Consider the following 144,179-nt stretch of genomic DNA (forward strand, 5'->3'; position numbering starts at 1 on the left):
CCGAATACGCGCTGCCCACCGACTCGAAACAAAAGATTCCTCGCCTGACGTCATCGGCCTCATCGCCGCCCGCTTTGCTGGAAACAGGCGGGGCGCCAGAGGAGAGCCAATCCGCGCTCGCGCCTTCCTCTTGGAGGGGCGGGCGGGGCGCCCTGCGAGCGAGGCGTGGGACGCAGACTTTGCGTTCCACAGGTAAAAGGAGGCTGTGCTGTGCGGCGCGCTCACGTAGTGCTTGCCCTGTCTGGATTGCTTGTGTTCGCGCAGTTGAGTGGTCGCCGTGCGCTGGTTACTATGGCGAAGCTGCCGGCCTTCTTCGTCGTCGCTGTGAACGTCCTTCTGCTCGGCGGCCCCGGTCTGACGAACGGTAAGCGGGACAAAAGTGTGTGGGTAGGGGGGAGCGAAGAGTGGAGAAGGAGGGTGCAGACATGGAGGGGGGAGGAGGTTACCTATACACAGTGTATACATGGTGGAGGAGAGGGGATGGCTGGGCTGTGTGTGCTGGGAGGGTATCACTCCAGCCTGTGTTTAGGGAAGTGCTGTGTACAGGAGACATTACTGACATTACACCCCCTCACATGGCCAGCTCACCTCTCTGGATTCTAATGAAGACATCATATTACTCAGTCCTAACTCACCCCACCTGTGTGCTGCTCACTACCTCAGGCCTTCCCTGCTCTGTCTACAGGAGGTCACAAGACTTATTTGGTGTAGGTTAAAACTCCTGTTTGTTTGTCTCCTCTCCATCCTATTAGATACTCCTTCACTTCCTGTCATGTAGGCACAACAGGAAGTGAGAGGGAATCCCCTCTTACAGCAGTATTAACCACTTCTGGACTAGGTTTTGCTCCCCTTAACATCCAGGCTATTTTTTACGATTCAGCACTGCGTTACTTTAACTGACAATTGCACAGTCGTGCGATAATATACCCAAATAAAATTGTCGTTTCCCCCCACAAATAGAGCTTTCTTTTGGTGATAATTGATCGCCTCTGTGATTTTTATGTATTGTGCTATAAACAGAAAAAAGTGATAATTCTGAAAAAAAAAAAAAATATATTTTTTTACTTTGCTATATTACATTCTCCCCCCCCCCCCCCAAAAGTAAAAATCATTTTTTTTCATGATTTTAAGCCAATTTGTATTCTGCTACATAGCTTTTGTAAAACAAATCCCAATAAGCGTATTTTGATTGGTTTGTGCAAAAGTTATCACGTCTAAAAACTAGGGCAAAGGTTTTATTTTTTTACTAGTAGTGACGGTGATCTACAAAATTTTTTTTTTTTTTAGCACGACTGCGACGGACAGATCGGACACCTAACTGACATTTTTGACACTTTTGGGGGGACCAGCCACATTACTGCAGTAATCAGTGCTAAAAATATGCATTGTTACTGTAATAATAACACTGGTAGGGAAGAAGTTAACTCAGGGGCGATCAAAGGGTTAAGTGTGAGCCTAGGGGGTTTTCTAACTGTATGGAGGGGGGCTTGTGGAATTAACACGGAGACCTGTGATCCTTAAAGAGGTTGTAAACTCAGTTACATTTTTTTTTTTTTTTTTACAAACTGAAAGAGAAACACATAATGAGCTAGTATACATCGCACACTAGCTCATTATGAAATACTTACCTTAGAACGAGTCCCCGCCGTGCCACCCGCTTACCTCTGACGGGCGAGATGTCCTGTCGCCCGTCTTCCGGGATCGCGGCATCCGGCCATCTGATTGGCCGGAGCCGCAGTGACGTCACTCCTGCGCGCCGGAGCCGACGGTCACGGCACAGGGCTCTGAAAGAACGGCACCAGTGGCCGTTCCTTCAGAGCGCCTGCGCCAGTGATGTCACCGGCTGCATGTAAGGTAAATATCTCCTAAACGGTACATGTTTAGGAGATATTTACAGTACCTATAGGTAAGCCTTATCATAGGCTTACCTATAGGTAAAAGTGTCAGAGGAGGGTTTACTTCCTCTTTAATAGAAGGATCACAGGCTCTGTGTTCATTCCAGAGAGAACAATGGTCTACTGTGTTTACAACAGCTGACCATCGTTCTCTCTCCACTGGAAGCAATCACGGCCACCGGTCTCGTGGATCGGCTTCCCCACTGCCTAATGGGGTCAGGTGCGCACCCCAGGAGCACTCCCTCGAACTGCCGTACAGGTATGGCTTGTCGCGCAGACGAGCCTTCGGCAGGCAGTCGGCAAGTGGTTAAACCCCAAACAAAAAAATGGAATATATTACAGCTTACAAATCCTTAATGTGGTGGCTGCATTTGTCTTCTTTTTTTTTTAAGGGCCAGTTTACACCACATGCAGTCCGGTGCGGTTTTTTTTCTGCATCAAAAAATGCATGGATAGGTTATATGGTTTTCAATCGTAACTCCATACTTTTTTTTTTGAGAAAAAACATTTCCCTCTAGGTGGTTTGTGCATTGCAAGGATAAAAATCCTTTGTTGCAGACTCCTAACTTTTTATATTCTGAAGAAATCACTGTTCCTCTGTGCTGAGTGAGTCTGAAGGCCCGTACACACGATGATACGAAAATCGGAAGTAGAATTTCGCCCGACAAACGATCTGCTGATTTTCGGATTGTTAATATGATGCTTTCAACAGCCGATTATGGATTTTCAGAGGACAAAATCTTGATGTGCAGGCCATAAAATTTTTATCGTATGTCAACACAAAGTCAGATTTCCATTTAATTAGTATAGTTTTCTTCCGGGAAAAAATCGTAAGAGCAAGACTAGGCATGCTCAGAAATGAAAGAACACATACAAAACAATTCAACACATTACATCACTTCTGAAGTTAAATTCTGTCATACGGGAATTTTCATATGAAGACTAGCATGCAACAAAAAACGGACGACAGATCGTTGGATAATCTGATCGTGTGTACGAGGCTTAAAGCTGGACACACACACTATAATTTTCTTCAGGTTGATTTTTCACATTATCAAAACCATGTAATATGAGGTCAAAACTAAAGACTTTCAAATTGTATGCAATCAAGCAGGCCCTTGCACTACGTAGATTAAGGTAAATGTAAAAGAAATCCAACAAAAGTTGTATAGTGTGTATCCAGCTTAATGCAGTATTCCTCAACATTTCAAGGCACACTTTAAAATTATGGACAGTCTAGAGGCACCCCAGTCTAAAATGTGAAAAACTATTTTAATAGCTTTACACAAGGCAGCAACATTCACATGTAGGACACCCAACGTTGGAGGTGATTTAGTCATCCAAAGCAAATACACTTTTTTGCACGCTGGTACTGACTAGTATTCCAATGTTTCTCCATTAGTCAGCTAATGTCACCCCAGTGCTGTGGGAGAGGGGCACAGAAGGGTCAAACAAGGATGCTGTGAAGGCAACAGACATTCTCCTTATTAACTGATGATGTCATTGGTTGTTAGGATACCAGTGTCTAGAAAAATGTAATGGTGCATATTGAAAACATGTGGTTTTGTGTCTCTAAAAGGCAGGCACAATCCACCTGCTGGCTTGTATACAACTTTTAGTAAACTTTTAGGCATTTTGTCAAGGCACACTTGAAGAAATGGCACCCTGGTTGAAAAAGGCTGGTCTAATGGGAGTGGTTTCATAATTCTCAATCAGCTGTGCAGCTGCAGGGCTCTAGTGAGGAAAGCTGCTGGGCCTGCATCCCTTTAGACGTGTTCCTATTGGGAGTATCTCACCAAAACATCACCTTTTTGTTGCAGCAATGCATAAAACCTGACTTTTATCTAAGTGCAGACTTTTTGGGCCAATCACACAAGCAGGAAATGTTTATTGGATGTGGTCAGTACTCATTCTGTGTACAGAACACCTCCAGGTAGCCATATTGTATTTTCTGAAAATTACAGCGGCTGCAGATGGAAAAGGAAAGGTCATTTTTAATATTCTGTTACAATTGTGACACAAGTCATATTTGTATACGCTATATTATTCTTTATTTGCCATTTTTTTTCTTCCCCATGAAAGCGGAGTTACCCTCAAAATAGCATACAAACCAATGCAGTCAGTTCCAGTGTGTTTCAGAAAAAAAGTGAAACATGCTGCATTTTTTTCTACACTGGACTTTTCTGGAATGCAGTAAAACGCTTCAAAAACACCCAGGAAGGCACCAAAAATGTACTGGAATGCATATGTCCTTATTTAAAGGGGACGTCCAGCCAAAGCTAGTTTGGCTGTACTCTGGATCACAGGCGTGCAGTTCATTTTGCAATCCTATGACCCGTTTTCAGCAGACAGTGGGCTGAAGTCTGCTGTCTGCTGATGTCACAGAGCCGGTCCAGGCTCAGGCAAGATGGCGACCATGGAGTCAGGGTTGTCCATATGTCTGAACTGGCATCTGGCTCAGCGAGCTGCTGAGAACCTGAGTTGGCCACTCCATCCACAGGCCAGCGTTTTGGTGAGCGAGAAGGGGGCAGAGCTGCTGACTGACATTTAGAATCTCTCTCCTCGGGGAGCTGTGAGAACCCAGCGATATGCAGTATTAGACCACTAAAATCTGATTGCACAATCTCCTTTAGATCTTCCAACAACTATCTAGTACATGGACATGACTGATTTCATACAAATTCAATTAACTGTTCAGGTTTGTCCTCGTGTATGATCGTGGATGTATTTACTGACCTTTTTAATTGATCTATATGCAGCTGTTTACGCACCTTTGTGGACAGCCTCAATGAAAACAATGGGCTGCATTATTGATCAGTTAAAGAGAAATGACCTATGCCTGAAAATTGGGCGGTCTCAGGCAGCAGTGTGCAAGAGGCCTTAAGGCAGAACTTCACTTTCTCAATCAACATTGATTATTTTTAATCCTCATGCTGCCAGAATTTATAAATAGATAGGTGTGTTATATTTATTTTTATACTTTTTTTTTTTTTCTGTACTACCTGGTTGCATGCCTAGGCAAATGTCATACATCCCAGGAGTCTTCAGGAAGGGGGAGGGGTTTTCTCAGCTAACCACACCATGCTTGAGCTAAGGGCATATGGAGACCGATTGGAGGAAGGTAAAAAACCTTGTGCCTTTACAACCACGTTAAAGCGGTAGTATCCTGCTTTTTTACACTTTTACCTACAGGTAAGCCTATAATAAGGCTTACCTGTAGGTACAAATAATATCTCCTAAACCGGCACGGTGCATGCTCACGCGAGCGGCGCATATGCTCTGAAGGTCCGGGGGGACCTTCAGTTTTGCTTGCCGGGAGCTTGCTGGAAAATCACTCCCGCGCGCATGCGCGGGAGTGACGTCATCGCGGCTCCGGCCAATCACAGCGCCGGAGCCGCCGAACCCGGAAGAGACAGCGAGTGATCATGGCAGCGCCCGCAACGTTGTCCGGGGGTCCGTGTCGGGGCTTTGTTCTAAGGTAAGTAATACATAATGAGCTAGTATGCAATGTATACTAGCTCATTATGCCTTTGTCTTGCAGGTTTTTTTTTTGCGTTTTTGGGTTTACAACCGCTTTAAGGTGGGCACACACACTATAAGAAAATTAGGGGGAACGATCGTCTGCCTTTCCTCCCATGTTTCACAGAAAGTCGGAACCGAGGATGAATATAGTGTACTACCACCTCCTTCTTAGGTCTAAGTAGTACTGTACACATAGCTTTAGCATTTTGAAAAATGTCTGTGTATCAGTACAGCTTGGACCTACGAACGTGGTAGTTTCCCTGAAATTGTTACGTTAGCGCAAATAAAGCACAAGACTCAACTGTTACTGTGGCAATCGTTAACGCATATTGACCCTAAAGATACATTTTGTGTGAAGTTCTGCTTGGACAGGGCCAAATCTGTAGAACAGGTCCCAATCCTTCAGAATGAAAACACACCCTATAGGAGTCTATTTATAAAAAAAGATCACCTAGTTATTCAGTGACTCTAAAAGCACATTTGTTATGTGCAAAAAAAAAAAAAAAAAAGCCTAAAAATAATTTTTTGCCAAAAGCGTATGTCTTTTATCATTTGCAGTAGTAAAATACTTCATCATGGGCACAACAAAAAGCTGCGAAGCATAGGAGATACATACATCTTTGTAACAGGAGATACAATGTAACAGTTCTGAAGAATATTAGAGGGAATTAGTAAATGTAACCAATAGCTGCATTGAATTTCTGATTACCTCTAGCGTTCTCTTAGGGCTCTTTCACACGGGCGTTCCTTTTTTTTTGCCCGATCAGGTCCTTTTTTTTTTTTTTGTAACGGACACGGATGACACTTGTGTTATCCGGTCCGTATGTCCGTTTTTCATCCCATCCGTTTACTGATGAAAAACTGACATAATGCATGTCTATGTAAATACGGATGTCTGCGGATGACACCACTGACATCCGTTTTTGCTTCAGTTCCGTTTTTTGAAAGGAAGAAAAAATAGGGTTCTCCTCCGTTCAAAAAAACTGAACTGAACTGACAAAAAACAGATGTCAGAGGATGATCATCCGATGACATCCGTATTTACATAGAGATACATTATGTCCGTTTTTCATCCGCAAACGGATGGGATGAAAAACGGACATACGGAACGCCCGTGTGAAAGAGCCCTTAAATTGTTACATTTTATCATATGTCGCAGACCTATATATTTCCTACACTCTTCAGCTCCATCTAATAATTGGGTCTTTTACTACTGCAAAAAAAAAAAAAAAACATTCGTTCAAGTGAAACTACACTACATCTGAACAACACAATCCTAAAAGGCTACTGAAATATTTTTTATATTGAAAGCAAACTCCCCCATCAATCCATGTCTCTGCTTCATTTTTCTGAGAAATCATCCCCTAGAATTTTGGTCTTGGACATCTTAAAGGGCAGATAATTCACGTAAAATGTTTACTTTCTGGAATCCATCTTTCCTTAGCTGAGAGAACTCCTCCTGGAGAATCCTGGAAAACTGGAAAGTAACTGAAGAAATGTAAAAAAAAATAAAATGTAAAACCAGTAAATACGATATACCTTCCTCTCTATTAGTAAAAGTAGCATAAGGATTAAAAATTGTCAATGTTAATTAACCACCTCCCACCCGACCACTGTACATATACGGCTGGGTGGGAGTCTCGTCCTTCTCGTCCTCGTTCCCGAACGTCCTGCAGATGGAGCGAGACCGCGCCACAGTGGGCACGCGCAGCGGCGTGATCTCAATGTGCCTGTGTCCCTAGGACACATAGCAACAAGTTTTGGCAGGAGGGCCCTTTGATTGGCCCTCCTGATCACATGATGGCTGTGTCCAATCACAGCCATCATGTAATGTAAATACAGCCGTTGTAACAGCTTTAGCCCCGGTTCACACTAGGGCGACCTGTGAGGCGACCTTGTCGCCTCACAGGTCGCCGCAGGTCGCCTCCCATAGGGAAGCTACGGACCCGTTCTAATAGGAGCGACACAAGTCGCTCCGACCTAGAAAAAGGGTCCGGAGCTTCTTTGGGGCGACCAGGAGGCGACCGCCATAGACTTCAATGTTATGAAGTCTGTGGCGGCCGCTCCGAGGTCGCGGCGCGCTGCTCGCACCGCGATCTCGGAGGTCGCCCCTGAAAGTAGCGTCGCGCCAGTGTGAACTGGCGCTTTATCTCCTTCTCCTCACACGGATCCTGTCAGTGAGGAGAAGAGACGATCTGTGCTGCAGCCAGGGGATCAGTGAGTTTGAAGCATTTTTTTTGCTAATTACTCACTGATCACACAGGGGGGTCTGTGCTGGTAATCAGAACATTGATTACCAGTGCAGACCCTGGGGGGGGGGGGGGGGGTGCCACTAGAGAGACCAGGGATGCCCACCCATGACCACCAGGGATGTCCACCATGGCCACCAGGGATGGCAATCAGGGCTCAGAGAGCCTTCCAGTGATGCTCTCCCTATCAGTGCTGCCCACCATTGCCATCTATCAGTGCTGCCCACTAGTGCCCATTATTTCCATCTATCAGTTCCCATTATTGCCCGTCAGTGCCCAAAAGTGCTGCCTATGAGTGCCACCTATCAGTGCCCATCAGTGCTGCCTATCAGTGCCTGTCAGTGCGACCTCATCAGTACCCATCAGTGCAGGAAAAAACATCCATTTACAAAATTTTATAACATAAGCAAATATTATTATTTTTTTTTTTTTAAACTTTTCGGTCTTTTTTTTTTTTTATTTGTGTACCAAAAAAGAAAAAACCTTGCGGTGATCAAATACCACTAAAATAAAGCTCTATTTGTGGGGAAAAATGACATAAATTTGGTTTAGGTAAAGTGTTACATGACTGCGCAATTGTCATTCAAAATGCAACAGCGCTAAAATTTGAAAATTGGCCTGGGCGGGAAGGGGGTGTAACTGTCCTGTATGGAAGTGGTTAAGGACCCTTTCACATTCATACGTTTTTTCCCCTGCATTTTTACCTTGCAATAAAAACGCAAGAAAAATGTTTCCCTCCCAATCCTATGGGACTCTTCCCACCACTGTTACAGGTGTGGTGCATCTTGAAAAGACCTGCATGTTGCATCTTTGGTGTGGTTTTGAAAACTGCACAAAAAACACAGCTTTCCATTTGAAATAAATGGAAAACGCTGTAAACTTGTGGTAAAAACGCACCACAATTTGCATTTTTGAGTCACATCTCCATTTTTCACAGGTACAGTCAACCTGAAAATTCACAGGAAACGCATCTGAAACACAGCAAAATTGCTGTAAAAATGCTTATGCGCTTTTACTGCGATCTTGATACAGAGCAGTGTGAAAGGGCACTTAGAGGGAAGTTCCACTTTCAGCGGGGGAAATAGCTGAAAACGCATTTATTATGCCCAGTTAGCGCTGAGCAAATTTACATACAGAGTCACTGGGGAAATGGCTATGCATTTCTTTTTTTTATATATATTCCCCTACCATGTAAACAAGAGTGTGTATTGGTGTCTGCAAGGATAATGTCTGTGTATAGTACCATGGAAATTGTCATGTTGTGTTGTATTTAGAACACACAAATTATCTCCTTGAATTTAAATTTTTATTGATTTCATATCTTGCCACTTAGTCTTTATCAGATTTCATATAACTTGGTTACCATTGGTATAAGCAAAACATGTGTAGGCAGAAACCAGTTTCAGTATGGTAGTTATATTTCTAAATCTAGATTTGCATGCATGTATATTAATGTATGTGTTTCTTATTCCTGCTTTGTTGTAATTGATGATTTTCTTGTTCAGCAAGTTTTATTAAATATCAAGGATATTGCAAATGAATATTGTTTCTGCACATAGAAATGTAATATTTCATCTGAACAAAAACCCATCATCATAAATAACATGCAAGTCTGCAATGGATAGTGCTTTCTGCTGGGGTACTTTGGTGTTTTAAGGCTGGCAGCTATCACATCATTCAATGGATTTGAATCGGTTATATCGTGTTTTACTCGTGGTGTCAATTCTGCTCAGACAGGGCAGCAACTTTTTTTATTCTTTAGGAAAATCTCACATCTGGCAGCATGTTATTGGTCCTTATTTTATTCTACTTTATTTTTTATGTGTTTGTCATTAGATATGTACAGCATATTTTGTATACTAGAAACCCAAACTTCATCTGCTGTGGAATGGTTGTTTATAGTCCAGGTTACAAGAGACACTTGAATCCATTCAGTATTTTATTGGCAATTTAGACAGAATCTGTCTGTAATCTGTATCCCTATTTTTAAAAATCAAAATAGTCTTTTGCCTGTGCTGCTATTAAATTGCACACATGGGCCAACCATGAGATCAGGCTGCCCTGAGCAACCTGAGACTTAATTTTGATGATGGATCCCAGCTAAAGGATAGACTAGACAGACACATTTTCCCAGCTGTCATATGAGGCTTTTAAGATATCACAGTTTCAGTTTTTTCTCTTTAGCGTATGTGTGGTCTTTCAGTGTACTTACTAACAGTCCTAATGTCTCGCATCAAGACATACTATCTCTATCGATCGATCAATTATTTATCTATATGATTGTACAGAAAATCTCTATACTTGCTCAGAATGGTTTATAATTCACGTGGGGAAGTAATTGTACTTAACTAACTTTTATCAGCTCCTGAAATATTCATTTAGTGTTAGGGATTATGCATTGTGAAATGTCATTAAATAAACATACTTGTAGATTTGTTAGAATATTTGTTCTGCCAAGATATGTAGGAGTATGGCTTGGAATAAGCTTCTTCCAAAGCTGGCCATGAATGTTTTACTTTTGCTTCTAAGGAAAGCTTGCATTCCTGTACTATCATACCAATTAAGTTAGAAAGCAAATGATTGTTGCATGCTTTTGTATTGCATTCATAGTTGGTCAATTGCCATTGGGCTTCAATGTCGGACTGTCCAGCTAGGGGTAGCAGGCACTTATTTACTGAGTGTGTATCCATTGACTATAATTTAGTCATCTATAAAAGCTATGTCCTATCTGTCATGTTTTTGGATTTTATTGGATACTTGAATTCTGGAATTTCTTAAAGTGATACTAAAGTCTCGTTGTTGTTTTTTTTAAATACCAAACATGTCATACTTGCTGGCTCTGTGTAGTGGTTTTGCACAGAGAGTAGGGATGCACCGAATATTCGGCGGCCGAACATTATTGTGCCGCTACTCACGGCGTGATTGGCTTCCTGAATGTGCCATTGAAAAAACTAGGGAGGAGAGTAAGACTCACTGAATGTGTGGGGCGGGCTGCAGTGCACGAGTGAGTAATGTATGTATGCGGCTGTGCTCCTTTCCAGGCTCCTACTAGTCCACCTCAAGCCTCCTACTACCACCACTATGAGAGACTGTCTGTCACTGTATAATCTGATCGAGTCCACACTGACTGACTGTCACTGAGTAATTGATGTTACCACATTAACCCTGACCTGCCCAGTGCCCTGTATCTGCAATTAAAATTTACAAGGCTGCCTGCATGCTTCCTGATTTCCATTCCTAGCATCCTTCCCAATCCCTTCAGTGTCACTAACATTAACCCTATGGTACAAGGCTGCAGTGTGCACTGAATCCCATTCCCTACAGTAACATTTAGGGAGAGAGACATGAGAGGACATGAGAGGACAAGAGAGAGAGAGACATGAGGACAAGAGAGAGGACAAAAAATTGGCAAAATAAATGGAAAAAATGCGAAACACCGCGTTCGGTATTCGGGCTTCGGCCTTCGGCCAAACATTTCATTATTATTCGGCTTCGGCCAAGAATTTCATTTCGGTGCATCCCTAACAGAGAGTAGCCCTGAAACTCCTTGGGTCCCTCGCCGACACTCTTGGCCCCTCCCTCCTGTCGAGTGCCCCCACAGCAAGCAGCATGCTATGGAGGCAGCCGAGCCACAGTGCTGTGTCCATTCAGACTCGTAGCTGTGGTTTGCCCCAGTCCCCTCTCTACTCATTGGCTGCCTCTCCTCATGGGCTAACTGACTTTGATAGCAGCCAAGCCTAATGCCTCATACACACGCAACGATTATCGGCCGACCAATCATCCGACTTTTGTCCAGAGTGGTGTTTTGTTGGTTGGAATGTGCCTAGACTGCACACGAATTTTCTCACCCAACAAAAATCTACTTCAGAAGTGATGTCATGTGCTGGTTTACTTTCCGTGTGTTTTTTCATCTCTGAGCATGCCCAGTCTTGCTTATCAGATTTTTGTCTGCCGAAATCTGTACTGACTGACGGAAAATCGGCCGTTGTGTTGACGGCCAACAAAAATTTTATAGCCTGCACACCAGATTTCTTTCGGCCGAAAAGTCGGAGTCGGTTGTCGGAAGCATCATACTAACAAGCTGAAAATCGGCCGATCGGACGTTGGCCGAAAATTCCCGGCCAATAATCGATGCATGTGTACGAGGCATAAGGTGCTGCTGCTGTGTCTCAACCAACTATGAGGGTTGTAAGATAAAAAAAAAAGCAAACACTATAAGTCCTGTAAATAATTTATTGTGGCCCCATATTAGCATTAGTCATCCATTGTATAAGAATGTACACACTTTACTTTGATCTTTATGGATGGACAGTTTTAACCAAATTTATCAGGATTTTTTGGTTCTCAATACCATACGGAATTAGAACTCACACATTTGATCTAATGTGAAAACGCTTGTGTCAACGATGACTCCTAGGTCTTGTGGTGCCTTTTTCTCCACATTTCAAAGTGCATGGCTAAAAATGACAGGGTTGTCCAAATCGGTGTATTTCCAACCAAAATATTTAGTTTTTTATGTTTTTTTTTGTTTTTTTTTTTTTTTTTTTTTTTTTTTTTTTTTTAACGTGTATGTAAAGAGTTCAAACACTTGTCAGGCTTTTATTGTCTTCTATGTCTCTGCTGGTGAGATTCTCTTTATTTGTCCCATGAGCATTCTCTTGATTTGGGCAATCAAACCAAAATTGTCACAGGAACAAGAGGTGAAGGAAAACTATCCAGAAGGGACACCTATCATCATCAACCTATCAATGTTTCCCTATGAGAGCTGTCCTAACTGCTACTACACTAGTCTGTCCCAACTTTATAAAGGTTCCTGCACTACTCTGATTTTGATACAACTTTAATGCCAGAGAGTATAAAAAGTCACATCAGTCAGACTCCAAACTTGCACTGAAATTTGCGCGCTTCTTGAGCCTAACTTTGAAACCCAGACGAATTAAAAAAAAAAAGTTAGGTCTTTAACCACTTAAGGAGCAGGCCTATTTCTGATACATGTTTACAAATTAAAATCAGTATTTTTTGTTAGAAAATGACTTGGAACTCCCAAATATATATAACAAAAAATACTGATTTTAATATATATATATATATATATATATATATATATATATATATATATATATATATATATATATATATATATATATATATATATATATATATATATATATATATATATCTATCTCTCACACATATATTACAAACATATTTTTAGCAAAGACTCTGGAGAATAACATGGCGGGTGTTGCAAAATTTTTTGTTACGCGGTATTTGCGCAGCGGTCTTTCATATGCAATTTTTTTGGGGAAAAAATACATTTCACTGCATTTAAAAAAAAAAAAAAAACTACACGGTAAAGTTAGCCTTTTTTTTTTTGTATAATGTGCAAGCTAATGTTAACGCCAAGTAAATAGATACCCAACATATGCTTCAAAATTGCGCATTGGAATGGCGACAAACATTGAACACTTAAAAATCTCCATAGGCGACGCTTTAAATTTTTCTACAGGTTACCAGTTTAGAGTTAGAGGAGGCCTAGGGCTAGAATTATTAAGAGGGGATGTGCAGATGTAAGAAGGGGGATTTGGGTCATGCAGATGTAAGCAGAATCACGTTAACATATGTGGGCGCAACTTGCGTATGTGTTCGCTTCTGCATGGGCGATTTAATATTTTATTTACCTTTTTTATTTTTACACTGTTCCTTTAAAAAATAAATGATAACTTTTATTCCTATTACAAGGATTGTAAACATCCCTTGTAATAGAAATAAGCAGGACAGGTCCTCTTTATTGTGAGATCTGGGTCAAACATACAGTATACCGCGCTGAGCCAGTCACAGTGAGCGATGTATTCTATTATTGAATGCAAAGCCTGCTTGGATTGGCAGAGTCAGAGAGGCGGGCTGATGTTACTCCGCCAATCCGAGCAGGCTTTGCATTCAATAATAGAATACATCGATCCCTGTGATTGGCTCAGCGCGGTATACTGTATGTAGCCGAAGCTACGGTACATACGGTATTCTGGTACAGGATTCCCACACAGCCAGAGTCTTGAGAGATTACATCTACCGGTAATACTTATACTTAGGGTACCTTGGAGATATTATACTCGGCGTATAAGACGACCCCCCCCATTTTTGGAGGATTTTTTTGAGGCTCAAAAGTAGTCTTATACGCCAGAAAATACAGTAATTCTGTATAGGTGCTAAGGATGATGAGAAGCAACAAAGACTGTTCTAGTTGTAAAACTATCCATACATCAACCACACCATTTGCGAACAGCTGGTATAGGTGACTTGAGCGAAACAGCCTACCTAGTCTAATTTACATTTTATACTGTACAGAAGTTTAGTGTTTGTTCTTTTGGTAATGTGCTATTATACATTATGTATTTTGCATTAAAGCACTGGGGAGTTCTTTCCTTGAAACATCATACAATTGGAATATCATTACTATTTTAGATGTAAGAATTTTTTTTAATTGTCCTATTAGCTAAGGGGTTTATGCAAAAGACAATGCTATGTAAAAAAAAAAAAATGGAGAACACAATTCTTTCCCCAGTTGTTCACTTCAAGGACAGTCCTTACTAAGAAGTGTGACTCAAAAGATTTTTACAAGGACAGCTTCAGTTATGCAGCCAAATCCTCCTCTTTACTTTCTTACAGTAGACTGTTGTCTGGCTTGCCAGTGAATAAATAAATTAAGTAAAATGGGGGCTATATGGGTAAATTCCAAATACCAAAAACAGATCAGAAATAAATGGAGATTATGCCAGCTGGGAAATCCTGGCTTTTGAAGGCTATTGGTTTTTGGGCTCTTATACCAATTCAGTAGGAGAATAGTAGAAAACAAGAACAATGGTTGATGGTTGCCTGAAACAAAGACATTTTTTCAGACTTTTACCTCTGTATTATAACCACTTGAGACCCGCTGCCTTTCTCCCTAATCCCCTTGAGGCCCAGATTGGTTCTGTTGTCTCTGTTCTGCACATTATACTGTTTAGCATTTGTACTCTACCCTAACATATATTGTTATTCTCAGAATATCAAATAGTTATTTAATGTGATAGCAGATTTGGATGCAAATGTTATTCTTTCCTGTTTTTTCCAAAGTAGCATTTATGTAATTTGTGCAGCCACATATTTTTACCTCCAAAATGTGCTGAAAATCTGCTTAAAATATCATATTAGTGCAACTTTATAATGTGACAAAATGGAAAACTCAGTGAACATATGTGTTTTCCTTTAAGAGAGCTTTATCCCATTTTTAATGCTAAAAAAAACCCCCTTGGTTTGTGTAAATTAAAGGGATTGTAAAGAGTTTTTTTTTTTTTTTAAATCTTAATGCATTCTATGCATTAAGACAAAACAAACTTGTGTACAGCAGCCCCCCTAATACTTACATAAGCCCATCTTTATCCAGTGATGTTGCAGGAGTGTCAACTGCCCGGGACTCCCCTCCACTCATTGGCTGAGACAGCAGCACGGCTTGATTGGTACCTGCTGCAGTCAGTCAGCCAATCAGGAGAGAGGGGTGGGGGGCAGGTCACTGCTCCATGTGTGAATGGATACAGGGAGCTGTGACTTGGCTTGAGTGCCCCCATAGCAAGCTGTTTGCTGTGGGGTCACTCAACTGGAGGGAGGGGCCAGGAGCGCTGAAGAGGGATTCAGGTCACTCTGTGCAAAACCAAACAACGCCACAGAGCAGGTAAGTATATAACATGTTATTTAAAAAAAAAAAACTTTACAATTACTTTAAAGATAAAATAAGGAAAATGTTATGATTGTGGGTGGGGCAATATATTTTCAGGTCAAATGGGCCTACTTCATCGTGCAAGTAGATAAGTCAATAGGAGAAAATATGTGACGCCATTAGTAGCTTTAAAAATCTACATGAATAAATTCCTGATATGACACAATATGCAAAAAGTAGTTCATCCTAGTCTGACGACAAACCCCACATCTCCAGCATGCATGAAAACACTAAATGAAATCGGAGTGGTCTTATGAATTGTAGGATCTATCACCCCTGGGGCCAACAGGTCCTTCAGCATAGATGTTTTTTTATATATATGAACCTAAGACTCACAGGTAGATGCTGTCCTAATACTTTATCATACTTCAAGCATGATAATGTCCTAATACTTTATCATACTTCAAGCATGATAAAGTATTAGGACAGCATCTACCTGTGAGGCCTAGGTTCATATATATAAAAAAGCACCTATGCTGAAGGGACCTGTTGGCCCCAGGGGTGATAGATCCTACAATTCAGAAGAAAAGCATTCCGATTTCATTTCAGATTTTCATGCATGCGGGAGATGGGGGGTTTGTCGTCAGACTATGATGAATAGGAAAAAAAGGAATACATTTATATCTAATAGCACAGGAAAAGAGTATAAAATGAAAGACTTTATCACCTGCTCCACTATTGGTGTCCTAGATATGCTGGAGTGTGGATGTGGGCTCCAATATATAGGGCACACTTCCAAGTGTTTAAACATTAGGGTAGCCGAGAACCATAAAATTATTAAAAAGGGGGTTGTGACACATAATGTATCTAGACACTTTAGGGAAATTCATAACCGAAAACCAGAGTCTTTACAATCTTTGGGGAAAGAGAAAGTTAATAAACATTGAAGGGAGGGAATTCTATTAGAACTTAGCAGAAGAGAATCCTTTTGGATTTTCGAAGCCAAGGTATTCTCTCCCCCGGAGGTCTGAACGTTGACTTTGACCTCAACTGTTTTATCAGTGACAAATTAAGTATATTTCAGAGAATGGAATGTGATATAGGTTTAATATGTGTTGGCCATTAGGGAGTTATATGGACTATATAAATGTGTGTGTATTTTAACCAATTTTTTAGTGTGATGGTATCTTATTAATGAGGTTCTATTTTTATATGTATATGGCCGCGATGTGAGGTCACTATTAGATAGGCCCCGTGATTTTTGAGTCTTGCTTATATTTGTCATCCTATTATTTGATTCAGATTTTTTAGTGTAATCTGTTAGCTGTTTATTGGTTGCAATTGGTTATTTGCGCATTATTATTATTATTATTATTATTATTATTGGATGTCCTTTTAATTTCTTGTTGGGGTCTTTCTTGTCCAGCACCCCAAGCGGGGTTAATTCTTGTGGAGGTGTTTGGCTGGGCAGGTTTGGACCAATAGGAGCAGGTGCCGTGAGTACAGCTAGCCTTTTTAATCTGAGTAGTGACAGCCCAGCTTCACCTCTACCGAGGAAGTCAACGTCTGGTGGAACGCGTATAGGGGCGGAGCCTGTCCGTCAACGTCGCCACGAGGGATACTGTGTGTGCCTGAACAGCCTGCACTGCTTAAGTGATTGCTTTATAAGTTGCTAATTTTTTTTTATTAAACTTTTTAGAGTTTTTATGGAGAGCACTAGATTGGCTTCTTTATCTTTCTAATGCATTTATGACATCATTCAGACTGAGAATCTATTCTTTGAGTCTGCCTAAGAATATCCAGCCAAAGTGCTCCATCAGATGGGAGATTATCCCCAGAGGGGAACTGCTCATTCTGACCCGCTGGTAAGACCGGGGTCAAAATGTAAGGTGAGAGGCTTTACAGCCCATTCAGAGGGGCGCGACACGACTTTGTGGGGGGGCTTTGGCGCGACTTGCACGGACTTCATATAACTTAAGTCAATGCAAGTCGCCTCCAGGTCGCCCCAAAGTAGTACAGGACCCTTTTTCTAAGTTGGAGCGACTTGTCGCTCCTATTAGAACGGGTCATGTACTACTCAATGGCGAGCGACCGACCGCGACTTGTCAGGCGACCAAGTCGTCTGACAAGTCGCGCTAGTCTGAATGGACTCTCACTGCATGGGTGGTGGAGCAACACTGAGCACTGAATTTGTTTACAAGCACTGAAGGTGGATGTTAATGTGTCAAGTATGATCCAATTCATATGATTTATGGACATTTTTATAGTGCACTTTATTCATGTTTTTTACTTACACCATTTATGGTTTTTCACATTATATTTTTCACTATTTTATTGAATAGCCTAGATGTCTGGTGCAGCACAGTTTTTGTGATTGAGCACATGTAATTTGCACCGTATTGCTGTGCAGATCACATGCAATGTGTGTGCAATTTTGCGAATTTAGCCATATAGTTTGTATGGCTGAACTCTCATCCCATTTGCACGAAAATGCTGCAGGAACCATTTTTTTTTTTTCCCTGCAGCTTAACTGAAGCTGATTGGTTTCTGTGCAGAGTTGCACCAGATTTTGCACTTTTCAGTTTTATTAAATCTACAAAAATCAAGTGTGTAAATCTGAAAAGCAGACTCCTGCCTGTCAAATGGAAGCATTCAGGTGGCTCCACTGCCCTCTCCCCGATAGCTTCCACTTGCGGAAACGGTGCCCCTCTGTGTGATGGAAAAAAGAGTTTAAAAAGTTAAAGCGGAGTTCCACCCAAAAGTGGAACTTCTGCTTTAGGTGTTCCTACCCCCCTGACATGCCACATTTGGCATGTCATTTTTTTGGAGGGGGGAGCGGGTACCTAGTTTTGACAGGTACCCACTTCCGCTCGGAGCGCCGCGGCGCCCTGAGCGGAAGTTCTCCTCTCCCCCTCCCTCCCTGCAATCTTCTGGGACACGTCAGAGGTCCCAGAAGATTGCCGGCCAATCACGGCGCGCAGCGCGACTCGCGCATGCGCAGTGGGTACCCGGCTGTGAAGCCGCAAACTGTAACAGCCGGGTGCCCACAGCAGTGATGCCGGGGGAGAGGATCGAGGCTTCGGGCGGCCGCATCGCTGGACCGTTGGACAGGTGAGTCAAATGGCTGGAACTCCGCTTTAACTAAAAAAAAAAAAAATAAATGGTTAAAAATTTTTAATTACACCCAAGCACATAAAAGCCCTACCCCCAAAACATTTTTGTGCCCCCCTCCCCCATTTATACCCATGTACGAAAGATTGAAAATGCAGATTGGGATACATGTTACATACGTTTATATATGACCACACATGCCGAAATAAGGGTAAATTTTCTAGCACCAGACCACCTCTGTAACGCTAAAATGATGACCTATAGGGGGCGTTTAAAGTATCACCTATGGAAAATATAGGGTACTGAAGCATGTTGCCTTTTCACAGGTGCATGCAAATTTAAGGTTTGAAAGGTTGGGTGTCTATTTACTTGGTTGGTATAACCTGCTTTTATATTTTACCAAAAAATTTGGGTAATTTATTGCATTTGTGTGCCCTAAAGATAACTTTAGTGTTTTTTTTTTTTTTTGTTTTTTTACTGAAATTGCATTTCCTAGACCTTTTTTGTATTTGGGTGTGTCATAGAAAATTGGGGCTACCACTGTTATTCTCTAGGGTGTCTGCTTTCAGAAAATATATAATGTTTTGGGGGTTAATGTGATCTTCAGACCTAAAATGATGATTTAATCATGCGTGCAAAAAAAATGCAGAAACGGCTTTGGCTTTATCAGCTTTTAGTGAAGTTTAAATAGATTGTTTGGACCAAGTAGCTAGAGATGAGTTTGGAGGATTCTCAAGCTCATCTCTATTCATACATACTGAAACTATTGAAACAGCGTGACCGCTTGTTGCAACGCAACCAACATTTCAACAATGACAACCTCCATATTTTTCCTCTACAGGTTTTGTTTTATTTTATAAACCATAAAAGCAATGCTCTGAGAGCTCGCTGGCGGAAGCCTTTTCTTCCTACTCTCTCCAATGACATTCAGTCCTGAGTTCTGCAAAATGTATTATACAGGATTTACAGTGGGTATAGAAAATTAGCCCCCCCCCCCCCCCCCTTAAAGCAATCACATTGTGTTGCTTTGCAGTCTGAAATTAAGACACACCATTTTTGTTCTATCCAGCTGTATTTACCCACTCCAACTTCCAAGTGAAAGCCAAAACATCAACATATCAGAAAAACAAATTAAAAGCAGAATCACTGAGTTGGAAAAAGGATCACCCCCTTGTGTCAAGATTTTGTTAAACCACCTTTTGCTTTAATTACAGCCTTTAGTCTTTTGGGATAGGTCTATACTAACTTTGCACATCTAGACTTTGCAAAATGTGCCCACTGTTCTTTGCAGAACTGTTCAAGTTTAGTTCAATTTGATGGTGACTGTTTGTGGACTGCAGTTTTAAAGTCATGCCACAGATTTCCAATGGGGTTTGTTTTTCTGGAGTCAAGTCTGGGCTCTGACTAAGCCATGCAAGGACAGTCGCCTACCTTTTTCTCTTTCAACCACTGTGTGCTCATTTTTGTTGTGTGCTTTGGGTCATTGTCATGATGAAAAGTAAACCTTCTTCCCAGTGACAACTTTTAGGAAGTCAGCAAATTTTCCTCATTAATTTGACAGTATTTAGCCCCATCCATTTTCCATCTATCCTGACAAGGACACCAGTCCCTGCTGCAGAGAAACTCTCCCATAACAGGATATTACCTCTCTATGATTTACTTTGGGAATGTTTTTTTATGTGGATAATGAGCTGTATCAAAATTTTTGTCAGACATGTCATTTGGTGTTGAGGCCGAATAATTTTAATTTTAGTCTCATCTTACCAAAACACCTTTTTCCACATGGCCTCAGAATCTTCAAGGTTCATTTTGGCAAAACTCAGTCATGACTGCATGTGGCCTTTCTTGAGTGGCTTTTTTTCTTGCAACCCTCCCATACAAGCCACAGCTGTGGAGATTTTGTGATATTGTTGTCCCATGCACACAATGACCACTCTGTCATAAATTCCTGCAACAGCTTCAGAGTTGCTGTATGCCTCTTGGTAGCCTCTTACATAGTTAAGTTAGCGAGGTCGAAAATACATCAGTCCATCCAGTTAAACGTGTGTGTGCGCATGCATGCTGTTAACCGTACATTGTATACCCCTGTATGTTGTGGTCTTTAAGGTGCCCATCTAATCGTTTTTTTTAAAACTATTGATAATCCCCTCTGATACCACTGCTTGTGGAAGAGAATTCCACATCCCCACTGCTGACAGTAAAGAACCCCCTACGTGTTTTAGGGTTAAACCGGTTTTCCTCTAGTTTTAGTGAGTGGCCACGTGTCTTATTGTATTCCCTTTCTCTGAAAAGTTTGATCCTTATGCTCGGATCACCAGTACAATATTTGTACATTGATATCATATCCCCCCCTCAATCGTCTCTTCTCCAGAGAGAATAGGTTCAATGCTTGTAGTCTTTCCTCATAGCTGAGATCCTCCATTCCCCTAATTATTTCTGTCGCCATTCTCTGGACTTTCTCCAGTTACAGCACATCCTTCCTGAGGACCGGTGCCCAGAACTGGACAGCATACTCCAGGCACTGACCAGTTTTCTCTTGGCTCTTTCACTAGATGGCACATTCCAGCCTCTGACCAGTTTCTTCTTGGCTCTTCCATCCAGTTTGTAGCAACATCCTGATTAAGGGATGGTCTGTGTTGTGGCAAATACCTTCCACTTCTTTATAGACTTCACTGTACTTCTAGGCATTGATAAAGCCTTTTTGAATTTTTTAAAAACATTTTTGGATCCATCTCCTGACTTGTGCCTGTCCACAACTTTATCTCAGATCTTTTTGACAGTGCCTTGCAACTCATAGTTTGCTTCAAGAGTAATAAACTTCCATAAGTAACTGTTACCTATAGGTAAGCCTATAATAAGGCTTGCTTAAAGGTAGTGTAAATATTTCCTAAATGTGCACAGTTTAGGAGATATTTACAGTGCATGCAGCCAGTGACATCACTGGCGCATGCCCTCTGAAGGAACGGCCACCCGTGCCATTCCTTCAGAGCCCGTGCCATAATCAGGGGCTCATGTGCGTGAATGACGTCTACCCGGAAGCAAGAGGGGTGACGATGGGCGCCCCTGCAGCGCTGACATCTCTGTGCTGGAACAGCTTAATTTTAAGGTAAGTTTTACATAATGTACTAGTATGCGAAGCATACTAGTACATTATGCCTTTACCTTGCAGGGTAAGAAGAAGAAATAAAGTCCAGCTGTTTACAACTGCTTTCAGTTGCACTACCAGGGACTTAAATGCTCCAGGAAAGCTCTTTTCATGGTGTGCTAATCAAAATGACCACAGCTGATCACAATTGAAAATCAGAGGGTTTTGTGTGCCATTGAGAAGGCGATTAGCTACACCTGATTGCATTTAAAAGTCATTTTTAGAAAGGGGGGTAATCCTTTTTCCAACTCAGTGATTCTGTTTGATTTTTTTTTTCTGACATGTTGGTGTTCTATCTTACACTTGTATGTTATAAGTTGTAAGTGTAAATACATCTGGATAAAACAAAAACCGTATATGTCCTCATTTCATGCTGCAAAGCCACAAAATGTGATTATTTTAAGGGGGGGGGGGGGGGGAGAGGAGAGGAGGTTGATTCTTTTCTTTACCCACTGTATGTAGAAAGAACCTTATGTATATGTCCCCCACAGGTTTTAGTCTTAGTCAAGTCAGAAACTATACTAAATAGAGTTGGAAAAGTGATTTTTTTTTCAGCAATACAGTTTAGTGCAGAAGGGAGCAGCTTTAGTGTTTTTCTGTAACGTGAAAGCATCTTTTCAAGCAAAGTAGTCATTTTCATTCATTGCTGTCGGATTCCTATTTATTTTTATGTTCAGCTGAACTTTAAGGACATTTAGGGCTCACCTGAAGTCATCGGGTTTATTTAAGCTCCCTATCTGGAGTAATGCATGTAGTAGCACCTGCATTTTTCAGCATTCTGTTGCTGAGGGCGATATTCCTTTGCCATAAATACCATGTGCCGCAACTGTATAGAACAAAGCTCTATTCTTTGTCTGGAACCTGACGTTTAAACAAGACAAAACAAGTCTAAGGTTGGGTTTAAACACGGATCAGACACACAGCTCTAATGTGTCGAAGTTGCTTGACTCTACAGATGCTTGTTTGTGTGTTACAATTTGTCGGAAGTGTGCACTATGAAAAAAATCATGGAAATTCCTATTCGAGTGGTGTATGTTGTGGAAAAGATGTATAGGATTATCTGCACATACCATCCTCAGTCTACAGTCTGCTAGTTTATCTCTCCTGGATAATACCTCCATAGACTTTGCTGTGCATACTTGTGGAGGGAGAGGAATGTGCTCCCTTTGGTGTATCCATTTCACTCATTGATCTGGGCTGATGCATTGGTTTTGCTGAGATCTAGATGGAGCATAAAAACAACCATGCAGACTAATTTCCTGTGGCCGAATAGACAGACATATAAATGTGTAGTCCCTGCTGCAGTGTCAGCAGTACGGAGTAGGAATAATATGATCACCACTAACCGAAGGACCTCGAAAGCCTTTTCCTATTTTGCTTAGGATATTGAAATTTGAGATGACTGAGAGGTCATTGTGTTATTTGAGCATTTGTGATGTAACTATGAGCTAACCTGACATAGGAGGGCTGGCAAAGGTAAAAGGGGGGGGGGGGGGGGAAGACTTCGGGCTACTCGTTTTCAGCACAGCGAACCTCCTTTAGTACAACACATGTTAAAACAAATACAGGAGATTTTGTTTGCTATTGTCACTGGCCTTGTATACGGTCAGTCAGCTATGACTATCCTACAGAAAGAGGGTGCATTCACACGTCTGTGTGTTAAAAATAAATCTGATTGGTAATGTTGTGTAAACTGTATTTCGTGTAAGGATCTGAATGTAGTCTGTGTCTGTTACATGGTTGCTGCAACGTCTGAATTTTTAACATATTTTGCTGGAATTGTATACATGGAGAATCTGCTGCTGAGTAGCTATATTACTATACTATGGGCTAAAGTGGTTGCTAAACTATCGTAAACTTCTGCTCCAGCTTTCTCCAAATATTCATGGTTTCTTTTAAAATGGATCAGGTGCAGAATGCCCATGTGTACATAAAGCCTTTAAGTAACAGTGTGTGTACACAGTGCCTTGTGTGTGAGGCTTCAATTAGCAGCTTCCTTGGGAGAACCAGCCTGTAACCAGGCTTCATTCTCAAATGAGGCTGCTAGAAACTCATCACTTTTATATAAGAGGTGTTCTGGCAACAGCTTGGGATTGGCGTTATGAGGATATCATTAAGGCAGGTATGCTTTAGCAGTTTTATAGTACCATTCAAAGTCTATCATGAACTTTATCTCTTCTGTTTGTATAAGCTGATGAAAAATAGAATTTTTATGTGTTTCTCTATTTTCTGAATTACTGTTACTGTATTTTTAAAGTGCCGTCGTGTGTAAAGTGGAATCAGGAAACTGGGACTAAGAAATGAGACATGCAAGTATATGGTGTGACAAGGAATGTGACAGTTCTTCCTTATCCATAGGTACCTTGAGGATAGGACTGTAGATACACCTGAAGGTAGATTTAACTGCTGCTGTTGGTAATTAACTTTTCTCTTCCATTCATTGACACACAGCTCCATATTCTTTACCATAGGGTTATGCTACCCTCTACAGGAGTAGGACTAGACAGACAACACAAGCTTGGCTACGCCCAGTGGGATTTCCTCAGCTGGCTTATTCCCCTTCTTTGCTTAGAGATGCTCTGTTTTTGTTTGCCTAGTTCAGGAGTAGGACCTAGTCTCCCTGCAAGGCCCTAGGTCCTGTCATTTTTTTATATTTTATACTGTTTGTTTTTGAATTTCTTTTGGTTTTTTTTTTTCCTGTGGAGATCCTCTAGCAACTACCGCCAGCGCATGCAGACCGTAACTCCACGCTCTGTTGGCCGTGACATAGCCCCATTGGCCGGGGGCTAGCTCCTGAGTTAAACGTTTTGCAAGGTCGCATACGACCAGTCTCGGCCTGAGTCGCAGCGTTCCTTCTGGCCGACAGATCCCCCAGTTCTGTGGCGAGGAGGTGCATGTCTTGGGAGTGTTACCCGCACGCTTCGCAGGATCAGTAAATAAGGACCCCCTACTTTCCTTCCCTGGATGCGGTGTTGGGCTTGGGTACTGCCTGGGATGGTCAGTCCCTCCGGGGTTCTCTTCCCATCTCCCTGGGTGGCATTGAGCTGGCTTGCCTGCCCGTGCTCATGGGGGGAGGGGGAGAGGGTGGCTGGTGCCGAGGCTGTGGGTGCCCCTGGCCTTGGTACCTGCAGGCGCGCTGTTGCCCTTTATGGGTCTGCTATAGGGTGGGTGGCCTTTTTTGGGTTCCCTTGAGACAGCTGGGGGGCAAGTGGCCCGGTACCTGCGGGTCCAAGTACCACGCGGTCGGGCAGGCTGAAAATTTAGGCCGTGACTCTGCAGCCTTCTAGCTGGACCTTGTATGGGGCAAGCCCCAGTTGCAGAGGCTAAAGCCGCCATTGTACCCCGTGACATCCATCTCCGCTCCCCTGGCAGGTCGGGGTTCCTCCGCAGATCACGCTACCGCACCCATGCGGCCCAAAAACTTTGCCCGCAGCATACTAGGTCGCCCCCTTCTATTAGGGCGGCTCTAGGGGTTAGAACAGGGTCCTAGGCAGGTTTAGCTGCAATGGTACTGTGGGGCATCCGCCTTTCCAAGTGGCGCTATGGGGGCAGCCTGTCTGCGGTTCTTCCTGCGTCAGCGGCAGGGCGGGGGGGTTTGAGTCGCCAAACCCCGGAGAAGGGGTAAGGATGGCATTGGCTTAGTGAACCCACCCTCTCGTCTCATCCGATCCTGCATCTGGTTCAGTTGTTACGAATGGGACCACCCTACGGTATCTGAGTCCACGTTTCCCTGACCCGTCACAGTGAGGATATTTCCTCCATCACTACTGCACTGTACAAAAAGGCGCTGGTAGATAAACTGAGTGCAGGAGCCATTTATGTTTGAGGATGCAGCCAAGGCTGCTGCAGACATATCTGTTCCGTTTGTCACCAACAAAACCGTCCAGTGTGGTTATGCTGTTTTCTTCCAGTCCCGCCAGCCCCCCCCCCCCCTCTTTGGATGCGGTTCCTGTGAGTGTCTAAGCTTTCTGTCTCGGCATTGGTGCTTGGGTGTATTTTGTGGCTGAAGTGTTGGTCTGTGGCTCAAACTTCCAAGAATGCCCTGACTGAATTGCCTTTTCAGGGCGAGCGCCTGTTCGGGACAACCCTGGATAACATCATTAGAAATCTGACGGGGGTATGAGTACCTTCCTGCCAGTCTGGGAAGAGGAAGGTGCTTTGCTGGCAGCGATGGACTTCCTTTTCAGCCCTGGTATTGCCTGATTGACTCCTAGAAGTTGTCATGCTTTCTGGGAAAGTATGTGGTTAAGCATAGAGGAAAATTACAGCAGTACTCCAGGCAAATCTGAAAATCCATCTGCTTCACATTCAAACACATTGGGTGTGTGATCTGCTGTAGGTGTTCATTTAACCCTAGCGACATCACAAAATGCTTTGCATCATGCCTGCACAGGATTGCAAAGTACCCCAGTACCATGTGATCCGGTTGCAGTGCATTTTGAAAAGCAGGGCATGCACTACATTTGGTGCGAATCAGTAGTATTTCAGCCCTTTTAAATAAATGGGCTGAAAAGGGCATCACACACCGACTCACACAGCAACACTGAGATGGTTCTGTACCATTCCAGTGTGATCCGGCACAGCCTAGTTACAGATTTATTAAACATATTTGAGGCATTTTAAAATGCTATTAATGTAACTGCCTGAAGGCTGTCTTCCCTTAAATGGCTGCTTATCAGTATGAGCCCATTAGGTCCTTATTACATAGCACAGTGCTATCAATCAAGAATATTTCAAGCACAGGGGCCTAGTAGGTGTGTTCAGACAGTTTGTAGGACTGATCAGGAATAACGTCATCATCCAGATGCCCTCTTCCATATTCCAGTGCAGAAAGATCTCTGCAAAAACCTCATCATTCAGATGCCCTCTTCCGTATTCTAGTGCAGAAAGGGATCTCTGCAAAAACCTCATCCAAATGCTCTTCTTCTGTAGTCCCGTGCAGGAAGAGATCCCAGGAAAAACATCCTCCTCTAGATACTCTTCTTTCATAGTCCAATGCAGAAAGATCTCATCAAAAACCTCATCAACCAGAAACTCTTCATAATTCAGTGGCCAGTCAGATGGAACCACTTTCCTGGCTTGGTTGTAGTCGTGGTAGGGATGTGACACTTACAAGAGTGGTAAAAAACTGTGCTGCCCAATGCTACTTTCATTTTGAAATCTTTAACTGAAAGCACCCAGAATTTGTATGTGCCCTAGAAATTTGTCCAACACCTTCCAGTGCTTTATCAATATGAGAAATTAATTTACATATTAGTGGCCTCTTCTGCAGTACTGCAGACATGGAAGCTCCATTAAAACATGCATGATACAGAGCTTGCAATCTAAACTCCTTTTAATTATATACTGCTGAAAGCAGGAGCAGAAATGCAGGCAAGTCAATAGTCCCTGTAAAGAAAATGTGCTTGCGATGTTCAATATAAATAAAGCAAACAAAAGGGTTACTTCTATAGCTCTGTTTCTCCTTTTGTGGCCTTTCAGATATAAGTAAGCAGACATGTTTAGAAATAGACTTGGGCATGTCTAAAAGACACAATTTTAATAGGTTTTAAACTGCATGTTGTTTTTTTTTTTTTTTTAACCTGTCTTGTTGGAGTCACCTTTACAGCGTGGAGTGCTATTGTTAACTCTCATAACTTACTATGGAAAGAATGCAGGCGGAGCCTTTTTAAAGTACGGTGTATTGTGCAATTCTTCAGCTAAGCTGAGGGGTGAGGTTGAAAAGAGGAAAATACAGACAACACGTAACAAGAAGAAATGCTCCCAGTCTGCCAAAAGTTTTGAAAACAATACCTTGTGAATCTTGAACAAACCATTATTGAAGGCAGTCATAGCCATCAGCCTGTTCAGCTGAAGCGTCATTCTCTGCAGTTTTCTCAGTTTTCTCACTGATCTGTCTTTCCTAACTGGGCTGACAGTAGCAGGTGCAGTAATGCCATGTCATTGGATCGGATCACTTTGACTCAAACAGGATAACATTTATGCTGTGGAAATGTGCTCAATTTCACATATATTGCTTTACTCTTCCTGTTGTAGGTAGTCTTGCTTTTTAGAGCATTATTGGACATTAACCAGACAAAGGAGCATCAGGAGTGTTCAATTTAAAAGGCTGTCTGGTGAATATTCTCCAAGACACTGCAGCTTTCTTCCATATATAGCTTAAACTCTAAACCCCAAAACAAATGTTTAATACATTGGAGCTGACCAGATCTTAGATAAAGTTCTTGCATTAGTTTTTCTTTCTTTAGATATTACCTGGTAATCCTGTGAATAATCTGGTTTTCTCTGGGTGGCTATGCTCACTGCTCTACTGTATCTGTGAAGGCAGCCATTGCTGCATGGGGCGATGAGATTGGTAGTCTACACACGAAAGCTAACATTGTTTTTGCTTCGCAGCCATTGCTGCATGGGGCGATGAGATTGGTAGTCTACACACGAAAGCTAACATTGTTTTTGCTTCCAGTTAAGCAGGGTACACACTAGTAGAAAATCTGCCGAAAATTCCCTCCCGATGTGAAATCGTCCGATTTTCGCCTAGTGTGTACACAACTTTCAGCAGCCAATGCCGACATTTTCAACGAAAAAAAAACGGAGGGACAAACACCAAAATTTTTTTCGTCCATCCCCAGACGACCGATTTTCGTTTAATGTGTATGCAGTATGTCCGTGAGAAATCGGACATGATAGACCACTCATGATCTGAAGTTGCTGACAACCCGGAAGTCTAGGAACAAATGTGTCAAAAAAAAAAGAAAAATCAGATGAGAAATTTCGTGAACATTTATGCACTGTCGACTAAAAACGGTAATGAAGGCTGAGATGATAGAGAAAAACCGGAGGATATTTCGTCCGATTTTCGTCAAGTGTGTACGGCCCTTTAGGCTCAAAGGAAGTGACAAGAACACTGAATTTTGGCAAAATCAACAGGGAATTTGTGTACTTGCTATAAAGTTCTGAAAAAGTAAAACTAATGAAGTCACCACATCTATGGACTGCTAAGCTGCAATATATTGTTTTTGTTCTTGGGTTTAGTTTTGCTTTTAATGATAGTAATGGTTACAGAAAACCAGTACAGAGAAATGTGAGAACTGCCATTTGATTGTCTCCTAATGTTTGACAAATGTATCTCTGGCTTCTATATTGTCTTTCAATCAGAACAAACAGACTTGGAAGTGCTAGTGTAGAAAGAACACCCGTTCCTCATACTTGTTCAGAATCGATGCTTAAGAAAATGTTGAAGCATTAGAGAAACAGCCAGAAAGCTAGCATTTTCATCAGGAGAGCAGAGCGTTGGGAGCCTTCGTATATTCTCCAGTTGACCAATGGTGTGCTTAGCTGAGAGCCTCATTTTGGGAAAAAACCCAATATATTTTTACTTTCTGCTATAAAACACAGCCACTAAAAAAAGATAAAAAATCTAATTTCTTCATCGGTTTAGGAAAATATGTATTCTGCTACATGTTTTTGGGAAAAAAAAATCCCAATAAGCGAATATTAATTGGTTTGTGCAAAAGTTATAGTGTCTACAAACTGTGGGATAGTTTTATTGACTTTTTATTGTTTTTTTACTAGTAATGGTGGCGATCAGCTATTTTTAGCGGTACTGCGACATTGTGCCAGACAAATCTGACACAAAGTGACACTTGGGGGACGAGTGACACGAAGTGCTGGTTCACACTGAAGCGGCACGACTTCGGGGGCGACCTGTGAAGTTGCGTGCAAAGGGTTAAGTGTACTCCTAGGGAGTGCTCTCCAACTGTGGGGGGAATCCTGTGACTGGAGGAAAACAGATCTGTGTTTCTGCTTAGCAGCAACACAAGATCTCTATTTTCCTCCCTCACAGAAAGGCAGTCTTCCTTGTCTACATAGGCAGGCTGTTCTGCCTATCCAGAGAATGATCGCGGCTGGCCGGCGGCCACCAGACTCGCTGATTGCTCCCACTGTGTCCAATCACAACAGGAGCAGGTCGCCGAAGACGTGCACCCCATACCTCTTGCACGAAAACAGGTACATGATTTTGTGTAGCTGGGCCACCCTGCCACAGTATATATGCTATAGGTCGGTCCGGAAGCAGTTAAAGCCCGACTTCAGCACTACTTCTGTGAGATTTGTAATGATTTGATAAGACTTCAGTGCTACTTTAATGAAGGGGCTGTCCATGTCACATTGAGGAACAATGATGATATGAACAAAAGTTTAACTAGCAAAGGGTTAATTAACTTTCAGGACTCAAGTAGTGCTAATATAGACAGGTACGATTCGCAGCACGATTTACATTAGTCTATGGCAGTGAAATCGTGCTGATTTACATGTAATACATGAACTACTTCTCAAATCGTACTTCTATCTGCTGACGTCACTCTTCCAGTCCAGGCTCCGGAACAATCCAGGCATCTGGACCGGCACCTGGCTCAACCTCTCAGCGATCCCCTGAGAGCCTAAGCCAGCCCCTCCCACCCCCTCCACAGCCAGCACTCCAATGAGCAATGAAGGGGAGAGCAGAGAACCAGTGACAGTTGGCAACTCCTCTGCTCAGAGCAGAGGAGAACTGAGCAATCAGTGGTATTTGATCACTCGCTGCAGAGACAGCGGAGGACAGGTGTAGGATTGGATTGATGCTGCATTCACCTAGGAATCACAAACTTCTTTTTTAAGGCTAACTCTACCTTTAGAAATCTGTTACACCCATATTTAGGATGTAACCTGTTGCTAAGCATTCACTGGTTGTGGGAACATTGCTTTGCACGCTTATGTGGGACAACAAAATAATAAATGCACATTTTTTTCCGTTAAATAGTTGTATTTTTTCTTAAAGGTGAGCTTCACCTTTAACTCTACAAAATATTAAAAAATGTAGGTTGCCAAAATATCTGGACTTTGATCACAAGTATCTAATACTTTTACTGATTGCGTTCAGATAATATTACCGGTTACAGTAATCCAAATGTGTTTTATTGTTTATCGAAGACGAGCGTGTTTGATGGGGAGATGAGGTCTAGAATTGACAGTTGTAGCAACTTAAAAGTGCAGATAAAGGAAATTGCACTTTTTACTTTTTCTGCTGAGTGCATTAGATGGAGCTACAATTCAACTTGGATGATAGCATGGAGGCTACATCCGCTGTAGCTTTTTAGTAGGGATGCACCGATAACCAATTTTTTAATTTTTTTTTTTAGTACTCCCGATACCTACTACAGCTGTTTTTACACTTTAGCTGTCAGCAATAGTACAAAGCATTGAAAAAATATTAACAAATAAAATACATTTTGCTCGTTTTTAAGTGTGACACGTGTAAAAATATTAACGAACAAAGCAAACAGTTTTAAGTTTTATAAAAAAAAAATCAGCAGGAAGATAATTAAATGAAGGAGAATAAGGAGTAGACTAAGGGCTCTTTCACACGGGCGGTCCGATCAGATCCGCCTGTCAGTTTTTTAGGCGGATCTGATCGGATGCCCCATTCAGCCCTATGGAGCAGCGGATGTCAGCGGTGACATGTCCGCTGACACCCGCTGCCATCCACATCCGATCCTGTCCGTGAAATCCGGACGGATGGAAACCCTATTTTCCATCCGTCCTGGGGATCGGATGAGAGCGGACAGGCAGTCCGCTCTCATCCGATTCCCCATAGAGAGCAGCGGGGGCTGTTACACCTCCCTCTCCGCACTGCAAGCGGAGACGGAGCTGTCATCCGCCGGCTCAGCGGGGATCGCGGATCGATCCCCGCTGAGCAGCACGGATCCGCCTACGGAGGCGGACCGTGTGAAAGAGCCCTAAGGCTGATCAGAGTAAATTAAGGGTTAAGAGGTTAAACAGGAACATTTAATGAATGTGTTGCTGTAATGTAAATGGACTTCATCTGCAGATCAAAGTTTATGCCTTCGATCTGTAGATGAAGAAACCAAAAGATAAAAAAGACAGTTTCTTTTTATCTTAGGCTCCGTTCACATGTCAGCGTATGATCGCGGGCAGAACCGCCGCGGTTCCGCCCGCGATCCGGAGATTTATTGCAAATCGCGGGACGCCTAGCGTTGCGCGTTGATTTGCAATAGCCCCCCAAACGCCGAGCGATGTTGCCGCGATTTACGCCCGCCGAATCGCGGCAACATCGCGCAAACAAAATCGCGGGACGCAATACGCTCCAAAAAAGTACAAGAGCCTCTTTGGAGCGTATTGCGTCCCGCGATTTTGTTTGCGCAATGTTGCCGCGATTCGACGGGCGTAAATCGCGGCAACATCGCTCGGCGTTTGGGGGGCTATTGCAAATCAACGGGCAACACTAGGCGTCCCGCGATTTGCAATAAATCTCCGGATCGCGGGCGGAACCGCGGCGGTTCTGCCCGCGATCATACGCTGACATGTGAACGGAGCCTTAGTGCTTCAGCTGCTGAGCACTGTTGTTGATAAACATTGCCTGGCTGTGTTTTTTTTTTTTTTTTTTTTTAACAGCTCCTTTTGCCCGAATTTTAACACTTCAGCTGTAAACAGGGGAACCCACTGACAGCTGAATGAAGGAGTCATCGGTTGTTAAGGGCGCAGCGGCCACACTTCTTAACTAATGCTAATTTAACTAAAACTAATTTTTTTTGTACATTTCAGCAGTCATTGGGGGAATCCTGCTGACAGCTTTAAGAACTGAGCCTGAAAGTATCGGTTTTAGGTATCTGTGCATTTGCACGAGTACCGGTACTCATGCAAAAGCTTAGTATTGGTGCAACCCTTCTTTCTAGATGAGATTTTGGAAATCTGTTCTTTTGAAGCAATGTCTTTATATGTGCCTCTGATCTGTTATGGCTTGTACAAAGACCACAGAGAAGAGGCTAGATTGCAAGACCTAATTTTTTATGGCTCTCTGTTGGTGTAAAAAATAAATAAAAAGGTTTTCATCATTTTTTCCATACTAAGTTCCTGAGGACTTGGCTGCTCCTGATGAGAGAGACATTCTTAGTAGGATGGATATAAAAAGAGCTGTCTGGAAAGAAAAATGTCGGTTGTCATTGACCACCCATTACAAAAATGCTTTTTGGCTGCCCATCTCTGGCTTCTGCTTTCTGTAAGTCACTGACCAGAAGAAAGCTTGCAGCAGCTGTCACGGCTCCTGATCTGTGTACGTGATTTGGGTTAATGAAAATATTAAACTCAAGACAACTAGCCCCAAGAGCATATCTGTGATAGTACCGGATGCACTTCTTTCCTGACAGGTTTCCTTTTAAATATAACCAAGTATTAAAATTGTGTGTCAAGAAATGAAAAATGCCTTAGTGCTCTTTCACACGAACGTTCCGTATGTCCGTAAATCACCCCATCCGTTTGCGGGTGATATACAGACATAATGAATGTTTATGGGATTGCGGATGTCAGTGGATGGTCATCCGCTGACATCCGATTTTCGTACTTTCAGTTCTGTTCCATTTTTGTTCCGTTTAAAAAACAGAACGGATGCAAAATCGGATGTCAGCGGTGTCATCCGCTGACATCCGCAATGCCCATAGACATACATTATGTCCGTATATCATCCGCAAACAGATGGGATGATATGCAGACATATGGACTGGATGACACAAGTCTCACCTGTGTCCGTGAAAAAAAAAAGTGCCGGGGCGGATCGCAATACGGTCCGCTCCGTGTGAAAGAGCCCTTAAATATTTTCTCTAACTGATAAAATCCAAGCATGTGATGAGCGTATGGCTTTAAGCACACAGGAATTTTCAGCTTTAAACTGGAAAAAAAAATACATTTTCAATTCTACGTTTTCTGTGGTGTGCTGTGCACTATTAGATTTCCATGCCTTTATTGTGTCTTGCACTTTTTCTTCCATAGTGTGTTAGGCCTAGGACCCCAGTGTACAGAAATCTGAGCACATGCGAGTTCCTGATCCACATAAACAGCAAGAAGCTGAAAATATGCTTGGCGCAAAATTCTTACACTCAAATATTTTCTACCTCTTGCTCCCTATGTGCATGAGGCCTAATAACAGTCTGAACAGAACACACATGCAGCAATTGAAGTCCAGTTTCTGAAATCCTAAAATCATAATTGCTCTGGGTCAGTTACTCTGAAGTAAATAAAGTTACAGGATCATCTCCAGGGGAGAGCAATTAACTTGTTTGGAAAGAGGCTACCAATAGCAGCCTATTTCTCAAAGGTCAGGGTTTTATTTTAGTGAAACTACAACTAAAGTGTTGTAGTATTGGCTGGAGCTATGCTTTAGGCCCCTTTCACGCTTGTGCGACTTGGGACTGCGGAGTCGCATGACAAGTCATACCCCATGATTTTCAATGAGTACCATTCATATCTGTACAACATCAAGTATTTGGAGGAAGTAAAATGCAGACTGTCATCCTAAAAACACCATCCCTACAGTAAAGCACGGAGGTGGAAACATGATGCTTAGGGGCTCTTTCTCTGGTAAATTTACATGCCAACTTTGCCTTATTGGGGGGGCCAATGGATAGGGCCATGGATTGTAAAAACTTGGATGAGCCAGGACACTGAAGGTGGGCCATAGATGGGTCTTCCAGCATGACAGTGACCCAAAACAATACCTCCAAGGCAACAAAAGAGTTGCTCAAGAAGAAGCACATTAAGGTCATGGAGTGGCCTAGTCAGTCTCCAGACCTTAATCCTATAGAAAAATTAATGGCGGAAGCTGAAACTTTGAGTTGCCAAATGACAGACAAGAAACCTTAAGGATTTAAAGAAGATCTGTAAAGAAGAATGGACCAAAATCCCTCCTGAGATGTGTGCAAACCTGGCCACTAACTACAAGCAACGTCTTACCTCTGTGCTTGCTAAGAAGGGTTTCTCCACCAAATGTTTTGCTTTGGCATCAAATACTTTTTACTCACCGGACTACAACTTAAAATATTTGTAAAGTCAGAAGGTTTTTTTATCTTAATGCATTCGGATAAAAAGCCTTCTGTGTGAAGCAGCTCCCCCAGTACCTCCTAATACTTACCGGAGGTCCATCCTTATCCAGCGATGTCCACGAGTCCCTTGGCTGCCTGTGACTCTGCCTCCTAAATTGGCTGAGACACAGCAGAGGCGCCATTGGCTCTTGTTGCTGTCAATCAGTCAGTTAGCCTATCAGGAGAGAGGGGTGTGGCTGAACTGCAGCTCCGTGTCTGTATGGACATGGAGCTGCAGCTTGGCTCGGGTGCCCCCATAGCCAGCTGCACTCAACAGGAGGAAGGGGCAAGGAACAGCGAAGAGGGACCCCCAGAAGAGGAGGATCTGCGCTGCTCTGTGCAAAATCAACTGCTCTGAGGGAAGTATAACAGGGTTTTTTTTTTTTTTTTTAAATCACAAGACTTTACCATAACTTTAACCTATAGCATATGTTGTGTTTTTTTCCCCCTGGATTTTTGGTTGATATTCTGTTTCTCTCTATCATTTAAAATACACCTATGATAAAAATGATAGGCCCTTCATTTCTTTGCAAGTGGGCAAACATACAAAATCTGCAGGGGATCAAATAATTATTTTCTCAACTGTATGCGGTCCGGTTTTGACAGCAGGATTTCAGCCACCTCCCGTGCAACTTTGTTCAGCGGTTCAGGTGTGAATTGTCAGATTGTATGACAAAAATCACACATGAACCAGGCTAACAATTCTAGCAGACTCTTTTTACGTATATAAACCTTCTCAATTTGAAAAGGCTTCAGGTTCGCATGTCATGCAAACCAGTTGCAGTTCAAAACGCATTAAATTATCTTATATTAACTGGGTTGGTATCGGTTTTAGTATCGGAGCATTTGTACTCCTGCAAATGCTTAGTATCGTTGGAATGCTTTATATTGCACTTTATATTGCACTTTAAAGCTGAATTCCAAGCATGGTATATTTTTCCATAATTACATTTGTCCAGCTTGGACCAACGTAACTATCTGTATGCTATAGCTGGCTGATGTCCCTGGAATCTGCAAATCACTGAAGTAGACAACTCTACTCCAGTGATTTCCATTTACTTTCAGGTCCTGTTCTTGAGTGGCCTCTCAGCATTTAGGCAATGCTTTGTATTTTCTGATTGAATGAGGTGGAGAAAGGGGGCAGTGACCTCTTATTTTGCAACATATTACATGTTACACATGTATTGAGGGAGTTCATTCAGACCCCGTTCACACTGGGGCGACCTGGTCGCCTGACAGGTCACCGTAGGTCGCCTGCCATAGAGAAGCTGTGGACCCGTTCTAATAAGAGCTCCGACTTAGAAAAAGGGTCCGGAGCTTCTTTGGGGCGATCCGGAGCGACCTGCATTGACTTCAATGTTATGAAGTCCGTGCCGGCCGCTCCAAGGTTGCGGTGCGAGCAGCGCACTGCGACTTGTGAGGTCTCCCCGGCAAGTCGGATCACTCTAATGTGAACCGGCTCTCAGAGATCAGCGAATAGATGAACTCGAAGTCTGGTCTTCCACCTCCTAATGTCTTCCTCCAGCTCAGCATTCCTTGGTAAGGGCAGGGAGCTGAAGGAAGAGTCTGCAGGAGCCTGGCATTGTACCAGTGGTGCACCAATCACGGGTGCAATGCTTTTACATTTTTTTTTTCCTGCTAAAAAGAAAATGAAGTAGGATTTTTCAGCACTGAGGTTTACAAAAAAACAAAATCAAAAAAGGGTGTTCTATCCCAATTTTCCTGTTAGGCTAGTGGTGCGATGCAGGAACCACAGCGATTCCTGTGCTGGTTCCTGTATTTCATCTGATACGCAGGCAGTTCAAACTGCTCTGTGAACTGCTGCGGGTGTCAATACAAAGGTAATGAGACCCCCCCCAAATCGTTTCGCAGAACGCAATGCAAACTGTGGAATCAGATCTGAACACCCATGCGCTATGATTCCAGTGCGGTCCAAAAAAGGGTCCTGCACCATTTTGGTGTGAATGTGATGCGATTTCAGCCATACAAACTGTATGACTGAATTTGCATCGCTCAGACATCGCATGTGGTGTGCACAGCAATGTGGTGGATTTACATGCCATGCCTGACATCACATAAGTGTGAACCTAGCCTAAAAGTAGAAATGTACATTGAGGAAGCCTGAAAGCTTTGCATACAGTTAGTGTATGACATTGTCCACAGGAATGTTCTCTGTATGATATACCTGCCCAGCCTGATCACCATGCACAGAAAGGTTTCTTTTTCTGTTTCAAATGATTCCATTTAGCTAGTGTAATAGAAATACATTCCAGGTCAGCTGAAGTTGTGCCTGATGGCAGACTCACCAGTCTCCAGCAGGTTTTTATTAATTCTGTATGGGCGAGCTCTCTCCACCTTATGTAATTGGCTGAGATGCTTTCATTCGTGCTGTGAATGAATGAGTGCATCTTTGTTGATGGAGTAATCTCGCCTTTTAATGATACAAGAATTGCATCAAATGCCAAGTCTGTCTGTTGCTCATTCGGTAGTCACATAGTCAAATAGTAATTTGACGAGTTTAACCACTTAAGACCGGAAGGTTTTACCGACTTAATGACCAGGCCTATTTTTGCGATTCAGCGCTGCGTTACTTTAACTGACGGTTGTGCGACAATGTACCCACATGAAATTGATGCCCTTTTTTTCACGTATAGTGCTTTCTTTTGGTGGTATTTGATCATCTCTGTGGTTTTTATTTTTTGCGCTATAAACAATAAAGGTCCACAATTCTGAAAAAAAAAAACACTATTTTTACTTTCTGCTATAAAACATTCCCAATAAAAAAAAAAAAAAAAAAAAAAAAAAAAAAAAAACGAAATCAAATGTTCATCAATTTAGGCCAGTATGGATTCTGCTGCATATTTTTTGGTAAAAAAAAAAAATCCCAATAAGTGTATATTGATTGGTTTGCGCAAAAGTTATCGCGTATACAAACTAGGGGATGGATTTATGTAATTTTTATTTTTTACTAACTAGTAATGGCGGCGACCAGCCATTTTTAGCGGGACTGCAACATTGCGGCGGATGGATCGGACACTTTTGAGGGGACCAGTCACATTACTGCAGTAATCAGTTGTGAAAATATGCACTGTTACTGTACTAACGACACTGGCAGAGGAGTTGTTAACGCCAGGGTTGATCAAAGGGTTAAATGTGGGCCTAGGGGATGCCTTCTAACTGTGGGGGGTGTACTCACTGGATGAACCGAGACCTGTGTTCCTAAATAGGAGGAACACAGGATCCCTTTGTTCATCACTGATAAAACAGCAGTCGGCCGTGTTTATATCAGCAGACTGCCGTTCTGTCTCCATGGGAATCAATAGCGGGTGCCCGCTGATTGGCTCCCCCTCTAGCCAATCGGCATGCTTGTGCGCACCCCCACTATCCGCTACACGTAGCGACGTGTAAAGCCGACCTGCCGCAGTAAAAGTATGGTGGCTGGTCGGCAAGTGGTTAAAGAGATACTCTATTCTATCTGAGTTGGTTGAATGAGCAGTCAACCCAAACTTCAGGTTTTTTATAGCAGATGGGTTTTTTTTTTTTTTTTTTTACCCAGGAGGTCACTAAACCATAGACTTGCGTTCCTGCCCAAGATGGTTTACTAGGAAGTTTGTGCTGACTACCAAGGAAAAGGCTTTAAAATGTTAGGCACATTGGGTACTTATAGCAATCAATAGCTTTTCAATTTTCTCCACTGTTGGCACAAAAGGTAGCGGTCTTTTTGCTCAATATTGTAACACGTTTTTCTATATTTTTGTATGATTTTGGATTTGGTATTTTTGGTGCTTTTCAGGTTTCTAACATTAGTGCCAGTTACCTAACATTGCATACATTGTTGCATGTAAGGCCAGCATACCTGTACATGTACAAATGTTTTTTCTTTTTTTTTTCTTCTTTTAAATAGTGCATAGTTTACATTGTAACATACATAGTCTGTAAAGAGTTGTGATTCTTATCTACGGTAATCCTCTTTGGATCCTCACAATTATCCGCAACAGTTGTACATTAAAATATCTATAGACATAACATAGTTGTTGCCCGTACATGATGGTTTTGACATTTTTTTGGGGGGGGGTTCTCTCAGACCTTTGCAGACACTAGCTGATGGATCTTGGTTAGAGGGTAAAAAAAAGTTAGCCATCAGTCTAGTGCAATGTTTCTCAACCTTTTTTTCAATCAAGACACACTTTAAAATTCTGCACAATCTCTAGGCACCCCATTCTAAAAAAAAAATGAAACAAAATGTTTTCCATAACAAAGCAACATCGACACATATAGGACATCTGACGTTACAAATGATTTATTCTTTTCTAAATCAAATACACTTTGCACATTGGTACTGACTAGTAGCCCGATGTTTCTCTTTTTCCTAAGTTTCTCTCCCTCACTCAGCCAATAGGATCCCAGTGATGACAGAGGGGCAGGGGTTTAGCAAACACGGGTTCTGTGCAGGTGCCTGACGTCCTCCTTATCAACCGCATTGGTTGTTAGAATGCCGGCAACTGAAAGAGTGGAATGGTGCACAATGAACACCTGTGGCTTTGTGTAATTAAAAGGCTGGCTTTATATACAGCTTTTGGGCAATTTTCTACCCATTTGCAAAGGCACCCATGAATGGATATGAAAGCACCCTGGTTGAGAGGCTGGTCTAGCGAACATATATTCATGTAGAAGTAATGAGTCAGAAGGTATTTGAAGGTGTCAGGTGTTTCCTAATAATAAAACATACCAGACTCTGATTTTGGGTCAGGTGTGGCCCCCTTTCTCCTTAAGGGCTCTTTCACACGGGCGGTCCGATCAGATCCGCCTGTCAGTTTTTTAGGCGGATCTGATCGGATCCTCCATGCAGCTCTATGGGGCAGCGGGTGTCAGCGGAGACACCTCCGCTGACACCCGCTGCCATCCGCATCCGATCCTGTGCTGAAATCTGGACGGATGGAAACCCTATTTTTCCATCCGTTCAGTAATCTGAGCGGATCTGATGAGAGCGGTCAAGCGGTCCGCTCTCATCCGATCCCCCATAGAGGGCAGCGGGTGCTGAGACACCTCCCTCTCCGCTCTGCAAGCGGAGACAGAGCTGTCATCCGCCGGCTCAGCGGGGATCGCGGATCGATCCCCGCTGAGCAACACGGATCCGCCTACGGAGGCGGACCGTGTGAAAGAGCCCTTAGGCTCCATTCACACTTGTACGACTTCAGTCATGCAACTTTGAATGGTTGCAAACTGCAACTTTGGTTGCAACTTGGATGTGACTTGTCCCTCTGCATGTAAAATATTTAGGTATGATATTGAAGTCTATGGCACTCAAGTTGCATGAAAGTCAGACTTTAGTGCATGTACTACCTTAAAGTTGCTGCGACTTTACCCACTTGCCGACCGCCCACCGTGTATATAGTGTGGCAGTGTGGCTCTATCTAATAACCACTAGATGGCACGATTGCACTGTGATTGGCTAGTGGGGATGTCCCATCAACGGGTCCGCCGGCTACCTGCGATCATTCCCCGAAGAGCCAGAATGGCGATCGGCCTGTGTAAACTGCTGGGTACAGCAGCGTTGCACGACCGCACAATTGTCAGTTAAAGTAACAGTGCAGTATCGCAAAAAATGGCCTGATCATTAAAGTGGTTGTAAAACTCTCCCCCGCAACTTTATCGCATTTAAATCGGCATAAAAATCCTAATCACTGCTTGTAGCTGTTTCCTTGCTCAGTGCTTTAATCCGTCCTGTTCTTTAGAATGACATCACCGACGCAAGCGCATTTCTCCTGTGATTCACGTCACGCTCTGTGTGCCATCTGTCCATTGACAGGATGCTGTGTCTGTAATATACACTCCCTGCCCTTAAGGGGGTAAAACCCTCTGGTCCAAAATGGGTTAACTAGCACATATATGGTTTTAATTGGAAAACATTGGGTGCGACTTTCAGGCCAAAGTCACATGAAAAATCACACAAGTGTTAGTGGGGTGTTAGGGCTCATTCACACAAGCAGAAAAAATTCGGATGCACACTGAGCATAGTTTTTGTACACATCTAAATGCAGCACCATAGTAACTAATGAGCCCGTGTACACAGTTGTGCCTATCTGTGAAAACATGCACTGCTTTTAGCTACGCAGAAAAGACACACTGACTTTCAGTCCTAGGCTATGGGGCTGGGTGCTTCTATTGATGCACACAGTGTAGGGAGACACCTCTAGACCCTGCATGCAACGGTGCAGTGTTAATTTTGGCAGCAAATTTCAATTTAGTTTTAGTCTTAGTCTTAGGACTAAAATGGCATTTTAGTTTTAGTCCCATTTTAGTCTTCTGCAAGTGTTTTAGTTTTAGTCGTATTTAGTCGACTAAAACTCCAGTATATTTTAGTCGACTAAAACGCCCTACATTTTAGTCGACTAAAACTAATTTTAGTCATCTATAATCAAATGGGTGTAGTTCAATTGTAATTTGTAATGCATTATTTAAGCATTTCTCTACAATTTCCAAACTCATTATATACTACTGCTGGTCCTGGAGTGAAAAATCTAATATGTTATTATTTATGCTTTGAGCATGCACCAGTGTTAATTTTTGGCAGCAAATTTCGATTTAGTTTTAGTTATAGTCTTTTGACTAAAATGCCATTTTAGTTTTAGTCGTATTTTAGTCATCTGAATTGTTAGTCGACGGAAACGTTTTAGTCGGTTTTAGTCGACGAAATTAACACTGCAACGGTGGCTCCATAAGATAATCCCAGGGTATTCCCTGAAGAAGTCGCGTCACCTGACGTAAAGTGTAGGGATGAGCCAGTGATGTCATTATGTTGCATCAGCAAGTGAGACAAGGACTGGAAAGTACAAAGCTGCCAAGTACCTGTAACATCTTAAGGGGAAAGCACACACATGCTTTTACTCTTTTGTGCATCAGATTTTAGTAACAATTTGATCTTTTAGCTCGTAAAACGCTCATCTCTGAAGTCTCAAAACACCCAACAAGCAAAATCCTATTCATTTCAATGGCCCCTGTTCACATCTAAGCATTTTGTCACCTGAAGCAAAACGCCGGAAGCTCAAAAAAGTACATGATTACAAGCGTTTTTGTTAGATGTCAATGCCTGCTTCCAAACGCCTGCAAACAACCTCTGAAATGATACGTTCAGGTGTGAATGGAGCCTTAGGGCTCTTTCACACGGCCGCTCCGTGTGAGAGCTCCGCTGCGGTCCTTTTTTTTTTTCACGGAGCGGATGACATTTCGGTCATCCGCTCCGTATGCCCGCATATCATCCCATCCGTTTGCGGATGATATGCGGACCTAATGTAAGTCTATGGGGATTGCGGATGTCAGCGGATGACATCGCTGACATCCGATTTTCCTTCCTTTCCGTTTTTTTGAACGGAGGAAAAATAGGGTTCTGTTCCGTTCCAAAAAACGGAACAGAACTGAAAGGAAGGAAATCGGATGTCAGCGGATGGTATTCCGCTGACATCCGCAATGCCATAGACTTACATTATGTCCGCAAATCATCCACAAAAAAATAGGATGATTTGCGGACATACGGAAAGCTTGTGTGAAAGAGCCCTTAATGAAGAAGCTTTTTAGCATAAAGCACTTTTATTTTATTTTTTTGAGCCATTAAAATGGAGCATTACAAAACTGCACATTGACCTCAGAGAATGGAGAATATCTGGTCCCATCCAGAAGGTGCCTGAGGTGTATATTCCTTAACCACTTGCCGACTGCCGCACAAATATTTACGTCGGCAGTCAGTCCCTCACAGGCAGAGCGACGTAGTAGTACGTTGCTCGCCTGTGAGGGTCTAGGGAGCACGGTCAGGCCCCCCCCCCCCGCGCGCGTGTGACCGGCGGACCCGATGTCCGCCGGTCACTCGGCGATCGTCGGTGCAGAGGGAGAAAGGCAGGCGGCTGATGTAAACAAGCCGCCTGTCATCCTCCCCTGTGTAGAAACAGTGATCATACGGTTCTACTATGTAGGACCGTTGATCACTGTTTCTACACTTCAAGCCACAGCCAATCACATTAAGAAACACGCCCCTAGGGACACACACCACCCCTCCCTCTCAAATAAAGTTAACCCCTTCACTACCAGTGTAATTTTACAGTAACAGTGCATATGTATAGCACTGATTACTGTAGAAATGTCACTGGTAACCCCGAAAATGTCAAAAATGTCAGTCAAGGGTCCGATCTGTCCGCCGCAATGTCGCAGTACCGCAAAAAAATCGCAGATCGCCGCCATTACGCGTTAAAAAAAACCAACAAAAATCTTTCCCTTTGTTGGTAAACGCGATAACTTTTGCGCAAACCAATCAAAATATGTTTTTTTAAACAAATTGGCCGAAAAAGTTAAAAAAATCTTGATTTTTACTTTTTTTTGGGAGGAATTTCATATAAAAAAAATGTGAAAAATATTGTTATTTTTGCAAAATCAACGCTCTTTTTTTTGTTTATAGCGCATGATCAAAAAAATCGCACAGGTGATCAAATACCACCAAAAGAAAGCTGTTTGTGGGAAAAAAAGGACGTCAAATTCGTTTAGGTACAGCGTCGCACGACCGCGCAATTGTCCGTTAAATTCATGCAGTGCCGAATCGCAAAATACCCCCTCGTCAGGAAGGGGGTAAAATCTTCTGGAGCTTAAGTGGTTAAAGGGAAAGGCACATATTTACCTATTTGAACTGTAGGTCAGAAGTGGAGGTGAGAGCACAGATGATTCAATTGTGTGGAATTTTTGATATAGCACAAATCTGAGGAACTTTATTTCACTTCAGCTTGCACTTCATTCACATGGTGTATAATATATTAAGAATACCTTTTTAAAAGAACTACGCACATTTTCATCAGAGCATATCATATTACACCATGCAGGTTGTATTTATATATTTTTTCATTTTTACATATAGTTGGAATATGTCTTAATATTGGGCAGTTTTCTCAGTTTATATAGTGAATTGCACTGCACTTTGTTAAAATGACATTTCTGGTTGCTCGGATATAAAATTATTTGTCAGAACCATGCCATTTTCAGTTTTATTGGGAACAGTAAGAGATAAAGTGATCTGTCCCTTCCTTGTGCGATTCTAATGCAATGGCTGTGACACTTGTTTTGCAGCCAAGTGCCTGGACTGAGCTGATGTACTGCAGCTAAGATGTCTTGGAAGATAAAGCGATCTCCTAAGACATCTGACGCATCACAGTAAATCTACCACAAGTAGAAACATGCAAAATTGGCTCAGAGACCATGTGTCTTACTATGCTGATTATAAGGTTCTGCACATTTTTTTCTCCCTAAGCAAATTATAAATAAATTCTAGCAAACATTCCTGCACTTCTGATGAGTTTTTTACATAGTAGTTGAGGTTGAATAAAGACAATAGTCCCTCCAGCTCAACCTGTGTAGGTGTGTGTGGCCGTAATCATTTCTCATACCCCTGAATGTTTTCATCCTTGAGATGTACGTCCAAGAGTCTTTTTTTAAAAGTAGCCAAACTTCCCGCAGTAACTACCATTTGTGGTCGAGAATTCCACAATCTTGTAGCCCTTAGGCCCCTTTCACACAAGCGGACTGTTCAGATCCGCCTGTCCGTTTTTTTGGCGGATCTGAACGGATGCCTCATGTATCTCTATGGGGCATCGGATGTCAGTGGAGACATGTCCACTGACATCCGATCCGTCAAATCTGGACGGAGGGAAAACCCTATTTCTCTAGCGCTCATCGACAGACGTAGTCCTCGGTGATACACCACCTTCGGGTTATGTTACCTCCGCAGGAGCAGGACTAGACAGGAAATTAAAAAGCTCTGGCCACACCCTAGGGGCAGTCCCAGAGGGTATATCCTCTCTCTCTCTCTGCCTCAGCAAATTAGTTATTTTCTGTCTAGTTAGGAGTAAGGACCTAGACACCTTGCTCGGATCTTAGGTCCTGGCAAGAATTTTTTCTTAAAGGATTTTTTTTAGACAGCCTTTTCTCCAGTGTTCCTGTGAGATCTTCAAGCAAGAAAGCTGAACTGGGCGACGGGCTGGATGTTGAGATCCGGTGGTCACCCCAGTTCAGCCTACGAGCGCGTGCAGGCCATAGCTCCGCGCTGGGTCGGCCGCGACAAAGTCTCATTAAAAGGACTGAACCCGCGAGTTAAACGTCTCGCTGAAACGCCAAAGACCATGAGTCACGGCGTTCGTATCGGTCGACAGCCCTCCCGCCCCGGTGGAGAGGGGTACTGTCAGGAGTTGGTGCCCGCCTGGTTCCGGTATGGTGAGTAGTATGTTCCCCCTTTCCCTCTGACGGGTGTTGTGGTGAACGCGGGCCCCTCTCGGTATGGTAAGAAAGAGTCCTTTCTATCCTATAACATGACACAGATCCTCCTACTTTGAGTGTGATTTTTTGTGTACAAAAAGCCAGGAGGCTTGGTTTGGGAGCTAACAATCTATTGTATACATGTTTAAAAGATGTAATCTGTGGCATTCTGGGAATCTTATGGGTAAGTATAAGTCCTACACCTCGTGGAGCTTGGGGGAGGCGCCGGAAGGCGTGCAGAGGGGCGGAGCCGCCTCCTTTCTTCCTGGGCAGCCAGCCAAAAGACTTCCTATTTGTCAAGACAGCGCTGTAAGCTGTTGCAGTTTAACTCTGAGCATCAAGTGGTGAGCCTGGGGGTCTATCTCTCTCTCTCTCGATCGATAGGGATCCCTAAGCAGGTAACACTAAGGGGCTTTTTTGTGGCGCTGGGGGTCAGAAAAGAAAAAAAAAAAAAAAAAAAGTTTTTTTCTTTACTTTTGAATTATATTATCCAGGAAGTAACTGGAGTTATTATGGACCCTGCCACACATATTCCCCCACCTGTTTCCCTCGAGGAGGCCTCGGGACCCGCCGGTGCACAGAGTATAGAGTCATTTACAGCAATTTTGGAGTCTATGGTGGCTCGGGTGGAGGCGGCCTGTCAGGGACGGGGGTCAAGGAAGCGACCCCCGCCTACCCCTATACCATCTGACACCTCTGACTCAGATTCAGAGATGGTCACGGCAGTTGCAGGTTCCTCTGCAAGGGCTGTTATCCCAGGTAAAGCCCCCTCAGACAGTGAGGAGGACGCTTCTTCTCTTGCTATAATTCAGGAAGAAGCATTGGTGGACGCACTAGTTGTGGCAGTGCAAGAAACCTTAAAACTTGAGGCTTTACCGGCAGAGGCAACTGAAACAGAGAGGCCTTTTGGGACTAATAAGCCCATCAAGACGGCGAAGGCTTTTCCTGTACCTAAATGTTTTGGTAATCAGATTAAAGGAGAATGGGAGCATTCTAAACGTACCTTTACTATTTCCAAGCGTATTGCTAGACGCTATCCGTTTGAGGAATCCATCATTAAGAAATGGACGGTACCACCAGTCGTGGATCCGCCTATTTCCAGGCTGAATAAAGCCACGGTTATTCCAGTGGAGGACACTTCGTCCTTTAAGGATCCGGTGGATCGAAAGATAGAAGCAGAGTCCCGCACTATCTTTTCTCTGATAGGGTCAGCATTTAGACCAGTAATCGTTATTGGTCTAGTTTCCCAGACACTTACGGAATGGGCGAAGATGGTACGCCAAGATCTTAGGGGAAAAGATATTCCCCAGGAGACATCTGATTTGATGGAACAGATCATACAAGGGCTACGGTTTATCTGTGACGCAGCCTTGGACACTACTCCCCTATTAGGGCATGCATCTAAGTTAGCAGTGATCCTCAGACGTGTGCTGTGGTTAAAATGCTGGTCAGCTGACCTAGGTTCCAAAAAGACCTTGACCAATCTCCCCTTTCAGGGGAATCGTCTATTTGGAGCCAACCTAGATGAAATCATTAAGGATGCCACTGGGGGCAAGAGCACTTTTTTGCCACAGGCTGCAAAAGCTAAGGGACCTCGCAACAAGCGAGGACCTTTCTTTACCGCCCATAAAGGGCGCCCGGCTGGTACTAGCGGGAAAGGCAAGACTCCTCCAGGAGGGTTCAAGAAGGGGACCAACCCAGCCAAACCCGAAGCAAAGGAGTACACAGCCTGAAGGTGCGCCCCCACCCGGTTTCAGGGTGGGGGGACGTTTTCACCGGTATTCAGGACATTAGATCGAGCATCAACCACTACTACCGGTGCGATTCTTCCCTTCCAACATTTAAGTACCACAGGAAGCGGTAGTTACCGTTCCCTGAAAAGATCTTTTCCTTTACCTTTTCCTAAGATTAGTCCCGATACCTCACAGGAATCGGATCTGGTTGACCAGATAGGCCAAGCAGCCTCTAGTCGGGTGACTTCGGTCCCTGAGGTTCAACCAGAAAAGATCACTTTTCCTGATAACTATCAGGTATCTGATAAATGTGTGGGAACAGAAAACGACCAGACTTTCTCGGGATGGTCGGGGCCAGATAGCTCTAGGGACGCCTGGTTCAGATCCAATCAGCGCCAGTGGTCCTAGAAATTCTAGGCTGGCCTCCTCAAGCCGGCCTGGCCGACTTGGACAGGTTAGTCGCAGACGTTCCGTGGGAACTTCGTCTCAGGGAGTGTCTGTGGTCTCAAGGACCAATTTACCTTCGTGCTTTACAGTCGCTGGTTTTAATGGCCTGGCCATTGAGACCCAAGTACTGAAGGACAGAGGTTTGTCTACTTCAGTCATTCCTACCCTTATTAAAGCAAGGAAAGCGACTTCCAGCAAAGTCTATTATCACACATGGAAGACTTATATTGCGTGGTGCGAATCTTTAGGATTTCCTCCACGTACCTATTCGGTGACTCGAATATTGGCTTTTTTGCAACAAGGGGTTGAGCAGAAGCTAGCCTTGAGCACCATCAAGGGAGGGGGTGCGGCACCTGGCTCCTCCAGTCCGCGCGCCCTTACCGCCCTGGGATCTTAATTTGGTTTTGTCGGTTCTACAGAAACCTCCTTTTGAAAACATCAGAGAGATTCCCTTGCTTACTCTATCCCAGAAGGTGGCCTTCTTGGTGGCTATTACTTCTGCTCCCAGGGTGTCAGAACTGGCTGCATTATCATGCCAGTCACCATACCTAGTGATTCATAGGGATAAGGTAGTACTTCATCCTAAGCCATCTTTTCTTCCCAAGGTGGTTTCAGATTTTCATCTGAATGAAGATATTGTACTACCTTCCTTGTGTCCTCAGCCCAAGCATCATCGGGAACATGCGTTGCATTCCTTAGATGTGGTTCGGGCAATCAGGGTATACCTGAAAGCTACGGAATCATTCCGTAAGACGGATTCACTTTTTGTGATCACGGATGGCCCCAGAAAGGGTTTGCCTGCATCTGCCGCGACCATTGCCAAATGGATTAGACAAACGGCGGTACAGGCTTATTCTATTAAGGGTCAGAGTCCTCCGTTCCCTGTTAGGGCGCACTCCACTCGAGCGCTCAGTACTTCCTGGGCCTTTCGCCATCAGGCGTCAGTGGTCCAGGTATGTAAGGCGGCCACCTGGTCGTCGGTACATACCTTTACAAAATTCTATAAAATTGATGTGACGGCATCGGCGGATGCCTCATTTGGCCGCAAGGTTTTGCAGGCCGCAATTTGAGGAGACCGGTGGTCTACCTCGAGGGTTTTTTTCTGTTTGAAAAAAAAAAAAAAAATTTGTTTTCTCTTTTTTTTGGTTGAGTCTCATCATTAAGGATGAGCATTGTAAACTTCTAGTTGGCACCGGTTGGGCCTTCTAGATTGGGATTTGATTTCCATTTTCCCACCCCTCAGTTGTGATACTGCTCTGGGACGTCCCGAAGGTGGTGTATCACCGAGGACTACGTCTGTCGATGAGCGCTAGAGAAAAATGGATTTTTGTAAAATCTTACCGTAAAATCCTTTTCTCTTAGCTCATCGACAGACGTAGTCCCCGCCCCTCTGTTTTGGAGTTGGGTTGGGTTAAATTCTCTAAGCACTGCTTTTTCACATAACTGATTTGCTGAGGCAGAGAGAGAGAGGATATGCCCTCTGGGACTGCCCCTAGGGTGTGGCCAGAGCTTTTTAATTTCCTGTCTAGTCCTGCTGCTACGGAGGTAACATAACACGAAGGTGGTGTATCACCGAGGACTACGTCTGTCGATGAGCTAAGAGAAAAGGATTTTACGGTAAGATTTTACAAAAATCCATTTTTTCAATCTGTCCAGTGAATCGGATGAAAATGGACAGACGGTCCATTCCCATCCGATTTCCCCCATAGAGAACAGCAGGGACCTAACAGCTCTGTCTCCGCACACAGCAGCCATCCACCTGCTCAGCGGGGGATTGGCGGATCGATCCCCCGCTGAGAAAAACGGAGTCCGCCTGGCGGACTCCCTGTGTGAAAGGGGCCTTACTGTAAAAAAAAAACCCCTGCGTAGCCTAAGATTAAATCTCTTCTCTAATCGCATTGTATGGCCTCGTGTCCTCATGCATTCATTGCGACTGAACAGTTTTTTTTGTTTTTTTTTGTCTGAATATATGCTACTCACAATACAAACTATGTAAAATCTACTTCAGAATAACGTTTATAATGCGTAAATGCCAGTATTGGATATGAATCAAATTGTGCAACTAGATCCTCACATAGTGATTGGTAAATCTGAAGGTTGCAAGTGTTTCACCAGTTACCAGTCGATCCTTTTAGCAATCTTGGCGGATAACTTCCTGTACTTTCTGACTGTGCTATGTTACATTGTTTTATACTATCTTGTACAACTACAGAACCCCATGATCTATGGTATGGAGATAAGATGGAGGTTATTGTAGTCCTGTCAGCTTCTCTGTTTATAGTACAGTGAGTGAGTGTTGTCACCTTTCCATCAGGAAGTGTTAGCGCCCATTCACACTGGCGCGACACGACTTGCTGGGGCGACCTGTACGACTTGCACTTCGCCCCAAAGTAGTACAGGACCCTTTTTCTAAGTCGGAGCAACTTGTGTCGCTCCTATTAGAACGGGTCCTGTAGTATTCAATGGCAGGCGACCAAGTTGCCTGACAAGTCGCGCTAGTGTGAATGGGGTCTTACTGACAGGATCATCAGGTGAAAAGGGAAAAAAGAAAACGTATGCAGCCACAGCATCTAAAGACTGGTAAACTGCAATATATATTACATTTCTATTCTTGTATATAGAGCGGCTTTAAGCTCCATAACTATTTTCACATTTCACCCAAAGTGAAAATACAGAATTTGCACAATACAGAAGTGGGTTAAAAATACGAATGGGGATTTAAAAACAAGCGTTACTATAGATCTAAAGTGGTAGTTTTGTTCTGTAATTTATCACATTTATCATTCTGGTAAAAAGTGTTGTAAGTATACAAGTTGTTGGCTCAGTTCACATATATGTGGTGCGGGAAATGCAGCGAGTTCAATGCATTTCCCGCACCGCATTGAAATCTCACAGCGTTCATGCGAACTGCAGGGGGGGGGGGCTTGTCAATGTTGTATTGACCCCGAAACCGATTGCAAAATGCAGTGTCATTGACAGAATTGTATCACATAGGTATGCACACCCATGTGATCCGATTCCAGTGCTGGGGGGGGGGGGGGTCCTGCACCTTTTTTGTGCAGATTTGGTGTAATTCGAGCCAAACAAAATAGCTTAAATTGCACCACACAGACATCGCATGTGATTTTAATAGCAATGCAGTGTGATTCCTATCCGAATCACATGCAGTGTTCCTCACTGAATATAAAAGGCTCTTCAAATGTGACCAAAGTGAAGCCAGCTCGCACCTCATGTGTATCCTTCATAATAATAATAAAAATAAAAGATTTGCCCATAATTCTACTTTACCTCACTGTTATCTTTAAATGGCCTCATGCTGTCTTTGGCCAGTGTTTTTTCCACAAAGTATTTATTATACTGCTGATACTAAAAAAAATAAAAAAGATTTTTTGTAGTCGTAGTGTGTACACATATCCACGTTTATTAAGGAAAAAAAAACACACTTTAACCACTTTAGGACCGCTCACAGTAATACTACTGCGGCAGAGTGGCTCGTTATCGTCTGACGACGTAGTATTAACGTCGTCAGACACTCCCTCTTCTGGGCGGCGCTTGCGCGCCGCCGGAGGCTCGCTCCCGCTGTTTTCATTCACAGCGGGAGTCGGGCCAGGGGAGGAGCAGCGGCGATCGCCGCTGCTCTTACCCGATCGTCGGGGATCGAGTCTGGAGATCCGCCCGCTGTGTGTAAACAGAGCGGGCGGATCTCCATAGTGACAGGGAGTGACAGATCGGACTGTTCAGCATAGCTGGACATCCGATCTGTCCATGACTCACACAGTCACCTCCCCCCCTACACGTCAGTAAGCACCAGGCATACATTAACCCCTCCCTCTCCAATAAAATTAACCCCTTCCCTGCCAGTGTCATTTTTACAGTAACAGTGCATATATATAGCACTGATTACTGCAGTAATGTCACTGGTACCCCCAAAAGTGTCAAAAATGTCAGTCAAGGGTCCGATCTGTCCGCCGCAATGTCGCAGTCCCGCAAAAAAAATCGCAGATCACCGCCATTACGCGTTAAAAAAAAAAAAACACCAAAAATGACAGAAATCTTTCCCTTTGTTAGTAAACGCAATAACTTTTGCGCAAACCAATCAAAATACGCTTATTGCGATTTTTTTTTTTACCAAACATATGTAGCATAAAACAAATTGGCCAAAAATTTTTAAAAAAATTGGTTTTTACATCTTTTTTGGGGGGAATTTCATATAAAAAAATGTTAAAAATATTATTTTTTCAAAATAAACACTCTTTTTTTGTTTATAGCGCAAAAAGTAAAAATCGCACAGGTGATCAAATACCACCAAAAGAAAGCTTTGTTTGTGGGAAAAAAAGGACGTAAATTTAGTTTGGGTACGGTGTCGCACGATCGCGCAATTGTCAGTTGAAGTCGCACAGCGCCGAATCGCAAAAAGTGGCCTGGACGGAAGACAGCAAAATCCTCCGGTGGTAAAGTGGTTAAGGCTGAGTTCACTTTTTTTTTTTTTGCTGCGCAGACATGTTATTTTTAGTAGAGTTTCTGCCAGGTTTTGTTGCTTGTGATTTCATTTGAGTGGCACCTGCCCCTTCATTTTTATTTTTCGGCCTGGTGTCCTAGAATCTGAGATTAAGGGGGAATTTCTGCTATGGAATTATTTAAATGATTGTGACCAGACTTCACTAGTGTGCCATTCAATCCTCGGGGCACAAAGAGAAGGAAGATCCAATTAGAAATCCAAAAGTGCACTGGCACAAGGGTGTTTATGACGTCCACGTTTTTATTACATACTAAAATAAGTTCAGAAGTATACAAACACTCCAGTGCAGTTACAGTATATGGTAACATTTCAGATGTGTAATATGTATTTGAAAGCTGGAGACATGGCTTGTTTCTCTAATGATCGTTACAGATCTGACTTACAGTAACTGCATTTTTACTACTGCCAAAAGATTCTTTAAAGACAAACCTGAAACATGTTATACCTGTTAGCACTGTCATCTTCAGGTGCTGCAGCATATTCAAGTCCCAGAACAGAACATACAGTATACACATTTATAAATATGTATGGATCATATTTTATTCCTTGGTCTTTGAGACTAAGTGCTGGTTTACACTATAGTGATGTCAGATCACACCACACTGCTATGCAAATCGAATGCAATGTCTGTGCGATGCGAATTCAGCCATACAGATTGCATGGCTGAATATGCATCGCATTCGGGCTAAAGTCGTGCAGGACCCTTTCTTTTTGGTCCACACAAGTATCGAATCTCATGGGTGTTCACACCTATACGATCCGATTTCTATCCGAATTGACAGTTCGCACTGTGGTATGCAAACTAATCTGGGGATGTCATTAACTTTGTAGTGGTGACCGATATTACCGATATTTCGGGAAAGTGCTTGTACCGGAGTGATGCCTGCATCTAGAGGCATCACCCCGGTAGCGGCGTCCATAGCCAACGGTCGGCTGTCTTGTAGTTACAGCCGTTGCGGCTGTCATTACAAGGAGCGGGAGGGGACATCCCTCCCCTCCCGCCTCCTTCCGCGCCCCACCGGGAGACCCGGGCACCCAGCCTGTATGGCCGCCGAAGACCCGATCAAAGCCGTATTCAACTCTGATCGATTCTCCATGCAAAAAAACGGAAGTGATGTCATGAGTGACATCACTTCCGGGTACTGTCTGGCGCCAGATTAAAAAAGACAGCATTCGAAACAGCCAAACTTGGCGTTTTTGAATGCTTTTAAGTGCAGAGGAGGGGTTTGGGGTCTTTTAGACCCCCAGATCCCTCCACAAGAGTACCTGTAAAAAAAAAAAAAAAAAAACTTTTTAAATGTACAAAAATATCGGCCGATACTGATATACATTGACCAAAATATCAGTATCAGCAATGAAAAACCGATATCGGTCGATCACTAGTATTTAATTATATCTATTTACTGTAAAAACAAGGAACTAGTGCATGAACATGATCCACCTGCATTAGCCAGTAAGAAGTCACTGTTGAAATACCATTGCCGTAAAGCCAGGTACACACATACCCACAGTCAGCCGGTTCAGCAGGAACAGAGTTGCTGGAAAACCAATGGCTGCAAGCACTGATCAGTGTATTCTGGTGGTGGGGTCAGAGCCCTCCAGTCAGAATACAGTAGCTCAGCAGGCGAGATCTCCACATCGCACATCGTTTTGTTAATGCTGAGAAATGTTCATTTTTTTTTTTTTGTTAAATGAACATCTATATCCTGCTTAAAGTGTTAATAAACCCAGGAGTCTGCATTCACTATATCTGGTCTCCCACAGTACACAGAACATTGAAATGCAATCATTTTAGTAAATATAAACTGCTAAATACCTTTTTGTCAGCTGTGTATAGCATTCTTGTGACTTTTATTAGTGTCCAGCCAAGAAATGGTTAAAGCTTGTAGGAGTATTCATTCTCCCCTGACTGTTCTGAGGTTGCATGACCCCTGATTTTGGACAGTGCTGATTGGCCCTGTGCTGATCACATGCACCCTCCCAAGAAAAGATTTTGTTTTAGAAAACTGTAGTTCCACTTTAAGCTTTATCTCATTTGACAAAAGTTTTGTACACGTTGATGGGAAAGACAGGTCCTTCTCTTTCCCGTCAAACATTCTAATGACTCAGTATTATGCAATTTTTTTTTTTTCGCAATGAGAAAGTGATTGCAAAATCTGTAATGAAGAAAAAAAAAAAAACATTTTTACTTGATAAAGCTTTTTAAACAAGAAGTGCCAAAGAACTAATGCTGCTTACTGCTAAATCATAAGTTCAAGAACCTGTTGCTCTGATGCTTTAATACTCATTGACTGCAAAAATGAATAAATGTAATGCAGAAGGTTATTATCCAGCACCAGGAATTGCTGCCCCCTTGTTGGTGCTTCTCTACAGTCTCAACCCTGCTACAGCATTCTCCCCAAAGCTAGGGAAGTTACAAACTTTCTGAATCCTATTTGTGTAGAGTTTGGTGTGACAGCAGTTGGGCATAGCAACTGGCTATGCAGCCGAGAATAATTCAATATGAGATATTCTTGGAGTATACAAATGTTCCTTTATGTCAAAGAATGCCAGTCTATTCTGTGGGTAAATAATTGGTGGAACTACTTTTTAAACTGCACTGTAACCAGATCTTTTGTACCATGCGGGCAGTGTGGAAAAATGCAATACGCTCGCAACCTGCATTTGGGGTGTCATTTCCTTTCTAGTGACACCTGCTGCAGATCGCAAATTGAGTGCATTTTGCAGCCTGAATCGCACAGGAATGCACAGTACATTTCAAGTGTTGGCATCGTGTGTGGCCCTAAAAGTTTAAAAGAAAATTGTATACTTTATAATATTGGTCCGGGTGTGTATGTGCTTTTGCATGAGTTTATAATTCTGAAACATTTCTGAGAAATAATCATGATCCTTTTACTGCGGATCATAAGTTTTCCCCTCACAGGATGGCTGTTGTGCAGCTAGTTAAACCTTCTCCACATTCCTTTCACTCTTTAACACAGTGCTAACACCGCTTATCACAGACCTGGTGTTAACACTAACCGCCTCAAAGCAGGAGTAAAAATCGGCGGTGTTAGTGTGTTAGGCCTCTTGCACACGATACTCCTGTTTGAGCATCTTGCAGCTTGAAAAAGCTCGGTACAGCATTTCTTTTTTTTTTCTGAGCTAAAATACAGCCCATTAATTGTAATGTGCCTGTTCACACAGGCGCGTAAAAAAGCGATGTGCATTCTTCAGTAAGAACAAAATGGAAAAATCAGCATTTTTGGTCAGTAATTTAAGCCTCAATGCACGCAAATACATACAGTCTGGAAAAAGTAGATAGTTTGGTGTCAGACCTACGGATCGATATGCTGATCTAAGAATCATATCTTTTGCGTCCAGTTCTGAGGGTGGCCTAGATTTTTATAGCCTCTGCTTTTTATCATCTACATTTTATTTCATGGGGAAAAGTGGGGGATGCTTTGGACAATTTTTATCAATGGTTCAACTTGCCTTTTTCACAGTTCTTAATGAAGCAGGCAGAGTCAACTGACTCGGGGAGCATGTCAAATTCACCCTGGCCTCATCGTAAACAACATAAAAATGTTCGCGGTTATGTTTTGATGGGTGGGGTATTAAGGTTTTATGTGAAAAGGCAAGCTATCAGACATTGAATATCCAGGTTTATTTTTGTACCAAGGCCCCAATGGGCTTCCCAAGGAAAGATGTTTTCATTTAAAAAAAAAAAAAATGTATTATTTCAATAAAATGAAAGATTTGAAGAGAAATGGTGTATTTGCAGTATAGTTTTGCTGCCCCTGAACAGCCCTGGCCTTTTTTTGTCTTTTTTTTTTTTATTTAGAATTGTGCATTATTTCATTATGTTATTACAGAAAAAGAAAATCAACCTATCTGGCTGATACACCATGTTTTACCTTCAGTGCAGTGATGCTAAACTCAATGAGGCTCTGCCCTGGAACGAATATACATTAAAATGACTTTTCGGCATTCGTTCTATTACACAAGTGATTTGCTTTACGACTGTTTCCTTTTTCAGCTTATACATTTAAAAATGGCAATCTTCACTCTATTGTATATTTCGGTAAGCATTGTTAAACTCGGTAAGCATTGTTAAACTAATCTTAATCTTTTTTGTTTAATCCCTTTAGCACTTCGATGTCTGTGCTCTAGTTGCATCAAATCGAACTTCACATGTGAGACAGATGGAGCCTGTATGGTCTCAATTGCCAACATTGATGGAAAGCGACATCAAATGCGAGCATGCATTTCTAAGAGTGAACTTGTACCTGCAGGAAAACCATTCTACTGTCTAAGTTCAGAGGACATACGCAACACTGAATGCTGCTACACAGATGACTGCAACAGCAAGGACCTCCTGGTGCCCAATGGTATGAATTTAATTTTCACACCAGTTAATCCTTGATGTTCTTGTCCACCTGCCTTTATTGGGGTCCTCAGTTTCCCTGCTTGGGTTTTTTATACCTCCTGGAAGCAGGAGCAAAGATATTTCCTCGGTTAAAGTTTTTAGACTCCATGGAGATGATAGAGCCAGGAATTCAGGCATGGAGACAGTGCTGTTAGATTGCTCAATAGAGCTAAATTACCAAGGTATTCAAACCACCAGGTACTACTAATAACTGAAATAATCATCTATGTGTGGTCTTATTCTTTATACTGCATTAAAAGACATCCATAATATGTTGCCTAGTTGGAGAACTTGGCGTGCAGAAGTGTGTGTGTGTGTATGTGTAAAAACAAATATACCGTATTTATCAGCGTATAACACGCGCCAGCGTATAACACGCACCTAAATTTTAGGGCAGAAATTTCAGGAAAAAAGCTGAAATTTAAAATAGCTTTGAACTCAGAACATTTTTTTAAAATTAAATGTAGTCTTACCAGTGCCCACGAATGCAGCCTCATCAGCGCAGTGTCCATACATGCAGCCTCGCCAGTGCAGTGCCCATACATGCAGCCAGTGCAGTGCCCATACATGCAGCCAGCGCAGTGCCCATACATGCAGCCAGCGCAGTGCCCATACATGCAGCCAGCGCAGTGCCCATACATGCAGCCAGCGCAGTGCCCATACATGCAGCCAGCGCAGTGCCCATACATGCAGCCTCGCCAGCCAGCGCCGAGAGGTAGAAGGGGGCCAGCGCCGAGAAGGACGGACGCGCTGTTATCGGAAGTCCCAGCGCCTATGATTGACGTCGGCATAGGAGGCGGGACTTCCGATGACCGCGCATCCTCCCTTCTCCTCGGCGCCGCCCGCCCCTTCTACCTCTTGGCGCTGCTAGTGCTTTCTGGGCTTTTTTTTTTTTTTTTTTGTTATATCTGCGTATAACACGCACTGCTACTTTTCCTCCATTTTTAGGAGCAGAAAGTGCGTGTTATACGCCGATAAATACTTGCTATTTGCTGTCCCCTCAAAATAATTTAAAACCGCTATTAATGTCTAAACCACTGGCAACAAAAGTAAGTGAAAATGTCAAAATTGGGCCCAGTTTGCCCTTTTCCCTCCCCAATGTCATGCAACTTGTTAGTGTTACAAGGTCTCAGGTGTGAACAGGGAGCAGGTGTGTGTTGCATTTGGTTTTATCACCCTCATTCTGTCATACTGGTCACTGGAAGTTCAACATGGCACCTCATGGCAAAGAACTCTCTGAAGATCTGAAAAAAAAATGTTACTCTACATGAAGATGGCCTAGGCTATTATAAGATTGCCAAGACCCTAAAACTGAGCTGCAGCACGGTGGCCAAGACCATACAGTGGTTTAACAGGACAGGTTCCACTCAGAACAGGCCTCACCATGGTCGACCAAAAATGTTGAGTGCACTTGCTCAGCATCATATCCAGAGGTTGTCTTTGGGAAATAGACTTATGCGTGCTGCCAGCATTGCTGCAGATGTTGAAGGGGTGGGGGGTAAGCCTGTCAATGCTCAGACCAAACGCCGCACACTGCATCAAATTGGTCTGCATGGCTGTCGTCACAGAAGGAAACCTCTTCTAAAGATGATGCATAAGAAAACCTGCAAACAGTTTGCTGAAGACAAGCAGACTAAGGACATGGATTACTGGAACCATGTCCTGTGGTCTGAGACCAAGATAAACTTATTTGGTTCAGATGGTGTCAAGTGTGTGTGGCGGCAACCAGGTGAGGAGTACAAAGACAAGTGTGTCTTGCCTACACTCAAGCATGGTGGTGGAAGTGTTATGGTCTGGGGCTGCCTGAGTGCTGCCAGCACTGGGAAGCTACAGTTCATTGAGGGGACCATGAATGCCAACATGTACTGTGACATACTGAAGCAGATCATGATCCCTTCCCTTCAGAGACTGGGCTGCAGGGCAGTATTCCAACATAACGACCACAAACACACCTCCAAGACGACCACTGCCTTGCTAAAGAAGCTGAGGGTAAAGGTGATGGACTGGCCAGGCATGTCTCCAGACCTAAACCATATTGAGCATCTGTGGGACATTCTCAAATGGAAGGTGGAGGAGTGCAAGGTCTCAAACATCCACCAGCTCCGTTATGTCATCATGGAGTGGAAGAGAACTCCAGTAGCAACCTGTGAAGCTCTGGTGAACTCCATGCCCAAGAGGGTTAAGGCAGTGCTGGAAAATAATGGTGGCCACCCAAAATATTGACACTTTGGGCCCAATTTGGACATTTCCACTTAGGGGTGTACTCATTTTTGTTGCCAGCGGTTTAGATATTAATGGCTGTGTGAGTTATTCTGAGGGGGACAGCAAATTTTTGTTATACAAGCTGAACACTCACTACTTTACATTGTAGCAAAGTGTCATTTCTTCAGTGTTGTCACATGAAAAGATATAATAAAATATTTACAAAAATGTGAGGGGTGTACTCACTTTTGTGAGATGTTGTGTGCGTGTGTATATATATGTATATGTGTGTGTATATGTGTATATGTGTGTATATATATATATATATATATATATATATATATATATATATATATATATATATATATATATATATATATATATATATATATATATATATATATATATAATATAGGAAAAATATATATAATTATTAGATATGTATGTAAATAGCACAAGGGCATTTTTATTTGATTTCAATAATCTTTTAGCTCTGATCATTCAGTATGAATGCCTGGTGGCTGTTAATTTTGGTTCTGGAGCGATCATAGAAGTCTATATATATGGTCACCATAAGGAATGCAGACTCCACTCCACCATGCTGATTCATAGGGAATACATTTCTCAAATGCAATTTCCCTTTAGTTGCAATGGAAAGTCTTGATAAGGCAGAACAATGTGCTTTTCCCGTATTTATGTGATAAATTGCCTTTTTTTTTTTTTTTTTTTTTTTTTTTTTTTAGCAAAACAGTTTTAGAAGTAGAGGGTGATTCATATTTAGTGCGTTTCTCAAAAGTGAGAATGTTTTGAAAATTAAAAAAGCAATTATCATACAAGGTAACAATCTACCTCCTGTGAAAAGGAGAGACAGACTCAAATTGGAGGTATGGAGAAAAAGGGCACCCACGTCCCAGTATGTGTAAATGGAGATGGAGAGGAGAAAGGGGGCGCAAAAGGAGGGGGGACTTTCTAGAGTGGTACTGCCATAGCACCAATAAAGTCAAAAATTATGTAAAAGAAATATTTTATTGAGATATATAAAATGTATACTGTGTTTCCAAACAATAGACAGTATTACAGTAATCAATTAAAAACATATAAGTGCAAGCCAAATCATAGCAAACCATGTATCGATCAGTAAATATAGTATCTTACACAGGGGCTGATAGAAATTACTACAGACCCTCAACCAAGCAGAAATACATTGTCCTGGTTAGTGTGGGCGTGAAGAACGATGATGCCCAAAACTGTAGCCCGACATGTTTCACGGCAACAGCTGCTTCCTCAGGGGCAGTTGAGGGGTTATATTAACATCAATACAGTTACTAGAAAAAAGAAGAAAAAGACACATATCAAAAAGACAAAATATAACAGATCTTTGATATGGTACATAAGCCATTAATTATTTGTAGCACATAAAACATCAAAAAATCAGAGAGAGGAGCCTGACCATATATAACACACCTGAAGGGCATGCAGCTTGCAAATTGACAAGAGGATCCCGGACCATAAGGTAGGTATCAACCCCCCGGGGCGAGCATGGGAGCTATTCACCAAATGTACCGGCCAAAATGTGGTTGGATATCTCGGTATAAACAAGATCTAAATAGGTAATATGAAGAAGTGAAATTGAAAATGTATAATAACAATACAAAAGTATATTAATCCATAAATATCCATTGGATGGTAGAAACATGTACCATATCAAAGATCTGTTATATTTTGTCTTTTTTTTATATATATATATATATATATATATATATATATGTGTCTTTTTCTCCTTTTTTCTAGTAACTGTATTGATGTTTATATAACCCCTCAACTGCCCCTGAGGAAGCGGCTGTTGCCGCGAAACATGTCGGGCTAAAGTTTTTGGGCATCATCGTTCTTCACGTCCACACTAACCAGGACAATCTATTTCTGGTTGGTTGAGGGTCTGTAGTAATTTCTATCAGCCCCTGTGTAAGATACGATATTTAATGATCGATACATGGTTTGCTATGATTTGGCTTGCACTTATGTTTTTAATTGATTACTGTAATACTGTCTTCTATTGTTTGGAAAGACAGTATACATTTTATATATATATATATATATATATATATATATATATATATATATATAATATATCTATCTCAATAAAATATTTCTTTTACATAATTGATTTATTGGTCCTATGTCGGTACCCCTCTAGAAAGTCCCCCCTCCTTTTGCGCCCCTTTCTCCTCTCTATCTCCAATCTACCTCCTGTGTTTATAGTGCTGGTGGTAGGGGTAGCATCCAGGAGGCAATGGATTCTGAGGCTAAACCTCCCTTGTGTAAGAGCTACATAATGCATAAGGCACTAAGTAAATAGTTGTTTTAGTATAGAACTTGCTGCTTTTTTTTGTGAATGTTCTCAGCATTTATATGTATTCTGGTGTTGCGTTTTAGTAATAATACACTTAGAAATAGACTGTAGATCACCTTCTAATAACCCAAATTATTACCTCAATTTCAGATTTCTTTCTTTTGTTTTTTTTTGCAGGCTATACAAAAGCTCCTCCATCAGGCTGGGGCCCAGTGGAACTTGTGGCTGTCATAGCTGGCCCAATGTTTCTCCTGGGTGTTATCCTTATTGTGGTGGTCCTGTTCCACTGTCACCAGCGAGTGTATCACAACCGGCAGAGGCTGGACTTGGAGGATCCATCATGTGAAATGTATCTGGCTAAAGATAAAACTCTTCCAGATTTGATCTACGATCTGTCAACATCAGGTTCTGGCTCAGGTAAAGTTCATTGTAACAGTGATATGGTATAAAGTGTTGCAAGGTTAAATATACATATGTTGACCTAGAATTGTAATCCAATCTTGGAAATGAAGACTTGCCAAAGCAAAAGCTAGGTGTGGTGTTAATGTTGTATTTGATTTATTGTTTCGTCCAAAGTAATGAAGAACTAGAACCGGCATGTTCAGAATTTCAGAATTTAATGCAGCTATCCAAGGATTTCTGCAGAATCTAATGACCTTAGAACATTTATGAGCCATGTTGTGTATATTTTAATTCTTTTAAAGATCAGTTTAAGGAATTACAAACACACGAAAATATACAACACAGTAAGTAGAGCTGTCAACCCAAAAATGAGGCTCATAAACCTTGACGCTGCACTGAAAATGAAGCAGTCATTAGCTCATCAAATCAGACCAGCATGAAAAACACGTTAAAGCTGGCCATAGATGATTTTTTTTTTTTTTTTTCAACAAGTGGGTTGAATGGAAAAAAAAAAAACTGACCCGACTCCTCCATCCACACATTTAAGGTTGGTGGTGGAATCCTGCTGTCATTGTATTGACAGGGAGACTTCCCTGCTGTCAATACACAGATCCTCGCTGTAGTCTTAGTCTGCAGCGCTATTTGAGAGGAAATTTTCCAGTAGGACTTCTGTACCAGCACAGTGCCCATGCATGGATCCAAATTCGTTAGGTCCCTGCTGAACCGACTGATTTTTGATCCATCTAAGGCCAGACAGCTGCTGTCTTGTCAGGGAGATAAAGCGGAGACCAAGAAAGATCAGAGCGTTGATTCAGCCATACATGGTTCGAATCAATTTGAGCCATTAATGGGCAAGCTGAATGTACCAAGTTGATCGATCAAATTGGGTACAACCAGCCTGACAGGTTTGCTAGCTATAATCACGGTCTTCTCCTGGCGGGGACAGTTTCCCCCCACCTGCATCAGCTCCCCCCGCTGGTCTGTGTTGATGGGGGAATTGTGCAAATTTATTCCCTGCAACCGCGGTTGCAGGAATTCAATTTTCAGTCCATGGCCTGCCTAAGGAAATGTGTACAAAGTTAACAAAGGAGGTGTTAAAAAAAAAAAAGGGGGGGGGTGGGCAGGTAAGGGGGAAGAGGGAGCACCCAGGCTGGAGAGGGGGCACAAAACCAACATGAGCAATGTGGGTTGTGGAGTACGTGCCACCAAGTGCATGGGCCTACTTTCTCTTGGCTTTTTGGACTTTTAGATCAATCAATAAGGAGAAGGATTCATTAGATGTCTTAAGTAGGGGTGTTTTCAGGGTGTCAGGAACAGTCAGTCACACAAAGAGAAGTGATTCAAAGAGTTTTGGGAACAAATATGAGATGTAGGGTGAATAAGTTTAATGCTTGTAGTTGTTCCTCGTAACTGAGGTCCTCCAGTCCTCTTATTGGATTTGTTGCCCTTCTCTTCTACAATTGCCTATAGAAGTCAATGGGTGTATGTGACTTCACAGTTTATATGCAAGTACCTGTGTATTTCTGAATTCAGAGCTGTATTTCTGTACACATGCAGAATTGTGTGTCCATATGCATATATATGGTTGCGCAGTTACTTGCATATATGTGCATACAGCATTCACTTCTCTAGGCAGCACACTAGTTTATGCTGTGCGGTCAGATACGACCCAGTGCATGAGCCTTTAGGGTAAGTGTACATGGTGTTTGAGAGCAATTGGAGGCTAGTTCAAGTGTACTTCATCAAATGCAATTAAAAATGCTCATCCGATCAGGGTCAGAATTAAAATATTAATGCTCATGTTTGGTCATTCTTGCAGAGACTTTCATTGCAGAAGTGCATTTAATATGGGCGACTTGTAATACTGAAAGATGCTGTAAGAGTTGTAAATAATTGGTGAAGGGGTGTAATGTATGTATTCACATAAAACATGCAATGGGTCTGTTACCGAGTTTCTCTTTACCTGCACTAAAACTTCCTGGGTTTCTATCAACGTCTTTAACATTGTCTTTAACAGTGTCTTTTACCCAAACATTTTACTACTTCCATTCCATCTCCTCCCTCCTGTATTGTAAATTGTGATAATAGGTTTCCAGATAATGGACCTTGTACCTGTAGATTTTCCAAAGCAGCCATTCTGTAGGTTATACCTCAAGACTAAACATTCTAATAGTGGTGGAATTGTCTTTTGCAGTTGTATATTATAGTAGACAGGAACTGATCTTCCTGGTCTTTCTGGCTTTAACTGAAAAAGCAGAAACTCCAGCTAGAGACACATTTGAACTACATATACTGTATTGCAAAATTTTTCTTGCATAAATATATAATTTAGAGAATTTTGTGATTAAAACAGTTGCCACACTATAGCAGGTCTGCAGCTTCTTGAAACCTTGTCTCCACTATATGAATTGGCATAACCATACTAGGGAGTTCTACTGTATTCTCCTCAGTAAATATCTAAAGCATCTCCTTCTACTTTTGGAACATGTAAGAACATTTCAGTGCAGAAGAACACGATCTCTGTATAGCCTTCCACTCTGATGGTGCACAGGGTATAATGAGATTTTTAACAAAAATATTTCAGGAATTTAGTTAAATATTCAAAAATCTATTCAATGAATGAATAATTGGACATGCCTTACCCTTTAACCAGCAAACAACTGATGTGTGTTTTTTATTTTTCTCTTTTCCCTACAGGACTACCACTCTTTGTTCAGCGTACTGTAGCAAGGACAATTGTCTTACAGGAAATAATTGGAAAGGGTCGCTTTGGTGAGGTATGGCGCGGCAAGTGGAGAGGAGGTGATGTGGCTGTCAAAATATTCTCATCAAGGGAGGAGAGGTCTTGGTTCAGAGAGGCAGAGATCTACCAGACTGTGATGTTGCGGCATGAGAATATTTTGGGATTTATTGCCGCAGATAACAAAGGTATGGTACTTCTACAGTGTGTTTGCTACTGTTTGTTCAGAACTTTCAGCACAGTTAGGAATGTGTACCATATGTGAACTTTAAGAGTACATTCACAAAGCAAGGCACTGATTCTTTATTTTTTTTAACTTTAATGTAAGTGTTCCTTTAATTTGGGTCTATGCACAGTATTGAAGTGTTTTCAACTGTGCCGCTGAAAATTGCGGCATGTCTGCATTTTTTCACACCAGTTTTGTGTTGTGAATAAGGCACACAGAAACCAATCGTTTTCTATCTGCCCTAGAAGTGATAACAGTGCAGATGAGCAAATACTCAAATACTTTCCTAATACACAATTCTGAATGCTGTAGAAGCGTTGAGGTCCTTTACAGCTGCCTAAATAACTTTGGTTTTAACCCCTTGTAGACCACATACCTGGCTTGAAAAAATTTAACGCTTCTGTGCAAAAGCTTTTTTTTTTTTTTGTCGGAGATTTCATCGCTCTGCTGTTGCATTCTGCAATCATATCTTCATGTCAATGGCCAGATCTACATATAAAATTTCCCCAATCGACTGCAATGTTGTCTGTGTGGCACACATGGCGACCTCTGGCCAAATCTCTGTGGGAAAGTAATAGTTTGTCATGTTATCACTGTCTGATACTGATTTCTGTTGGATTGTCTAGCATCAGAGGTGTCTGCAGCTTACCTTCCCCACCCTGCGCTATAAGGTTAGAGACCTAGTGGTTAGCAAAGATGTCCAAGTGCAGTAAAATATTCTCTGCACAACTGAACACCCTTTTCTTTCTGTGGGCAGTTTTGGTCTTGCTGCTGCTTGACTGCTGATCACTTAATTTTTTAATTAAAAAAAGAAAAATCACAAGATTGGGGTGCCATTAACCACTTGCCTACTGTGCACTTAAACACCCTTCCCATCCAGGCCAATTTTCAGCTTTCAGCGCTGTCACACTTTGACTGACAATTGCGCGGTCATGCTACACTGTACCCATTTGAAATTTTTATCATTTTTTTCACACAAATAGAGCTTTCTTTTGGTGGTATTTAATCATCTCTGGGTTTTTTATTTTTTACAAAAAAAAAGAATAAAGACAGAAAATTTTGAAAAAAAAAAAAAGTTTTTCTTATTTTCTGTGAGTAAATTTTGAAAATAAATTTTTCTCCTTCACTGAAGGGCGCTGATGAGGCGGCACTGAAGGGCGCTGATGAGGCGGCACTGATGGGCACTGATAGGCGGCACTGATGGGCACTGATAGGCGGCACTTATGGGCACTGATGAGGCGGCACTTATGGGCACTGATGAGGAGGTACTAATATGCCGCAATGATGAGCACTGATAGGCGGCACTGATAGGTGGCACTGATAGGGGGCACTGATAGGGGGCACTGATGAGCACTGATAGGCGGCACTGATGAGCACTGATAGGCGGCACTGATGAGCACTGATAGGTGGCACTGCTGGGCACTGAGAGGTGGCACTGCTGGGCACTGAGGTGGCACTGCTGGGCACTGAGGTGGCACTGCTGGGCACTGAGGTGGCACTGCTGGGCACTGAGGTGGCACTGCTGGGCACTGAGAGGCGGCACTGGCGGGCGGCACTGCTGGGCACTGAGAGGCGGCACTGATGGGCACTGGCGGATGGCACTGATGGACAATGACGGGTGGCACTGATGGGCAGCACTGATGAGCACTGATGGGCAGCACCATCAGTGCCCACACTCAGTGCCCATAGTGCTGCCAGTCAGTGCTTATCAGTGCCTAGATGAGCAGGCACTGATGGGCACTGACTGGCAGCACTATGGGTACTGATTGTGGGCATTGATGGGGACACTGATGGCGGGCACTGTGGGCACTGATGGGGGGGCACTGTGTATGTTTTTTACCTTGTAGTAATCAGGGCACTGGTGATCAGTGCCCTGATTACATGTCTCTTTGTCCCTGGCGCTGTGCAGCTCTCCCTCCTTCCTCACACTGCAGGCTCCGTGTGAGGAAGGAGCGCCGGCGATGAGAGATGATCTCATATGTTTACATATGAGATCATCTCTCATTGGATGATCCGATCACGTGGTGAATGGCCGCTGTGATTGGCCATTCACCACGATCTGTGATCGGCCGTGTCCAAGGGACACGGCCGACACAGATTCTCCCCGCTGCGCGCTCGCGGGAGCGCGCGGGGGGCGTGTCACTGGGAGGCCGTTTAAAAACGGCCTCCCGAAAATTCGAGTCCGCGCTGCAGCCGTATATAGGCTGTAGCGCGGATGGCAAGTAGTTAAGAAGTAATGGCATCGCAAACGCATCCCTTGCTTGGGCGCAATTTGGAATTTGTCGGTTTCAAATCGCCTAGCTGTGAATATAACTTTAGGCTCACATGGTTCACCAGGAACCGGCTGAGATTCAAACCATGTATGAGCAGGCTGAATGTAACAAGTTGATCGATCGACTTGGGTACAACCAGCCTACAAAATTTATTTGCAATTATCGGCTAGTATAACCGGAAGAATACAGTGGCTCAGCAGAGGGAATTCCTGTATCAACACTGTGTACTGTGTTGATGGGGGAATCGATGGGATTTAATTTGCAGGAAATAAATTTACACCGTGTATGGCTGGCTTAATATTTGTACAGAATGTATAATATACTTTGGAGTGAGTTTAGGATATGCCAGACACTATTATGGTTGTCTTTTGATTCCCAGGACTGCCATAATGCAAAAATGCAAGTGCTTCGAGGTTCAGCCAAACATTTAGACATATATTTTTGTAAAGAGAGTATAGCAGGCAGACACTGCCAATGACTCTAACCTTGGAGCTGTCATTTTATGACTATGGGAAACTTTTTAGTTTTAAAACCCTTAGTTATGGTGGTAATTTACATTAACATGCTGTGATCAACAAATCCTAAATTTAAGAAAGCCCACGGGCTTGATGTTTTAGTACATTGCATGAAGAGCTGGAGCTGTCATCCTTGCATAAGTATCTTTGTACAGAATTTGCTTGGTAAAGTGAAAAGCAGAAAATTCTTCATCTTAAACGGCGTTGTTTTCCAACCAGCATTTTACACCCATCCCCTGTGAAATTTGAGCCTCCTTAGCACATTAATAAGCAGATTAGCTTTACAATTCCACTGGTAAAATGGTTTATTGGATTAACATTTTGCAGACAATGGAACATGGACCCAGCTGTGGCTTGTCTCGGATTACCATGAACATGGCTCGTTATTCGACTACTTGAACCGATACACAGTTACAATTGAGGGGATGATAAAGCTTGCCCTCTCAGCAGCAAGCGGCCTTGCGCACCTACATATGGAAATTGTTGGCACTCAGGGTAAGAGGTTTTCATTTTTCTTCATGTATTGCTCCATTTTCATATTACAGGTTTTGGTCTCTTTAATTTAGGACAAAATAAACTTACTGTTTATTTCTCTTTCAATAGGAAAGCCTGGAATAGCTCACAGGGACCTTAAGTCCAAAAATATCCTGGTAAAAAAGAATGGAGTGTGTGCAATTGCTGACCTGGGTCTTGCTGTGCGCCATGACTCTCTGACTGATACCATAGACATTGCACCCAATCAGAGAGTGGGGACCAAACGGTGAGTCAGAACTATAACTGTCTTTTTCTCACATCACTTTGTGCTGTACTTTGTGTTTTACAGCCCGTAAAGGAAATTGATGCAGCATGAATGTTGAAACATTAGGGCACAAAAGTGACATTTATAAATAAATGTAAGATAGGTGAAGTAAAAGATAATTTGAATCTGCTTGTTTGCCAACACATTAACAGTTGTTTTTTTGTTTTTTTCCCCAGTACATTTTTACCTTTTTGTGTATATGAATGTCCTGTAATCAGTGTCCTTATTTTATTTTTTTTCTTGTTTTTTAGTCATTTTGGAGGACTAAATATCTTATTCTGCTTTGCCCAGCCTCCCATTTAGTAATGGGTTACTCTAATAATGTGTGGAATCCCATGCAACCTAGAAAATCCTCCTCTTCCACAGCCATGCCTCCTCTGCTACTGTTAAAATAGAGCCTGCAATCTCCTGCCTACTGCAAACTAGTTCATAAGAGATTGCTACAGTAAGAGCTGGTGACCTGTGTTGTGTGAATGACAGCGGCTGAGGAGCAGCGCTGTTCATTCACAAAAACACAGGCTGCCAACCGCACATGCCGGCAGGTAATACAATCGTTTATCTCAGACAAAATGTAGCTGCTGGCATGGGTTGTCAGCTTGTGTTTTTGTGAAGGACCAGTGCTACTCCTCAGCCGCTGTCATTTACACAACACTGGTCACCAGCTCCCACTGTAGTTATCTACTTTGAACTAGCTGGTGGCTGTGGGAGAGTGCAGCCTCTTTAGTGTATGAAAACTACAGCTCCCAAAATTGTCTTTAATCTATATTTCGGCTCATAAAATTACATTTTTAACAGTGAATGATGCCCTTAAAACAATGTCTCCTATTCTGGTGTGCGCAGCAATAATGTGTGCTTTAATCGTTTTCATATGTATGTGCATACCACTATTTGTATGTGTGGATAAGTATTTATTATATTTTTTTATTTTTTAACAAACGTTCATTTTTTTTTTACCTCCTTTTTATTGTTTTAATTTCAACTTTATTGCCCTCACTCAGTGGCTAATGAGCCCCCTATATGATAGCATAGTGCATATGACAGGAACAAGGTTAATTAGACAGGTTTATAGTACCCAGTGCAGATCAGCGATTGGGTGATGCATTACCTTCATTTTACAGGTATTTACAAGTTGATTGGGCAGCTATAAAAGCCACCCAAATCGCTTCTGCAACATAGCTGTAAGTCGAGTTAAAAATTGTAAAGTCTCCTGGCTGCTTCAGCACCCAGGAGATTGTTTATATGTAAGCGCTCGCTTTGATGTAATACTTGCATCGGCAGCAATGAAAGGGTAAATGAAAATTAACTTCATGTAAAACTCAAACTTTTTTTTAAGGTGAGGTACCCTTCCCTAGCACCCCTGTCAGGTGTTGTACTTTCCTGTCTCCCATTCACCCAGTTCATTGTTTATTCCTGGTACACATCCTATTCCTTGAAATGCTCCCAAGAGGATGCTGTGCTTCCTGCACCACGAGTGCTGCAGTCTGCATTTATTTGAGGAAAGGCTTGTACCATTTCATCATGGCTTAGAATAGACATTGAAGGCCTTCCCATTGAAATTAAATTATAATACATGCTTGGTAAAGATTTTCCTGGAGCGGGAACAGGTAAAGTATAACACTTGAAAGGGGGTGGTATGGGAGAGTGCTCCGCTCCCTCTAGTGGTGTAGGAGTAAGGATAAAGTATAAGTCCTAAAGTACTCAAACTTTAAGAAAAAAAAAAAAATACTCTAGGAACAGAGTCTAGAATGATTTAGTAAAGAATTGAGGGAAGGAAGACCACCTTTACAGTAAGATGGGTACATTCATCTTCAGGGCAAAAGAATGACTACAATTACATGATTCCCGAAACGTCTTTCAGGACAGCATTCTGAGAGATGGCTCCTTCCTCTCACCAACAGGAAACCTCCATTTCACCAAACTTTAAAAGGAGGCTTCTCCCCACAGCTCATCAGTTTTTGGGTTTCCTCTGGCCGAGGAACACCTAGTTGGGAGTCAGGAACTCCTAAGGTGCTATCCTGAGAGACCAGGCTTCCTGCTCCACCATGCCGTTTGTTTTTCTAGACGAGTCAGTTCCTCCCATACCTCGTGACTGAATGCATTGGATGGGCTCCCTCTCCTTCTTTTGTACTCGGGGAGAGCCTGTACTGCTTTGCAAAGTGCAGCCCCTCGGTGGTGGCGGCAGACATCTTTTGGTTTTTCTCTCCGCTGTCCTTTTTTCCGGATGTGGGTAGTGACTTACCCAGCCGAAAGTGAGGTATCCGGCAGGGGGCAGCACTCAACGAGCAAGCGCGCGGCGTCACTTCCGCCAGATGCGCAGAGGGGAGGAATGAGGCTGGTACATAATTCCAGTCCGGCACAGCGGTGTTTTTGGAATCCCGAACCGGCTTTCCTAGCCATCGGCAACGCTGTAGAACACCGTATGGAAGGGGGATCCGCAGCAAGTGGGACAGGCATGGGTACCAGTAAGGCCCAGGTAAGGGGTGAGTTGTGTTTTTGCCCTAAATTACTGTGGGGTCTCTCTCCTTTCTCCCCCCCGGTTTCTGGGGGGCTTGCCTTGGCACATGGGAGTTTTTTGTATATGCTTCCTGTGCACCCGGGTGTCCCTGATGAGTAACCGGTTGACTTAATAGGAGGTTTTTTCCTCTGTTTTCTCTCATCATGGCAGGCTAAGAGCTCTGACCTGATGGCTAAAAAGAGATGTCCTTCATGCAAAAAGAGATGTCCTTCATGCAAAACTAAGCTGCCTGAAGGTTGGAAGAAATCACTGTCAGACATGCATTGACTCTCTGGTTAAAGAGGAAGCGTCCACAGCATGCAGTGATTTAATCGCATTGGTCAGAGAGGAGCTGGATGCTACCATCCAGTCCTTTCGATCTTCGCTGACAGATTCTTCCTTAAGTCAACCATCTGCCTCGCAATCCTCTCAGGGTTCACAGTCAGTCCCTTCGGTAGGAGTGGAGATAGGTCCTCCTACTCAAAAGGGATTTTCCCCTCTTCTTCCAAAGAAGATTCAGAGGAAGAAGAGGAGGAAGGGGTAGAAAATATACCCCCAAACTATAAACTGTCGTTGGAGCAAGTGGATGGTTAAAGGCAGTTTATATTACTTTAGGCTTAGGAGAAGAGAAAATGGAATTGTTACTGCATGATAGAATGTATGCAGGTCTGGACGAACCTAAAGGTCACTCCTTCCCGGTACATTCAACCATCTCGGAGGCCATTAAAGAGCCAGCGTTAAAAAAAAACATTTTTTCCTCAGGCAAATAAAAGGCGTTTTCCTTTTGATGAGGACCCAGGGGCACTTTGGAATAAAGTATCAAAAATAGATGCAGCTTTCTCCCAAGTTTCCAGATCGACTGATTTGGCATTTGAGGACATGGGAATACCAAAAGATCCCATGGACAGAAGAATGGATCAGCAGCTTAGAAAAAGCTTGTCAATCCATGGGCAATCTCAAACCAGCTATGGCAATCACTTGTATCCAGAAACCTGGAGTACTGGGTTAACCAGCTCAAAGCCCATATCACAGATTCGCCGAAACAAGAAGTCCTTAATTATTTTTCCACTATTTCTACGGCCATAGTCTACATTGCAGATGCATCTGCAGAATCTGTTAGGATGACGGCAAGATCATCAGCTGTAGCCAACTCAGCCAGAAGATCTCTGTGGTTGAAGACTTGGACCGGGGATACGGGATCCAAGAGCAAACTTTGCGGGTTTCTGTTTTTAGGAGGTCTACTGTTTGGTCCTGAGTTAGACTCAGTCAGTTAGTTTTAGACAGGACAACTGACAAAAAGATCATTCCCTGTTAAAAAGAAGAAATGGCCAGCTAAACGTCTTTTTCTACCTCGAAGGTCTCAGCATGATAGTAGGCCTCAAGAGAAAAGGAAGAATTGGTCGGCGCAAAAGTCTAGGGGGGAAAGGAAGCGTCCTTTTCCATCCTCCTACGTCAACCAACAAAGCACAATGACAATCTGTTGCTGATGGGAGGAATGAAAATTCCTCCCCCCCACTGGGCAGCTATGACAAAAAATCAATATATTTTGACCATGCTGTCCCATGGATACCAAATAGTTTTCGGATCCTCCTCCCAGAAAGATTTTGTCACAAACCTTCCAAAAGACACAACCAAAGCCCTGGCTATGAAAGGCCTATTAAAGGACTTGATGCGACAAGGAGTTGAGTCAAGTATCAGAAGAATGACATCAGGGATTCTATTCCCATATTTTTCTGATAAGGAAGCCATCCGGGGATTTTTGGCTCATTCTCAACCTGAAACCGTTTAACAGGTCAGTCCGGTAAAAAGATTTCGTATGGATTCAATCTTCACTGTCAGGAATTTGTTGACCAAAGGATGCTTCATTGCATCGATCAATTTAGAGATGCTTATCTGCATATTCCTATAGCCACTTAATCCCAAAGGTTCCTGAGGTTGGCCGTGGATATGGGGAAAAAGGTCCTGCATCTGCAATTCAGAGCCCTCCCTTTCGGACTATCATCTGCCCCTCAAATCTTTACAAAGATAATGGCAGAAAGCCTTGCTCCTCTCCACCTTTAGGGAGTCTCAGTAATCCCATATCTGGACGACGAGGGAAAGATTGCAAGAAGACCTGAGCAAGGCCTGCAGTCACTTAGAAAACCTGGGTGGGATTGTGAACCTACAGAAGTCAAGCTTCACTCCAGCTCAATTGGTACAGTTTCTGGGCTACCAGATAAATTTGATAGAACAGAAAATCTTCCTTCCAGAAGAAAAGAGCCAAAATACAGAACCGTAGTAGCTATGCTACAGACAAATCAGGAGTGGTTGGTCAGAAAGTTTGTCAGCCCTGGGAACTCTATCCTCGACTATACCAGCCATTCAGTTGGCAAGATTCCTTCAGCAGGAAATTGGAGTGGTCTGAAATGGTTTGGGATCACAGTCCAAAAACCCTAGAAGCAAAAGTAAAAATCCCCTCCAAGGTCAACAGGACCCTCTGGTGGAGAAAGCAAGCAATTTTGTCAAGGGGCTTATGGACCTTCCCCTTTGAAAAAAGGGATGCCGGCATGTGTTGATGGCGAGCCCACTGGGATCTGAATCTTGCACAGGGTGTTTGGTCCCAGGCCAAGGCAATGAAGTCCTCAAACTGGAGAGAGTTTAAGGCGTTCGCTTTGGGTTTGGCCGCCCATGTGCAGATCTTATCAGACAGCGCCACGACGGTGGCTTATTTAAACAAATGGGGGCACAAGAAGCAGGACCCTTCAGTTGCGGTTTACCGAAATCCTGGAGTAGGCAGAAAGTCACTTACTTTCCTTGTCAGCGGTCCATCTCAAAGGCACGTTAAACGAGGTGTCGTATTTTTTAAGCAGACAGAAGATTCGGGAAGCAGATTTGAGCCTGAATCCAGAAGTCTTTGCATTAATCACCAAGACTTACGGCCAGAAGTGGATTTGTTTGCGTCAAGAGAACGCAAAACTCCCTATTTTATTTTCTTTCCACCGAAAATACGGTTCCCTGGGGATAGATGCCTTAGCAGATCCTTGGAACTTTCTTCTGGGTTATGCTTTCCCCCCTTTCCAGCTCATTCTGCTGGTGTTACGGAAAATACAGAAGGAAAGAGCATCAGTGATTCTGATCGCCCCATTTTGGCCAAAGAGAGCTTGGTTCTCAACTATTCTACAGTTGGCAGTAAAACCTTGTTTACAGCTCCCTCTTTTAACAAGATTTGCTGCTTCAGGGCCCAGTATGTCACCCGTATATGTCCAGGATAAACCTCGCCGCCTGGTATCGGAGGAGCAGCTATTGAGAACTCTCACAAGCTCTAGTGACCACTTTGCTTTCTAGTAGGAAGAAAGTAACTAGGGCCATTTACTATGTTTGGAAAACCTACAGTAGTTGGTGTCATTCAGCGAAACAAACCTTGGAAAATATTGTATCAGTGTTGGAGTTCCTGCAGAATGGTGTGGAAAAGGGTTTGGCAGTTAGTACTCTTAAGGTGTAGATAGCCTCCTTAGGTTTTTCTGGAGAGACCAGTTGCTTCAGAAGCCTTGGTCGTAAGGTTTTTTAAGGCACTTACTCGCTTCAGACTAGCACCTGGAAATATTTTCCTGAAATGGGATTTCTTAGTGGTTCTACAGGCCTTCACAAAAGAGCCTTTTGAACCTTTAGAGGCTATTTCTTTAAAGCGGAGTTCTGCCTCCCCCTCCAAAAATTAAAGTCAGCAGCTACACAATACTGTAGCTGCTGGCTTTTAATATTAGGACACTTACCTGTCCTGGAGGCCAGTGATGTCGGTACCGCAGCTGATGTTTCCATTGGCTGTCGGGTGCTGCCGCCACCATTGCCGGTAAGGGAAGCCGGCAGTGTAGCCTTGCGGCTTCACTGGCGGGGCCCTACTGCGCATGCGCGAAGCGCGCTGTGCATTCCTACTGGCTCGGTGGCGGAGGGGGCCAAGCTTCCGAGGGATGGCGCCGTATCCCGGAAGTGGGGAAGGGTACCTGTCAAAACAGGTACCTGTCCCCCCCCCCCCCCCCCTGAAAGGTGCCAAATTTGGCACCGAAAGGGGGGGGGGAACAAAAGAGCGGAAGTTCCACTTTTGGGTGGAACTTCTCCGCTTTAAGGAATCTTTCCCTCAAGATGGTATTTCTAATTGCGATTACATCCGCAAGAAGAATCAGTGAACTGCACGCACTCTGTTAATGACCTTTTTTTGGCTATCTACCCTGATAAAATGATACTCAAAACAGATCCGAGTTTTTTTTTTTTTTTACCGAAGGTGGCTTCAGTTCAAAACCGGTCTCAAAATATTGTCCTACCAACATTTTGTCCTAACCCTTCAGGGGCTAAGTAAATACTTTTTCACAATCTAGATGTGAGGAGAATCCTGTTACTTCTAGGTAGTGTAACAAAGGACTTTAGATCTTCTTCAAATTCTTTGTTAGTTTTTTCAGGCAACAAGAAGGGCCACCAGGTATTAAAGGGGTCAATTGCTAGGTGGCTTAGGTCAGCTATTTTAGAGGCTTACTCCCAAAATGAAATTATCTCCCCCGCCAGGGATTCAATCACACTCTAGTAGAGCTCTTGCCACTACATGGGCAGAAAAAGCTGGTGTCACCCCAGATCAAATTTGTAAGGTGGCTAGGTGGTCAAGCTATCTAACGTTTGTACGTCATTACAGTTTGGACCTTCTGTCTGCAGGGGACCAGGCTTTTGGCAGAAAGGTCCTTCAGGCTGTGGTCCCTCCCTGATTAGTAAATCTTAATCCTCTCAAGGCGCTGTCCTGAAAGACGATTAGGGAAAATTAAGTTAGACTTAACGGTAACTTGTTTTCCAAGAGTCTTTCAGGACAGCAGCAGCCCGCCCTTTTTTCTATTTTTTGCTGTTAACCATATTTTGATTGTGTTCCAGCATAGGCCGGAGGTACTCTTCTACAACTGATGAGCTGTGGGGAGAAGCCTCCTTTTTTAACGTTTAGTTGAATGGGTGTTGTTGGTGAGAGGGAGGAGCAATCTTGCAAGGTGCTGTCCTGAACGACTCCTGGAAAACAAGTTACCGGTAAGTCTAACTTGAATTTTTCTAGTTCTCTTTACTTCATCACACATGAATATGCTTGCGCCTCTTCCTAAGAGTAAAAAAAACATGCACTTTAGTGGTACTTGAAGATCAGTGTGAAGAAAAATTGCTGAATGTGTTTGTTTTTCATTATGTAGATATATGGCTCCTGAGGTGCTGGATGAAACCATAAATATGAAACATTTCGACTCATTCAAGTGTGCTGACATTTATGCTCTGGGTTTAGTTTACTGGGAAATCGCCCGTAGATGCAGTGCCGGAGGTATGTTTCTTTTGTTACATCTATGGATATCTATAGTTTAAAATGCACATTTTCTGTCAAAAGAATCCAGTAAAGTGAAATTATAGATGTTTTACATTTAGAATGGTACTTTTTTCTCAAAATAAAAGTAGGTGAAAACACTTCCTTTTTAATACTGAAGTGCATTAAAAAAACATAGCAAGCAAGGCAATAGAGCCCTTCTCGTATGACTTTTCTGTACAGAAATCAAGAATTCAGTATGCACTTGGCCAAAATTGGCGGTTTAAAAAAAAAAAAAAATATATATATATAATCGGTTTTTATAAATGTATAATATTCGACTTTTAATTTTAATCATAATTTTATTGTCAGTCATTGTTTGCACCATTTGAAGCGGTGTTAAAAATCATGCTTGCTGCATTTTTGGTACATATTTGGTCCGCCGCTCCCTGTTGAAATGCATTGAAAACGCAGCAAGAACACTTAAAAAATGCACCGTGCTGTGTTTTGATGTATTTTTAGTCACATGGCCTATGAAAAACACACAATAAATGCGGTAAAATCACAGCAATTTTCAGCACTTTTTTTGCTTTCGGCACAACGCTGAAAACCCTATTTTCGGTGGCTGAAATTTCAGTGCATCACTAGCATGACTTGAAGGCTTGCTATGATTTCCACTGCAGATACCTTTTTTTTTAACCCCTTATCTAAGAGTAAAACCAATATTAAATGATATACTTACCAGCTCTGTGCAGTGGTTTTGCACAGAGTGGCCTGGATCCTCCTCTTCTCGGGTCCCTCGTCGGTCCTCCCTCCTGTTGAGTGCCCCCAGAGCAAGCAGATTGCTATGGGGGAACCCAAGCCGCAGCTCCGTGTCCATTCAGACAGGGAGCCATGGCCCCGCCCCACCCTCTCTGAGACACTCCTACAACATTGCTGGATCGTGATAGGTTCAGGTAAGTATTAGGGGGGGCTGAGGCATAGAATGCATTAAGATAAGAAACCTTCTGCCTTTACAACCACTTGAATGCCTAAGCCCAATTTTGAAACTTTGACATGTGTTAGTAAATCCGTCCATATCATCACAAATACTATGTGCATCCAGGTGGATTAGACCTTGTTTTTCAGGACAAATTAGGCTTCCATTTGGTGGTAAATGGTAATGAATATCTCCTGATTTTTTTTTTTTTTTTCTCGCAGAAAAACTGGCCCAAAAAGTAAAAAAAAAAAAAATTCTTTCATTCATTGACAGGCACAGCTCCTGATTCTTCTTAACCATTGGGTTATGCAGCTCCCTACAGGAGTAGGACACTATGCAGGACAAAAAGAAAACTTGACCAAGCCTATAGGGCAGTCTCAGGAGGTATACTCACTTCCTGCTATAGGTACTCAGTTTTTCTGCCTAGTCAGGCGTAAGGACCTAGTTCCTTGCTGGGATCTCTGGTCCTGGCAATTGAAATTCATTTTAAATTGAAATTTTTTTTTTTTTCATTATTTTATTCTTGTGAGAACTACTTGCTGGACTGGGCGACAAACTGGATAATATAGTCTCCCCCAGTCCGGCCAGCGAACACGTGCAGACCGCAGCTCCGTGCTAGGTCGGCCATGACATGGCCCCACTGGACGGGGGGCTGACCTGCAAGTTAAATGTCCCACGAGGGAGCATAAGAGAACTCACTTAGGCCTAATCTCAGCGTTTCTCCTGGCCGACAGCACCCACATTACGATGGAGCGTTGTCCTGTCCTGAGCGCTGCCCAGCCTGTTCCTGGTGTGGTAAGTAGCTGTCCCCCCCCCCCCCCCCACTACCCCTGGAGGGTTTTGGGGTAAATGTGGGCCCCTCCCTGGGATGAATGATCAGACCCCCAGGTTCCCTTCCCCCAGTCCTTCTAAAATTTTGGTCACTTTGGGTCTTTTGGCCCCCTCTCCCTGGCTAAGGTTATGAACAGGCTGTTGCCACATGCTCTTATGGAGGGCTGGTTGAAGTAGCCGTTGACTAGGTCAGCAGCGGGGGGGGGGGGGGGGTTTCCTGCCATCCTGGGGGTTGGTGACTAGGGCTGGGATGTCCTCTGGGCTCCTTGCTGCGGTTGTTGGGCTGGGGGAGCTGATAGTTTAGCATCCACAGGCCTCCCGCATCCGGACAAAAATGTAGGCCGCGGCTTTGCGGCCTACTACTCAAATTACATGAGGCGGCCTGTGTGAGGATGGCTGAAGCCACTGCCTACCTTTGGGCATCCGCCTTCCCCTCTGCTGCCTCTGGGTGGTCTGCTCCGCTGGGGCTCGCATCCGGGCAGCTGAGCGCCCTCAAAAATTTAGGCCGCGGCTTGCGACCTACTAGACCATGCGGCCAAGTCAGGCGCCGCCGTTGGGGGGCGGCCCCAGCGCGTGTAGCTGAAGACCCCACTCTTCTTTTTGGCATCTGCCGGGCTGAGGATCTGTGCAATTGCGGCTGGGCCCCCACAAAAATTTAGGCCGCGTCTTGCGGCTTGCTGGGCCATATGGTCAGTTTGGCACCTTCCTTGGACCGGGTGGCACTGTGGGGGCGCTTAATTTTTAATGACAGTCTTGCCCCCATTATTGTGTGGGGCACCTGTCTTGTTTTAGTGAGGGTACTCTGCCTGAGCGTCCGCGTCATGACGGGCAGCCCCGTTTTTTACCCCTCATGTTTGACACTGCTTCAGAACGCCCCAATCGTTAAGACGAATCAGGAGCTGTCCGCCAGTGAATGAAAGAGAATATGGGATATTTGACTTACTGTAAAATCCATTTCTCTCTATTGATTGACACAGTACCAACCTCTCTATGGAGTGTTTTTTTTTTTTTTTTTTATTCTGACACTCTAACAAAACTGAGTACCTATAGCAGGAAGTGGGAGTATACCCCCTGGGACTGCCCCATAGTTGTAGTCATATTTTTTTTTCCTGCCTATTGTCCTATTCCTGTAGGGGGCAGCATAACCCAATGGTTAAGAATCGGGAGCTGTGTCCGTCAATAAATATCAGAGAAATCGATTTTACGTGTAGCAGGATTTCCAGGCATTGGGCCAGATATGGGTCTGCCAGGGTTACAGTTACCCACAGCCCCTTTGAGCTGATTCCCCAAGTGTGAGATATGAGGCAATGTACAGTCCGGTATCTTTGGTTTGTTTTGTTTATTTTGTATAGGGATGGGAGTAGGGAATGAGTTGGATACTCCTCTGGCTCAACTAGGTACAACTTGGGACACTATGTGAAAAATGCCTGCAAGCACTGCTTTGTTGCTGGCAGAATGCCCGTCAACGCTTGGAAAACGGACTTGCTGTCTGTGAACTTGAATCTGACTTCTGACACTTCCTCTCAGCTCAAAGGTCCTTTAAAGTGCTCCCTGTAGTCTTCACTGACTGAGGTAGCCTTCTGTACTGTTACTGCTGCTGCAACACTCAACTCTGTGTACCTTGCACTGCACACTCTGCACTGTACACATGGTGCTTCAGGGCCCAACCGCTGGCACCCCCTCTTACACTTCTGGGTCAAACTCTGGCACCCGGTTTACTCTTTACTCTGCACTGGCTAGCTAGCTCCTGGATCTTTTTGACCTTCTCCGGAGTGGTCCCCTCTGCTAGGCAGACCCCCAGGGACAGTTCACAGTACTCCTCGAAATGCTTTCCTGGAACTCGACCCTCACAGCTCCGCTGGTCCTCAGCACACTGGATCCTTCCAGCTGCTCAGCCCTTTATCCCCTCAGGCAAGCCGCCTGGGATACCCTATTCTTCCTAAAATGAGGAGAGACAGCTGCACCCTCCGTCCTGGGACTCTGCTTCCCGCCAAAGACAACCGGTCATGTGCTCCCCACAAACTTATACCATCTCCCGGAATGCTGTGATTAAAAAAGGGGTCATTTGGGGGGTATTTGTACTGTCCTGGCATTTTCAGGCCTTTAGAAATTGGATATGCCTTCATTACATCAGAATTGATCAATTATTTAGATATACCATAGTTTGTGAACTCGATACCTTTCCTACAGACTAAATAATAAACACGGATTTGTTTATGAAAAGAAAATGTGTTATTTTTTGCTAAAAAAAAAAAAAACAAAACCCAGTGGTAATTAAATAAAATCAAAAGAAAGCTTGATTTGTGTGGCAAAAAAAATGCTAAACATTTCATATTGTGTAGAGTGTTGCATGACTGCCCAATTGTCATTCAAAGTGCGACAGCGCTGAAAGCTGAAAATTGGCCTGGGCAGGAAGAGGGTTAAAGTGCCCGGTATTGAAGTGGTTAAAGCTGAACTCCATGTAATGAGGAAATTAAGGTATTTTAACAAATTCTCATTATACAAGGAGATTACCTTAAAGCTTAACTCCAGGCAGATATAAAGACACAAATATGCAGTTCTATATTCATATATGGATCATAAGTCGTCTTTTTTTTTTTCCCAAGTACCTGATTATATTTTGGTTTCAGCCTCTAGCATTTCCTGTACATCAGAGCTCCTATTGGGAGAGGGGGGGGGAGGAGCAAAATGATATCTATATTGTATATCACACACACCTCACTTGGGGCAAAGTGAAAATGTTTTCTTGCACACACTTTCCCTTAAGGCTCGTACACACTTGACGAGAGTCGTACTAAATATCCTCTGATTTTTCTCTCTCATGCTCAGCGGTCATAACCGTTTTTAGTCGACAGTGCATAATGTTCACAAAATTTCTCGTCCGATTTTTTTTTTTTTTTTTGGGGATGTTTGTTCCTAGACTTCCGGGTCGTCAGCCGCTTCAGATCATGCGCGTTCTTTCGTTTCCAATGTTTCACGGACGTACTGCATACACATTAAATGAAAATTGGTCGTGCTGGGCACGGACAATAAAAATATTGGTGTTTGTTCCTCCGTTTTTTTTTTTTTTATGTTGTTGAAAATGTCTGCATCGGCTGCTGAAAGTTGTGTACACACTAGCCGAAAATCGTACGATTTTACCTCGGTTGGAAATTTTTGTCAGATTTTCTACTGGTGTGTACCCCACTTTACTGATCGGCCACCTATTAAGTGATACAGACCTTTGACTTGCTGCGAGGCAGAGTTTACACTAGGTTAATTACCTGCTTCTCTCCCTACATGACAGCGTTTGGACCTGGGAATTTCCAGTCATACCCAAGCACTGTATCCTGTAAGGCAATGAAGTAGGTAACATGCTAACATTTTCAATATGTCAGTCAGTACCAGCTGGTGAAATGAGGATTTAGGCACAAGACATCCCACTCCTGTATAGACAGAACAATTAATTATCTCTTCATAATTATGCACAATAACGTTTATAACTGCTTAGTGGCATTACATATGCCTTTTCTGTGAAATATATTTGATACATACACAGAGATCCATTTATCAAAAAGATTGGACGAAGGTCTCAAATTCTTGCGGTCCAGATTATTTCGCTGAAATAGTTGAATTCTTTGGATCGGCAGCGCTATCTAGTGGCCAAAATGTGGTAAATTTTCTCATTTTAGGTATTTAAGAAAATTGTCACTTTTTGGTCTGAAGCTGGCAATCACATGTTTTCTATTTCAGAAAATACAGGACAAAATGAATCCAGCCTGCACAAATGTATGTGACATTTATCGAAGGAATGTTTTAGAGCTTATAGCCAACCCTAAAGTGTTATCTATTGACGTGTGTGGTTTCATTCATCCGTGTTCGATATTGTGGTTTATCTGTTTGCAAATAGACAGTTTTTTTTTCAGAGCAGTATGTAGCTCATTTTTATTTTTTTGTGACGTACATATTTGTATTTACAGGTTTTCATGAAGAATATCAGCTTCCATACTATGATTTGGTACCGTCGGATCCTTCTATTGAAGAAATGCGTAAAGTAGTGTGTGACCAGAAATTACGGCCTAACATACCAAATTGGTGGCAAAGTTATGAGGTAGGTGCTTGCTGTTGGCTGACCACACTGCAAAAAAAAAAAGGTCAGGTTACTTTACTGGCTATGCCATGTTGTACTGTAAACGTAAAAACATCTTTTTTTATAGCTCACAATTCTGAATTAAATAACATACCCCATGCCTGCATTTTTCTAGTGATCACACATTTCAGCCTACTATAACTAAAAGGCCTGTATGTAATTGGAGTACTTTGGAACCATGCTGACCTGCTACTAGTGTTACTCTCATGTACATTTATCCCTGACACTGTGTGATATATGTAAATAGACACCCACTAGCAACACTTGACTGAGAGGTTGTTTGAGCTGCTTGAACTTTAATAGAAAATTACCGGTTTCCCGGCACTTGAAATAATTTGTTTGGGTCAGCGTGTACTAAAAACATTTGTGTGCCAGAACAGACCGACTGGTGCTTAGACTGCAGTATACTGTAGTAGCTTGTGCTGTGTTCAGTAAGCAGCGCAGTTTTCAAGCAGCAGTACCAGAGACTTCACCTGTTACTGCCTAATTTACGGAGAGTTGGTCATACCACATCTCCGCTATTTAGAAGAAAACTTGTATTTTTTTTTTTCAGTAATTTTTTTTTTTTCTGATTGACCGAAGTGGAGATTATGACGTATCCACCACCTCTCCACCTTGGCCATTCAGAGGAAGCCATTTAACCACTAGTTGAAGTGGCCTCCTCAGTTAAACAAAGTATCAGAAACGTAGGCAGGCCATACATGGAGCGGTCTATTGCCAGCCTCCCTTCAGCATTTATACTTACATGGGTAATTGTCACCTTAATCCAGTTACCATGTGACAAAATGTGTCAAAGTAAATGTAATAATACAAGACATTACTAGAGTGACAACACTATGTTCTACTTAACCTAATCCAACTATAATAGGGCAATTAAGTCGGAAATGGGTTTTTAAACATTTTAAGCAAAATCGCAGGAAAAGTCCAGTTTAAATGTAAGTAATCACTGCTAACTTTTTTTTCAATTTAGAAGAAAGGCAAAACATTCAAACAATATAGTCTCAAATTAAACACAATACTGTACCTTCTGAAATGCTGTATAAAGCAAAGCAGAATTGATGAGAGTTAATACTTAACATAAGTATAGGCTGAACGCAAGATAATGAAAATGATAAATGACCACTACTTTTTTTGTAACCTATAGATATTTGACCCTCTTGTGAAAACGCTATCAGCATTACAGTCTGCAGGGATTCAGAACGTACATACGTGAAAATCTTAGGGCTCATACACATACTTTTTATTTATTTTTTTGTGAATTGGGCACTTTTTTATTCTACTGCATTTTTTGGTTTACTGTATCATATGTTTTATACCACTCAACCAGATCAGTGCGAATGACCTGGCTTACCAATAGAAACTATGTATTAGGGTAAATTAACAAACCTTGGGAGAAAGACAGAAGTGTCTTGCATGTGTTCCAGAAGTGACATGGCATGCGCCAAATTCATGTACTTGTCTAGAACTTTTACTTTATTTCGATGCATGCTGTGCCATTCTTTTTTTTTTAAACAGAAAAATGCTGTGCCATTCTTAGAACATATAAGATGCTTTTGCAAAATCGGTTTCTGTACACCGAAGGAATGTTGGTGTCAGCAAATTAGAACTACTTAAGTTGCTGTCAGAACCAAAAGTGTCACAGATGTTTTTTTGTTTTTTTTTTGTAAATAAGGCGCAACAAATTAACGATCAGTTGATGCCAGAAAAGGGGCGCTTTATTGAATCCCCCCCCCCCCCCATGTCTTCTATTGTCACCTTTAAACAGAGGCACATGGCCATCTTCAGGCTAAAGTGGCATCTGCATTCTGGTTTCTCAATAGTAGTTGTAACAACTGTGTTGGACATCTAGCAGCCATGCAGTGTTGGCTGCTAGTTGTCAAAATGTGAGCATAAATCAATGTTTTCTCAGAACTGTCCACCAGTCCACTATGCAAGGGACTTGCTTTTATTGTAAATTCAGTTATACTTTTTTTTTTTTTTTTTTCCCTTCACAGTTTCAATAGATATTGGCAATCTTTTCAATGTTTGTATTCTTAAAGTATATGCTGGGGGCATTACCCTAATTTACCCCCAAACCCACACCTCTCGGCATTATTTGTTTTTGGGTTTTTTTCCCCCCTTTTACCTTGTTCTGAAGCGTAGAACTGCTTTTATTGCTCTTGTCACCAGACTTGTAAAATTCTTGCAGCGACAACATCTGGGGGCTAATATGGGCACATTCGAGAACTATATCTCTCGAGCTCTTTCCCTACAGTTTCTAGGCAGTAACCTGTAGCAGCCAATCAGAATTTACTCTGTTAAAGTCAGACTAGCAGATTAATTGTTGTGAGTTACTACACTTATAAATGAAAACTCCTTTTTAAATAAGGTTGTAAATGTGTTCATTCTCAATTCTTGACTAAAGGTTTAGTTTTGTGCTTTCATTTACTGAACAGGCTCTTCGGGTGATGGGGAAGATGATGAGAGAGTGTTGGTACGCCAATGGAGCAGCTCGCTTGACAGCTCTGCGCATTAAGAAAACACTGTCACAACTCAGTATACAAGAAGATGTGAAGATCTGAAGCCTCTCACAAAGCTCCCGAGATAATGTGGAAAAATTCATACAAGCTGCCATGATGTAGTACATAAGTATGAGGCCTACCTCAACGTTTCTTCCCAGACAACTGCCAGTTGAACAATGGGGCCTTTTGGCCAAAATGGAAGAGAACAGCACACTTCAATTAACTCTAGGTTTGGGTCTGAAACAAACTTTTTTTTTTTTTTTTTTTTTTTCCTTTTTCTTAACAGCATGAAGATAAGGAATCAGATTCAGGTGACTGCCGCACTGCCTGATTTTTATTTTCCTCCAAATGAAATAATCATGGTGGCACCCCCCTTTCCATCTGTGAAGGGTAAAATCCACTTCATCTTACTTGGTCTTCATGGTTTAGAGTATTGCCTAGCATACTAGACCTTGCTTTTCTTACTGGTTCAGGTCCCAGTAAGCAAGCTGAGGTTTCTTTTGGATTTACCCCTTTCACAAACAAGGAGATCCCCCTTGCAATGGACTTTGTTCTTACAATTCAGGCTTTGTACAGAATGACATTGGAGCTTGGAAGCAAACACTACACTATCCACGTAGACCCGCGTCTGTGCATGTGCAAGGGTGTGTGTAGCTATTTTTTGACCTGTGTTTTTGTAGGTGTACATGTGAGCTTGTCTGCATGCGCAAGTATAAGAAAAACAAAACAAAAAAACTCGACTTTTTGAGGTGTCTGTACGTAGATCACTGGACACTTCATGTAAAGGTTGCATACAGGGCCACTTGTCACATTATTTTTCTATTTTTTTTTTTTTTTCCTTTCTTTTGCAAAGCAACAAAATCCAAACTCTGAGCTTGTCTGAACATAACACTAACCATCCACTTACCAGAGGAGAGGAAAACGATGATGGTGAAAACCTATTGGCAATAGAAATCTTTCAATAAAAGACCCTCGGCTTGTGCTGTCCCAGCGGATGTGAGCGAGGAGGACAACCTGCAAAAATCCATCATTTGTAAATCTCAGGTGTCAAGCATTTGCCAACAGCAGGGATTTTAAATGTTTGTGCTCATCAAATAGACCGGCATGGAGCGAGGTGTAAATCCTTTTCCAGCCCATCTTTGGAAAGGAACTGAAAAGAAGCGGAGCTTTTGGTCTTTTTGATCAGCGGAAAAAAAAAAAGAGCCTGTTCTCGGTCACCCAAGCCAGGCTCCAGCTGCGGCAGGTTGGAAGCAGGGTTGCTGTGTGAGTGATGCATCACGTTTTAAAACGGGTTCTTAATGGAATGGGAGGATTTTTTTTAGTTTAGCATCTACAGTACAATAACTCTAAAGCCATAACTTTTAACTGGAGTGTCTTTTTTTTTTTTTTTCCTTTTTTTTTTTTTTTTTTATTATTTTAAGCTGTTTGGGGGAGGGTTGATGGGCAGAGGAGGGATTTTAACATTTTTTATTAAGTATTTTAATTCTTTGTAAAAAAGAGAAACAACAAAAAAATCAGATTCTCTCTATATATATATATATATATATAAATATATACACACACGCATATGTCTAAATATTACCTCTCAGTCTATTGTTTGTGCAGAGATCACAAAAACCAAATGCGCCAAGCTATATTTACACTGGAACTATTTGTATTTGTACATGGAATTTTCTCCTAGACGCTGGATTGGTCCTCACAGATACATGACACATTTTTTATAATGCCATGTCTTCATTGTCTGTTTCTTCAGGTGTACACCATTTCTCTGTGTGTATCCTTCAGGGGTTTTAGTGATGTGTCCAAAGTTCTATAAATATATATATATATTTTTTATTACTTTTTTCTTTTGGCTTTCTGTGCAGAACTGTTAATAAACTCCTAGTTATCTTGTCCGAGGTGCTTCTAAGCCTCACAGCTCACTAACATACTAATGTGAAGCTGGCTTGTGCATTAACGAGGCATGCGTTTACCTTTTAGTGTTTTGGAGGTGCAGTGCGTGGTCTGTGTCGGTCGGGCTGTTTTTTTTATCTTAAGCATTTGTCATTATTCTTGTGCAATTTCTAAAAAAAAAAAAAATACATTTACACATATATGCAACAAATCATCTTCCTCAATTCAATTAGGTGATATTAGGTGACGCTTTTCATAAGGGTAAGGTTGGCCAGCATCACACATTGAGGTCTGCTGTGGAATCCATTTCAATAAAGGCACTGACTTTTTTTCTTTTTTTTCTTGCATAGAAGCAGTAAGCCTTGCCAGTCTGTAAATTCATTGCAGTTTTCGCTCTTTGAAGTATGCACAGATGTGCTGTAACCATAGAAACCAGCCAATTTCTAATTTCCAGAGGAATGTAAGCTAACACATGATTGGTTGCTGTAGGTTACAGCACATGTTGATTAAAAAAAATATTGGTTTGAATTTAAGATTTGTGCTCCTTTGAAACAGGAGATTTTTGCAAAGCTATATAATGCACCGCCTGAGACAATTTGTGAAGGACTGAACATAGGAAAATGCTGGTGATGCTCATAACAGAAACTTGGATACCAATTTCATGGTAGTATTTAAATGTTAATGAGATCTCTGGCTGCTATGGTCAACACTAGTTTTCCTGTGCACATGGTTTCATACATGTCCATGTGTGATCTGATTGTGTAGTGCAGGAGCATTATGCTTTTGTGATGAAAGCGAACCAAAGTAGATCCTATTGAAACATACTTGCACATTAATATTAATGCATTAAATGACTAGAAAATTGTGCCAGGTGCATAGTCCTGGCCCAGCTTGGCATTAAAGTGTACGTGTCAGTACTTGCCATCAACCATGATGTGCGATATTGACAGAAATAAGCGAATGAATGTTCTTTACTGACTAGTTTCTTTATTTGGGGAATTCATCCTGGAGCAAAAGGCTTAGTTATGACTCAGACTGCTTTTGTTTTGCCTTATTTAGGACATCTTTGTGCCAACCCTCCTATCTAAATTAGCTCTAGACCCGATACTGTATATATAATCTTAGGTAATAGGCAAATTCCATCGCATCCTTGGGATCAATTTCTTGCCTTTTGAAGCCCTCTTGATTCTACTATTTTTGTGATTAGGTTTTTAGTGGTCTTTAAAAAAAAAAGCCACTTGGGAGGTAAAGGCTGTATTTGTCAAATTTCTTCCATTGCTTGGTCCCCTTCATTCAGTGCCTATAAATGTGGGGGGGGGGGGGGGGGCTGGATTGTCCTGTGCAATAGAACCATTGTCCCTATTACTGGCATTTTCTTTCTTAAATACTTCACTTTTAAGTAGCAGTAGTAGTTTAGAAGGCACTTCTCCTGGGCAGCATTCCAGGTATTTATATTTAATTTTATTTTTTGTCCAATGAATATGTGCCTTGTTCACCTAATTTAGTCATCTCAGTTGTATGGTCACAAAATGCATTATTGTATAACCACTACATGAATTAATTGGAGATCATTTTTTTTTTCTTTTCTGTCATGAAAGAGTAATCATCTCAGCCTGCTGTGGACTTTTTTTTTTTTTTTTATTTGCTAAAGCGTCTTTTGTTGGAATATCGGCCCTTTTTTTCAACAATTTTTTTAATGTATATAGGGTGACTATTTTACAGCCTTCAGCTGATTAGTAGTTTTTAGGCCATAAGCACATATTTTAGTGATAGTAGAATCACATTTTTTTAAGTTGAACTGTAGCATGAATTCTAATCATTTCTCAGGATGTCCGAAAAATGTTTTACAGTAATCAGAAGATAGGTACATAATCAACAGGGACAGCAAATTTCAATGATTCGTATTGACTGCTCAGCTCTGCTGTAATAAATGAGGTTTTGTTGCATAAAAATGTCCCCTTTTTATGCAGTTGGGTACTCACTGAATTTTATGATGAGATGGTTAGTATCAATATATGGAATCTTTTGTGTATGGTGGGGCCTGAAATACAGAATTTGTATAAAGCATATAACGATTGCTGCTGCTTGAAAATGATATATAATAACTATGTAGAGTCACTGTAAAGCGTGCTGCTACATGAATGATGTAGAGAGTGTGGGAAATTTACTGGTTGGTTTCAAAACCTGTTTAAAGTGTATTTATACCCAAAACTTTTTTTTTTTATATAATGGGGAAAGGTCAGAGCCCCAGTCTGGTTTTACTGTTATTCAGGACTCCATTTGGTGAGATTTCCATGACTTTCTTATCTGGGGACGTTTTAGCAGATGGGAAGTGAGGGAAAATCTACACTAGGGAAACTGACCACAATAAATAGCTGGCAATGATTCTTGCAGTCTTATACTTAAAGCTGAGCTCCACCCAAAAGGGAGGGGAGCTCTGCTTTATTGCCTCCGCTGCTACATTTGGCACCTTTCAGGGAGGAGTGGGTACCTGCTTTTGACAGGTAATCCTCTCCCACTTCCGGCTGACTTTGCCACGGCAAAGTCTTCTGGAAGCAGTAGAGAACCGGCTGTGAAGTCGCAAGGCTTCATTGCCAGTTTTCCTTACCCAAGATGGCAACAGCACCTGAGAGCCGATTGAAAAATCGGCTCGAGTGAGGATGCCATTGAATTTGTGGACAAATAAGTGTCCTAACAGTAAAAGTCAGCAGCCACAGTATTTGAAAAGTGTTTTTACTTTTGTCTGTGTTGCTATTAGAGAGATTTCCGACACTTCGTGTCCTAGGTACAACGGTTTTACCAGACAGGAAGTGAAGGGATCTCTTCAATGGAGCCTCAAATGGCAGTAAGACCTGACGGGAGTTCTTCTAATCCTACAGTTTATGTGAAGCAAAAAAAAAAAAAGCTTTGGCTTTAGATGCACTTTATGTAATAATACTAAACCCCATATATTAGGATTCCATACCTGCACTATGAAAGGGAACATGCTGTACATAATTTATATCTATGTACAAAGTACATGGAGCTATTTTGAGAACTGGATCATTGAGAACATGCTTTTATTTGCTAGGATTATAGTCTCATTGATGTAATAAATTCCTAGTGTATGTATAGAATGGCCCTGTATTTCCTGATAAACCAAGGGCTGTAGTGAATATGAAATCCCTCTGCTGCTGAGAAATTTATCTATGCATTGGCAGTACCCTCATTTGCGACACATTTATAGCAATATGAGTTAATAGGCAACAGGTAGTGAAAAAGATTGCCCGTTTAAGTTATTGTATTACCTTTAAGCTCAATTTGATTTTTTTTTTTCTGGTCTCCTTTTTTCAGTGAGAAACCGTAAAATACTGAGGGGTTTACCTGCTCAAACACTTGCTCCAGAAACCGAAGTTTAAAAATGTCCAACTAAAGCTGGATACACACTATCAAACTTTTGTGGTTAGATTTCCTTCAGATTTACCTTTTCTATGTAGTGCAAGGGCCTTCCAGATTGCATACAAATTGAAAGTGTTTAGGTTTAACCTCATATTATATGGTTTTGGTAAGTCTAAAGGAAAAAGTCTTCAGAAAATCTTAGTGTGTATGGCCCATTAGTATTGAAGCATACTTACAGGCTAAGCACTGAGAAATTAAAGCAGATGTCATGAAAGATATCAAAGGTCTTGCACTGTTGGCCTGCTTTGAAATGCTAGTTCTTTTTGTTCACATTCTTTTTTTTTTTTTTTTACTTGAGTTTTTCCTGAGTCTCTGACTTGGAACAAGTATGCTGATTAAGCCAAAGGAAATGCATGACATACAAGGAACCAGTATTTTCAGATTTACAGTGTCGACAGTCCATGGTATCTATCATGACAGGTTTTCCTTAATGATGCCTAAATGCTGAGCGCCTGAATTTGTAAAAATAGATTTTTTTTTTTTTGCACTGTGATGTTACATTTTCTCATTGCTTTTTAAAAAATAAAATTATGTTGAATGATTCAAGAAAAGTTCTTCACAAGCGTGTTCCTTTTCAGGGATAGGTTAGACTGTTGATCATAAAATGCAGTGAAGTATTTTTGAATTGCCTTCTAAAGCAATCCTTTTAGAGCTTAGAAAGGACATATGATGTATTGAAGTCAGATACAAAAAGTTGTTGCCACACTGACTGTGCAGTGTTTGCTCTAGAAGAGCTGAATTTGGTACTTCTCTTACCATCCAGGTTTTCATTGTATTGGAAAGAACTGTAAAAGAACCACTTAGACACTTTACCTCCTCAGTATGCAATTGTAAATATAATGTATGATAGAAAATCTTTTGTTAATATAAAAGCTGTCCAATTTCTGCTGTACATTAAAAATTTGTTTTATTCATGTTATCAGTGTCTTCATTTTCCTTAACGTCTATACCTGTGAAGTGAATGTGTAAATGGAAGCATGGTCTTTAATGGCATAATCAAAATATCATTTACACCCATATAAATTTTATTATTTTGCTTTCAGAAATCGAAATGTACCAGTAATAGTTTATTTTTATCAATTAACACAACTCGTGAGGTAGGTTGTGCAAAACATTTTGGGAATTACCACAGATCTTCTGTGGATGTAGGCTGCCTCAAATCCTTGTTTGTGGGAGCCAAACCATCACTCCTTGTTCTTTTTTGCATTGAAGATTCTTAATAAAGAATTAAATTCTTCATCACATTGGCTGTATGTTTGGGGTCATTGTTGAGCTGCAGAATAAATTCGGGGCTAATCACGCGCCTCCCTGATGGTATGACATGATGGAGAAGCATATGCCTGTATTTTTCAGAGTTGAGGACACCATTGATCCTGACCAAATCTCCAACTCCATTTGCAGAAATGCAGCCCCAGACTTGCAGGAACCTCTACCATGCTTCATGTTTGCCTGCAGACACTCATTATTGTACTGCTTTCCAGCCTTTAGCAAACTAACTGCCTCCTGCTACAGCCAAATATTTCAAATTTTGACTCCTCAGTCCAGAGCACCTGCTGCCATTTTTCTGCCCCCAGTGCCTGTTTTTGTGCATAGGACATGGAAACAATTTGGGAATTGGGGTGGACATTCATTCATAACCATTGTGTACTATTGTGGTGATCTCTGCGATTGGTCACATCACAGTGATCACATGGTACAGAGCTAACCACCATAGATCTGTACTATTGCTGTCGCCAGTTACAGCTTTCATGATAGTAAACGATGGCACATGAATAGATGCCATTCACAAAGTAAAAAGGATTTCCAATACAGTGATCATGTAATAGGCAGTCATATTGTGTAAAAATAAATTCCTGATCACCTACCCAAAGCAGTACAGTGTCACTATTTGTAGAAAAAAGAAGTTGTTTTTTTTTTTACATACTATCACCAGTCAATGATCACCACCCCACCAGTCATTGGGTGATGGTGTACTGCTCTTGTGACAGTATGTTAAAAAAATAAAATATTGTCCTTAACCACTTGAAGTGTTGGCTGGAGGGAAATTCCCGTATATAAAAATACTTGCACCGTCCCCCACAAAAGTAGAGTATGTTGCAGGTCTCAAAGGAAGGAAGAGACACTGGAAATGAGGGATTTGAGTGTGCCCAAGACAAAAAAAAATCTTAGAATAGCTAAAAACCATACATGTCATTTAATTGGTAATACAAAAAAAATACACGAAATATGATGCATTAAAATTCCTGCACATATGCATGTATAAATGCAGTCCTAATGTAAAGATTTTGGATGGACCTCGAAATAGGTACGGATCTATGCATTTCATCAACACTACGTGCTTCTTCAGGATCTGATTTCTATTTTGTGTGAACCCACACAAGCCATACACAAACCATTAATGCAAAGAACATCCTATTATTATGAGTCTTGAAAGGGTAGAGGGACAACAGGTCTAGATTTAAATGTGATGTTGAGTCTTGAGGCTGAAGATGTTAATGAAAATATCGACACTAAAATAGGAATCCCAAAATCCAATCTCCCAGCAGAATGAGAGCATCAGCTAACAAACCCCAAATAACCTCAGTAAGGGTGAGATACAGCACAGTGAAGCATCCATATCCCAGTGGCAAAACCCACACAAAGAATAGTCCCTCGTTCCTCCCCCTCTCCAAGAAAAGGAAATGCCAACATATAATTTCCTTTCTTGGTGTGGGGGAACGAGGGACTATTCTTGGATGTGGGTTTTGTACCAGTCTTGTACGGGTACAGATGTTTTGAATGGAGTCTATTTGTGCGATAGTGGCATCCCTACATCAGGGGGATCTTCTGGCCTCTCTATATTAAGGAAGCTTGCCTTAATTTCCCGATGTGTCGGTCATACGTGCTTCCTCCGCTTGCTGAGGGCGAGGGGCATTATCAAGAGGTCTCACCTCAACCTCTCAGGGTTTTCGATAGTGCTGGCCCTAGTGTTGGCATTGTTGTGCCAGCGGGGAATTGCAATACTGGTGTACATGGATGATCTTCTGCAAGCAGAGTCTCCGACTGCTCTGAAGGACAACCGGGAGATTACTGTGGGGACTGCAGGAGTTCGGTTGGAATTTAAATTTCCAGGTATGGCTCTGGTTCTGTCCACTTAGTTGGACTATCTGGGTCTGTTCTGGACTCAGCCTCAGCCAGGGTATTCCTCCCATGGGACAAGTTCCAAACTGTCCACATGAGACCTCTGCAAAGGGAGATTCTTGTCATGTGGAGCAAGAATCCACAGTGTTTAGACCATCTGATATTGTTGAGCTGGGGTACGAGAGGGTCCCTGATATGGTGGCTTCACTCTCTGGTGCTTCGACAGGATACATCTTCCCCTTTATTGGACGGTGGTCACCACGGATGCCAACCTCTCAGTGGGGTGGCGTTTTTTGGCACGGATTGTGCTCAGGGGGTCTGGACTCTGGAACAATCCAGACTACTGATCAATATACTGGACACTTCTTCGGGAGGTGTTTCATCATTGGTGTCTCTGGTGGGGAACTCCCAAGGTGGTCCTGTTGGCCTCTCGTTTCAACAGGAAGGTGCTGGGGTTTGTGGCACTGTTTTGAGATCCTCTGGCCGAAGCCACAGATGCACTGGTGGCTCTTTTGGGACCAATATCGTCTGATATGTCTTTCCTCTTCTAGAACTTCTGCCAAGACTCCAGTGTAGACTCAAGGCAGAAGGAATTACGACCATCCTGGTGGCTCCAGACTGGCCTAGCCTGTCTTGGTGCGCAGATCTGATACCGTTGATCACTAATGCTCCTTGGAGACTTCCTTTTAAAAGAGATCTGTTGGCTCAAAGGCCACTCTTCCATCTTGCCTCACGGTCACTGCCTTTACGGCTTGGCTGTCAGGCTTCGGGTACCACCGAGTGCCAGGTTTGGCATTGGCGGTTTTCTTTCATCGTTCTTTGGCTACATTTTTCTGTGGTTTACACCTTTTGTTCAGGGGGTTCACCACTTGGCTCCCCCTTTGTGTCTCCATTGCCCTCGTAGGATCTCATCTTGGTGCTGCCGTTTCTTCAGTAACCACTGTTGGAAAATATTCATGGAATTCCCCTATTTACATGTGCCAGAAGGTGGTCTTCTTGGTGGCTTTTTCTTCTGCACGTAGGGTGCTGGCAGCTTGTCTTGTCGGTCACCTTACTTGGTGGTTCACAGAGATAAAGTGGTGCTTCGGCCCTGCCAGTCGTTCCTAAAGTCATCTCTGGTTTCCATTTAAATAAGGCATTGTGTTACCTACCTTGTGTCGTGGCCTAAGCACCCTAAAGCAGTGGTCCTCAACTCCGGTCCTCAGGGCCCACTAACAGGCCAGATTTTAAGCATTACCTTGGGGAGATGCAGACTAGAGTACTGCAATCACTGAGCAGCAAATCACCTGGGATGAATTTCAGTTATCTTGCAAACCTGGCCTGTTAGTGGGCCTTGAGGACCACTGCCCTAAAGAATTTGGCTTACATTCTTTGGATGTGGCTTGGGCAATTGGGGTGTACCTCACGATGACTGAGTTGTTCTGAAAATCAGATTCCCTATTTGTCCTTATGCATGGACTCTGTTAGGGGCTGGCGGCTGCTGCGACCATTTCTGCATAGGCAGATGGAGCTACAGGCCTATTCCATTAAGGGTCAGGATCCTCCTTCCCTGTTATGATGTATTTTACATGGGTGCTTAGTGCCTCTTGGAACTTTCGTCATCAGGCGTGAGTGGTGCAGGTTTTCAAGGCAGCCACATGGTCGTCCGTGCACATTTTCACAAAATTTTATAAGGTGGATGCGTTGGCATCTGCGGATGCCTCCTTTTGGCTGCAAGGGTTTGCAGGCTGCTGTTGGAGAGGATTAGTCCTCTTTTGAGGGTGTACTTTTTTTGTCAGGTGAGCTCCAGTTGTTCCTGGTTGGCCACATTTAGCCTTTGGGAAGTAATATTTATTGCTGTGTTCTTCCCACCCCTCAAATTGACACTGCTTTGGGATGTCCCACGGGTCAAGAAGATATGGAGCTATGTCTGTCAATGAAAGAGAAAACGGGATTTTTGTCTTACTGTAAAATCCTTTTTTTTTTTTTTTTTGTGTCTTAGGTACACTCAAATCCCCCATTTCCAAGTGTATCTTCCTTCCTTTGAGACCTGGAACATACTTTGTCCTTAACCACTTGCCGACTGCCTGCTGCAGATATACTGCCGCAGGCTGGCTCGGCTGCGCAAATCGCCTTACCCATACGTCGCTCCTCGGGAGTGAGCATGGGGGGCACGCGGCGATTTGTGAGAGGGGAAGCTGTCCTACGGGGCCAGTGGACGCTACGCCGCTCGCCCAGGAGCCTGCAGGGGTGAATGCGCTCCCGCCCCCACTTGTTCCCCTGCATCCCCGCTCCGATGTCTGCCGGTCACTTGCGATCTCCTGCTGGAGAGGGAGAAAGGCAGGCGGCTGATGTAAACAAAGCCGTCCTGTCATTCTCTCTGGTGTAACTGCAGAGATCATATGATCTTGCTATGTAGGATCGTATGTCTCTGTGGTTATATCACAAACCGCGCCCCTTTACAGTTAGAATCACGCCCCTAGGGACACACTTAACACCTTGATCACTAATAAAGGTTAACCCCTTCCCTGCCAGTGTCATTTTTACAGTAACAGTGCATATGTATAGCACTGATTACTGTAGTAATGTCACTGGTACCCCCAAAAGTGTAAAAAATGTTAGTCGGGGGTCCGATCTGTCCGCCGCAATGTCGCAGTCCCGCAAAAAAAATGTAACTTCCCATTTGTTAGTAAAAGCAATAACTTTTGCTCGAACCAATCAAAATACGCTTATTGCGATTTTTTTTTTTTTAACTAAAAATATGTAGCAGAAAACAAATTGGCCTAAAATGTTAAATTTTGATTTTTACATTTTTTTGGGCGGAATTTCATATTAAAAAATGTGAAAAATATTATTTTTTTTCATAATTCACGCTCAGGTGACCAAATACCACTAAAAGAAAGCCCCTGGTTGTAGGAAATAAAGGACATCAATTTCATTTGGGTACAACGTTGCACGACTGCGCAATTGTCCGTTAAAGTCACGCAGTGCCGAATCGCAAAATAGGCCCTGGTCTTTGACCAGGAAAATCCTCTGGGGCTTAAGTGGTTAACTGAACTTGAGCAGTTCTGCAAAGAAGAGTGTGCAAATATTGCAACATTAGTAGAAACCTATCCCAACAGACTAAAGGCTTTTAAGCAAAAGGTGGTCCAACAAAATACTGAGACAAGGGGGTGATGCTTTTTTTAAACTCAGTGATTCTGTTTTTGAATTTTGAATTTTTTTTAGACATATCGGTGTTATAGCTTTTACTGGGATGTTATAAGTTGCACTGAGTAAATACAACTAGGGAAAAAACTCTGTTTCAGGCTGCAAAGCAACAAAATGTGATGAATCACTTGCCAACCGTATAACTTGGATATGTGTTGACAAAGTGGCACAGCTGCACCGGATTGCGTACCTAGTACGTGATCTGACACTTCTGGGTCTGAGGCGCGCTGCTGCCTGCCCGCTCCCACTGTGTATAATCAGCAGTGGGTACTGTGGACCCTATACCTGCTGGCACCTGCCAAACCTTCGGTACAGAGGGAGAACAGAGGTCTGCCTATGTAAACAAGGCATATCGCCGTTCTGTCAATACGGAAGGCATGGATCCTGTGTTCCTGCAAAGAGGGGCAAATCTTTTCTTTAGCCGCTGTATAGCGTCATGTGGATGTAAACACAGTGGAAAATGACACGCCTTTTTCTCCTCCTTCACATCCTCCTATTGCTAAATGATTTATGTGAATGAATTATGGTAATTAACTCTTCTCTGTTTTAGTATCACTTTAATTTCCTCATTTTTTAAAAAATATTACAACTTCATAAAACCATTCCTTTTACTAAACACCTTGGGGTGTCTGTGCTTCTGTTCTGGCATTTTAAGGCATCAAAAAATTAGATAAGGATCATTTACATCAGGATTTATCAATTTTCAAATATATGTCATAGTTTTTAGACACTATAATGTTCATGTAGACAAATTAACACTGAATTGTTTTTTTTTTTTTCCCAAAGAAATGTAGCAGAATACATATTGGCCTAAATTCGTGAAGAATGATTATTTATTTGCAAAATTTTATATCAAACTTAAAAAGTTTTTTTTTTTTCTTCAAAACAGTGCTGGGAGGATGTGATGTTTGACAGTGGGCTCTGCATTACTTGTCCCCACCACTCATCTGCCGGAAACGGCGGTATTTTTAGATGGACTATGAGTGTTTGCCCTCCAGTTTCCTCTTCCTGTTTGTTGAGGGGGGTGGGCACTTATTTGAGATAGCCGATTGGTCAAGCAGGCTCTTATATACTGGCAGATGTACACCGGATTCCACCCCTTGCTGAAGAAGTCGATAGCTTTGAGCGCAGACGTAACGCGTACAGGGGGGGTGAAGCCGTGCTGCGGACGTCACACCCTTTCATGGAAACATTGCTGTAACGCACTTGTATACTACAGCATTTTGTGAGTACCCTGATTTTCAATTAAACTTCTGCCTGATCAAGTTATACTGAGAGCTCTAGATTTCTTTGCTTTGTTCCCCGTTTTTCATCTATGGCCCTGGGATATGGATGGATGAGCTGTGCTGATCCCGTACCCTCTTGCTCATACCTTGTTGCTGATAACTGATTACCCCTGTTAGGGGACTGCTTTGTCTGACCCTGGGTGGCACCTGGGTCAGACATTAAGGTGAGAGGATTGCACTCTGGTGGTGGATCTTCTCACAGTCACTGAGAAGTTTTGGTCACAATTGTGTTGGAGGAGTCCTTTATCTAGAGATCACAGCACTTTATATACACGTGGACTTTTATATATGTTATTTCCGAAAGGACTTATTCAAAATTCATGTCACGTATTTAATCGCATGGACTTTCTCTATCGCTCATTGACAGACGTAGTCTTCTTGATTCTCAAGAGCTGGGTTATGTTGTCTCCGCAGGAGTAGGACTAGGCAGAAAGACAAAACGTTCTGGCTCCACCTTAGGGGCAGTCCCTGAGGGTATATCCTCCCTCTCTCTGCTACAGGGAATCAGTTTTTTTCTGTCTAGTCAGGAGTAAGGACCTAAGCTCCTTGCTGGGATCTTTTTGGTCCTGGCAAGATTTTTTCTTTAGAAGAAATATTTTTTAGGTAGTTTTTTCTCCAGTGTTTTTCCTGTGAGATCTTCAAGCAAAAAACGCCGGACTGGGCGACACTAGTGGTCACCCCAGCCGGCCTACGAGCACGCGCAGACCATTGCATTGCGCTTGGTCGGCCGCGACACATTCAAGTAAGTATGCGGGGCCGGGCGACGGGCTGGATGTTGAGATCCAGTGGTCCCCCCGGTTTCTGCCTACGAGCGCGTGCAGACCAGAGCTCCGCGCTGGGTCGGCCGCGACAGAGTCCCAGTGGAGGGACTGACCTTGCGAGTTAAAAGTCTCGCTTGGACGCCAGGAACCTGAGAGTCGAGGCGTCCGGAGTGGTCCACAAACCCCCACCCCGGTGGAGAGGGTATTGTGAAGAGAGGGTGCCTGTCGGTTCGGTATGGTGAGTAAACGTTCCCTTTTTTCTTTCCTCGTTATGAGGCAGTATGAATTATGGGCCCCTCCATACATGGTCAGTATATATCTGACACTAAAAGTCCCCCTTGTAAATACAGTATGTGTTTGTGGGAAGTGGACTTGGTTTGAGAGCTAACACTCTACCCAGCAGACTGTAGCATTACAGCAGACATAGGAGGTATAATCCTACCTTATTTGTAGTGTATCTCCTGTAGATCTATCAATCGCCACTCAGCAGAGATGCAGGTGGATGTGCTGGGAAAAACGATTTCGGTGGTCCGCCGCCATTTTGCCGTAGACCAGGTGCATGCATGTCCTCGGGTCACGCCAGCCGCCATGTTTTTGGAGTCTAATGTCTCCTATATGGGGGCGGCCATGTTTCATGAGCCCAGCTACCTCGTGGAGAGCTGGGAACGCCGGAAGGCGTACACAGGGGGCGGAGCCACGTCCTTCTACCCGGGAAAAAGCAACAGCTCCTTCCAGTCTGTAAAGACAGACGCTGACTGCAGTTGGTTGGAAACTTCACTGCATCGGTTGGTGAGCCTTGGGGGTCCCTCTCTCTCTCTGTGGGATCGAGAAGCAGGTACTCTGAGGGGCGCTATTGCGCTAGGGGGAGACACATAAAAAAAAAAAAAAAAAAAAAAAGTTTTTTTGTGTTTTCTGGCAAAGGTGTCCTGAATTATCATGGACCCTGCCACTCATGTATCTCCTCCGGATCCCCTCGAGGGGTCTGCGGGATCCTCCAGCACCCCACTGACGATTAAATCATTGTCCGCTATTATGGAAGCTTGTGTCCCGGGTGGAAGTGGCTTGTCAGGGACAGGGCGCAAGTAAGCGACCCCCGCCTAACCCCTTATTATCTGAAACCTCGGATTCAGACTCTGAGCCTATTTCTGCAGTTGCAGGTACTTCATCTGGTATTGGTGTCTCGTGTACTGTCTTTTCAGACAGTGAGGAGGATGTTTCGGCATCAGCCATAGCCAGAGAGGAAGCGTTGGTAAACGCACTCATGGTATCTGTTCAAGAGACCTTAAGATTACAGGGTATTCCGTCAGAAATAGCTGAAACTGAAATCCCTTTTGGGACTAAAAACGCATCTAGTGGCGAAGGTTTTTTCCATTGCCCAAATGTTTTGGCAATCCAATCAAAGAAGAATGGAGTCTGCCAAAACGCATTTCTACTATTTCTAAACGCATTAACAGGCGTTATCCGTTTGAGGAAACCCTCATTAAGAAATGGACAGAACCACCTGTGGTGGATTCACCAATTGCTAGATTGAATAAAGCCACGGTTATTCCTCTAGAAGACGCTCCGTCTTTTAAAGATCCAGTGGATCGCAAGATAGAAGCTATGTCTCGCACCATGTTTACCTTGATTGGATCAGCTTTCAGACCAATAATTGCTATTGGTCTGGTTTCGCAGGCTGTAACTGTATGGACCAAGTGGTTACGCCGGGACCTAGAAGAGGTCCCTCAGGCGGTATCAGATTTGTTGGAACAGATGATACAGGGGTTACAGTTTGTGTGTGATGCGGCGTTAGACGCCACTTCATTATTGGCGCGAGCATCTGTCTCAGCGGTGGTTCTCAAGCGTACACTGTGGCTAAAAGGTTGGTTAGCCGACCAAGGTTCCAAAAAAGCATTGGCTAATTTCCCCTTTTTAGGAGAGCGTCTATTTGGAGCCAACTTAGATGAGATCATTAAGGATCTCACGGGTGGAAAGAGCACCTTTTTACCGCAAAATTTTAAAGGTAAATGAACTCGTCAAAGACGAGGGCCTTCTTTTTCTGCTCACAAGAGGTTTTTTTCGTCCCGCGGGTGAAAAAATTAAGTCCTCCAAAGCTCCTGCAGGAGGCGTCAGGGGTCGTTGGTCCGGCAAGCAAAAGCCCGCCCCCTCTAGACCTGAAGATAAACCGTCCAAAGCCTGAAGGTGCGCCCCCCACCCATAACTGGGGTGGGGGGACGTCTTCGCCGGTTCCCGGATCCATGGCTTTCCAGAATCCCGGACAGATGGGTTTGCGAAGTCATAAGGTCAGGGTACAAGATCGAGTTTCGATCTCTCCCACCGGCGCGATTCTTCCCTTCCAATAGCCGACTATCCCCGGATCGTTTAGACGATCTGTGGAGAGCAGTCACAGATTTACTACAACAAGGAGTGGTAGTCCACGTTCCTTGGACAGAACGCTTTCAGGGGTTTTTATTCAAACCTATTTACAATACCCAGGAAAGAGGGCAAAGTGCGTCCAATTCTGGACTTAAGGGCACTCAATTCTTTTGTCTACATAAGAAGATTCAGAATGGAGTCCATTCGCACAGTAGCAGCCTTTCTGCATCCAGGGGATGTCCTAGCGTCCATAGACATCTAGGACGCATATCTTCACATTCCCATTTTCGCAGGACATCAGCGGTTTCTACGTTTTTCCGTAGAAGAGAACCACTATCAGTTTGTGGCGTTACCTCTCGGTCTCGCCACGGCTCCGCGGGTCTTCACGAAGGTGTTGGCCCCAATGTTGGCACTTCTGCGCCAAAGAGGCATATCGATTCTAGGTTACCTAGACGATCTTCTGCTTCATGCAGAGTCTCCTCAGACCTTGCTACAAAACATAGAAATTACTATGATTTCTTTACAGGAATTCGGGTGGCTGGTGAACCAGCAAAAGTCATTTCTGGTTCCCACCCAGAGGCTCGAATATCTGGGTCTAATTCTAGACACAGTCAGGACAAGAGTTTTTTCTTCCGGTAGGGAAACTCCGAAAGATTCAATCAGCAGTCCACCAACAGCTGGTCTTCCCTTCGGACTTGCATGAGGGGTCTGGGGTTGATGGTGGCTTCCTTCGAAGCAGTCCCATTTGCCCAGTCCCATACCCGAATTCTTCAGCAAGAGATTCCTCTCAGATGGAATCGGAATCCGGAATCCCTGGACAATCAGATCCGATTGAGCAAACAGACCAGAGAGTCTCTGGTCTGGTGGCTTCGGTCTCCGATGCTCAGCCAGGGAAAGTCATTTCTGCCAATATATTGGACGACAGTGACCACGGATGCCAGTCTATCCGGATGGGGAGGAATTCTCGGTCAGTTATCTGTCCAGGGACTTTGGTCCCCGGAAGAATCCAGGTTACCGATAAATGTATTGGAACTGAGAGCGATCAGACTTTGTCTGATTCACTGGACCGAGCAGCTCCAGGGCAGCCCGGTTCGGATCCAGTCAGACAACGCCACGGCCGTGGTTTATGTCAATCACCAGGGGGGCACCAAGAGTGTCCGAGCGGCCAAAGAAGTGGCTTGCATTCTTCGCTGGGCGGAACGATTTGTTCCAGCAATCTCTGCGGTGTTCATTCCGGGGGTGGAGAATTGGCAGGCAGATTATCTCAGCCGTCAGACTCTGGATCAGGGGGAATGGTCCCTCCATCCAGACGTTTTCCACCAGTTGTGCCTACGATGGGGCACCCCGGATATGGATCTGTTGGCATCTCGATTCAACAGGAAAGTTCAGAGATTCGTGGCTCGCTCCCGCGATCCTCTAGCAGAAACCGCAGACGCACTGATCGCCCCGTGGGGGCAATACCAGCTAATGTATGCCTTCCCTCCTCTTGGGTTACTGCCAAGACTTCTTCGCAAGATAGAGGAGGAAGGAATTCCAGTAATCCTGGCAGCTCCGGACTGGCCTCGTCGAGCTTGTTACACCGACTTGGTCAGACTGATGGCGGACGTCCCGTGGAGACTTCCTCTCAGGGAGGATCTACTGTCTCAGGGACCGATCTTCCATCCTGCTTTACGATCGCTGGTTTTAAACGGCCTGGTTATTGAGACCCAGGTGCTGAAGGACAAGGTATTGTCAGCTTCAGTTATTCCTACTCTAGTTAAAACAAGGAAAGCGACTTCCAGAAAGATTATCATCGTACATGGAAGTCTTATATTGTGTGATGTGAATCCCTTGGGTTCCATCTACATCTTTATTCGGTAGTCCGAATATTGGCTTTCTGCAACAGGGAGTTGAGCAGAAGCTGGCCTTGAGTGTTATCAAGGGTCTGGTTTCAGCATTTGCTATCTTCTTTCAGAAGCTTTTGTCTACTCATTCCTTGGTGCGGAATTTCATCCAGGGGGTGCGACACCTGGCTCTGCCAGTGCACGCGCCGTTACCATCCTGGGATCTTAATTTGGTGCTGTCGGTTCTTCAGACACCTCCCTTTGAAAATATCAGGGAGATTCCCTTGCCTACTTTATCCCAGAAGGTGGTCTTCTTGGTGGCTATCACTTCTGCACGCAGGGCGTCAGAACTGGCTGCATTATACTGTTGTTCCCCAGATCTGGTGGTTCATAGGGATAAGGTTGTTCTTCATCCGAATCCATCCTTCCTTCTAAGGTGGTTTCAAAGTTTCATTGAATAAGGACAGTGTATTGTCCTTCCTATGTCCTTAGCCCAATCATCCTCGAGAATTTGCATGGCATTCCTTGGATGTAGTTCGGGCGATCAGGATATACTTGAATACTACGGATTCAATTTGTAAGACGGATTCACTGTTTGTGATCACGGATGGCCCTAAGAAGGGGTTGCCTGTTCTGCTGCGACCATCTTTAGATGGATCAGACAGACGGTGGTATAGGCTTATTTTATCTAAGGGTCGGGATCCCCCGTTCCCTGTTAAGGCGCATTCTACTCGGGCGCTTAGAGTTTCCTGGACCTTCCGCCATCAGGCGTCAGTGGTTCAGGTTTTCAAGGCGACTGTTTAGTAGTCGGTTCATACCTTTACAATATTGTATAAGGTTTATGTGATGGCATCGTCAGATGCCTCTTCTGGCTGCAAGGTTCCTGCAGGCCACTGTTTGAGGAGACTGTTGGTCTACCTCGAGGATTTGTGGGGTAGGTCTCATCTGTTTACTCGATGAGTCCTTTGATACTTCTGGTTGGCTCCGGTTGGGCCTTCTAGATTGGATTTTGATTCTGTCAATCCCACCCCTCATTTTGTGGCACTGCTTCTGGATGTCCCAGCTCTTGAGAATCAAGAAGACTACGTCTGTCAATGAGCGATAGAGAAAAATGGATTTTTGTAAGATCTTACCGTAAAATCCTTTTCTCTTAAGCTCATTGACAGACGTAGTACCCGCCCCTCTATCATTGAGTTGGGTTGGGTTAAATTCTCTGTACTGCTTTAAAACAGAACTGATTCCCTGTAGCAGAGAGAGGGAGGATATACCCTCAGGGACTGCCCCTAAGGTGGAGCCAGAACGTTTTGTCTTTCTGCCTAGTCCTACTCCTGCGGAGACAACATAACCCAGCTCTTGAGAATCAAGAAGACTACGTCTGTCAATGAGCTTAAGAGAAAAGGATTTTACGGTAAGATCTTACAAAAATCCATTTTTTGTTGCAATATTTTGAGATTGAATATCTTTAATATTTTTCATATGCACTTTGTTTGATTTAGCGCAACACCTATTATTTACTGAATCATTTATTTGTGTAGTGGGATCACATTTTAGTGTTTGCAGCTGATCACATTTTTTTAGGTTTCATACTGCGCTGATAGTTTTTCACATTTTTGAATTGAACTGAACCAACTGAATCATAACACTGTAACATCCACACATGTAGGACACCCAATGTTAGAGGTGACATTCTTCCAAAGCAAATACACCTTTGCCCACTTGAACTGACTAGTATTCCAATGTTTCTTTTCTCCCTCAATTTCTCTCTCTCACTTAACCAATGCGACCCCAAGGAATCCCTGAAGGTACCCCGGTTGAAAAAGACAGCAGACGTTAAAATGTACTCTAACCACCTTTAACAAACCATTTTCAAGTTTCCTCTGAGTTAGTTAAAGACCACAAGTTTCTTTTTTTTTATATAATTACCCATCTTAATTTTTTTTTTCTTTATATCTGAACCGCTTGTAAACCATTAGTTTAACCACTTGCCGCCAAATCATGTACCTTGTATGTCATTTGACTTCAAGTGGTTGTACCAAGGTAATTCCTGGGCTCTTCCGTCCCTCCGGGAGACCCGAGCTACTAGCTGGCACGTCCGCCGGCTAGTGGGAGACACATTTAAAGCCAGAATTGGCTTTGATCGGGTCTCCGCTATGGTAACCCAGACTTCCGGTTTAAATGGATGTCAACGGCGCCATTTTTTGAAAGTCAAAATTATTCAAAAACGCAGATCTTGGAGCTTTGAATGTTTTCAAGTGCAAAGGAGGGATATGGGGTATTTTTGACCCCACATCCCTCCATAAAGAGTACCTATCACATGCCTATTGCTGTCACAATGATGTTTACAGTTCTTGTGACAACCCCCCCCCCTCCCCCGTGCTAGGGTGCAAAGGCAGACGCGTGCGTCGGTAAGGCAAACATCAATCGTCCCACATATGTGAGGGGTCACCAGGAACATTGGATCATGGGCAGTAATTCTAGCACTAGACTAGACTTTAAAGCTTCACCTATGGATAGTAAAATGTACGTCTTTTGTTGGCATTGCGCAGGCATGTGCAATTATAAAGCATGGCAAAAAATTAAAGTAGGGTTATGTATTGTGTTTTTTTGCATTTGGAAAACCACTGCGCAAATACCATGAGACAAAAAAAAAAAAATTCAAAACCCACCAATGTATTCTCTAGGGCATCTACTTAAAAAAAAAAAAAACACACACACACACACACACACACACACACACACACACACACACACACACACACACACACACACACACACACACACACACACACACACACACACACACACACACACACACACACACACACACACACACACACACACACACACACACACACACACACACACACACACACACACACACACACACACACACACACACACACACACACACACACACACACACACACACACACACACACACACACACACACACACACACACACACACACACACACACACACACACACACACACACACACACACACACACACACACACACACACACACACACACACACACTCTAGCAAAATATACTGATTGTTACATGTGCACAAAAAGTTCCAGAAAATGCCTGGTCTTTAAGTGGTTGGGTAAGGATACTGTGTAATGCTTTATCACATAAGATTTGTGTTTACATATTTCAGTAAAATAGACATGGCATTATAGGTATGTATAGGTATGTAAAGGCATTGAACTTTAACCACATGACCTCTGGAAAATTTTACCCCCTTCGTGGCCGGGCTATTTTTTTTGCTATTTAGCACTGTGCTATTTTAACTGATAATTGCGAGGTCATGCAATGCTGTACCCAAGCAAAATTTATGTAATTTATTTTTACACAAATAGAGCTTTATTTTGGTGGTATTTGATCACCCTAGGTTTTTTATTTTTTGTAATATAAATAAACAAAAAAACCCCAATATTTTTTTCTGCTATATATATATGAATATAATCCAATAAAAAAAAAAATAAAATTCCTTTATAAATTATGGTCAAAATACATTCTGCTACAGGTGTATCCAATAGGTGTATATTGATTGGTTTACTTGAATATACTGTAATTTTTATTTTATTTATTTTTTTATACTACTAATGGCAATGTGGCCTTCTTTCAGCTGAGTCTCTGAGCTAGTTGCTCTCTCATAGGGAGCCATTCCTTATTCTCCACAAAGGTAGTCTTATGCCCAAGACTCTCTTTTCTTCTTTAGGTGGTACTAGTCTTTCACCTCAGTGAAGACAGTTCTTCCATCCCTTTGCCCAAAATAAATTTCTTTACATTGTAAGAGCCTTTAACCACCAGCTCCGGAAGATTTAACCCCCTTCATGACCAGGCCATTTTTTGCGATACGGCGCTGCCTTATTTTAACTGAAAATTGCATGGTCGTGCAACACTGTACCTAAATAAAATTTATGTCCTTTTTTTCCCTCATAAATAAAGATTTCTTTTGGTGGTACTTTATCACCTCTGTGGTTTTCATTTTTTTTTTGCACTATAAGCAAAAAATGACTAACAATTTAAAAAAAATATATATATTTTCTTTTACTTTCTGCTATAAAACATATAAAAAATGTAAAAAATCTATGGGTGGATCAGGTCACTTATCTTGGTGGGAAAGTTACCCCAGACATTTACAGTTACATCCCACTGACTCCTGTGATTCAGTGTCTAGACTAAATTGAAAGCATGGGAGAACCTCCCCCTGTCCCTCCTAGGGAGGGTTAATCTTTTAAAAATGAAAATTCTCCTCAAATTTAATTACCTGTTTCGAAATTCCCCCCAGTGGATTCCCAAATCCTCTTTCACACAGCTATATGGTCTGTTTTCCTCCTTTTTATGGGGTCCATGCTCTCCTCATTTCAAGTTTGCAACCTTAATGCGACCCACTTCACAAGGAGGTCTAGCACTACCAGAATGCAACAAATATTATACAGTTACCCAGTTGATCACTGCCACCTGGTGGCAGTTTTTAACCCAGCCACGATGCTAGAAGCAGCGGTGGTGCACTCAGTTCTCTGGCCCCAGAGTTCCATATGATTTAACGTCCTCAATGCACACCACCTTTCGGGCCTGGAAGGCGGGACTCGCCTGTGAACGATATCCAAGCACCGCAGTATCCCCAACTACTCCCCTTTAGAATAATCCCACCCTAACCCATTATTTTTCATTCTTGGACCCTGCGGTCCTGACCAAATTCAACATTAAGCTTGTGAAAGATGTCACTACAGACCTGTCCATTCGCCCATTTGATTATTTTGTTTCTAATCATAATGTCCCCCCCCCTCTTACTTTTTTCATTTCCTACAGTTGGCTCATGCTTTCAGGAGTCAATTCCCTTCTGGAGAATCTCAGTTGGTGTCCTCGGATTTAGGCTCCATGTACACGGGACGCTGGAAATGGCCGTTTAGGAGCAGTCGGGTGTTTTTTTCAGAAGCCCCTGAACCCATCTACATTTTATCTTATCTGTCAATGTACACCAGGTCATTTACAGTCATTTGCAGGCAGTTGCGTTCAGGGACTGTTTTTAGAACGCAATTATTTGCGCTCGAACATGTGTTTCCCGGCGTTTCAAACGCACAAACGGGTCCGAACGTGATGACCCGCGTTTAGCATTCGCGTTTTTCCATTTTAAAGGGGAATAATTTTTTTGACCTCTAGGAACGGTTCTAAACGCAAACGCCCGCTAAACGCAGGTACAAACGCGACCGAACGGACGTTTCATAGGTCCTAAAAATTCCAGCATTCAAAGGGACTTTTAACAACGTCCCGTGTACATGGAGCCTTAGAATCCTATGTTATGATTGTTCAGAGAAACCCACCTCTGTTTTATATGTACACCTCCTCAAGGTATCCTCTCCCGATCTTTTGGTGCTCCGTCAGTGGTGGTCCATTGATGCCCCTGAACTAGAGTCTGAAGGGAGGACATATGCGATTATCCATTTAAAATTCAAGTCTCAATACGAGATAGACTTATTCAGTTTAAGCTAATACACAGGGCTTATCTCACCCCTCATCGTTTACATAGAATGGGGCCTGCCCATTCCTCTGCATGTTGGCGCTGTGACAGTCCTCAAGGGGATTTTATACACATATTTTGGTCCTGTCCTGCAATTACTGTATACTGGACACAAATGCTCTCTGTTATTCAAACTGTAACTAATATTTCAGTTTCCCCCTCCCCTACGATGTGTCTCTTAGGCCTGGTTTAGGATCTAGCTCCTAGAGTGGCAGACAGAACTTTGATTGGCCTCCTATTGTTCTATGCTAGGAATTGGAAAGCCATTACGTTATGCTGCAAAAAGCAGAACCCTCCCAGTTTATCTTTCTGGAAGCAGTTGATCAATAATGTCTTCCCCCTACTACAAAAAAACAAATGCTCATAGGGGGTTGCCCCAGGAAATACGACAGAGTCTGGGCCAATAGTGTAGCGGAAACTACCACGGGTGTGGATAGTTAACAATAGCATGTGTTCCCTACAATTCCCTCTTGTTAGCTTAGTGAAAGCGCTAACATCTCCTGAGGTTCAGCAATTGGTATGGCCAGGGTGGTTAAACATAAGTTCTTTAATTGTTTTGTTTGTTTGGTACTACAGTTTTAAGGCTACTTTATAATGCATCTAATGTCCCTTCTGCTTTTGTGCCCCTGAGTGGGTTCAGTGCCTATTACTGGAAGATTGTTGTTGTGTTATCTACAGTATATGGTTTTACTGTATTAAAACCTAATAAAAAGGTTTTTATAAAAAAAAAGAAAAATGTAAAAAATTGAATTTCTTCATCAATTTAGACCAATATATATTCTGCTACATATTTTAGGTAAAAAAAATTCCCTATCAGCCTATATTGATTGGTTTGCGCAAAAGTTATAGCATCTACAAACTATGAGATATATTTATGGAACTTTTATTTATTTATTTTTACTAGTAATGGTGGCGATCAGCGTCTTATAGCGGGACTGCGATATTGACAGATCGGACACCTGACACTTTTTTGGGAACCAGTGACACTATTACAGTGATTAGTGCTAAAAGTATGTATTGTCACTGTACTAATGACATTGGCTGGGAATGGGTTAACATCAGGGGCGATCAAAGGGTTAACTGTGTGCCTAGCTGGTGTTTCAGTGGGGGAGGTGCTTTTACTAGTGGAAGGCATGGATCAGTGTTCCTGCTGTACAAAAACATAGGATCTACGCCTTCTGTACTGACAGAATGGCAATATGCTCTCTTCGTTCCTCTCAAAACCTCCTGCTCTCTAGTCCCCTCATCACCTCCTCCCATACTCGCCTCCAGGACTTTTCCAGAGCCTCTCCAATCCTATGGAACTCCTTACCCTTATCTGTGCCATTATCTCCCACTCTATTAGCTTTTAGGCGATCTCTGAAAACCCTCCTTTTCAAAGAAGCCTATCCTAACAACCCCTAACAAATGTACCTCCATTTTCTCCATCAACCCATCCCCCACGGTTATTGCCTTTTGTTTCACTTGACCCTCTCTTCTAGATTGTAAGCTCTAACGAGCAGGGCCCTCTAGTTCCTCCTGTTTTGAACTGTATTGTCTTCCCTCACATTGTAAAGCGCTGCGCAAACTGTTGGCGGCGCTATATAAATCCTGTATAATAATAATAATATGCCAGTGTACAGAACGATCAGTGCGTGCTGGCAGAGACTCGTGCCTGATATGCCTTAAACCCGGAAGTGCGGGATCATTTATATATATATATATATATATATATATATATATATATATGATCCTTTGCAGTGCGGTTGTCCTGTAGCAGTAAAACAGCTATAGTGCGGTCAGCGAAAGGTTAAAGTCTACCTCAAAGCAACCTTACCCTCAGGACCTCCCAAAGGACATCCAGTTTACACTCTAAAGAACATAACTCCTTTTGCACTTTTATTTTATTCATCCACAAAATCAGTGGGGGTTTCATAGGTATCCTTGCACTAAGCTTTTGTTGCCCCGCTTTGTAAGGCCACCACCTGGTCTTTGGTTTGGATCCCTTTCAAGTTCCACCAGGTGGACATCCAGTTTTCTGCAGATGTAGCTTTTGGGCTGGAAGATTCTTGAAGCAGAGCTGAGTTGAGTCTGTTGACCCTTGGTATTGCTGGGCTTGTTGGCACAGTTTTTTTTTTTTTTTGGTTTTTATTAGGGGAAGCTCTGCACAGAGACAACATTTCACACTATGTTCTGGCACAGATATTTAGACAACATTTGCTTATCCGAGGGTTCAGCTTTAATGTACAATGTAATTGCTAGCTGGCCACAGTTCTCTGCTGTTTTTTTGCTTTTATGGGATGGGGTGGAATAGTAATGTAAAGGCAAAAATTGACCAGCGCTATGGAGTGTGCGGTGAAGCGTGAGAGACTAACAGGTGTAAGCGGCCAACAACCAAAACCCCAAAAGGGGTCAAGATATGTGTAAAGTGCAGAGAGAGGTTGTAAACGGCGCTACCTTTGTGCAATTAAAAGAAATAAAGTGCATACACTTGCAATCAAATGATAAAAAAATAATAATAAAGGGGTGTGTCCCATAAAACCAAAAAGGGTTAAATAATATATATGCTATGTATCAAGTGGGTTCAAGTCGGAAAAGATCAAATACAGTAAAACCTTGGATTGCGAGCATAATTCGTTCCGGAAACATGCTTGTAATCCAAAGCACTCTTATATCAAAGCAATTTTTCCCATAAGAAATAATGGAAACTCAGATGATCTGTTCCACAACTATTTATTCATAAGTCTTTCAGTTTATAGTCTATATACAAAGATTATAGCAATGTGATAGGTTGTGTCATCATAAAATGTCCATCCACAAATGGCGCCTCCACAAGGGGATTAGAAGCAAAATCCAGCAGGAGCTACAGAGTATAAAAGAGAAGAGAGGCGCCTCTAAGTGTAGCAGTATGGGGACATTAAATGAGGGTACAACATTTAGCAACTCACATGGTTGATGATTAAAAGAGGCACATCTAAGTTTGCAGGCATCAGGGGTAAAGCTGTCCACATAGACCATCTTCTGAACCACTGGCTCTCACCGATGTGAGTCTGCAATTGTGATTGGGAAGACGACCCTGCAGTAGAGTGATCTGAAAGCGAGACTTTGAATCGCTTTTGGAGCGCAGCGTGGAAGGGTGTGATGAAGATGGCAGTGCGGAGGATGGGCTTTACCCCGGATGCCTGCATACTTAGATGTGCCTGTTTTAATCATCAACCATGTGAGCTGCTAAATATTGAACCTTCATTAAATGTAACCATATTGCTACACTTAGAGGCGCCTCTCTTCTCTTTTATACCCAGTTGTGACATGACGCTACTTGTATATCAAGACATCGCTTGTATATCAAGTCAAAATTTATTTAAAAAATTTGCTTGTCTTGCAAAGCGCTCTCAAACCAAGTTACTCTCAAACCAAGGTTTTACTGTATCCTGATCTGTGATAAGTAAAACCCAGAAAGTGCTGAAGTGCAATAAATAAATTTAATAACATAGACAGTGTTTTTATTGTGATATACAAGTAATGAAAATCAATCCAGTGTAGAAATAAAATCAAGTATTAGTGACATTCCTGGCACTGTTACTGTTGAAAGTGCAACATGCCAGTAGAGAACATATAAGTGAAGTAGAAGTGATGAGTGAAACCAGGGAAAAAATCCCTTAAAAATAGATAAAATGAAATAAATGCAATCACCCGTGTGACCACTAGGTGTCGCGCTGTATATACAACCTGCCTTGTACAGAAGGCAAGAATGGATCTCCAAGGGTCCCCCTCCACAATCAAAGCACCAGTTGGCGTGTTTCCATATGGAGCGAAAGAAGAGGGGAGCCTCATGAAGTATCAATCGTAAAAATGAAGAAAGAACGTAGCATCCACTCACTGTGAAAAGCTGTGATAGCTGCCTCGAATCAGTAGCACTCGCCGGGAAGCTTCCGCGTTCCACGGCGGTGGAATCTCAAAACCGGAAGTGACGCTGTGACTGACAGTGACTGTTTACTATGTGATCGGCTGTGAATCCATTCACAGCCGATCACAAAATGTAAACAAAGAGCAGTAACTCACTGTTACTAGCTCTTCTCCCCTCATACAGCTTCCAGTATGAGGAGAGCAGAGCTAGAAATAGTGAGTTACTGCTTTGTACACATGTAAAAGTAAAAATCACAGTAAAATCACACAAATAAATGTCCCCACACAGTCCTCAGCCCCCCCCCCCAATGTCACCTGTCACCCAACAGTCACCTCATCAGTGCCCAGAAATTGACACTTATAACGTTCACATGTGAGCGCAGCGATCGCGGGCAGAATCACAGCAAATCATTGCAAATTACGGGACGCCTGTGCTTTGCCCGTTTTTTGCAATAGCACCCCAAACGCTGTGCGATGTTGCCGCCATTTCCGCCTGCCGAATCGCGGTAACATCGCGCAAACATCGCATGACGCCCAAAAAAGGTACAAGAGTTTCTTTGGGGCGTCATGCGTTGTTTGCGTGATGTTACCTCGATTCGGCAGGCGAAAATCGCAGCAACATCGCACAGCGTTTGGGGTGCTATTGCAAATCACGGGCAACGCACAGGTGTCCCGCCATTTGCAATGATTTCTGGATCACGGGCAGAATCGCAGTGATTTTGCCCGCGATCGCTACACTCACATGTGAACGTAGCCTAAAGTTCACCGGTCACCAGAGACTGCCATCAGTACCGCCGTGCACCATCGCCCGTCACCTGTCACCCCATCAGTCATCGTCACCTGTCACCCCATCAATCATCGTCACATGTCACCCCGTCAGTGATTGTCATCTGTCACCTCATCAATCATCATCACCTGTCACCCCATCAGTCACCGTCACCTGTCACCCCATCAGTCATCGTCACCTGTCACCCCATCAGTCATCGTCACCTGTTTGCCATATACATGCAATCACTTACTGACCGCCTAACGACTATATGCGTCGGCCATTAAAAGCTAAATACTGGGGTTATGGCAGCAGATAGCCCCCATAACCCCGGTATTTTTTGAAACGGCGGGCGGTCGGCTTTCAGATAAGGGTGGTCCCAGTGGCGGATTCGCAGCGGAATTACCCTTACGGTGCAGGGGAAGAGGTGCCCCCCCCCTCCTGCCACGTCCCAGGCGTTTTCCCAGCTTACCGGACCTGCCGGCAGCGGGGAAAACTATCCGGTCCCGGATCCTCAGAGACAGGAAGCCGAGTGAGGGCAAGATGGCCCTCACTCAACTCTATGGTCTTGGAGGACCGGAGCTACGTCAAAAGACGTTGCCTAGCAACCGGTTTAAAGGGCCGCTTTTTTTTTTTTCTTTTTTTTTTTCCTCTTTCAACAATTTTTTTTTTTTTTTTTTCTTTTTTAGTGTAGTTGTGAGGTGTGAGCTCTTTTTGACCCCAGATCTCACAATAAAGAGGACCTGTCATGCCTATTTCTATTACAAGGGATGTTTACATTCCTTGTAATAGGAATAAAAATGATCAAAACATTTTTTTTTTAAACTGTGTAAAAATAAAATAATAATAAATAAAATAAATAGGAAAAAAATAAAAATTAAAGCGCCCTGTCCCCGTTAGCTTGCGCGCAGAAGCAAACGCATACGCAAGTCCCGCCCACATATGTAAACGGTGTTCAAACCATACATGTGAGGTATCGCCGCGATTGTTAGAGCGAGAGCAATAATTTGAGCCCTAGACCTCCTCTGTAACTCTAAGCTAGTAACCTGCAGAAATTTTTAAAATGTTGCCTATGGGGATTTTTAAGTACCAATGTTTGGCGCCATTCTGTGAGCATGCGCAATTTTGAAGCATGACATGTTGGGTATCTAATTACTCAGCGTAACATTATCTTTCACATTATGGAAAAAAATTGTGCTAAATTTACTGTTTTCTTATTTTTTAGTTAAAAAAAGTGAATTTTTTTCAAAAAAAAATCGCATTTGGAAGACTGCTGCGCAAATATGGTGTGATAAAAAATATTGCAACGATCTCCATTTTATTCTCTAGGGTCTCTGCTAAAAAAAACATATAATGTTTGGGGGTTCCAAGTAGTTTTCTAGCAAAAAAAATGATTTTAGCTTGTAAACACCAAGTGTCAAAAATAGGCCCAGTCTTAAAGTGGATAAATGGACAACTTTGTGTAAAGCGCTACTTGGATGTTAGGCCTATGTATGTGGCCAGGCTGTGAAAAAATGTTACACATGTGGTATCGCCATACTCAGGAGGAATATCAGAATGTATTTTGGGGTGCAATTTTTGCTATGTACATGCTATGTGTTAGAAATATTGCATAAATGGACAGCTTTGTGTAAAAAAAAAATGTGTTTTCATTTTCTTTCCACATTTTCCAAAAACTTGTGGAAAAAAATGACATATTCAAAAGACTCATTATGCCTCAAAAATTATACGTTGGGCTGTTTGCTTTCCAAAATGGGGTCATTTTATGGGGGTTTCCATTGTCCTGGTGCTCCAGGGCCTTCAAAAGTGCGATAGGTTGTCAGGAAATTATATGTGTAATTTGTGCTCCTAGAATGCCGGACAGGGCTACTTGGATGTCAGGCCTCTGTATGTGGCCAGGCTGTGAAAAAGTCTCACACATGTGGTATCGCCATACTCAGGAGGAGTAGTAGAATGTGTTTTGGGGTGTAGTTGCAAGTATACATGTGCTTTGTGAGAGAAATAACCTGTTAATACGGCAATTTGTAAAAAAAAAAAAAAAAATCTTCATTTTGCAAAGCATTGTGGGAAAAAATTACAACTTCAAAAAACTCACCATGCCCCTTATTAAATACCTTGGAATGTCTACTTTCCAAAAAGGGGTCATTTGTACTTTCCTGACTTTTTAGTGTCTCAAGAAATGAGATAGGCCTTCAGTACATCAGGTGTGATCAAGTGTGATCAATTTTCAATGATTCGCACCATAACTTGTGGACTCTATAACTTTCACAAAGACCAAATAATATACACTTACTTGGGTTATTTTTACCAAAGATAAGTAGCAGTATAAATTTTGGCCAAAATTTGTGAAGAAAAATGACTAATTTGCAAAATTTTATGACAGAAACAAAGAAAAATTTGTTTTTTCACAATATTTTCAGTCTTTTTTTATTTATAGCACAAAAAATAAAAAACCCAGTATTGATCAAATACCATCAAAAGAAAGCTCTATTTGTGTGAAAAAAGGACACAATTTTTGTATGGGTACAGTGTTGCATGACTGAGTAATTCTCAGTCAAAGTGTGAGAGCGCTGAAAGCTGAAAATCGGTCTGGGCAGGAAGGGGGTGAAAGTGCACTGTAGGCAAGTGGTTAATGTAGTGCCTTGGGGATCCCCTTAGTCTACCTGTAAAGTGGCACATCTGTACTGTGTATAGTAGCTGCTGCATAAATAATTGCATTTATAAAGCCATAAAAATTACGTGTTCCCTGCAAGCTTTCTTTATTTTGTAAACAATGGCTTGGGGAGCCAGTGTGTATGATGAGGCCACAATGTAGTGCACTGGGAACAAGATTAGAGTCTTTTTTGATAAATTCTGGTGTCTCTTCTGCAGACTTTGGACAGAAGTAACAGGTGTGGAAAAATTGGTCTTTGGGTGTCAAAGGTGCCTTTACACCATAATCTATAGAATTACGCTCGATGAAAGCAAGAATTGCCTTGCTGTCAAAAATTGAAATGATATGCACCTGTCAAACAGGTGCAGAAAAATTGATCTTTGGGTGTCAGTCACGCCTTCCCACCGTAACCCTATAGAGGTACTCTTGATGAGAGCAAGAAGTGCCTTGCTGTCAAATATTCAAATTATATGCACCTGTCAAACAGGTGCAGAAAAATTGGTCTTTGGGTGTTAACTGTGCCCATAAAACCTACTCCAAAAAAATTACTCCAGATGAAATCCACACCCACAACACTAGGCAGCCTAGAAGTCTTACAGAGATTCCACAAAAACACTTAATCAGTGACATCGGTATCAGGAGCTTCATAGCTGCTGATAATCCAGGACTGATTCTATTTGATAAATGTCAGACAGTCCACGGAGTCTTTGGACAGATGCATTCTATTAGCGGTAACAAAACCTCCAGCAGCACTGAATGCCCATTCAGAAAGCACGCTGGATGCAGGGCAGGGCAGCCCAGCAGCTCAATTGCATACCGTGCAAGTTCTGCCCAGTGGTCTATTCCTAAGACCCAGTAACCCAGTGGATCGCTCCTAGATAATCGTCCACCACATGATGCAGAAGCTGCCGATGGGATGTGGAAGCTGAGAGCCCTGGGTGTCAAGGACTATAAAAATTGTAAAATGCATCACATAGGCGGCTCCCTTCTCCCCCGATCCTCTCTTGACCAACAGAAGCCTCAAAACTATGTTTTCCACGACACTGTAACCTATTAGAGTCAGGAAAAGCATTAGATAAACTCCTCTTTAAAGTGTCCTCAAGAGATTTAATCTTCTGCACCCTCTGTGGGGATGGGATGAATTCTGAGACTTACCCCTTGTAACAGTGTTTGACTGTTTGGACATTTATACACTGGAGCGGTTTTTATCTTTCTTCTATGCTTGGCTTTAATAGTGATCCTTCGCCTTGATGCCACGTATTCTTGGATCCTTTCGCAGGGTTTGAAGCATGAGGGAGCCCATGCACCGCAGGCGTTTGCAAAAAGCAGGCCTTGAGAGCAAAGGAAGTCCTCCTCTTCCTCCCACTGCTCTGCCTCGAGTGCCCTGTCCATAGTGCCACGCAGGGTCTGCTCCAGCAGGAACACAACAGGGAATGTGTCACTGATGCATGCATTGTCACGGCTCACCATCCTTGTGACCTCCTCAAATGGTGACAGCACAGTTTATGCATCCTTTATCAGAAGCCATTGGTGTGGGGAAAAAAAGCCTAGCCAGCCTGGGGCTGTTGTTGTGCCATACTTACACAGGTACTCGTTGATGACATTCTGCTGCATGTGCAGCCACTGCAGCATTGCCAAAGTCGAGTCCCACCTGGTAGGCATTTCACAAATCAGGTGGTTTAAGAGCAGATGGAAATCCCACTGAATTTCAGCCAACCGAGCACTGGCTGTGTATGACCGCCTGAAATGGCTACAGACTTTTCTGGCCTGCTTTAGCAGATCTTCCAACCCTGGGTACTCATTAAGGAAATGCTGCACCACCAAATTGAGGACATGTGCCAACTTTCCCTGTCTAAGGGTGGACAGGAGGTTTGTGCCATTATCACACACACCACCATTCCTGGCTCCAGCTGGCATAGCGTGAGCCACCTCTGGGCCTGCCCCTGCAGAGCTGCAAGAATCTCTGCTCTGGTGTGGTTCCTGTCCCTTAGACATACCAACTGAAGCACTGCATGGCACCTTTTAGCCTGACTCATTGAATAGCCCCTTGAACGCTTAGGGGGTACTTGAGGTTCGTAGGACAATTCAGCAGAGGAGGGAATGGAGGAAGAGGAGGAGGAGGGGGTAGAGCTGACAAATCTTGCATCATCAACACTAGCTGTATGGGGACATGGCGGCACAGCAAGGTGCAGCACTGAGCCCTGTCCTGCATCTTTCTGATTGTAAGCAGAGTTACCCAGTGTACTGTGAACAAACTATAGCGTCTCTGATCATGCTTGCTGGAGCATGTGTGAGCAGTAACGTGGACTTTGTGGCTGACTGCCTTGTCCAATGATGCCACAACATTGCCTTCCACGTGATGTTAGAGAGCTGGAATGGCCTTACATGAAAAGAAATAGTGACTGGGAACCTGCCATTGTGCTACAGAACAGTCTGGTGGATTCTGCTCCCTTAGGTAAATTTGCAGACAGAAAGGCAGAAGTTGTAAAGCCAGCAGCTTTGACAAGCTTGCATTTAGATGCTGGGCATGTTGGTGGCAGTGATTATTTAATTTTTTTTCTCTGCAGCAGATGGGACAGAGAAATTTGCCGGCTGTAGTCTACATCTGGTGGTGTGCTACTGGCAGATGTGCTCCAAGGACCTAGGGCACCCTGCGCTATACCATTATCCCTGTTATTGGAGGCTGCTGAGAGGTCATGAGGTATAGGGGGGGGTAGACTGAGGTGAGTAAGGAGGAGGAAAAGAATTGCGTCCCTTTTGTGTGGCTTACAGGTGCTCTTGCCAATGAGCTTAGTGGTTGGAGGTTAAATGCCCTGTCAAGCATGTGGTACCCAAATAACTGGTGTTTTTGCCACTCTTGATGTGCTTGAGACAAAGTTTGCAAATTGCAACAGTACAATCGGGTGCACATGTGCTAAAAAAAGGCCCAGACAGCTGAGCTGTGGGAAGGGTGTCAGGAGATAACAGCTCCACAGTGTGATGGAATTTACTCATTGGGGTTGTGCTTCATCCTCTCTTTCCTCCTCTGTTCTATCCAGCACCCAAGAGGCATCAGTGACCCCATCATTATCATCATCTCCTCCATCCTCATTACCACTAGAGACAACTTGCCAATACGCTGCGGCTGGGGGAACATGGCTGCCAATTTGTGTACCAGTGTTCTCCCCTCTCTGTAGGCACATATTCCTACCTTCCTCAACCTCAAAACAAACATCTGAATCAAGTAATGGGTGTGAATTGTCAAGGAGCAAGTGGCTGATGCTGTGTTTAAATTACTCAGCCTACTCCTCCATGCCTGATGCTGGGGCTATGGCAGGAATAGCTGTGGACAGAGAGGCAAATTTAACCATTCTGGCAGCTGCAGTGGACTGCGCACTAGTCTCTGCTTGGGTGATGGAGGATGAGGAGTGTTTAGTAAGCCAGTCCACCACCTCCTCTGCATGCTGTGGCTGGATAGCACAGGCAACATCACTAAACAGAGGAAATGCTGCCCTGCCTGAGGACTGACCGCGTCCACCTTTGCCTGTGGACACATACGCTGCTGGCCCCCTCACAGTGCAATAGGTATGTCTGCCTCTCTTTGTTGGCCTCCCAGACATGTTTGGGGGATGCTTATTAACAAAACGTAATAAAGATGTGAAAATGTGTACTTGGATGCACTTTAATCAATGGAAAGTTGTGTTTGGTGCACTTTAACCTGAGTACTCATTACACAGACACACTCTACCGACACACAATATACTGCACTAACACACAGAAATCTACTGCATTAAACATGTACTAACGCATAGAAATATACTGCGTTAAACGTGCACTAAAACACAGAAATATACTGCATTAAACCTGCGGTAACACACTGAAATATAGTGCATTAAATGTGCAATAACGCACTAAAATATACTGTGTTAAATGTACACTAACGCACTGAAATATATTGCGGAAAATAACATGTAATGCACTAAAATATACTGCGTTAAATGTGCACTAACGCACAGAAATATACTGCGTTAAATGTGCACTAACGCACAGAAATGTACTGCGTTAAACGGCACATAATGCACTGAAATATACTGCGTTAAATGTGCACTAACGCACAGAAATGTACTGCGTTAAACGGCACATATTGCACTGAAATATACTGCGTTAAGTGGCACGTAACGCACAGAAATATACTGCATTAAACAGCAAGTAACACACAGAAATCAATGCAGGAAAAACAGCTGTTATAAATAAATTGATTCATACCAGCTTTGTTGACATTGTGATCATGTGATCGCATAGCGGTACTGGGATCTGTAATCAGCGCCCGCAACCTGGAACAGGCTAGATGACATACGGTACATGTATGTCATCCAGCCTGCCTGTGCCAGCCACCCACAGTAAATGTACTGTGGGCGATTGGCAAGTGGTTGTAAACCTTTACATATACCCAGTGAAATGACAAGCCTCAGTTGATACACAGAGGTGAAACAAATCCTTCTACATAAGTTGTACCTGTTAAGTGCAGTCTTCTCTTCTCTTCATCCATTAAAAGTCCATAATTTTTAAAGCTTACTTGAGCTGTCAGAAAACAGGGGGCAGGGAACTGAAGTTACACTCTGAAGAGCTCAATGAGGAGAGCTTTAAAATCTGATTGAAGGGAAGTGACCCCCCCCCCCCCTTCCCACAGAAAACTGGAACAGAGTTGGGGCTGTCAATCAGCTGTAGCTCCCTCCTCTGTCACCATTTTCCTCTTGGTGTCAGGAAAACTTGTCAGAAGTGATTCATGCTAATAGCAGAGGAATGAAGGAACAGACAGAAATGACACTTAAGGCCCGTACACACGTAGCGATTGTCGGCCGTAAATATTCGGCCACCGACCGATCAGCCGATTGTCGGCTTGTTAGTATGATGCTTCCGACAACCGACTGCGACTTTTCGGCCGAACAGAATCTGGTGTGCAGACTTTAAAATTTTTGTTGGCCAACACCAGAACGGCCGATTGTTCCTCAGTCAGTACAGAATTCGGCCGACAAACAGCAGATGAGCAAGACTGGGCATGCTCAGAGAAGAAAAAACACACGGAAAGTTAACCATCACATGGCATCACTTTTGCAGTCGGCTGTTGTTGGCCGACAAAATTCGTGTGCAGTCTTTAGCACTTTTCAACCGACAGGACAGCACCGGACAAAAGACGGCCGATCGCTCGGCCGACATTCGGTACGTGTGTACGGAGCTTTAGTCCACTGAATTGAGACAAGTACAGACTTTAGAATGATATACATTGTTCAAATTTCATGTCTGAGGTTTACAACCATCTTAGAATACTATGGGTTAACTGTATGGATTATATTAAAATAGATTTTTACTCTAATTAAGTTTATTTCACTTTTAAATTATTTATTACAATATTTTTTCTCCTCCTTGTAATGTCATGATTGAGTTATTGAACCTCTCCTTTTTCCCATGTTATTATTTATTTATTTCAGGTACTTATATAGCGCTGTCAATTTTACGCAGCGCTTTACATATACATTGTACATTCACATCAGTCCCTGCCCTCAAGGAGCTTACAATCTAAGGTCCCTAACTCACATTCATACATACATAATAGGGACAATTTTATACAGGATCCAATTAACCTACCAGCATGTCTTTGGAGTATGGGAGGAAACCGGAGTACCCAGAGGAAACCCACGCAGGCACAGGGAGAACATGCAAACTCCAGGCAGGTAGTGTCGTGGTTGGGATTTGAACCAGTGACCCTCTTAGCTGCTAGGTGAAAGTGCTAACCACTACACCACTGTGCCGCATTACCTCTGTTTTTTTCCACGCAAGCTATACACATTAGTTGTAGTCATGTGTAATGCTCTATGGTCCCTACAAATCCCATAGTCCAAAATCCTTAGTTTATCTTGGGATTCCAACAGGATGTCAAATCACAGCAAAAATAACATTTAAATAAATGCATCTTTTACTATTAAATAAAGTTTCATTTTCAACCAGCAGGTGGAGCCCAGACTTTCTTTTTAGCTTTCATTGATAACTCATTACCCATAGCTATATGTTGCTGTGTAGTAGAGCTCCTCTTGTTATAGTAATCTGGACTGATTACAGGAATTTTCAGATTTAACACCAAAAATTATTGTATGGCCTTGCCACTCATTGCAACGTTGTGCATCTGTGTAAATTCATGTCTGGAGTAAGATAATACAATTACTCTTATGTAAGGTCACATAAGTATGTAGTGGTAAGTTCAATCAGGGCCAAGTCATCCCAGCAACTTTTTAGCATCTACAAATCTCTAATTGTTTTCCTAATGTGTAGCTAGTTAAGGAGTTTGTTGTAGCTGGCAACAGTATCTATGCAGCTTGACTGACGAACAATCGGCCATTCTGTTGACGGCCAACAAAAATTTTATAGCATGCACACCAGATTTTGTTCGGCCAAAAAGTCGCAGTCGATTGTCGGAAGCATCATACTAACAAGCCTAAAATCGGCAGATCGGACGTTGGCTGAAAATTCACGGCCAACAATCGTTGCGTGTGTACGAGGCATTAGTCCATAGGGTTCATTATTGAGTTGGCCCACCCTTTGCAGCTATTTCAAATTCTTTATTAGTCAAAGGTGCATAACGGACACACATCGGGCCACAACACAGGCCAAATTGTACAAGTACATCTGGTAGACATCGATAGCACAGCAAATGGTAACATAAAACGCTATACAGAGGTATTAAAAAATGCTGAACATAAACAGTAATCAGAGCAGGCATACCTTTGCAGCTATTTCAACTCTTCTAGGAAGGCTGTCCACAAGGTTTAGGAGTGTGTCCATGGGAATGTTTTACCATTCCAGAAGCGCATTTGTGAAGTCAGGCATTGATGTTGGATGAGAAGGCCTGGCTTGCAGTCTCTGCTCTAATTCTTCCCAAAGGTGTTCTATCGAGTTGAGATCAGGACTCTGTGCAGGCCAGTCAAGTTCCTACGCCCCAAACTCACTCATCCATGTCTTTATGGACCTTGCTTTGTGCACTGGTCCCAATCATTTGGTGGAGGGGGAATTATGTTGTGGGGTTGTTTTTCAGGGGTTGGGCTTGGCCCCTTAGTTCCAGTGAAGGGAACTCTTAAGGCGTCAGCATACCAAGACATTTTGGACAATTTCATGCTCCCAACTTTGTGAGAACAGTTTGGGGATGGCCTTTTTCTGTTTCAACATGAATGCGCACCAGTGCACAAAGCAAGGTCCATAAAGACATGGATGAGTGAGTTTGGGGTTGAGGAATTTGACTGGCTTGCAACCTGTCCTAACCTCAACCTGACAGAACACCTTTGGTATGAATTAGAGCGGAGACTGCTAGCCACACCTTCTCTTCCAGCATCAGTTCCTGACCTCACAAATGCGCTTCTAGAAGAATGGTCAAACATTTCCATAGACACACTCCTAAACCTTGTGGACAGCCTTCCCAGAAGAGTTGAAGCTGTTATAGCTGCCAAGGGTGAGCCAACTCAATATTGAACCCTACGGACTAAGACTGGGGTGCCATTAAAGTTCATGTGTGTGTAAAAGCAGGCATCCCAATACTTTTGTTAATATAGTAATATAGTGTATCTACTAAAACTGTTCATTCTGCAGCTTGCTTCAAATGCTGCAAAGAAAAAAAAATCAATTGTTTGGCAACTGAGCTACAAAATAGCTGGAGTTTTCACTGGTGGAAATGTAGGTTTTACTAGTAACGAAATAAAAAATTCAGGGAAATGTTATAGCTTCTACAAAATTTGCTGTCAACTTTCAGCACAGGTTAAAAATTTCCCTCTGAAATCTGATTGTTGCCTTTTTAAAGCACAAGTGATACAGGTAGAGGGCGCTGTATCACTACACAATGGATTTACTGACCTGATATCCAAGTTCACCTTCACTTTCTCCAGAAAATGTGGTTTCACATCTGTTTCTCCCTTAGCTGTCTTTTTTTCTTTTAATTTCAGATCAGATGAGTTTTATTCACACAGATGCTTTGGCATGTTGCTTGTATACATGCAATATACTGTATATATATATTTTTTCAAAGTGTTGTGTAACAGTAATGCATTTTACCCACAACACAACACATACATCGTGTTGTGGCGCTATCCATTTTGAATGGTTCTTCCGGTGCACTGTACAGTAGCACTTAAAGGACAATGCATACCTAAGTCAATGATGAGCACCGTGGTTGGCTGTATAAAAAAAATTGGTGCACGTGTGACTTTAGTAGTGTTAATAGGCTGCCTTTAACATAGGGCACTGTAACGTGTTGCATTAACGCAGATGTGTTAAAGGAATACAGCCTGAATGGGCCCCTTAAGTTGATAATAAATCCTTACATAAGTCCACCAAAGTGACTGGCCTCAGGTGATAAACAGTGATGGATTAAATCCTTCTACATAACCTGTACCTGTTTATTGTACAAAATACCACTCCAGGTTGATCCACAATTAACCACTTTACCACCGGAGGATTTTGCTGTCTTACGTCCAGGCCACTTTTTGCGATTCGGCACTGTGCAACTTTGACAATTGCGCGGTCGTGCGACACCGTACCCAAACAAAATTTACGTCCTTTTTTTCCCACAACCAGAGCTTTCTTTTGGTGGTATTTGATCACCTGTGCGATTTTTACTTTTTGCGCTATAAACAAAAAAAAGAGCATCAATTTTGAAAAAATAACAATATTTTTCACATTTTTTTATATGAAATTCCCCCCCAAAAAATGTAAAAATCTAAATTTTTTAAAATGTTTGGCCAATTTGTTTTCTGCTACCTGTTTGGTAAAAAAAATCACAATAAGCGTATTTTGATTGGTTTGCACAAAAGTTATTGCGTTTACTAACTAAGGGAAAAATTTCTGTTATTTTTGGTGTTTTTTTTTAAACGAGTAATGGCGGTGATCTGCGATTTTTTTTGCGGGACTGCGACATTGCGGCAGGCAGATCGGACCCTTGACTGACATTTTTGACACTTTTGGGGGTACCAGTGACATTACTACAGTAAACAGTGCTATACATATGCACTGTTACTGTAAAAATGACACTGGCAGGGAAGGGGTTAATTTTATTGGAGAGGGAGGGGTTAATGTATGCCTTGTGCTTACTAACATGTGGGGGGGGGGGGGTGACTAAGTGACACAGGGACAGATCGCATGTTCAGCTATGCTGAACCCTGCAATCTGTCACTGTCTGTCATTTAGGAGATCCGCCCGCTTTGTTTACACAAGCGGGCGGATCTCCAAACTCGATTCCCCGACGATTGGGGAAGAGCAGCGGCGATCGCCGCTGCTCCTCCCCTGGCCCGACTCCCACTGTGAATGAATACAGCGGGAGCGAGCCTCCGGCGGCGCGCGAGCGCCGCCCACAAGGGGAGGAGTCCAGCGACGTAGGTCTACGTCGCTGGACGATAACGAGCCACATTGCTGCAGTAGAGTCACAGCGGGAGTCGGGCCAGGGGAGGAGCGGTGGTGATCACCGCCGATCTTCCCCGATCGTCGGGGAATCTAGTTTGGAGATCCGCCCGCTTGTGTAAACAAAGCGGGCGGATCTCCTAAGTGACAGACAGTGACAGATTGCATGGTTTAGCATAGCTGAACCTGCGATCTGTCCCTGTGTCACTCAGTCACCCCCCCCCCCCCCCCACACACGTTAGTAAGCACCAGGCATACATTAACCCCTCCCTCTCCAATAAAATTAACCCCTTCCCTGCCAGTGTCATTTTTACAGTAACAGTGCATATTTATAGCACTGATTACTGTAGTAATGTCACTGGTACCCCCAAAAGTGTCAAAAATGTCAGTCAAGGGTCCGATCTGTCCGCCACAATGTCGCAGTCCCGCAAAAAAAATCGCAGATAGCTGCCATTACTGCGTTACAAAAAAAAACACCAAAAATGACAGAAATCTTTCCCTTAGTTAGTAAACGCAATAACTTTTGCGCAAACCAATCAAAATACGCTTATTGTGATTTTTTTTACCAAACATAGGTAGCAGAAAACAAATTGGCCAAAAATTTTAAAAAATTTTGATTTTTACATTTTTTTGGGGGGAATTTCATATAAAAAAAATGTGAAAAATAGTTATTTTTTCAAAATTTACGCTATTTTCTGTTTATAGCGCAAAAAGTAAAAATCGCACAGGTGATCAAATACCGCCAAAAGAAAGCTCTATTTGTGGGAAAAAAAGGACGTAAATTTCGTTTGGGTACGGCGTCGCATGACCGCGCAATTGTCAGTTAAAGTCGCACAGTGCCGAATCGCAAAAAGTGGCCTGGACGTAAGACAGCAAAATCCTCCGGTGGTAAAGTGGTTAAAGTTCATGTGCGTGTAAAGGCAAGCGTCCCAATACTTTTGGTAATATAGTATATATAACCTGTTACACTTGTCAGAAATGCAGTGTTCTTGTCAGTTCCTGTGAGCCGAAAAGACAACCTAAACAATGATATATCTGTTTGTAGATTTCTAATCCCACTATGTAATGGAGATGAACAATACAGGCATGTTTAATGTCCAGGCTGCATGACAACCATACTATAGATGCAGTGGAGAAATGAGCGTAGACACAAAGGGACAGGACCTGTGTTATTCACTGCATTGCCTTAAATAAAGACTGTTAAAATGCAATATAAAAAAATCTTTGTTTTTGGGTTTAGATATCATTTAGTATAAACATCTGTAAAGTACTCACATAAGTGTATGCTTGGACATATTTGTTTTAAAATTCTAAATAGCTATTTTTTTATGATAGCATCTGACGCTTCAAAGCATTCCAGATGCACCCAGCTGCTCCCCAGTTCCTAGGTCCTTCCATCAGCCAAGGTCCTGGCAGCGGCTAGGGAAAATCTGCTATAACAGTGTTAGCAGATTGTGTGAGGCTTCCTCAGCCACTGCTATGGGTTTGGGACTCAAAGATGATGAGATGTACTTTTAACCCAGCTAGGGCAAATAATTTACAGATAGTGCCCATCATGTTTATGCAAGAGCTTTAAATCAGGATGCTTATCATAAAGTGGTTGTAAACTCTTACATATACCCAGTGAAGTGACTGTCCCCTGGTGAACAAATTCCCGTGGTGAACAAATTCTTGTACTTAAGTTGTACTTGTTTATCTGCAGCCTCTCTTCTCTAAAGTGCAGAATTTATACAGCTTGTCTGAGCTCCAGAAAGCAGGGAACGGGGAGCTGAATATACACTCTGCTTAGTGATAAGAGCTAACTGGAGTGAAGTTACACAACCCCCTCCACACAGCACACAGGGACAGAACTGAGGCTGTCAATCACAGGCTGTGTGCGGGAGCTCCCTCCCGTGTCATCTTTTTACCTCTTGGTGTCAGTAAAACTTATCAGAAGTGAGTCATGCACATAGCAGAGGAATGGGCAGCAGACAGAAATGTCACCTAGGGGGTTGATTTATTCAAACTGGAAAGTGCAAAATCTGGTGCAGCTCTGCATAGAAACCAATTAGCTTCTTTTTTTATTTTTTTGTCAAAGCTTAATTGAACAAGCAAAAGTTAGAAGCTGATTGGCAGCTGCATCAGATTTTGCACTCTCCAATTATAGATAATAAACCCCTCATTGATCTGGACTGAGGCAAGTACACACTCTAGAACAGTAATCTCCAAACTGCGGCCCAGGGGCCAGATGCTGGCCTTTGCTTGCTTTTATCCGACCCCTGGGGCAATATTTTTATCCTCTGATGCCAACATCAAGGCATAGTTCCTTCTACTGACACCAATGAAGTAGCACAATTCCTCCCAATGACACCAATAATGGGGCACAGTTCCTCCCAGTGACACCAACAATGTGTAAGGTTCTGGCACTCTCAGTGCCTCCTATCACATCATTTCCGGGTGCTTTCCATCTACCTAGATAGATGAAGCACATATAGGTGTGTTTCCCTTTAAGAGTGCTGACATCATCATGAGGCGCCGGACTGAACAGCTATTTAAATCACCAGCTTTCACTCACATGTGTTCATTCAACCTGCTTTGTGACTTGATGCTAACCTGTCTTGAAGCTCTCATGCTTGAAAGCATACCTCGCTGTCGGAACCACGCTGCGCTGATCCCTGTATCCCGCTACCGGATCATCCGCTCTTGCCGAACCTCTCCTCTGCTACATTGCTACTAGTGATAAGTACCCCACAGGGGAAACCTCTATAACCTTCATACTAAAGCTTACACTGTCTAGCTCTGCATACTAAGGACTATTATTACATCTGCATTATCTAAGATTGCTAGCTCTTGAGCCTACTACCATCTGCTCTTGCACTGGGTTGGTCTCTCCTGTATGTTCACCTGCTACTCTATCATCTGCTACCATACATGATTGCTAACCTATCTGCATCCCATCTGCTACTATCTTACTTTCAAGAACATTTCCTTTCAAGTGTCTGTCATCTACCATCTCTACCCAACCTGTCTCTTCAGCCTATCATCACTGTGTTACTATATACATAAGTCACTCTAGGAACATCTTATTGAGTGTGTGTATTTACTTGCTGAATTGAGATCATCCACACATGATGAGTCTTTGGGAGTTGGGATTGGTGTCTCAGCGTTTCTCTACATGACTACTGAAGTGGAATATTTCTGCAGCTGTAAATCCACATCATACATAAAACGCAGGAGCGTTACACAATGGGGCATGATTTTTCCCAACAATTGACACCAACATGGGGGCACAAATCCTCTCACTGACACCAAAGATGGGGTGTTGTTTACTCCCACTGATGCCGGGAGATTTTCTATGTCCAATGGCCACATTCAGGCCCTTCTGAAGTCTGAAGGACAATACAAATTTGGAGACCCCTTCTCTAGAAGGCTATGCTTTGTTCATATTTCATGTCTGAGGTTTACAACCACTTTAATCGGCATAGGATAGTAACAGGGTCTCTTTTATTCCAAATTAGGCAGCATCTGGTGACACTGAGGCCCATACTTTGTGTGCAAAGCTGCCATCTCCTAGTTTCCAGATTCCCTGCTCCAAGTCTAAATACCCCTGCAATGCATTCCTAACCGCTGCAGAAATTCTTGCAGTGCATACAATCAATGGAGCCCAGCTGAGATTTCCTTCCTGGTGGTTTCATTACATGTGCACGTCCTGTACCAGTAATCAAAAACCTGTCTGTGGAACTTTCAGCTGTTATTGTGGTCTGCCAGGGGGAAGGAAGTGGCACATGATGATGTGACTTGCCAGGTTAAGCAATCAAGGTGAGAAACATTCTGTCTGCTTTCTTGTGGGATTTACAGATATTTAGCTGTTATCAGCATAATTAACAGATTTGTTAAATTTTTTTTTTTTTTTGTCTGTTTGTTTCCCATTGGGGAGATCTCCCTTAATATGTTCCAGAGACAGCAGGAAGTAATCCATTTAGTCAATAACAGGTATAAATGTATGAATTTTAACAATTGTTTGACCATATTTATTTTAACGAACTGTTTTTTTCTCGACATTTATTAACCTAAGTATTTGTATTAAATTGTAGATTCTATAATATACCACTGTAAGTGTTTAATTTAGCTATATATATATATATATATATATATATATATATATATATATATATATATGTATTGTGAGGGATTAGCTCGGTGGCGGGTGTGGATGACCCCTTACACAAGGAGATAGCCGAGAAGTGGTTGCAAACAACAGTTTGGTTTATTCATGCAATTTTCTTCACCAGACTGCAAGCGTCAAAAACATCAAAATAAAATAAAACACAAAATAAATCCTTGCCACTGTGGGCGGCTACCTTCTCACACACAGGAATCTATCTAATGAAGTCTGTCCCCAACCTACTGTTGGGCAGACTTGGCTGATCACACAGCAGACTCTCAATAGTCCATGTTTTTTCTTCACACAACAAATGTCCATTGAACATGTCCCTTTTCCTCTTCACATTGAACATGTCCCTTTTCCTCTTCCCATTGAACATGTCCCTTTGCTTGTCTCTTCACATAGCAAACAGTTCATTTATTTCTTCCACATAGAAATAGTTCATTTTCTCACCTTGAGAAGTCTTAACACTTTTTACCCTCCTCAGCGCACATCGCTCCAGGAGGTCTTCTCCCATGCTCACACAGCGTCGGGAGGCACACATCTGACTGTCCTCCTCTCCCCAGCTTCACACAGCGTCAGGAGGCAGCAATCCTTCTCCCAGGCTTCACACAGCGTCGGGAGGCACACATCTGACTGTCCTCCTCTCCCCAGCTCACACAGCGTCAGGAGGCAGCAATCAATAGACTTCCTTTGGACAAATTATAGAGGCCTTAACTTCCTCATTCCGAACAGCTGAAGGCCTTTCAACTTCCTTAAGCCGTCCTGGCTACCTTTCCTGCTGCCTTTGCAGCCGACACCCTATAGTAATTGGTGAATTTTCTAAACCAGGTGGAAATGTATCTCCTGTCTGTGACTACATCCACAGATTTACCTGACTTCCTGTCACAGTATATATATATATATATATATATATACAGTGCCTTGCGAAAGTATTCGGCCCCCTTGAACTTTGCGACCTTTTGCCACATTTCAGGCTTCAAACATAAAGATATAAAACTGTAATTTTTTTTGAAGAATCAACAACAAGTGGGACACAATCATGAAGTGACACGAAATTTATTGGATATTTCAAACTTTGTTAACAAATAAAAAACTGAAAAATTGGGCGTGCAAAATTATTCAGCCCCTTTACTTTCAGTGCAGCAAACTCTCTCCAGAAGTTCAGTGAGGATCTCTGAATGATCCAATGTTGACCTAAATGACTAATGATGATAAAAAGAATCCACCTGTGTGTAATCAAGTCTCCGTATAAATGCACCTGCACTGTGATAGTCTCAGAGGTCCGTTTAAAGCGCAGAGAGCATCATGAAGAACAAGGAACACACCAGGCAGGTCCGAGATACTGTTGTGGAGAAGTTTAAAGCTGGGTTTGGATACAAAAAGATTTCCCAAGCTTTAAACATCCCAAGGAGCACTGTGCAAGCGATAATATTGAAATGGAAGGAGTATCAGACCACTGCAAATCTACAAAGACCTGGCCGTCCCTCTAAACTTTCAGCTCATACAAGGAGAAGACTGATCAGAGATGCAGCCAAGAGGCCCATGATCACTCTGGATGAACTGCAGAGATCTACAGCTGAGGTGGGAGACTCTGTCCATAGGACAACAATCAGTCGTATACTGCACAAATCTGGCCTTTATGGAAGAGTGGCAAGAAGAAAGCCATTTCCTAAAGATATCCATAAAAAGTGTTGTTTAAAGTTTGCCACAAGCCACCTGGGAGACACACCAAACATGTGGAAGAAGGTGCTCTGGTCAGATGAAACCAAAATCAAACTTTTTGGCAATGCAAAACGTTATGTTTGGCATAAAAGCAACACAGCTCATCACCCTGAACACACCATCCCCACTGTCAAACATGGTGGTGGCAGCATCATGGTTTGGGCCTGCTTTTCTTCAGCAGGGACAGGGAAGATGGTGAAAATTGATGGGTAGATGGATGGAGCCAAATACAGGACCATTCTGGTAGAAAACCTGATGGAGTCTGCAAAAGACCTGAGACTGGGATGGAGATTTGTCTTCCAACAAGACAATGATCCAAAACAGCAAAATCTACAATTGAATGGTTCACAAATAAACATATCCAGGTGGTAGAATGGCCAAGTCAAAGTCCGGACCTGAATCCAATCGAGAATCTGTGGAAAGAACTGAAAACTGCTGTTCACAAACGCTCTCCATCCAACCTCACTGAGCTTGAGCTGTTTTGCAAGGAGGAATGGGCAAAAATTCTCTTGATGTGCAAAACTGATAGAGACATACCCCAAGCGACTTACAACTGTAATCGCAGCAAAAGGTGGCGCTACAAAGTATTAACTTAAGGGGGTTGAATAGTTTTGCACGCCCAATTTTTCAGTTTTTTATTTGTTAAAAAAGTTTGAAATATCCAATAACTTTTGTTCCACTTCATGATTGTGTCCCACTTGTTGTTGATTCTTTACAAAAATTTACAGTTTTATATCTTTATGTTTGAAGCCTGAAATGGGGCAAAAGGTCACAAAAGTTCAAGGGGGCCGAATACTTTCGCAAGGCACTGTGTATATATATATATATATATATATATATGTATGTATATATGTATATAAAACACAAAGCAAACCCCTATTATCACTGGTAGAGGCAAGTGATTTATTGCCAGCTGTTGGCATATTATTATATACAGTATCTCTGTGCAATAATTAAGTTTAGTAAGTTTAATTTTCAGTATGTTAATTTTTTTCCCTTTTCTAGTTTGCCTAAGGGTAGCCATAAACTGGCTAATAATTGCAAGTGGTGCTTCAATTTCAAGCACAAAGGGGGCTTCAAATTGGGAGCATGGAACTAGAGAAATAGGGAAAACTGTTGAAGGTAAGATACCTTGATACATTTGGTCATTCTTATGATCAAAAGCATATTTTACTGCTGCCCCCCAGAAAAATACATGCATATCCAGAGGGCCAAAAGCTGAGTTTTTGTAAATTTGGAATTATCATTTAGGATGATATTAATAAGATATTAAAATGTGTTCAATTTTTACCTTGGACAAAACCAGTGTTATTCTAGAATGCTACTTTTTGAGGAAAACATGATTTGTTTGTGTAAATTGTTAGCGTAATATTAAAGGTTTTTTTTTCTAAATTTCAGCTCCTCTATGTACCAATATAGCATTAATGTACTTCTTTTGCAGAAATAAAAAAGCTTTCTATTTGTCCTACACAGCCCTTACCTCATTGCCAGTGCTTGCTATATAAAAAACTTCTTTGTTACTTTCTAGATGGACCTTAGGACATGAAAATTGTTAAGACACAAGAAGGAGTTCACCAGCTGACCTCATTAACACATACCTTGCAGCTGTCCTCCCCTTCCAGGAGATCACTACCACCCACCTCTGCAGGTACACATTTTTCCAATGCAATCAGTGATCACCCTTCTCACCAAATACACAAACATAGATTGTTAATTTGGCAGAGTGTGCAGGGGGTGAGCGATCAGATAACTGCCTATGTTCATCAGAACTGTAGCATTAAACATAGGAGAAGTATCACGCACGCTTGCTGACTGGCAAGAGAGTTCGGTGAAACCACACAGCCTGCTGCTTTTTGGGAGAGCAATTGTTTTTGTTTTTATTGCTATATGCAAGTTTTTTTTTTTTTTTGTTCGATAAAGTTTTATTGAATAAAAACAAAAAGTTATACAAGCATAAAAATTTCATACAATTGCTATTAGTACATTTTTAAGGAAAGCAAACATATAGTAAACAGAAAGCAGTCAAATGACATGTGTTATCAACAGAGCAGTGTTTAACAATGTCCACATAGATCGTCATCAACATATCAACAAAGAGGGTAGCAGAACACATCGATTGTGGATGATCAGGGCCCGTTTTTGTACGTTTATGTAAACTTGTATGTTGATAAAATGTTTGTGATAGGGGAATGGAAACAAAATTAAAAACCAAAGGGAGTTGATCCCCTCTACGTTAAAAACCTGAGGTCATTTTATTAGGGGGTATAAAGAAGGGGGGAGAGAAAAATAATAAAAGGAAAAGTAAAGGGCTAAATTATAGGATTATACATGTTGGAAATCTCACATCCCTTGTTTAGGGAGGGGAGGTTCCAATTTTTTTGTGGTGGTTAAGAATAAAACACGTTACATGGGATTCACATAGGAGTAGTGTGGCATTTATCACAATTATGAATCAAGTTTTTTAAGAGGAAGGTCTAGGCAGAAGATCTGAATATTGTGTGGTAGTTTGGAAATGTATCCAGCCCGCCCAGATTTCATAAAATGTGGTTGGAACATCTTTCTCAATATGTATAAGTTCCTCCATTTCTGCAATTTTGTTTACTCTTTTTAACCAATCTGATATTGAGGGTGTGCGATCAGACTTCCATAGAGAAGAAATACAGAGTTTGGACGCATTGAGTAGATGGAAAGGAAGAGACTTTCGATATTGCGCTAGAGGAACATTGGAGTGATGAAGTAAAAATTGTGCTGGATTAAAATCAATTGGATAGGTGGATATGGATAAAATTATCTGGTGTATTTGTACCCAAAATGGTTGTATGCGAGCACATTCCCACCATATGTGGAGCATTGTACCTTTTTCTAGGGAGCAGCGCCAACATATGTCTGATGATGAAGAGTTATAATGATGGGTAATATGGGGAGTCCTGTACCATCGGGTTGCAATTTTATAATTATTTTCTTGTGTCGTGACATTACATGACCCTTTGTGAGCGATGGTAAAGATTTTTTCCCAATCCTGTTCTGTCAGTTGTACACCCAATTCATGTTCCCAAGAATTGCAGGCCCTGTTAGATTTGGGAGAGGATTTCTCTAAAAACAGGGTGTGAATGGTATATATCACATGTCTTTGAGGTAATTTAGCTGTACAGAGGGATTCAAAGCTAGATAGGGGACGAGAGATTTGATTATCTCGATTAATACTTTGTAACTAACGGTTCAGATGTTGATAAAACTCGGGCGGTAAAGATTTCTCTACTATTCGGGCCGTGATATCAGGAGGTTTCAGGGGGGAGTCTTTGTCAATATGCAAGTTTTTTAAACCTGTTGTCCAAGGATTTGCTTAGCGTGATTCCCTTTGCAAGGTTACATGTTATTCTTTGAATACAGTAAATGTTTTTTATGGGTTAAACTATGGGTGTATATGCTTTTTATTTTTCATCCTGTTGATGAACCAATGTGAATATCAGAGAGACCGATCAGCCCATAGACTGGGCAATTAATCTGACAAACCACGCTGAATATAAAGTGATGAATGCCAATAAATAAAAAAATAAATAAATAAATAAACCAAATAGGCGATTTCATACAGTGACCAATGTGACAAAAACGTGCATATGTGCCAAGAAATTGCAGAAGATTTGATCATTAATAAATAAGTAATAATAATAAATAATGTCCATAGCATCAATGTGAATAAAGATCAATAAAATTATTATTAAATAATGCCCATAACACCAATGTGAATCACTCGTGTACACTCTTGGGAATCGCTCTTCAAAAAAAATCCTCCACGAGAGTTATTGTGTCTAGATCCACCAATGGTAGAAATACCTACTGACCTACTGAGGTAAGTATATATCTTGCATATCACGGTGAGGGGACCCTCAGACCGGACACAAATTCTCCACCAGGGCCACAGTAATATAGCCACATTAGGTAGATGTAACTAGGACACCTGTGTCTCCACATAAACCTCCACGATGGCTAACATCAAAACGGACAAGAGAAGAGACGCTTCCATAGTGTATTAACATACGTTTATTTAAAAGGTAATAAGGTTTAAAACACTTATAAAGTTCAAATAGCATATGAGCTTCAATAAAACGAGCAGGGACGCCGATTGCGCTCCACTTGCGTTCCAAACGGCAAAAAAGATGTTTCACGTTACCCCGTAACCCTACACATTGTCATTATGGGAGAATTGGAGAATTTTTAGGAAAATAATTAAATTTGGAATAAGGCGGTAACATAACAAAATGTGGAAATGTGAAGCGCTGTGAATACTTTCTGAATAATCTGTATATGAGTTCTTGTAATAAATAATAATAATAGTAATAAATTAAAGCACAACTCCAGCTAACACCTTTCATCTTTTGAAAAAAAAAAGTTTAAAGTGGAACTTCACACTTTCAAACAACATTGAGTTTTTTTAATCCTTATACTGCTAGCATTAGCAAATAGATAGGAAAGTATATTACATTTACTTGTTTTAAATGTTTTTTTTTTTTTTCAGTTACTTTCTGGTTTTATTGCCTAGGCAAATTATGTCATACATCCCAGGAGTCTTTAGGAGGGGAGGAGGGGTTTTCTCAGCTAAATAGACCTTCCTGCCTGCATGGCTGAGCTAAGGGCAGATGGATTTCAGGAAAAAATGCTACATTAATCATCTGTCCTTACTCTATATGGCCACAGCCAGAAATGCTGTTTTTTTTTATTTCTCAGCAAAACAAAGCATGAATACATGGATAGATCGATGTGTTTGCTTTGAGTAATAAAAATTGATTAAAGTGGAGTTCCGGCCTATTTTGAAACTTTAGTGATTCCTGGAGTGCTCGCTATGCTGATCAACAATTGGGCATTTTCAATTTTTTTCGGGGGTCCCTTACCTTATTTTCAGGGCATTTTTGATTGTACTTCCTCCTTCTCCCCCCTTTGTGGCCACGGCCACCGACATCACTGCCGCCTTTGCATTGCATCCTGGGAGCTGTTTGTCATCACTCCCAGGAGGCTGGAATCAGGAAGAACTCCCAGAACAATCCCTGGAATCAGGAAGAAGGACACAGCAGATTACACTGCGGCTTCAGATGCCCACGTCTAAGATGGCCACGCCCAGACAGCGTTTTTAAAGTAAGATTTTGACTAAATCCAATACTGTACACCTTGTAAGTATGAGAATAGCGGTTCTGTAAAGGGCGATGGATTGGTATTATAGGGGTATTTTTAGTTAAAAAAGGTATTTGAGGCCGGAACTCCGCTTTAAATAGCATTTTGTAGTGCTCAGACGTAGTTGAGTTCTTTGAATAAAAGCTGACCATTGTAAGCACCCAACCCTACACTCCCCAGCACAATTTTTTTTTTGTTTTCCCCAACCACTGCCACTTTTGCCGGACAGCTTGGCCTGTTACAAAATGCAGAAAATAATGGATTTGTTTGCAGGATCAACAGGCAATAATAAAACTGGACTCAAGAAGGGACTCAATAAAACAAAATAGAATATATATATATATATATATAGAAAGAATAGGATTCTGCTTTAAATTATTTTATTTTTTCCCACTTTTTTCCCTTTTTTTCCTTCAGGGGGTGTCTGGATCAGGTCAGGAAAGACCTGATCTAACCCCCATGCACTTCCGCCATCCAGTGGTGTATTTTGGTTTTGTGCTGCCCTAGGCAAGACTAAAATTTGGCGCCCCCTTTCCCCCTCCTATGTAAATTTGCCCCACTCCTTCCTTTTTAACGGATGTGACTCCCTCCAAAATTGAAGGACTCCAAGTGCCGGCATGAATCCCTGAGATCTCACATGAGGGGGGTGAGAGGGGGTGGGAGAGAGAGAGGGGGGGATGGGTGAGGGAGAGAGAGAGGGGGGAAATGAGAGAGAGAGAGGGGGGGTGGGTGAGGAAGGGAGGGAGGGAGAGAGAGGGGGGTGAGAGAGAGAGAAGGGGGGTGAGAGGATGAGAGAGAGAGGGGGGGGCGGTGAGAGAGAGAGAGAGAGAGGGGGATGAGAGAGAGAGAGAAAGAGAGGGGGGATGAGAGAAGAGGGGTTGAGAGAGAGAGGGGTGAGAGAGGAGGGGAGAGAGAGAGAGAGGGGTGAGTGAGTGAGAGAGAGGAGGGGGGTGAGAGAGAGAGAGAGGAGGGGGGTGAGAGAGAGAGAGGTGGGAGAGGCAGCTCTAGCAACCAGTGGCCAAAAGAGTCTCAGGTGGAAGGAGGGGGGGGGCGGCTTTTTTGCTGCCCCCCTGCAAAGTGCCGCCCTAGGCCTGGGCCTTGTCGGCCTAGGCCATAATACATCACTGCCGCCATCCACCTGACAATAGTAATCTGTAGCTCACTGTTGGCAAGCAATGGATCACTGTTGCAGTTACCTGTTACTGCAGGTGTAGGCACAGAAGAGCTGCATCAGTTCTGTCCTCCTGACTAAGACCAGTTTTACACTGCTGTGCTGCAGTTTGGTTGCAGCTTGCTTGTAGGTTTTTGCATGCGGTTTACTCACGATTTCCTATAGACTGTCTATCAGGTTGCACGTTTTCTGGGAAAAAAAATGTGCCAAAAATGGGCATTCTAATAGAAAGTCTATGGAAAACCACCAGTAAACCGCATGAAACCGCATGCAGCCAACCCGCAGCACAGGAGTATGAAACCAGCCTAAAGATTCAGGCTGGGAGTGTGGGAGGTGGGGGGGGGGGGTGACCAAGCTGAAGCATTGGGTTTCCTTGTGCTGCTGTGGATTGCTTTACTGCAACACTCTCTATCAGAATCAGAAGCCCAAGATGGGCTGATCAGTTTGGCTCCTGGGCTTAGTGATGGTCTACAGCCATAAGCCTGCACAGGAGGTGTGCCAGGTGTGCCTGGGCACACTCTAATTACTATGTGCAGTGCCGATTCCCCCTACTGCCCAGGTTTTCCCCCCATGTTGGCCCCTTGCTTCCCTTCTCTGCTTTCCTCCCGCTGATGTGGGGGATATTTCAGGATGGAGAGCGGGGGAAGGGTCTAATAAATATGTAATTTCCTTTTCTAAACGAACACAGTGAACACACTCCCTCACTGTGTTCATTCATAACGGAAGCATAGTACTCTGTGTTTACTATGCTTCAGTTTGTGAATGAACAGGAAGCTGCTAAGCACAGAGCAGGTCTCAATCATTCACTGTCTGGTGCAACTGAGGCTGCAGAGAAAGGCATGTGTGTTTGAGCTTTGGGGTGCACACCCTAATGCAGTGTTTCTCAACCTTTTTTCAGTCAAGGCACCCTTAAAATGTATCTCGAGGCACCCCGATCTAAAATGTAAAAAGCTACTCTAATTGTTTTACATAATGCAGTAACATCCACATATGTAGGACACCCACCATTAGAGGCGATTTGTTCTTCCAAAGTAAATAGACTTTTGCACGCTGGTACTGACTAGTACTCCAATGTTTCTCTTCTCCCTTAATTTCTCTCCTTCAGTCAGCTAATGTGACCCCAGTGCTGAGGGAGAAAGGCAGAGGAGGGTTAAACAAAGATGCTTTGGAAATCAACATCCTCTTTATCAACTGATTACATCATTGGTTGTTAGGATGCCAGTGTCTAGAAGGTCGTAATGGTGCACAATAAAAACCTGTGGCTTTGTGTAACTAAAAGGCAAGCTTCATCCACCTGCTGGCTTGTATACAATTTTTGATTAATTTTTAGGAATTTTGCCAAGGCACCCCTGAAGAAGCCTCAGGGCACCCTGGTTGAAAAAGGCTGCCCTAATGCATTAAGCTGTGCCAACCTATGGATACAGCTGTCACTTAAAGCTGACTGTTCCAGAAATAAACCCTGCAAGAGCATTGGAACTCTGCAGGATGCTGTGCTCCAGATTTGAATTAAACGCTGCAACACAGCGAGCCCCACAAAGACCTCTGGCAGACCACATGTATGGTACCAGGGATGTAACATGTTGGGGTCATCAATACTTACATTTCATATCATTTTAATAATCTAGCTTGCAAAGGGATTTATTTTTACAACACAATTTTAAAAGGCAACTTACAGCACTTATGGCATTCTTATGTAGAATATAGTATGTTTTTTGATATTTTTGAAATAGCCTCAGAGCACAAATCTTTTAAAATCCCTGCTCCAGCCTTCTATGAAACATAGAATGTACCTTTACAAACAGTCATTTCCAGGCAAGAAAATTGGGACTTGGCTTTAATGGATTAGCAAGTGCACACATATTCCATAAATCAGTGTAAATGCAGCATGGCCTGAGATCTATTAGCTTTATTATTATCATTTTAGTGTTTGTTTCTCCTTTGCTTATCCCAACCTATAAAGGCCCGTACACACGTACGGATCATCGTCATACAAACGTCGGCGGACGAAAGATCTGCCGATTGTACGCGTGTTAGTATGGTGCCTCCGACAGCTGTCTGCACACAATCCGCGGACAAGAGTCTTTCTTGCAAACATGAAAATTTTTGTCTGCGGACACCAGAACGGACGATTGTTCGCCTGTCAGTACAGAAAGCAGCCGACAGACCGCAGATTTGCAAGACTGGGCATGCTCAGAAAATAAAAAACACAGGGAAAGTTAACCATTACATGACATCACTTCTGCAGTCAGCTGAAGTCTGCGGACAAAATTCTTGTGCTGTCCTTGTGCTGTCTTTGCACTTTTCAACAGACACCGACATCCCGGGGAGAAAAGACGAACGTTTGTATGACGACGATCCGTACGTGTGTACGGGGCTTTAAGCACCAACATTATCAGTATTGCTAATGGTTTAAAGTATTAAAAGAAAAGAAATGCACTTTATTATCTGCCCAGTATAAACTATTCTATTGTGACTCTCCAGTGGTGATTTTCATGCCCAGCCGGAGTCCAGCAGTCGCTCACTTTATGCATTATGCAAAGGAAATCAATAAATGCGCTAGGGATCACTCTATTATGTCTTTCCAGCAATTTTGTGGACACGTATACAGTATCTTTTTAGGTGCTGAATGTAAAAGGGGCTCCTTGTTAACTAGTAGTATATTATAACACAATTCTAACTATATCTTGTATGAATTGCAGACAGATAGCCCTCTTTTTAATTAAGCCAAGCTTAAGAACAACAAAGCTTATCCAAACCTAAAAACAAACATGTGGGATGTTGCAGCTTACCAGTCCTTAGATGTGTAGCACCCTCCTAGTTTAGAGTAAGTTGCTAGGCAAATTTAGTTAGCTCTTCTGTAATCAATGGAGCAGGGTTTAATTGCTTTCGACTGTTCAGTATCTCACAGGCCGTTGTTCTGCTACTTCTCTCTGTCTTTTGGAGAGTTCTAGAAGTATATTGGGAGGGAGAGTAGGGCCGGCAGTCTAAATATTTATCTCACCTCTACAGCCAATCCCTGGAGAGGTGTGTCCAGTAGGTGGCTGGAAAGCCTATAAATGTTCAGAGGCCTGGAAGCAGAGTGCAGAGTTCCAGGGTCCAGCCTTCTGGAGGTGACCCCCTGCACTGGTAGCTCTACCCCTGGAACAGAGAGAGGCAGAGAGGAGAAGTCTGGGGATTTCTTTTGGAGACATTGAGGTCCCAGCTAGGCTTAGCTGGGAGTGGGGGGGAGTAGGAAGAGAGTCTGGATATAGTCAGGGCAGTAGGAGTGAGGAAGCTCCATTATTCTGGTACTGAGTGAGTACTTGATCCTGCTACACAGTGGAGAAGTGACTGTGGGGTGTTTACCTTACAACCTAATGCAGTGCAGCCAAGAGTTGTACAAAACAGCCAGGAGCGTGCTATACTCAGTGCCATCTTACGAGCATTAAAGGGCCCCGGGCAATGCAGTGCACTGGGGCCCTGCCTACATAATCGCCCACAAGAATAAAAATGCAAATTATCGATAAGGCGATATTTATTGGTACAGCATGGCCAGGCTAATGACGGCTTCCAAGTTCGGCGGCGGGGTCCGGTGAACATACACAGACAAGAGTCAGACTCGACTGTCCTGTGTGCCTGTTCTCGTGGAGGCAGGCAAGCATTCCTGCAGTTGTGGGCTCCCCCTCCATGGCCCAAGTGGCCTGACAGCAGTGCTGGGCCGACAGGCACTTGCCACCTGCTAAGTTCAGCGGCGGGATGCACACGTGAATTGGGACTAATGCTTGGCTGGGGCTGGGTCACTGGGCAGGTGGGGCCCCCCAGGGAGGTGGGCCCCCCGGGCAACTGCCCAGCGTGCCCATTCGGTAAGATGGCCCTGGCTATACTATCTAAGTGTGTCTAGTGCAGCCAGGAGCTGTGCAAGACAGCCAGGAGCATGCCATATTGCTTAAATGTGCCTAGTGCAGCCAGGAGCTGTGCAGTACAGCCAGAAATTGTACAAGTTCAGTCAAGAGACAGTACAGTGCAGCCTAAGGTTATACAATACAGCCAGCATTTTGTACAGAGCAATCAAAAGCCTAGCAGTACTGAAATTCTAAAGTTTGGGGTATCCCATTCTTCTGATCCCTATCCAAGTTCCTATTCAATAAAAACCATAAAAATAAATCACTAGACTGATTCTTGAACCAGCTGAAGAATGCTGAAAATCCTTTTTGCCTAGCTGTAGATGCTGTGAGTAGGGGAAATAGGCCTTCTTGCTAGCGGCTTCTGCGGGGGTAGTGCTACAGACGGCTGCATTCGTTTATTTTCACCTGGTGATTCTGCAAATAACATTTTCTGTCCAAGGCTGGAGTTTCAAGAAAAATATGGCTAAAGGTTTTTGGCCATACTTCTCTTGTGGATCACAGGGGTGCACTCACTTTTGCTTTCCTGTGACCCAGAATCAGCCAACAGCAGTCATGTATTTTTATATTATTGTGAAAATATTGTGTGATGACAGACCCTCCTACTTAGGTAAATCGTTCAGTGTGCATTAAAATAAAAGAGGATTAAGGCCCTGTTCACATATCGCGAACCTGCGCTCCCTATTTTCAAAGCGCAATTCACATGCATTTCTGCATGTCACGCATAGAGGAGCCCATTCATTTGAATGGGCTGCCCTTTGAGCGTTTGTTGCCCCAAAGAAGCTCACTGACTAAATTGTGGTCCTGAGCCAGGCGCGATTCTACACTTACAATTTGTCACGTGACAATCATGGCAAAATCACATCACGTTTGGGACGCCATTCAAAAGGAATGGCACCCAAACGCACGTGGTGTATTTTGCTGAAACTCCTAATTGCCCAAATGTGAACAGGGCCAAAATCTATGAGCTTGTTTAGCTCATAAAGCTGCCACAGTAGAAATGCCAGTCCCTTGCCAGCATGCTGCGGAGAAGGAATGTTGCTATCTGTATATAAGCAGCAGTCTATCTGCAGCGGTCCAACACATCTGTTGCCAAGTCAGAGCTACAGTTCCCAATCAGTAAAGCTCATGTTCCCTGCTTATTGTTGTTGTAATGCTGACTCAGCAGGGAGAAAGCTGGATTGCTGTAGAGGGGTCGCTAATTGCACACAGATAGCAGTGGTACTAAGCAGAATGCTGGCAGGGGAGAGGCATTTCTACTGTGGCTGCTTTATGAACTAGATAAAATGTAAGAATTGATTGCCTATTGTTGTCATGCACACCGAATGTATTTACCCGATTTAACTGTAAAGTGCAATTGGTAGTGTTGGTGTTCAGTGGCACTACTGTACCTGATTCTTGGGACCTCTCTGTTGTTTTCATCCCAGTGGAAGACAAGGGGAGGTGGGTGCACAGAAATGGGAGAGACCTATGACTGATGAGGAAAGGGGAAACACTGGAGAGATTTGTATTTGATATTAGAGGAGGGACACACTGGATAGATCTGTTACTAATGGGGTAGGGGGGGGCACACTGGAGAGATCTGTGACTTATCATGGAAGGGGGCCCTCTGAAGAGATACGTGACTGATGGTTGAGGGGGGCGATAGGCGAATCTGTAGCGAAGCTATTGGGCGTGGGAGGGTGGAGGCGCACTGGAGATCTCTTTTACTGAGGCAGTATTATTTTCGTCAAAATTTTCTTCAGCTGCATTTTTCCACTGACAAAAACTATGACGAAAATCTATTCAGTTTTCGTCAACGAATGAAAAATAAACGAAAATGTGATGGAGGGACGTTTACCCACGTGAATTTCCTGTTTCCCTTGAGCTCTGCCTGTGTACAGCCCGTGAGTGCTTTCACTCCCAGCAAACAGGCAAGTCTGTAGCATGCTTAGCAGTTAGCACTGTGCAGCATGACAGACCTTCTCAGACAACCGTCCAGAGCAGCACTGCGCATTACAGGCCCCCTGATGGGAGTCCCAACTCACGACCGTCCAAAGCAAAGCACTGTAAGTGTGTACATTATAGGCCTCCCCTTAGACCACTATTTAGAGCACTGTTTGCATTACAGGCCTCCTTAGACCACCATCCAGAGCCCTGTGCATTACCGGCCTCCCCTCACACACCACCAACATCCAGAGCCCTGTGCATTACAGGCCCCTAAGACCACTGTCCCAGAGCACTGTGGATTACAGGCCTTCCCCTAGAACACCATTCAGAGCACTATGCAGCCTTACACACCTCTCAGACCACTGTCCCAGGGCACTGTGCATCACAGGTCTCCTCAGAACACCGTCCAGAGCACTGTGTGCATTACAAGCCACCTCAGATCGTCCAGAGCACAGTGTGCAATGCATTACAGGCCTCCTCCTCAGGCTGTCCCTGTGCAGAGCACTGTGCAGCATTACAGGCCTCCTCAGACCACTATCCAGAGTACTGTGCAGCATTACATGCCTCCTCAGACCACTGTCCAGAGCACTGTGGGGCATTACGGGCCTCTTCTGACCACCATCCAGAGTACTGTGCAGCATTACATGCCTCCTCAGACCACTGTCCAGAGCACTGTGGAGCATTACGGGCCTCTTCTGACCACCATCCAGAGCACTGTGCCGCATTATTAGCCTCCCTGACAATCCAGAGTGGTTAAATCTGTATCTGTGAGTCTGTTCAAATCCTATTGCCATAAATTATAACATGATATTAATTTTTTTTACTCCAGGAGTATTAAATGAGTTTGGAAATTCTAGAGAAATGCTTAAATAATGCATTACAATTTAACTAAACCCATCAGATTTTAGTCAACTAAAATATATGACTTTAATGTACTACAGATTTTAGTCGACTAAATACGACTAAAACTAAAACAATTGCAGATGACTAAAATTGGACTAAAACTAAAATGGCATTTTAGTCAAAAGACTATAACTAAATCAAAATTTGATGCCAAAATTAACACTGCACTGAGGGGACGGGACACTGATGGGATCTCCGAGTGATTGGGGAAGGAAACAGACTGAAGAGATCTGTTACAGGTGGGGGAGGAGCACTAGAGAAATCTGAAAGGAGAGGCGAAAGCTACATGTAACTATCCAACATACATACCTTTGAAGCCAAATTTGTAATATTGGTGCTCTGTCAATGATGGCACCAGTGGTGTATTTAGGTTTTGTGCTGCCCTAGGCCTGACTAAACTTTGGGCACCCCTAGTTTAAATATGACCCACCCCTTCCTGTAGACGACACACCCTTTCCTGTTTATGACCCGCCCTGTAATCTGTAAACCACAGACCACAACCACAGTCTATCAGTGCCCATCAGTGCCTATCAGTGCAGCCTCATCAGTTCCCATAAGTTCAGCTTCATCAGTGTCCATCAGTGCAGCCTTATCAATGCTCATCAGTGCAGCCTAATTACTGCCCATCAGTGCAGCCTCATCAGTGCAGCATATCAGTACGGCCTCATGAGTGGCTATTAGTACAGCCCCATCAGTGGCCACCAGTGCAGCCTCTCAGTGCCTATTAGTGCAGCCTATCAATGCATCATATCAGTGCAGCCCTATCAGTGCAGCTTATAAGTCCTGCCTCATCAGTGGCCATTAGTGCAGTCTATTAGTGCCCATCAGTGCAACATATCAGTGCCCATCAGGGCAGCATATCAGTGCAGCCCCATCAGGTTTTTTGCTGCCCCCCCTGCAAAATGCTGCCCTAGGCCTGGGCCTTGTTGGCCTAGGCCAAGATACAGCACTGGATGGCACCATGATAGTGGCACAGTGGGGACTCCTGCAGTGATATGCAAATCTTGACTTTTCTTGAGCTTGGCTCTGCCTCTTCCTATCTCCTTAACCTCCCTAATTGTCAGGGAGAATACCAATCACAATAAATCACCAGTAGAAAGGCTCGAAATTATAAAGAGGTAAGGCCAAAACTCAAATATTACCGGAAAAGGTGAAATTTGTATATTCACTATTCTGCCTATATAATAACGTTTTCACAGAAGGTAACAGTCGCCTATGCAATATTTCATATAATATAGCAAGGTTTGTGGCTAGTTTACTTGAATAGTGAAAAGTGGAATGAGACTTTATCCAGTATATCATACCCTTGAAAAGGAGAATTGTATTTGATTATCAACCAATAAAAGGGTTGTGGTCATTTTATAACATGCTAATTTTTTCTGGGTATCCATTATGCATTTTACGATGATACTTCATTCTGATGACTATAGCGATTAAAAACAAATTAGCAGATATCAAATAGACAGATGAGGCTGCTATTTTTTTCCCTCCC

General features: G+C 42.8%; 1 protein-coding gene across 1 annotated transcript; it reads left to right on the plus strand.

Moving 5' to 3' along the window:
* The first annotated feature begins 218 nt into the window (after nucleotides 1–218).
* Nucleotides 219–85,001, plus strand: ACVR1B (activin A receptor type 1B). Its single transcript, XM_082245495.1, has 9 exons — nucleotides 219–364; nucleotides 55,640–55,879; nucleotides 60,647–60,886; nucleotides 63,569–63,799; nucleotides 66,953–67,120; nucleotides 67,229–67,385; nucleotides 75,108–75,232; nucleotides 80,981–81,111; nucleotides 83,586–85,001. The coding sequence occupies exons 1-9, from the start codon at nucleotides 292–294 to the stop codon at nucleotides 83,709–83,711; spliced, it is 1,491 nt and encodes a 496-aa protein (XP_082101621.1). The 5' UTR covers nucleotides 219–291; the 3' UTR covers nucleotides 83,712–85,001.
* Nucleotides 85,002–144,179: the final 59,178 nt, after the last annotated feature.

The sequence above is a fragment of the Pelophylax lessonae genome (genome assembly GCF_965119305.1).
Source record: "Pelophylax lessonae genome assembly, chromosome: 2".
Classification (NCBI taxonomy): Eukaryota; Metazoa; Chordata; class Amphibia; order Anura; family Ranidae; genus Pelophylax; species Pelophylax lessonae.

Bases quoted from the DNA above. Each gene is read 5' to 3' on its own strand.
- ACVR1B (XM_082245495.1), top strand. From the start codon at position 292: ATGGCGAAGCTGCCGGCCTTCTTCGTCGTCGCTGTGAACGTCCTTCTG. The intron at 365-55,639 runs GTAAGCGGGACA...TAATCCCTTTAG, and splicing joins CGGCCCCGGTCTGACGAACG to CACTTCGATGTCTGTGCTCT. The intron at 81,112-83,585 runs GTAGGTGCTTGC...TTTACTGAACAG, and splicing joins ATTGGTGGCAAAGTTATGAG to GCTCTTCGGGTGATGGGGAA.